The 121,896-nt window shown below is 35.0% G+C and overlaps 2 protein-coding genes and 2 long non-coding RNA genes across 10 annotated transcripts in view; 1 reads left to right on the top strand and 3 right to left on the bottom strand.

Moving 5' to 3' along the window:
* Positions 1 to 1,854: 1,854 nt before the first annotated feature.
* Positions 1,855 to 83,456, top strand: LOC147839662 (uncharacterized). Its single transcript, XR_015514797.1, has 2 exons — positions 1,855 to 1,978; positions 79,677 to 83,456. It is a non-coding gene; the product is annotated as an uncharacterized LOC147839662 (long non-coding RNA).
* On the bottom strand, positions 11,896 to 40,098 carry LOC147832761 (uncharacterized). 3 transcript variants are annotated; one of them, XR_015514760.1, is made up of 4 exons: positions 39,970 to 40,098; positions 38,327 to 38,432; positions 35,508 to 35,673; positions 11,896 to 11,977 (listed from the first exon to the last, which is right to left on the bottom strand). It is a non-coding gene; the product is annotated as an uncharacterized LOC147832761 (long non-coding RNA). The 3 variants fall into 3 exon arrangements; XR_015514759.1 differs by lacking the exon at positions 11,896 to 11,977 and adding an exon at positions 19,598 to 21,281; XR_015514758.1 differs by lacking the exons at positions 11,896 to 11,977; positions 35,508 to 35,673 and adding an exon at positions 36,973 to 37,248.
* Positions 43,028 to 52,109, bottom strand: LOC147839663 (uncharacterized). Of its 3 annotated transcripts, XM_087293021.1 has the most exons (9): positions 52,006 to 52,109; positions 50,117 to 50,269; positions 47,609 to 47,672; positions 46,545 to 47,531; positions 46,276 to 46,434; positions 46,073 to 46,168; positions 44,750 to 45,042; positions 44,551 to 44,633; positions 43,028 to 43,526 (listed from the first exon to the last, which is right to left on the bottom strand). In XM_087293021.1, exons 3-8 carry the CDS (start codon positions 47,621 to 47,623, stop codon positions 44,630 to 44,632), a joined length of 1,554 nt encoding a protein of 517 aa, XP_087149147.1. In that variant the 5' UTR covers positions 47,624 to 47,672; positions 50,117 to 50,269; positions 52,006 to 52,109; the 3' UTR covers positions 43,028 to 43,526; positions 44,551 to 44,629. The 3 variants fall into 3 exon arrangements, with proteins under 3 accessions (XP_087149147.1, XP_087149146.1, XP_087149145.1); XM_087293020.1 differs by lacking the exons at positions 43,028 to 43,526; positions 52,006 to 52,109 and having other exon boundaries at positions 44,611 to 45,042; positions 50,117 to 50,255; XM_087293019.1 differs by lacking the exons at positions 43,028 to 43,526; positions 50,117 to 50,269; positions 52,006 to 52,109 and having other exon boundaries at positions 44,611 to 45,042; positions 47,609 to 48,666.
* A 23,226-nt stretch (positions 83,457 to 106,682) lies between the features above and the next one.
* Positions 106,683 to 121,896, bottom strand: part of tmtc2b (transmembrane O-mannosyltransferase targeting cadherins 2b) — a 204,194-nt gene continuing 188,980 nt past the window's right edge. For all 3 annotated transcript variants that reach the window (XR_015514756.1, XM_087293007.1, XM_087293008.1), the window contains exons 11-12: positions 117,240 to 117,303; positions 106,683 to 108,453 (exon numbers count right to left, since the gene is read on the bottom strand). Coding sequence is in view for 2 of the 3 variants with exons in the window: in XM_087293007.1 (XP_087149133.1) it covers positions 108,274 to 108,453; positions 117,240 to 117,303 (244 nt within the window). In the remaining variant the exon portion in view is untranslated. The remainder of the gene's footprint in view (positions 108,454 to 117,239; positions 117,304 to 121,896) is intronic.

Here is a 121,896-nt window from a genome sequence, read left to right as displayed (position 1 = left end):
GGGAGTGACACTAACAACAGAGGTTTTGGATCCAAATGCAGGTTTAATCAGTAATCAGGCAAGCAATGGTCAGTACAGGTGCAAACAGGTATATGGAAACAGTCCAGAATCGTAGTCGAATAACAGGCAAGAGGTCAGAAGGCAGGCAGCAGACTAAGACAAAAGGTAAATAAGGCTGTGTTCAAAACAGGGAGAAACAAGACAAGGGAAACGCGCTGTAGTGTTACTATACAGTTAACAAGACTCAGCCATAAGGGTTTCACATTGAGCTGTATATATGTGTGTGTAATCAGTACATGAGCAGCATCAGCTGTGTGTATGCAATCAGTTAAGATCTGGAAGCGGTTGTGCGTGTGGAGCATGACTGGTTATGTAGTCCATTTATAAGCAGGTTTGTAGTTCATGTGGATGTGAGTGCTTTCCAGCGACATCTGGTGGTTAGATCTCGCTGGTGATCATGACAAGCGGCCTCTGGTGAATTCGCAAACAAAAACTGCAAAAAGTGTACATCCTGGGACGTATTTGGTGCTCATCAGAAATGTATATAGTGATGTATTTTTAGAATGAGCCTGGGTTGCCTAAAATTATCAAGTTGACCCATTGTTACTAGAAACTGTTAAGTTAATTGTTCTAATAATATTTACAGTTAATTTACACCAATGGGTTTATTAACTTTTTGAAGTCAGCTAATGGCTTTTTACAGTGTACCCACCAAATAAATTAATTATGTTTGTACATTAAAATGTTGATTTACTGTATATTAGCCATTAAATATTGATATTTAATATCACAGTTAAAGTAAAAGAGGACTTAAAGTATTATCATGGATTTGGCATGAAGGTATGCATTTTGCGTGAAATGTGGTTTTGTGTTTATTTTACAAACCTCTCATAATGTGTCTTCGAAATTTCAAAATAAGAACATTGTGATTCAGAAAATTTGTTTGACAATAGGTCAATGATAAATATTTCAGCCCTTAAATACTGAACAAAAATTAACTGAGGCTACAGTTTGTGCAAGCAAAAGTCTTGATATCTGCTGCTTGATTTGATTAGCATATGTTCTGACTGTAACTGAATCTATTCATTCAATTTCCTTCAGCTTAGTCCCTTATTTATCAGAGGTCACCTCAGCGGAATGAACCACCAACTATTCCGGCATATTATTTACGCAGCAAATGCCATTTCAGCCGCAACCCAGTACTGGGAAACACCCATACACACTCATTCACACACTCTCACACACACACACACACACACACACACACACACACGTACATTATGGACAATTTAATTTATTTAATTCACCTAAAGCGCATGTCTTTGGATTGTTGGGGAAACTGGAGCACCCAGAGGAAACCCACGCCAACACAGGGAGAACGTACAAACTCCACATAGAAATGCCAACTGGCCCAGCAGGGACTTAAACTAGCGACCTTCTCGCTGTGAGGTGACAGTGCTAACCACTAAGCCACTGTGCCGACCCCTTACTAAATCCAGTATCCAGTAAAATCTTTTTAATTTGCTGTGAAATCCATGTTCACTAAACTGCTACAGCATTCTAACAATATTCTATATCAGACAATTGCACGTATTGCTCTTTGTAATAACAAACAGCACACATAACACCAAGTCCACTGGAGAAATAAAAACTGTTTATACCACTCAAGATGAAGGGACTGACTCACTTTCTCATTTACTCTGTGTCTGCTTGTGGTTCAGTCAACATGTCAGTAACGTCCAGGTTTACTGGCTGATGTAAGTCAGAGTGTGGACTGACCCTGCTGACTCAGAACGACAAAAGAGAAATAAATCATTAAAGCCACATCTTAACACTGCTGCCCACCCAGGGTTCAGAATAACGAAACAAAAATCTACAGACACACACACACATGCACACACTGCCACAGCACTCATATCCCTTGAGTCTCAATGCGTTGGGCTGGGCAAAACCAATGTTTGGAATGAAAAATTGGTCGGTGAGTCAAATACCTTTCCCTTGGTTTGGATAGGGTTGAACTCTTTCTGTTTTTATTATATTCAGAAATGTTGTAAAGTGGAAGAAATGTTTATGTTTTACATGCGGTTTGTTTTCCAATGCCACACAGAAAATATGAAAAATGGGAAAACTGTTTATTTAAAATAGTCCAGTCAGGCAGTCATCAATATTTCAAAATACTGTACATCCCAAAAAGAGGATTATTTGATGAACATGACCCGCCGTTTTTTAAATACTGTAGCTTGCATAAATAAATGCTGAATAAAGGTTACATATTTATCAGAGTTATATGCTTAACTATGGTCTTCGGTCACCGGATATTTATTTACTGTCTGTTCCTAAAATGCGGACTGAGATGGGAAAAAAAGCTTTTCAGTGCGCAGCACCTTTTGCTTGGAATAATCTGCAAACACAGTTGCAGTTCAAAGAATTGATTTCACTACATGCTTTTAAAAAGACTATAAAAGATTTAGAAGTTGAAACACAGGATTGTAGATGTTTTGAATAGTTTGTCATTGTGATTCATGTAACCTGTAAATAGTTTTTTTGTTTGTTGTCTGTTGGGCTTCATGTGACTTGTGTACTGCCTAATCTTGGCCTGGACGCTCTTGTAAAAGAGATTTTTAATCTCAATGTGTCTTTCCTGGTAAAATAATAATATTAATTATTAATAAATGTGCAGAATTATTGTATGCATTTCAAAGATTAGACATCCCATTTTGATGTCTGCATTAAACTAAATTCACAAAATCAATTTAATACAAATAGAAAACATATTAAACGTTAAGTACATAATCTACCGGTCAAAGGTTTGGGGTCAGTTTTGAAAAAAAAAATTCTGTTCATTAAGGCGACATTTATTAAATGTAAAAAATGTTTAATTGTTCAATATTTATACATAAAAATAATAACTGCTTTCCTATTGTATGTAGTTTCAAAAGAAATTTTTGCTCCAGTCATTATTGCATTTATTACTATTATCATTAATAATAATAATATTATTCTGAATATTCTGATTTCTGAAGGATCAGGTGACTGTACCGCTGGAGTAATGAAGCTGAAAATTCATCATTAAAATCACTGGAATAAATTAATTTTAACCAACATTTGGTTGATAATAATGCAGAAATAATTCAGTTTATTCAATTTTTTTTTGTACAAATTTAAACATAATTATTCTGAGCTAATCAGAATATTATAATCAAGATTATATATGATCATTCAGAATTGTATTATAATTGATATGATTAAAAACATGGTTGAATATTGTTGTTTGAAGGATAATGGAAAACAGTATGAAGATAAAAATCATTTTCTGGGGCCAGACACAGTATGATAATAATTAAAATTATAAATTCATTCATTCATTCATTCATTCATTCATTCATTCATTCATTCATTCATTCATGCATTCATTCGTTCGTTCATTCATTCTCTTTTCTTTAAATCATATAGGGAAAAACGTATGAAGTAGTATTTTTTGCTGCTGTGTAGAAAAAGTCTCATTGTAAATGTTCAAAAACATTAAAGCATATTAAACTTTAAAGTTGGAGAAATAAAAAGTTTTATTTAGACCCATTTATATCTGTTGCCTTTTTATTTTTGTAATCAACTTTTTGGCCTTTTTCTGTAACCACTTTTACTTCATTTAATCAACAGAAGTTTTTTTACCCATCTGTTGTTGCAGTTCAGCTGGTTGAGCTCACTGTCATTAAACCGGACAGAAAGTCTCTCATTGCACATAATGTTTTTTCAAACTTTGTTTCTTCCCTCTACAACTATTTTATTTGGTAACATTGATTCATACGTTCAAAGGAAACTTTCCGAAACTCCAAATGAGGAGTGTATTATTACTAAAACAAATATGGAAATGTTTATTAATAATCAAAGTCTATCTATCCATCAGAGTTTTGCACTGTATGTTCTAGTTGTGACACATCTGAGACTGAGATCAGATGAAATGTAACAGAACTATTATAGACTCCGCTTTATTAAACTCAGACCGTACCCAAGCTTTATGAGGCTGACATCAAAATTTACACATTCGCAAACCTGACAAAGACTTTTCCATTGTCAGCACAGATCAGTGGTGTCTGGAGTTGATATAACGGGATGACATAATGGAAGCCTTCCATGAAGGGCGAAAAGATCGCTGAAAGCCTCTGGTTCTGCATATAGATGTGGTGTGACAAGGGTTTTAAAAGAAATAAACGCCCATGAACATAAGTTTATGAAAGGCTGGATTCTTTCGCTTTTTAATAAAACATCTGAGAGAGAACAGCTCCTCCAGATGCACGATGTTATACTGAGCTCTCAGGCCTAAAAAAGTACATAAACCATTAGAATTACTCTGCAATTTAAAGGAAATGATCGTGCTTAACAACACTTCATAAGAGAAACTAGCTGAAATGTTCGCAGTTACCCTGAGAAAGACCATTCGTGTCCTGGATGAACTGGCAAATGCTAACAAGATTTCCCTCAATTTGGAGAAAATAACTCTTAAGTGCTTTTTGAAAGCTCTTCAAAGGTCCGCTTTAGTTAGGCGATGTAAATAATGGATCCCAATTCTGAATTCTTTTTGGGCTTCTTTGAAGGAAATCATAAAGGTTGAAATGGCCAAGTTCTTGAGGGACTGAAGTTTGTTATTCTTTCTTAGCTCAAATAAACGGAGGCTGTATTAATCACTTTATCCCTGCATTGGTTTTCATCTTTAAAACATGCTCTAAATACGTTTGAATTAAACACACTAAGTTAAAATTAAACACACGAGCATCAGGCATCGATTGGTATGCATGAAACAAAGAGCTCCTGTTTAACGTATGCAAGATTAGCTCCTAAAAATGAAGCTTATAAAAGAGTTTTCACAAGAATCAGTATTGTTTAGGCATGCTTGGCATTTCTTATTGTGGAAGACACTGCAAAAAAGTAATGACAAAAAGTCCAGACAACAAAGATTTTTTATGTTGCTTCAAGTGAAGTTTTTTTATAAACTAATTTCAAGAGGATCACATGCTTATGATTGCTTGTAGTCAGCCCCGCATTATTCAATTTATGATTCAACAATCGATTTCTAAGCCACTATAAATATCCTAAGTTCCATATATCAGCCATCTTCGTTTTAAAGAATCCCCCCTTCCATCCCTACTCCTCCTCCTTTCCTAGATGGGTGGCACGGTGGCCCAGTGGTTAGCACTGTTGACTCACAGCAATAACGTCCCTGGTTCTAGTCCTTACCAAGCCAGCTAACGTTTCTGTGCGGAGTTCCCTGGTTTCCTCCCCATACAAAAAACATGCAACTAAAGTTAATTGACTGATCCAAATCGGCACCATCGACTTGCTCCTAGTAAGTAGTTATCTCTCAAGAGCAATCACTATCTGTTCATTAGCTACTACAGCAGGGGAGTTCTCAAGTTCTACCTGAGCTCAAACTCCCCTCTCGCCTTCAAACTCCCCTCTCAGCAATACTTTTTGCAAGCCATGCTCATTATGGATACATCCCCAGGTCTACATTTCTGAACACATGAGTGAAATATATATCCTGAGCTATGTCTGCTTGCAGTTTTTGTTTTTGCAAATTCACCAGAGACCGCTGTGTGAACTTTTGATGAGCTCAAATTACTATAAATTTTCCTGACGTTTGTGTGTCCTCTTCTCGTGTAAATCTACCAAAGGCCACAATATGCATTTCAGCTGATCAGCTTGCTGTCGACTATCCGACTGACCCACCCGCCCCTTCCCTAAACCCAATCAATTTTCAAAAGCAATCCAGAAAAGAAAAACTGTCAGGGCCACATAATTTTACCACGTTTTCGGATAAATGCCCATAGCATTGGTTTTTTAGATAAAATGCAGCCAGACGAACCTCTGGGTTCATATTTTGTGATCTCCAGAAATGTAGACCTGGGTACGTATCCACAATGAGCCTGTATTGCATTTTTTTTTTTTTACAATTTATTGGGTAGTTTGTTTTCACTGTAGTTCATAAAATTACCACAACATTCATTCATTCATTCTCTTTTCGGCTTAGCCCCTTTATAAAATCTGGAGTCGCCACAGCGGAATGAACCACAAACTAATCCAGCATATGTTTTACGCAACAGATGCCCTTCCAGCCACAACCTATCACTGGGAAACACACACTCATACACTACGGTCAATTTTAGCATTCTAAATTCACCTGTACCACATCTTGGACTTGTGGGGGAAACCAGGGCACCTGGAGGAAAACCATACCAACACGGGGAGAACACGCAAACTCCACACAGAAATGCCAACTGACACAGCCAAGGCACGAACCAGCGACCTTCTTGCTGTAAGGCGAATGTGCTATCCACTGCGTCACCGCGTCGCCCCTACCACACCATGTTAGATGAAATACTTAAGTATTGTTTAAAAATGATCTACTACAAAGGGTGGACAAAAAAGTCTAGAAACAGCACTTGGCAACAATGCCATACAAGATCCATATTTGGTTCCCCCTAAAAAATTTCAATCAACAGTTCTTAAAATAATTGTTTACAGATTATTTGTAATGTTATATATTGATTTTTTTTGAACCTTTTCATAATCTAATGCACTGTAAAAGTTAACACAACTTAAAATTGTAGGGCAGTTTTCTCTAGAGTTGTTTAGTTAACTTAAATCGAGTCAAAAGCTGAAAGTTGAATCAATAATAATAAAAAAACTGTTCAGCAGGTTGCCTTACAATATTAAGTTAAGTCAATTTTTATAACAGTGTGGGAATGCTAGCAAAATGTTCTTACAACATACTGTATTTGCTATTTGCTAAAGAAACATGTTTTGTTGCCTAAAGCAATTCCACATGTCTGATAACACCGAAAACATTTTCTCTTCTAAACAAAGTCATATTAAGATTTGCGCAACAGAGAAATGGTTCAAATCTTTCTTGACATCTCTGGCAATCAAGTGATTCAGAAAATGCTGCAGTTGTGCTCCACAGAATGGTGGGATTATTAGTGATCCCTCTATTTTTAACTTAATTATCCCGAGCTTTCATCCACTATAGTAGCATCTTCCATTTTACACTCATCATTGGCACAGCGAGAGTATCTATTTCCAGCAAATTAGACATACATCAAGACAAACTTTAAGCGAGATCCATCTTGATTTGATATTTACAGCAGGACGCCAATCTAAATCCAATTAGCATCATATGAAAGCAGCTGGTGAAACATGAGTAAAGTGAAAGCTTTCTTTTCCTCCACACTTGACTGCATTTCTCGTATCCTGGGGTTGAACTCGTACACCTCTGTCCCACCAGCCTGCTTACACTCCCCAGACTCAGCAGGCTCCTGATAGCAGAACATTCATCTTCATTAAACAAAACTATTCCACTCTGCAACACAGATCGGTACCCTTTAGGACCATCGGATGGCCCATTCAGAACTAAACAGAGAAGAGGAAATCTTCTTCTACTCATTTTAAGAATGAATAGCAATTGGAGGACATCTTTTCTTGCCAATCAATACAAATAATGTATTTTATTTTACACTGTATATAATTCTGTATAGGTCTGATACAATTTATTATTCATTAATTATTCATTTAACTTCAACTTATTCTGTTTATTCATTAGGGGTCGTTCATTAGCCTATTTGTTACACAGCGGATGCCCTTCCAGCTGTAATCCTGTACTTGTAAACACCCTTATATTCTTACATTCAAACACAAACACTACGGTTTATTTGATGCACCTATAGCACGTCTTTGGACTGTGGGGGAAACCGGAGCACCCAGAGGAAACCTACATGAACATGGGGAGAACAAGCAAACTCCACACAGAAATGCCAACTGACCTAGCTGGGACCTGTGACCTTCTTGCTGTGAGGCGATGGTGCTAACCACTGATCTCCCAGGCCACCCTATTTCTTATCTTCAGAAATTATAAAGTTATTTTTATCAATAAGTCAAATTTGCCTTTATGTGAAGTTGTGTTATCCTTTTCAATATCATTTTAAAATGGTAGGTTTAATATCAAAGTAGTAAATAATTTATTTTGTCTTTCTTTTGTCCATGTTGACAGTACATACATTTTTTTTATAAGTGTTCTGCAAGATACTATTCAGTTTAAAGTGCAAATCATTGGACGGCAGTTTTTGTTGTGTGGCCAATGAAAAAAATACCCTTAGGTATTATAATAATAAAAGTAAAAACTGCTTTTATTAAAGCCAAACTAAAATAAAAAAACATCTCCAGAAGAAACAAAAATATTACAGAAAAATCCTAAATTTACTCCCAATTAGCTTAAAGGGGGCTAATAATTTTGATTGTAAAATGTTTGTTAAAAAATTTAAAACTTCTTTTATTCTAGCCGAAATAAAACAAATAAGACTTTCTCCAGAAGAATCATACTGTGAATCAAAAAGGGGTGAATAATTATGACTTCAACTGTATATGAAAAATATCTGACAATATTTTTATATATTTTTTAATACAAATAAAAATGTGTAATGCAAAAAATAATTATTAACTTAATATTTATGCAAAATGTCAATAAGTTGCAACCGCAATTTACATTTAGGTATCACTTTATCTTGATGGTCACTTTAATGCATTTTATTGAATTTAAGTTACATTACATCTACATGCAGGGTTAGGGTTAGTGTAAGTTGACGTACTTGCAAAGTTTCAACAGATATTAGGCAGACAGTCTACTAATACTCAAATGAGAACTAATTGGAATGTAGTTGCAATGAGGGCTGGGCGATATCGGCAAAAAAACATATCTATGTATTTTTAGGAGGAATGACGGTACACGATATATATCCAGTATTTTCCAATAAATGGTTTCTTGAGAGTCAAAGCCTTTATTAAAATTTTATTAAACAATTTTTGAACAAAATATAATTCAAACACAGGGGTTTACCTCCCTGTTATCATCATCATTATAAATATCATTCTTATATTTATTTGTTAAAATAGCAGCTAACAGCGAGATATTAAAATAGAAAAAAATGTTTGGTAGACAAATGCATGTTTTTTATTCTACTTTTTAAAAAGTTTTAATAACCGTTTAAACCACCAACCGATTGTACACTAGGCACACACACAAATCAAATCACGTCCTCCAGTTAAGGGGCTAAAATAAATAAATCAAATAAACAGTATAAATAAGTAAATACAATGATTAGAATATAATCGGAATTGAAGTCAATGTGCAATAACAGACCAGAATGCAGAGATAAATGTGTTATAACCTAAATGTGAAGAAGAAATGTCTTGTAATAAATACTGAACTTAATCAGTGAATATGTGGTGGTTTCACTTTTGATATGCGGTATAAATTCATCCCATTTTGGTGTTTTTAATTATTTTGAACACATTCATGTGCTGCTTGTCAATTTGCAGAGGCTTCTATGTTCATTCTGATAGTTCGATTTATCCAGGGAGTCAGATTTCGATACAAAACCAGCACTGCATGTTCCTCCATGTTGTGTGTAGTGATCGGTTGTTCTTGAACGATTCGTAATTTTTTCCTTGACTCAGGGAGTGAATTATTCATTTGCGTATGCGCTTATTTGTGCAGGAGGAGCTCGCGTGCTACCTTAGAGTGGTCTGTTTTGTGCAGAATGAGCATGTGTGGCCTCAAACCATATCGATATGAAAGATATTGGGTAATCCTGCATCGCGTTGGGGAATTATATCAAAATATATCCCCAGAACTCCATATATCGCCCAGCCCTAGTTGCAATGCAACTTTAAGTTAACAAAATGGGCAATAGGGACCATCAAAATAAAGTGTTAGGCTAACCTACATTTCTTGCGAGTGCCAAAAAAGGTCCCAGGAGGTAGGTTTTTTGGAGTTTTTGTTTTTACGAATCCACCAGAAGGAGCTGTGTATGCTTTTTCAGATCTCAAATTTCTCTCACGAATGACTTTTGCCCCTACTGTTCACATGTAAATCCACCAGAGACCACTGTCTGACCGATTGACTGACCCACCCTCCTCCTTCCCCAAACCAAACGAATAGTTTTTTTAAAATCATTGATTGACCCGACCACCCACTTTCCTAAACCCAACGACAGTGTTTTGAAAAGCAATCCAGTTAAAGAAAAGCCCTTGCCTGATTTTTACTACAGTACATTTTCAGATTTTACCACATACTCTCTCTGTTATTTACTTGTTTATTTTATGGCTTCTGTTTTTTTTCTCTTACTCTATTTATGAAACCATTCTTCACCGGACTCAAACACCGTCGTTGTGGTCCACTCCTCTATGCGTCTCAAGTTTGCTGACATACATAGCGAGCTAACAGGACAAACTGGTAACAGCGGGAAAGCTGTCCATACTGAGGTAAACGGTCAGCTGGTAAGCGCTAAAATCAACAGCGTCATACCACCCCATGGCATTCATTTTAAAGATGAAATGCAGCCTTACGTACATCTGGCTATAATTTGCGATCTCCAGAAATGTATATAGGGGTACGTTTTCAGAATGAGCCCATGTTCACAAAAATGAAGTTACAGCATTGTTAACTTAACATTGCAACCTATTTAACTAAAATGCAGCCAAACAAACAACTAAAACTGTAAATAAACTAGCTACATTTCCACACTGGTAAATTAACTAACAACAATAGATACACAATAGTGTTTCTTTTTCTCCCAGAACTTTCAAATATTCTCAAAAATGTGCTTGAAAATCAAAGTAGATGATTCATAGCACCATCACAGACATCAGACGATCAACCAGATGCAATATTTTGACTTGATAATTATATCATAATTAGATACGTTATATCTCAGTGCTGAATGTCAGAAATGAAGCTAAATATACTAGCTGTAAAGTTAAACTGCTTTTTTTCTACATTTTATTTGCGCCATAATTCTGTGCAACACATATGTCACCTCCTCACACATTCTCACACATTATGCACACATTCCCGTGACTTAGTGAGACTTACGGCTACTCTGTATTTCAGAACCCGGGAAGACGTCTATTTTCAGCTGGAAGACTACAGCGGAGATGGTTTCTGGTTTATGTTGAACACTTGTTAAAGTTGCTCATATTCGGATTTTCCCCAGACCTTTTCAGGAGGTGTTTGATTACAGTGTCACCGCGCAGGACAGTTTGATTTCATACGAGCAAACAGAGCTCATCTCAGTGGAATGTATCACCTCGTGTGTTTTATTGAGTGTGATGAATCTGACCTGTTCGTTCCCACAGAAGAAAATCTGTAGAAAGAGCACAGCTTCAAGCTAGGGATCCAGGTGAATCTGGTTTTACTCATCGACTCGCCATGAAAAAAGTGGGAAGGGTTGCCAGATATGACAGTTAATTACCTTTTAATTCAAATACAGAAAAACAACTCTTAAAACACTTTAGTTTAACTACAAATTCCCATTATTAACTACTGGGTTATTACCTGCCTATTAGTAAGCTATTGGCTGTTTATTAGTACTAATTAAATATTAGCTCATTTTACATACATAATAATACCAAACTATTACATCACTAACTCCTAATAAGAAGCCAATTAGCAGATCTATATTGAATACACTGGTCAAGCTGCACCTGCATTTACCTTGATTTGACAGTGACAGCATGCACATAAAAAAATCTAATTAATTTACATTTAGTTGCAATATTTCATTCATCAACTTTTTTGTAGTTCAACAAACAAAAGGATACGTTAAATTAGAATTGACATCTTTGTTTAATGCCAAATCTAATACAGGTTCATTATGAATACGTAGCTCTGAATATGTTTCTGGAGAGAGCGAATTATGTAGCCAGAGGAATGTCTGACTGCATTTTGTCTTTAAAATGAATGCTATGGGGCAGTATGATGTTGCAGACGGCTTTTTTTTTTTATTCGCTACCAGCTGACTGCTTACCTCCATGTGGACGCCGTTTCTTTTTTTTTTTTTTGCTGTTACCAGTTTACCCAGTGGCTCACTGCATACATCGGAGGATTTGAAATGCAGTGCGAAGTCGACGGAAACAACACGGTAGGTTCCTGAAAGCAAGTAAAACAAATACAAAGGCAAAAAATGAACTAAACAAGCAAATAACGGGGCTGCACGATGACGCAGTGAGTAGCACAGTCGTCTCACAGCAAGAAGGTCACTGGTTCTAGCCTCTGCTGGGTCAGTTGGAGTTTCTGTCCCTTTATTAATCTGGGGTTGCCGCAGCGGAATCAACTGCCAACTTATCCAGCATTTGTTTTATGCAGCGGATGCCCTTCCAGCTGCAACCCATCACTGGAAAACACTCATACACACTCACTCACACACATACACTACAGACAATTTAGCTTCCCTAATTCACCTATACCATATTTTTGGACTGTGGGGGAAACCAGAACACCAGGAGGAAACCCATGTGAACAAGGGGAGAACATCTTCACCTCACTTCTTGCTATGAGGCAATTGTGGTACCCACTGCGCCACTGTGCTGCCTGTATTAATTTAATAAAATTAATTTGATTTTTAAAAAACACCAATTGACCCCCATTGTCCAGCAATCCCTACATTAGGAACCACTGGATTAAGTTGAATTTGACTTTAACCTTTTTAAAATGTATCATACCAGTCACTACTTTTGTACCTTTATTTCTGAGTCATTGTGATTTTTGAAGTGTTTTTGGACCCTGGGTGGATTTAAACCAATCTCTAACATTAAATTATGAAACTTATAAAATGAATAATTGGGGCACTTTAAGCAACATTTATCTAGTATATCACTGATGGAAAATTGACGTTGGAACAAGTAAAAATGTAGTTTTTTTCATGTGAAAGCTAGCCCAGCTGGCATAAAATTTAAAGTGAGCATGGAGTTATTAAGCTAACGCTTCCCACATTTTGTCTTTTGCATGTTTCACGTTACATCTAGCTAATATGCTGCCTAAATTGTAGATTTACAGTCTATATATATGCTGTGCCAAGACCCAGCATGTATTTTCCCTCTTAAAATTCCCCAACCTTTTTGTTTTCAGAGTGTTTATGAGGTATGGAAAAGCGTATACAGCAGTGGGGGACAAACATCTGTTGCTGCTGAACATCCCACTGGAGACATTTCATTTTGCCATGAATGGAGGTGGTTGGCAGAAAATTATAGCTTCTTATAGGGACATGAACAAAATACCAATTGCCAATTTCCATCCAAGCCACAGGTTGACAAGAAAAATACAGTAAACTCCGTGAATTTATAACTTTTAATGAGAGAGTTGCAGATGGGTACACAGATATAGAATGGGCTTAATGAAAGCATTAGTATTGGCTTTGAGTTACACATTGTCCATTTATCATACCGGGTCAATGGGGTTTGCATATCGACGCTCATCATATGCGTGAAACATTGCCCTGTCTGTTCCTTGCTCTTTCATTCTCTACACATCCAGCACAGCAGCTGTTTGTTCTGTGATGCCATCTGGACTTTGTCAAGGTGGAACGATAGAGAAACAAATATAAAGACAACGGCCAGAAGCCCAGGGAGCCAAACTACTATATCAAACTGTGCATGCCTTTATATTTATAGTAAACAGAGTGTTCAGAAGGATTAATGATCTGTGATGTAAGATTGGGTCCATATTCTCACAATGCATTCTTTAGAAAAGAAGGTTAGTATTGTTCTACCTACTATACTGAAAAAAGCACAATGGCAGCAGATATTAAAGTCGTCCTTATTAATTTAATTTATTACTGTTATCATTTTGTTTGACTCATTAAACACTGTAGTTATGACGGAGAGTCACAGGTCACTCACTCCACAAACGCAAAGATCGCAGGAGTTATCAAAAAACATGTCTTTATTTACAATATTAACACTCATGACAGGAACTTGAACAGAAACCATCAAATGCTGGACAGGGAGTGTGGCAAAACAATACAGGACCTAGACTGATCAGAATATTGGGGTATAAATACACAGGACATAATTAAACTGAAAACAAACAGGGACACAGGTGGAAATGCTAAACACTAACACATGGCGTAAAAATAGAACAAAGGAGTCACATGACGCAAACATACATAAGCACATGGAACAAACACATGAGATGACAAAACACAACACAGAAAGCTGTTAATGTTGAATTTGTAACAAATTTAATTGAATTAACAAATCATTAAATATGACTTTTAGCTCAACAAACTCCCATTTTGCTGCTTATTAATAGTAAATAAGATAGTAGTCGGTGTTTAGGATAAAGGGTGTGGAAGAGGGCTATTCAATTGGCGGCCCAAATGCCGAATCCGGCCACAAGGCAATTTGTTCCGGCCCTCCAAATAGTGTGACCAAAATATTAAAAATAAATTTGGTTCAGTCGAAGAACAGTAGCTCTAGTTATGAAGTGACGTGCGTCTGTTTAATACAGCACGAGCTGCAGCTGATGGCTGCGCAGAGAGTCAGTCAAGTGACATTAAGCGAGCAGCTGAAAACATTTGAATACATTTGTAGAAAAGGCCTTTTGTACAATGCACTGATATCATTAATAGGGATGCAATGATTAGCTGATTTCACTATTATGCTGCGGTCACACTAGAGTGCATGTGAATTTGAAATTCTGTTGTGTAGCGCTGCAAAAAGGGGCGAGATTAAACAAGATTATTAGACATTAAAAAAGTAAGCCATTGCTCCATGTTTTAAATTTCTGTCCAGAGAGGTCATGTTTTGATCCTCGATTGGTCTCGCACAGTGAAGTGATACGATTTCGCAGGTCAGAGTTCACAAAGCTTGAACTTGCACTATAGCGACCTGCGAAACTTGATGCATGACCTTGCGTTTCAGGTCTGACGCATTCATATGCGTATGAATGGAAGTCTATGGGGAGAAAAGTCCAGTGTGACCACAGCTTAAACTGCGCTTAAATTTATTACGGCTAATTAATCGTAAAGGCTTCTCAATGCTGCATTTATGTTGCACGGAACAAAACTGCTGCAGCTAAACAAGGTTATGCCAACTGTGTGCTAGTTTAGAGTTCCAAGCCTATATCGAGGCTAGTACCTCGGCTCGTTCCTGCTCACCCAATCACCGCTCTCCCTCATAAAACACCTCCATCCAATCCCACGAACCATCATAGGCCTTCTAATCACCTGCACCCCATCATCAAGGACACCATAAAAGCTCACCCCATCCTCTCATTCCCCAGCCGGAATTAAAGTTGGATGGTTGTCTTCACCTTCGCTTTTTCATCTTCTTCTATGGATGTTCCTTATGTGCCTTATGTGATTACTCTCATATGTGGTTTACCAGAAGATCTGCCATTTACTTGATGAACTATGTGTCTGTATACTCACCTGCTGATGTTTCTAAAAACGAACTAAATATGAGGTTGCTAATATCAGATGTTTACATTACAAGCTGTTGAAGAAGATCGCTAACAGCTCTGACACTACTCTTCCACTTCCTTACTTTGATTAAGTGACTTGTTTTGAATAAAACTGATAAAAGATAACCATCCTTGCCTTGTCTACAAGCGTGACAAATACACATGCACATTAGATTAACTATAGAAGCAGGCCATTCACATATTGCATTTTTTCCTTATGCAAGTTCATTATTTCCAATAGAGATGTGCGCGTATTGGGAGCGGTGCGCACGGCTTGCAAGCAGACCAACGCACCGAGCCCTCCAGGAGAACACCGTAGAAAGGATCTGACGCTGTAGCAGTGAGAGTTGTGCGTGGCTTTCAATGCAATGTAAACAAAAGATACGTTAGACAAATTATTACAAATTATTAAAATGATTATGTTTGTATGAATGCAGATAATAACAACAGTTCATTTAACATTTTAATGTAGAAAAAGCCAATGACTTCAAGAGCAAAAATACAACATATGGGCTCTTATATTGCTGTTGTTTCATGACTTATATTGCAAGTCAAATCTCTCAGGCCTCTCATTTGGGATGCTTTTCATGAACTGGCCCCGTGACAAACTAATTAAATAGCCCTGGTGTAAAATAAAATGATGCAGAATATGTAGTTTATAAGTACTTATAAACAGCCAATATCTCAATAATAGGGAGGTCATACGCACTTAATTTATGATGAGAATTGGTCCCCTCCTAAAGAGTGCCAACCAGAGTTTATTGTTTATATATATATATATATATATATATATATACATATATATATATATATATATATATATATATATATATATATATATATATATATATATATATATATATATATAAAATATTATTATTATTATTATTATTAACCATTATAATAACATATTAGTGGCAGTTTAAGCAACATGGACTCATTTTGAAAATGTAGCCCTATATACATTTCTAGAGATCGCAAATTATGTGACCTGATATACTTATGGTTGCATTTTGTCTTTAAACCGAGTGCTATGGGGCGGTATGGCACCACTTCTTTTTGCACCAGATGACCACTTACCTCAATATGGACTGCTCCTACCAGTTTTTCCAGTGGCTTGCAGCTATGTCGGAGAACTTGTGACGTGGAGCATAGTTGACCACTACAACGGTGTTCGAGTCTGGCGAAGAATGGTTACAGAAAGCGGGTAAGACAAAAACAGAAGTCAAATATAAAAATATACAAGTAAATAAAAGGTTGAGAACTAGGTAAAATTTGAAAACATGGTAAAATCAGGCAGCTGCAAGGACTTTTCTTTTTCTAGATCGCTTTTTGAAAACACTATTAGTTAAGCCTGATTTATACTTCTGCGTCAAGTGACCGGCGTAACCCACGGCGCATGCAACGCGCGTGGCTGTGCATTTATACTTCTGCGCGCTGTCTCTGTTGGTCTGCATTAACACTTCCGAAATGCTAGTGGGCAGTGAGGTGTAAATGTTCCTCTGTGTCGAGTTTCTTCACTTTTGTTTTGCTTTTCCTGAACACTTCCTGGTTGTACAAGTGACTCAAACTCGCTCATTTTGAGGCAGGAACCGGCGGACGTGCAACAACTTTAACTATGAGGTAAACACAACCAAAACTTTCCATCCGGAGCTCCTTCACGGGACTCCACACTTGTAAACAATCGCTCCATTGGGCTCGCGTCCAGCTCGCGCGGCTCTCGGTCCCGCCCAGACTCGTCAGCGCTACCAAGCCGACCAATTACAGAGCTTGCGCTACGCGTCGTTGTGACGTGTAGTTACAATTTTTGAGAGGTGCACGTCAGCCACGCCAAGGGCCACGGCGAAGGGCTATGTGTCAGCGCCGTAGCATACGCCGGCGTTTGACACAGAAGTATAAATCAGCCTTTAGGTTTAAGGAAGGAGGAAGGGGATCGGTTAGTCAGTCAGTCTACAGCACCCTCTGGTGGATTTATGCAAGAAGAGCACGTGCAAATGGCACTCGTGAGAGAAATTTGCAATCCCAAAAAACATACACATCGGCCTCCAGTGGACCTGTGGAGAAAAAAAAAAAAAACTCTAAAAAACTTAGCTCCTGGGATGCATTTGGCACTCTCCAGAAATGTATATAGGGGTACATACTGGGTTGCATTTAGTTGAGCAAACGTCTTTTTTTTCTCAAAAATGTGCTAAAAGCCTTCTGGTGGAAGAGATCATTTCATTTTCTTACCTTAAAACACTTCTAAAAAGCAAACAAAAACCATCACAGAAGTCTTTTTGTTGTTTGTTTACATTGCAAACTAATTGATTTAAGAAGTAAGGAGGTCAACATAGCAACAACAATATAATAAAAAGCATTAATGCATAATTTGTCCAAATTCTATTCAAATTTTTGTTTAAAACATTTACTGTAAATACCAAACACATTAGTACCATATTGTGATTTCGAAATGTGCAAATGCTCTGAGCTCTTAGTGGAAAGCAGTTTTATTTTACTACACGCTGTTTTATGTGGAAGATTATACCAGCAGGGTGGTTGACATTTCAAGATTGCACAGCCACAAGGCTTTACAAATGTTTTAGACAAAGGCCTTTTTTTCTTCTCGCTGTCGAAAACCTCCACCATTGGAGATGGCGACAACTGTAATTACAGTCACATTATGTAATGCTCTGTTCCATGTTATTAACTGCATGAAATTGAACTATATTCCATTTCCAGCCTCCCTGACAGCACCCTGTCACACGTTCAGCATGACAGGAAAATATACATTTAGGAACATCATGTGAAATCCAAATCATGATAAAATAATTGCACAGTCTTCCTGCTTTATTGATTTTATGCCTTAAAAATGTGCTTTTTGCATGCTCCAATGGCATCAGAAGTTCATGAAAGCATGGAGCATTTAAAAATCGCTTATACAATGCAATGCTGGCTTCCCATCTGTAATAGCTCTCTGTTTTATCTCATTAAACAGTAACACAAAGGTCAAACTAATAAATTTAACGACAAAACAAAAACAGATTAAAAGCAGACAGAGAGCTGCCAACGAAACATGAAATCATTTCATAAAATCTGATTGGATATCTTAAGAAACAGTGAGCACAACTCAGCGGTGCATCTCAGCGAGAGTCTGCTGGCTGGCATGTTATAAATATAATAAATTATGGATCAGAGAGCTTTTGCTTCAGTCTGGAATACTGAATTTAGAAAGAGAAGGATGGAGCGGCAACCTGGAGTGAATTATTATTTGGGCCACCCAACTAATAAAACACAATTATATTTACATAATGGGATTAAACCGTTGATATGTCAATAGAGTGCTTAAACATGTCTCAATTTTTCAAGCAGCACTACATTTGCATATGTTCCCGTTAGTTTTTTTTTATAAAAAGGGAATTTTGAAAGTAACTTCATTAAAGTGTTATAAGCCATGAGCCAAACCAACCAGCTATGAGGAGAATTAAACTTTCAAACATTGATTTTAAGAAGTAAAACTAAGACTAGGGTACAAGACAAAACAGATGCTTAATGGCTTTAGAAGGGAAAGTTCACTAAAAAATGAATATTTACTCACTCTCAAGTGGTTCTAAACCTTTATGAGATTCTTGAGCTCAGTTTTATTGGTGGAATTGTTTATACAGCATTATGGGTGATGTACTCTTTCAGTATGAACTTCACATTTAAACATGGTTTTGAATTATTGATCAAGAGTTAAATTGATGAGTTCACCAAAAGCATATAGAATCGATTGACAACCTCAGTCTTCAAAGAAAGTGGTTTATCAGTTTTTGCTAAATATCAATTTCTCTGTGAAGAATCTGAACCCAGCTGTTAAGTTCTACACAACCCAGGCTCATTCTGATTACATACCCCTATATACATTTCTGGAGCTCCTAGGAGCAACATTTTTTTGCAGTTTTTGCGAATCCACCAGAGAGTGCTGTGTACGCCTTTTGAGACCTTAAATTTCTCTCGCGAGTGCCATTCGCCCTGCTGTTCTCACGTAAATCCACCAGAGGTCGCTGTCGACTGACTGACTTACCCTTCTCCTTCCCTAAACTCAACCAATAGTGTTTTCAAAAGCACCAATTGATTTTTGATTCTTGATTTTTGAATTTGATTGTATACACGGATAGAAAGTCCGTAAAGTAGAGAAAAAAATGAAGCAAAATCCTTTTGAAGTGGCACTACACCCTTTGAAAAATAAATAAACATTATGCACTCAATGGAGCTAGTGACATCACTGTGAGGGGTAGGGTTAGGTGAGCTCAAATAAAAGCATTGAATACAGTTAAGATTGCAACTGCACCAGGTCTGCATCCAGAAAACTCTCAAACCAGCGCACACACAGACTGATTTTGGGAGACAAGCTTTTAATGGATATCTGTATTTGCATTTATTTAAACTGCAAAAATGAAACCTTAAAACTAGTAGTGGGCCATTATCTGCGTTAATGTGCTGCGTTAACGCAAGACTCTTATCGCGCGATAAAAATAAATAAATAAATATCGCCATTAATCTATTCTCAAAGTTGGGTTGGGAGCTGGGCCTATTCTACGCAAGCTGTAATGACTTTCACCTTGATATTTTAGCGTGGATGGATACCTGACCTGTAAGCTGTCTAACACAAAAGTCCCCTTCTGAATCAAATCAGCAGGATATATCTGACTTTAACTGCAGTTCGGAAGTTTCACTTTAACTCCTACACATTTCATTCATGCCCCCATGACAAACTGGGGTATTAGACGCAAATAAGGAGTAAGGACTGTTGAGAGTGTTATGGAATTTATGGAAAGAAAAAAAAACTTCTGCATTTTGTGATGTGTGTGTGTGCAGTCCTTTACTGACAGCTGTGTGTGTGGATCTTGTCGGAAAATATGGCGAAAAGTCCTACATGATGGTAATAGTTTGATTGCAGTGTTTACTTGAGTAATGTCACTAGTATATGCATACTCTACATGTCTTAATTCCATTTCTGTTTAGTTCAGTTATGCCTTAAATCGAATTATGGTAATCAAAAATCGCTGTTTCGAGCTTATGTAGACCTACAGTTCAAAATTCATGTTTAACTGAATAAACAGTTAGTAAACACAAGTACATCTTATTAAACATCATTTATTTTCATCACCAATTATCATAGAGCAGTTTCTCAAGCAGTTTGTGATGCATTTTGGAAATCGGAGATGAGCCCCTGGTCTAATGCACCACCTGGCTTGAGAAACCCGTTCTCAAAGACTATTATTTGGGTAGCACCCATATTCTGAATGCCTTTGGCAGATTTCAAATGAGCCATTTTATTCTAGATTAATCTAGATTAATTCAGAGATTAAAAGATCATTTTAATTATCATTTAATCTAATTATCTTTTAATCATAGATAAAATTATCTATGCCCACCTATGCTTAAAACACATTAAAAAGTGTCTTTATGTAAAGTAAATAGTTGTACATGGTTGCCAGGTTTTCACAACAAAAGTAGCCCAACAGCCAATTAAACTACCCAACAAACAAGCCCAATTCATAAACTCAAAATACGCCATTTAAATAAATATTTATATACTGTTTGAAATACTATATAGCACAAATCACAGAGTCTGAGTGTCCTGCAAACTGAAGTGCACACAAACTCAGTCGATCATCTTTTTACAGTTCTGCTTTTACTTACAGTAGAATACCGCAAATTCCCAATATACAGTAAGTTACTTTAAAAGCAGTAAAAATACGCAGTGCACAGTACAGTAGTGCACTGTACAAAATAAAGACATATTTTTCTGGCCGTTTTTGCAGAAAGTTACTGTAAAATTGTAGCAAAGCCTAACATTCGTAATCTAATTTAATTCTTACCTTCATTCATTCATTTATTTATTCACTCGCTCATACTCACTCATACATGCACGTGTCTTTGGACTGTGGGGGAAACCGGAACACTCGCAGGCAACCCATTCGAACACGGTGAGAACATGCAAACTCCACACATAAACGCCAACTGCAAACTGTGGATATAGTTAATGCAACATGAGTTAACATGAACTAATAATGAACAACTTCATTTCCATTATCTAATATTAATGGACATGATCAAATACTGTTATAAATATATTGTGCAATGCTTGTTCATGTTAGTACCTGAACAAGCACCTTTTTGTAAAGGGTTCCCATGTTTCATTTGGTTCACACGTGAAGCTGACTTGACTAGCTAATGAACAAATGACTTATAGTCATGGAATTTCCAATGTCGTGTGCCAGATTAACATATGAAAATGTTAATGCTTGAAAATAAATCGCCTATTAAGTCTTCAGTTATTTGGTGCTATGATTAACAACCACTTAAAATACAACAAACTGAATATTCCTTAAATACACTTTAATACAAATAAAAATAGTTATTTCTTAAGTATTTTGAAGTGCTCACAAAATCAATATTGTGCTTGTTCATTATGACACTACATTGAATATCATGTGACTTTATCCATGTCCACCTCACATCTGTCAACAATTGAGAACTGCTGAGGTAAAATCCACTCTACTTTCAATAAACTACTGTCTCACCATGTGAACTATCCAGACCGAATGAAACACAGGCCGCCTACCCCAACCGCTGAGCATTTGCGAAAAGGGCAAGGCCAAAGGACACACACTATAGTCTCCTAGAATTAACTATATTTATATCCTCCTTCAGGGTAACATTCCCATTTCCCATTACTTTTCCACCACACTGAGTAGAAACATGTTGGAGGAATTTTCCACATTCTTGTTAGCATCCCAGTTTCTTTGGTCAAAACCCGCAAATATTCTCATTTCGCCAGAAGGTTGTCTAGTCCCTGTTTGAGCTTCATCCATATTTCTTTTTTGTTCGCTCTTAAATTAAATGACTGTGCGCTTAAAGGGACTGCGGTTGGAGGCTATGTTTTCGTCACGTTTGGTTTCCCAAATTAAATCCTTTGTGATGTTGTGTATATTAAGATGACACTACAGTGATTTATTGAGAAGAAGCGTCATGTAGTCGGCGGGAAAAGTAAGCCAAATGAAGGCGACTATGCTTGGGTGGGTTCCATAATTGAAAACAGGCATCTCAGTGGCATGCCGGAGACTTAAAATGGCCCTTTTTCAACAATTTGCTCTCTAGTCTTTTGTTCTGACACTTTGGATTGGGTTTTCATGCAAGATTTACGGTAGCATTCAGCACTGCATTTCTGAAAACCTCAATCAGAAAAACCCTTTACCCATTTAAATTCAAGGGGGGAAAAATCTAAAATAATACAAAAACTATTAAATAAAATAATATGAATAAATAATTTATTAAATAAAATAATACATAAAATATTAATTAAAATAATATAAATTAATAAATAATACAATTATAAAAATTATAAATTCTTAATTTAAACAATTATAAAAATTATTATAAAAATCAATTAAATAATACAAACTATTAAATAAAATCACAAGAATAAATAATTTAAGAAAATAATGCATAAATTATTAAATAAAATTATACAAATAAATAATTAAATAATTTAATAAAATAATACATAAATGATTAAATAAAATGAAATAAATAAATCATTTAATAATTTAAAAAATAATACAAACTAATAAATAAAAGTATTATTTTAAAGTTATTTATTATTATTAATATTATCAAATATTACTGTTTTGATGTTTATTATTCAAAACAACAATAAATATCATGAGGCTGCAAACATTTTCATTTTTAATTTAAATAAATACAGCCCGTTTTTTGTCTTTACTGTAACAGTTTAAAATCATCCATAAAATCTGAATCTGACATCAAATAATTAATAAAATCATAATAAGATATTGATGCTACAAACCCCCTTCACCCCTCACTCAATATGTATCCAAATTGTAGCATATTTGAAAATGTGAAAAGTCCCTGCGTAATAATATTAATTATAATTATTATTATAACAACAACAACAACAATTGACCCTGATTTTGTTTTAGATATAAATAAAAAAAAATAGTTTTAAATAAACAAACAACAACAACAACAACAACAATAATAATAGATCTTGGTATAAATCTGAAATAATAATAACAATTGTTATTGATAATAATTTTAAATAATCAAAAAATAAAAATACTAATGCTAATAATAAAAGATCCTGATTTTGTTATTGATATAAATTTTAAATAATAATATTAAACAATTTATCTTGATTTTGATATACATTTTAAATAATAATAATAATAATAATAATAATAATAATAACAACAATAATAATAATAATAATTGATCTTGATTTTGTTTTTGATATAAATTTAAAATAATAATAGTTCTAATAGTAGTAATAAAAATAATTATATTTATTATTATAATAAATTATTATTAATAATAATAATAATTATTATTGTTTATATTTACATTTACATCAAAAACTAAAATCAAGATTATATCAATAAAGCAAAAATGTTCTGAAATATTAAAAAATAAAATATATTTAAATATACTCAAAACTAAAACAAATATTCTAAATATTAAATTGTTTCTTATTTTTTGTATTAAGCTAGTGTTTTTACTTTTTATCTATTTTAAAAGCTCTTATCACTCAAGCCTGGTTGGTTCTTGATTCACTTGGAGGATGAAATTGTATTTACATGAAAACCTACTCAAGAACCAGGCCCAGGTGTTAGGAGTTAACTTCTAGAACTTATATCACAAGCACATTTGGTTCTATAGCTAGACTGCCCGCGGTGAAATGCTCCTCTGCCAGGATAGATACATCTGGCAGCAAAAAACTGCGCTGGATTAAAAGTTCAAAAGACTTACTGGCCTTATCCAGCTGCCTTTGCAGCTTTGTACAGAGAGTCAGCTCAGTCAAAACACATTGTTTCCATGATAAGGTAACTGACAGCAAGGTCAGAGCATGATATATCTTGGCTGAGAAAACCTGGCGTAAACCTTTTGACTTGGCCTACTGTGTTGCCCTATCAGCTTCACGGTATCTGCTTCTCATGTGGTGCAGTCACAGCTCAAAAACACATGACATTGAACCAAGTTGAACAAGAGTTGAGCGATTAAATACATGAAATTATGTTCATGCTATACTGAATGAAAACGTTCTTTTCAGAGAGGGTTGTTTTTCACAAAACTGATGAGACCATTATTATTATCATTATTATTATTAACAACAACTATTATTGATATTATTATTATTATTATTATCATTATTTAATTGAACAAAAATATCATTAATTAAAAATTTAGGTATCCTGAATTTCTGTGGATCCCTTTATAAAGTGTTTAAATGTAATAAATATGCAAAGACTTTTACGTAAACCACACTGGAATAATAAACTGGTCGATAAACAACTGTTATCACTGAGCAAAGCCTCAAATCATTGAACAGAACCAAACAGGAAATTTTATAGGACTTTTATAGGACTGTAAACAGTTTTACTTGGGAGTTTAAAATATGCTTTGCAATGTGAAATCCCTCTAGATTACACAATTATGTAACAAAATGTGTTTGCATTCTGCGGTAACCAAGAAACTTGCATCATAAATGTCATTTAATTGCAGAGTAAGCATTTTTCTTAGGGATTTGATATAATTTAGGAGTCAGGTTCTTTCCAGAAAGATGTGTATAAAAAGTCAATTTACACTAAGCTTATAAAAAAAAGAAAATAACCAAAACCAAAGCAACACAAGCAAGCCTGTCAAATATAACGAAGGAAACAAACACAGCAAAATGTAGGAGGGTGAAATAAAATGTAAGACCCATCCTCACCAGTGTGCACCTATTAAGGGCTCCTGGGGTCTAAGTGAGGGCCCTGCACAAGCATTTTTGCTAGTAAGTTTAAAACTGTAGAAGAGTCTCTGAACACACAGCATGTCGAACCTTGAAGAAGATGAACTTCAACAGCAGTAGGCCCCATCAATGAAAAATTATGCTACGATTTACACACACACTTGTAGAACAGGATTTTGGCACAGTCCCCACTACAATAAATTATCCGCTCCAAAAATTACTTTAGAATCAAAAATCCCATTTTAAGGCATTAAAATGATGATGGTCCAGAATCAACATTAGTGAATTTACACTGTATTTCAATGATGATGATGATGGTCCAGGATCAACATTAGTGAATTTACACTTTAAATGATGATGATGATGGTCCAGGATCAACATTAGTGAATTTACACTGCATTTAAATGATGATGATGTTCCAGGATCAACTTTAGTGGATTTATATTTTAAATAATGATGATGGTCCAGGGTCTACATTAGTGATTTTATATTTTTAAATGATGATGATGATGTTCCACGATCATTCATTTTCTTGTCGGCTTAATCCCTTTATTAATCCGGGGTCGCCACAGCGGAATGAACCGCCAACTTATCCAGCAAGTTTTTACACAGTGGATGCCCTTCCAGCCGCAACCCATCTCTGGGAAACATCCACACACAGTCATTCACAAACACACTACGGACAATTTAGCCTACCCAATTCACCTGTACCGCATGTCTTTGGACTATGGGGAAAACCGGAGCACCCGGAGGAAACCCACGCGAACGCAGGGGGAACATGCAAACTCCACACAGGAAAGCCAAATGAGTGTGTGTGAATGTATGTGTGGATGTTTCCCAGAGATGGGTTGCGGCTGAAAGGGCATCCGCTGCATAACAACTTGCTGAATAACTTGGCAGTTCATTCCGCTGTGGCGACCCCGGATTAATAAAGGGACTAAGCCGACAAGAAAATGAATGAATGAATAAATGAATGAATGATGATGATGGTCAAGGAACAACATCAGTGAATTTACACTTTAAACGATGATGATGATGGTCCAGGATCAACACTAGTTTTTACACAGTTTTTAAATGATGATGGTCCAGGATCAACATTAGTGAATTTATATTAAGTGATAATGGCAGTCCAGGATCAACATTAGTGAATTTACACTTTAAATGATGATGATGATGATGATGGTGGTCCAGGATCAACATTAGTGAATTTACACTGTATTTAAATGATGATGGTCCAGGATCAACATTAGTGAATTTACACTTTACAAGATGATGATGGTCTAGGATTAACGCTAGTGTATTTACACTTTACAAGATGATGATGGTCCAGGATCAACGCTAATGAATTTACACTTTACAAGATGATGATGGTCCAGGATCAACGCTAGTGAATTTACACTTTACAAGGTGATGATTGTCCAGGATCAACGCTAGTGAATTTACACTTTACAAGGTGATGATGGTCCAGAATCAACATTAGTGAATTTACACTTTACAAGGTGATGATGGTCCAGGATCAACATTAGTGAATTTACACTTTACAAGATGATGATGGTCCAGGATCAACGCTAGTGAATTTACACTCTACAAGATGATGATGGTCCAGGATCAACGCTAGTGAATTCACACTTTACAAGATGATGATGGTCCAGGATCAACGCTAGTGAATTTACACTTTACAAGATGATGATGGTCCAGGATCAACGCTAGTGAATTTACACTTTACAAGATGATGATTGTCCAGGATCAACGCTAGTGAATTTACACTTTACAAGATGATGATGGTCCAGGATCAACGCAAGTGAATTTACACTTTACAAGGTGATGATGGTCCAGGATCAACGCTAGTGAATTTACACTTTACAAGGTGATGATGGTCCAGGATCAACGCTAGTGAATTTACACTTTACAAGGTGATGATGGTCCAGGATCAACATTAGTGAATTTACACTTTACAAGATGATGATGGTCCAGGATCAACGCTAGTGAATTTACACTTTACAAGATGATGATGGTCTAGGATCAACGCTAGTGAATTTACACTTTACAAGGTGATGATGGTCCAGGATCAACATTAGTGAATTTACACTTTACAAGATGATGATGGTCCAAGATCAACGCTAGTGAATTTACACTTTACAAGATGATGATGGTCCAGGATCAACGCTAGTGAATTTACACTTTACAAGATGATGATGGTCCAGGATCAACATTAGTGAATTTACACTTTACAAGATGATGATGGTCCAGGATCAACGCTAGTGAATTTACACTATACAAGATGATGATGGTCCAGGATCAACGCTAGTGAATTTACACTGTACAAGATGATGATGGTCCAGGATCAACGCTAGTGAATTTACACTTTACAAGATGATGATTGTCCAGGATCAACGCTAGTGAATTTACACTGTACAAGATGATGATGGTCCAGGATCAACGCTAGTGAATTTACACTTTACAAGGTGATGATGGTCCAGGATCAACATTAGTGAATTTACACTTTACAAGATGATGATTGTCCAGGATCAACGCTAGTGAATTTACACTATACAAGATGATGATGGTCCAGGATCAACGCTAGTGAATTTACACTTTACAAGATGATGATTGTCCAGGATCAACGCTAGTAAATTTACACTTTACAAGATGATGATGGTCCAGGATCAACGCTAGTGAATTTACACTTTACAAGGTGATGATGGTCTAGGATCAACGCTAGTGAATTTACACTTTACAAGGTGATGATGGTCCAGGATCAACATTAGTGAATTTACACTTTAAATGATGATGATGATGATGATGGTCCAGGATCAACAATAATGAATATACACTTTAAACGATGATGATGGTCCAGGTCAATAATAGTGAATTTACACTGTATTTAAATGATGATGATGATGGTCCAAGACCAACAATAATGAATTTACACTTTAAATAAAGATAACGATGGTCCAGAATCTACATTAGAGAATTTACACAGTATTACATTGTACAGTAGTGTCTTTAACTTAACCCCGTTAAATCCTGTTCATCTCAAAAGTATCTGGATGCAGACTTGGATTGCCCAGCTGAGACTGCCAATCGCAGATATACCCAGTATTCAGTTTGAGTTGGAAATACATCATTATATTGAAATAAAAGTCTACAACAAATCCTGACATAGAATTATACATTTCATTGTACAAAAGTAGAAACCAGTGAAAATATGATGCATTTTCAAACATACAGTATCTATTAGTGTATATTAGTGCTGTAGCCGCTAATAAACGTTGTGGACACGTTTAGTCAGTAGCTGTGGTCACAGCTGGATAATAAAGGACAGACCTAACATAGAGAACAGCCAGGGTCAATCAGTGTGCTTTTTGTGCTGGTTATTTGGTCATGCAGGACAACTTTCGTGTCTTTTCACATCTAAAGATAACCATGCAACCTTTAACAGGGATGGAAAAATTGAACCAGAGAGATCGTGGCCAAAAGGATAGGAAGTCTTATCGGAGCTGAGCTTGAAGTGATGAGCTGCCATCTAAATGTCAGAGCATCCCTGATCTTAAAGGTTGAGAAAGTTGAAGGAAAGATAAGTTTCGAAAAACAAGCAAGCATTTTTACATACAAACCAGGAGAGAGGCTTTCTATAGCATATGGATCGAGTGTAACTCCAGTCATTATTCACCTCACTGGTATGGCCACAGTACAGGGTTTTCTTTGCGTTCAATGTTGTGTGTGCAATGTCAGAATTAAATGAATGGGACTTGATTGCGTCTGGTACATCCATAGGCTTTATGGTCACGGTGGCCATATGAGATCAAAGGTGTAACTAGCATGTTATGGGTTTGAGGTGGACCATAAATGTGGCTGAAGCTTCCTCTTTCCCTGTTTCTTCCTTAATTGAGTCAGCTGGATTATATTATGCTTTTGAGAAGCAGGACTTTCTCAGGCTGGGATTTTGATTGTAGCCTTACCACATAAAGTACAGCACACAACTTACTGTAAAAGGGCTAACAGGTATGGTAAAAACTCTTGTTTGCTTTGCATTGTTTGATCTATGTGGTTCAAAATACACTATAATGGCCATTAACGCTTGGGCTTCTTTCCTAAGGTAATATGGCCATTAAAGTGAAATGTACAGTGAATGAAAAAAAGTGTTGAATTTTTCCCGAGAACATACAAGTGTGAGTTAATGTGCATCATTTAAAGAGCCCCTATTATGGGTTTTTGAGAATGACCTCCCATGTACTGTGTAGTACAGCTCTAAGTGAAGTGAAATATCCAGGCTTAAATCTGAAGGTGGACAATGTTTAAAACTATTTATTCATTTATAAAAGAGTCAACTCCTAGTATTTTAAATGAATCATTTTGAAAACGAGTCTTTAGCCGTTTCGGCGTGATGTTGATACGAAACTTTGTTGTTGCGCACACAAACCCGAAGATTTGAAACCTGTGGTCCCGCCTACTAACACAGAAATAAAGGCTAGGCACACACTGTAGCAGATGCCGGTTGAATCACTGTGCTCAGCTGGATATTATTGAAAGACTTTACCCAAAGATGAAACTGTGAAGAGTCGGTGTGTGACTTCCATACCTGTTGGGTTTCATGCCAGCAATCTGATTTGCTCTGTAACAGTGGTTCTCAAACTGTGGTACACAGGCTTCTTTCTAGTGGTATGCGGAGGAATTGATGAATTACTAAAGTAAAAAAAAATACACTTTTAACCTTTTGACGCATACGATAACACTGATGTGATCAGTAAATTGATTTTAATAGGCTAAACCTTTTGTTTTATTTTCGATTTTCTAATGTTTGTGATGTGTTCTATCATTTGAAGCTGATCTCCGATCCACATTTGTAGCGGTTGTTGGGGGCAAATCCTGTATTTTTATACCCCAATTTTATGGTTTAATGATTTGCTTTTCTGACACACAAAGCCTACTCTAATGCGCAGTAAGCAGATCTAAATTCTAATTTAAATATTTAAAATCAAATCATATATTTAAAATAAAATTGAATGTTTAGATTTCAAAGAATTACAAATAAGTCATATATACATGTAATAGGGCTGCTTGATTTTGGGAAAAATCATAATCACAATTATTTTGGTCTTAATTGTAATCACGGTTATTTAAAACGATTATCAGTTGAAGTCAAAATTATTAGCGCTCCTCAGAATTTATTTATTTATTTTTTATAAATTTTTCCCAAATCATGTTTAACAGGGCAAGAAATTTTAACAGTATTTCCTGTACTAATTTTCTTTCTTCTGGAGAAAGGTTTATTTGTTTTTTTTTATTTCAACTAGAATAAATTCAGTTTTAAATATTTTGAAGCCCATTTTAAGCTCAATATTATTAGCCCCCTTAAGCTATAAATATTGTTTGATTGCCTGCAGAAGAATCTACTGTTATACAATGACTTGCCTAATTACCCTAATTAAGTCTTTGAATCGCACTTTGAATCTGAATGCTTGTATTTTAAAAATAGTCTAATATTATGTGCTGTCATCATAGCAAAGATAAAAGAAATCAGTTATTAGAAATGAGTTATTACAACTATTTTGTTCAGAAATAAGTTGAAAAAATCTTCTTTCCATGAAACAGAAATTGGGGAGGAAAAGGGTTGCTAATATTCAGGAGGGCTAATAATTCTGATTTTAACTGTGAAAGAAAAACAAAAACAATAGAATAAAAATATGAAACAAACTGTGCTTTAAGCATCTTCACTGTAAGAAAAACACTTTAGCTACAAAAATCCTTCAGTCAAAAGCACTGAGGGATTTTCTTGTTTTGTTGTTTGATTAATGATCAAAACAGGCTGCAGCAGGAACATCGCGCGCTTTCACTTTAATGGTTTTTCTTTCACATGTCTTTTGATTTTCAACTCGTTTGTTTATTACACAAATGAGGATTAATATAAATAATCACTAAACTCCTCGTTTTGACACCTATTTGACCAATAAAGCGTTCATGTTAAGATGACTTTAGATGTGTGCGCTGACTGCGCTCTGCTCGTCTCAGTGTTCGAATGAGACCGAATGCTGACCGCATGCTTGTATGTGTGTGTGTGTGCGCACACCACACACACACACACACATAAGTATGCGTTCTTTCGCGCTATGTTAATAATCGTTTATCTAGATTAATGGTTTTTCATTATCGTTAGAAGCTAAAATCGAAATCGTATTATCGATTAATTGCACAGCCCTAACATGTCCCTGCTGAAAAATCCAGCTTAAACCAGCCTAGGTTGGTTGGCTGGTTTTAGCCTGTTGACCAGCCTGGTTTTAGAGGGGTTTTGGCCATTTCCAGGCTGGTTTCCAGCCTTGTCTTAGCTGGTCAGGCTGGAAAATGACCAGCTAAATCCAGCTAAAACCAGCTTGACCAGCTAAAACCAGCCAATGCTGGTTTAAGCTGTTTTTTTCAGTAGGGGTAACATCTATTTAAAAATTTTATCAAAAAGATTTTTTTGTGTGTGAATATGATGAAATATAGCCTATACTTATGAGGTCCAGGGAACATTTCCAGGTTTTGATGAGTAGGCTATATGATAATGCTTTACATTTAAGTACGGCAGTTTTCTTTTTACTTTAAGAACTTTAAGAAGCACATTTAAATAAAATATATATTTTTTTATTGTAAGCACAGTGCAGTCTTATGTTTAAACTGTTTATAATGTTTAAAGTGGCTGACAATAATAAATGATCTTAATAATTATCTGCCTAGTTTTGAACTGTGCATAGCTGTAGTTGCCTAATTAAGCCTGTTACGCTACTCTACTTTAATACTGGTCATTATGGTGGCACTTGGAGAGACAAGTTTTTTTCTGAGGTGGTACTTGGTGAAAAAAGTTTGAGAACCACTGCTCTATAAAGTAGTGAAGTGTTGCGAGTGTGCGTGTGTGAACTGAAGAGCCGCTGAGCTAACAGCTGACAGGTCGGGAACACACACACAGTTTCTGATGGCAGACACGTGAACTAGGAGAATGCTTCTCTCTTGCGCTTGAACCACATCTGACAGATTATGACGGCTTTAACACACCTATCAAAGTTGTGGTCACAAAAACACTCCATAATCCACTAAAAACACTACTGAAACCCATTTTCGGAGCGCAAATTACCAGTTGTAATTGCTGTAAACGGAAGTACTACCGGAAGACGCTGGTCGCTATGGTGCCCTCCAAGCAGCAGCCAAGAAAAAGGTCTATAGCAAGTGCTTTTCTCATTATGCTTGCATTGTTTGTGGTTGTTTGCTAAGTTATCAATACTACAGTCAAAGACTCTAGAGCACACAAGACATGACACTTGTATAGTTTTGAATGGGGAAGAGTTTAACGGTCAATATTGCGAATGAAGCCCCGCCAACTAGTATAGGAGCCAATCATTATAGACTAAAGTGGTTTGCATTATAAGTGGAATGATGAGCGGTTGAGCAAATTTATCATTTGAAAAGGCCATTTTTTACCATTTAAAAACAGTTTTATTTTAATTATAATCTGCCTCATGAACATAATTTTCATTAATGAAAGTTTTAACACTTCTTTGAATTTTTTGAATGGGAATGGAATATCACAGCTGTTTGTCTTACAATGACACAGATGTATGCTAATGCACATAGTAAGACGTCCTATTATTGCATTTGAACTGACAACTTTATTGTCTTTACGGATCATGAATAAGCTGTGATCTGTTACACACCCATCTTTTAAAGTTTGCATAAAAGCTGAATTTAAAATGAAGATATTTTAAAAGGCAGGACTTAAATAATCTTAGCAAAGCTCTGTTTCCAGTCTGCAGCATGTCAGGGAGCACTTGACAAATGGCCCCATTTCATTAATTATCCTTTCATAATCCTCGAGTTTCCCTATAATCTTCTCCTGTACTCGTCCCAAAAAGGCCCAGCTTTCTTTTTAGTTGGCATGGTGGGCGCACAGCTGCTCCAGAGTGGAATGGCCACCAAAGAGCAATTATCATGATAAAAAAAAAGCTCAAACCCCCTTTCCCATCAGTGCGTGTTGCTCAAACATCAAACAGTGCCATTAAAGTTTCTTGTGAAAGTGAAGATTCATGTGGTGTTTAAAACCTGGTGAGTAATAAGTCTGCCATTTCTTTGTGTGAAAAGTTTGTTCTGCCCCTAAGGGGTCCTCAGACAGGATATCCTGGGAGCTAGGCTCCAGAAATAGCTCATGGTTTTCCTCTCTGAAAATGCGTGGTTTTAACATCAGAAGTCATTAGGATGAATAATGAGGCAAATATGACAGCTCTGGTAGTTCGCCCCACCTATACTTATTTGCCCATGGGCTCTCGCTGTGCATTTCCACTGCACCTCTGTGAACTATTTAAAGCAGTACGAATGTTCTGTTGTCGAAAACATTAGGGTCAGTTTAAGTTATAATTCTTTTGTAACAAGTTTCTCACCATGGCCTTATTTGTTTTGTACATGAATTAATTTAAAATATAGATCTCTTTCTGCCATCACTTTAGTTTTTATGTCACATGATCTGTCAGACATCATTCTAATATGCGTCTTTGACAAAATTATCATCAATGTTACAAAAATGTTAGTGCCAAATATATCACATTTCTGTTCAAACTTCTGCCCACCAAAGTTGCATTTATTTGATAAAAATACAATAAAAACACTCACAATCCAGCGGCTTATTCTCTTCTTTGATCAGGGGTTGCCACAGCGAAATGATCCATCAATTAATCTGGCACATGTTTTACCAGTGAATGTAATTCCAGGCACAACCCAGCCCTGTGAATGCACTGATGAACCCCCAGTGCTGGGAAACACCAATAAACACTTTTACAGTCTGTGTTTTCTATGGGAATAAATAAATAGGAAAGTATTTAATTTGCAAAAATAGATTTTATTTTATTTTTTTCCGGAAAACATTTTTACATATTTTTTAAATTGAACAATACTCAATAAACACAGTATTTAGTAGTTTATGGTCAGTGTTGAGAAAAAAAAAACTTTTGAAATGCATTATAATATTATTGAGTTACTCTCCAAAAAAGTCAATAATATCTGGATGCAGCCTTTGTGATGCAAGCTGAAAATGCATCACTCAGCAATGCAATGTCATACACAATGCACTCAATGGAATGAGTGACGTCATTGTGAAGGGTAGGGTTAGGGGAGGGGTTAGGTGAGCACACTGAAAAGCATTGGATGTAGCTCCGATTGCACTGCACTGAGTCTGCAGCCAGACCCCTCTCGAAAAAGTTGCGTTACTTAGTTACATTTTATGATAAGTAAGGTGTTACCTTACTTTTGCGTTACTTTAATTACCTGGCTTAGGCTTAATCTTTTTCAGAACTTGTTTTTTTTTCATTTATTTTTTAAATAAAGGAGTTTTGCAATTAGGGCGACATCATGGCGCAGTAGGTAGCGATGTCGCCTCACAGCAAGAAGGTCGCTGGTTCGAGCCTCGGTGGGTCAGTTGGCATTTTTATGTGGAGTTTGCATGTTCTCCCCATGTTCCATTGGGTTTCCTCCGGGTGCTCCGGTTTCCTCCACAAGTCTAAAGACGTGGTACAGGTGAATTGGGTAAGCAAAAAATTGGCCGTAGTATATGTGTGTAAATGAGAATGTATGGGTATTTCCCAGTGAAGGGTTGCAGCTGGAAGAGCATCATTTTGCTGTGGGGACCCCTGATTAATAAAGGGACTAAGTCTAAAAAATTAATTAATGAGTTCTGTAATTAACAACACACTGTATAACTTACAGCTACATTTGCCTTTAAAAAAACACATAAAAAACAATATTTTAGGATAATGTTACCTGAGAACTTCCTGTCCCAGAGCTCTACATGCCGTATTTACAGATTATTGAAAGTTTAAAACAATGAGGTTGCTACTTTTGTACTCATTTTAATCCAGTAATTTATTTTTAAAAGCTGATTAATTAAATTAAAAAGTAACATGTGTTACATTTTTTAAAAAGTAACTTAAATATTTTTACTTAATTTTTATTTGCGTTACTTTACTCGTTACTTAGAAAAGTAATATTATTACATAACTCATGTTACTTGTAATGCGGTACCCCGACACTGTTTATGGTAATAATTTCCAAAAATTATGCTTTTTGCAATTACTCTGTAATGCACAAAACAAAAACATGTTTTTTTTATTTAAAATATTATTTTTATTATCTAAAACTTTATATATGAAAATTTAAAGAATTGAGTTCTCTGTTTTTGCAAATAAGATGTACGTTAAGATGCACTCTGATTCAAAGCTGAATTTCCATCATCATTACACTAGACTTTAGTGTCTCACAATCCTTAAAAAATTATTCTAACATACTAATGCTGCTATAATGATATAAATAAAAGCAGCGAGGTTCTACTTAACACGTATTTAATCAAACATTTAGATAAAATAGGGCTTTTATTACATTATTTCCCATTGCCAAACTTAATGGAGCAGCACAACTCAATCTAACCTCATTCCCACAAGTCTTTCCAGCTCTGGCCATGCCGTTCTTCCATACCATACATGCAAAAGTGCATTTCCTTTAGACTATTGCCACAGCTGCTACCGATTTCCTCCCTCTGGGTTCTGCCAGCACAATATCAGTCCCTCTGCCTGGCACGTTTGGAGCCGACTGCCTAGAAAGGTAATATAGTGGAGAAAGCAACAGATTAGCCAATTCAAACACCTTGTGAGGTCACAGAAAAACTGATTTTTTCAAGAACCACACACTAAAGGGCTAGCGGTGAAAGAGAGCATGCAGTGAATGCATTCAGGACAAATTTGCAGTCTTTTAAACATGTGCACACAGCTAGGGGTGAATATTAAAGTACTCCAGCAAAACAGCCCAATGCAATCCTGCTGCTTTATTTGACCATATTGTTTCACCAACTCTTTGAAAGAGCTGTATACCAATTCCATACACAACCTCAGGGTTTGCAAGTCCTGTATAGCTCATTAATCATGTAGATGAATCTATTATACCCATTCTGATAGCACATGCTGGGTAGATGTCTGTAAACTGACGGAGATTTGGCAGAAAATTCAGTTTGAGGTCTCAGGGCTGCACTGTGAGGTTTGTGGCTGGATTTAACCCTCACACTGGTTCTTTGATTGGTGGCGTTGTTGCGATCGTGTCATTGCAGGCCCGCTGTGCCCTGTATGAAACAGATGGCACTAATGCGGTTAACATCTGTGTATGCCCGGTCCTGCTGTTGATCAGAGGATTTTGAGAGACGCCGTTTGTCCACAGCAGGTTTTCATTGCTCTGCTTCAATGTCTGTGAAGGCCATCAAGACTTACTGTGGTATTAGGATGATTTTAATTACATAGAAAAGTGGGTGGGCTGACTTTCAAGATGGGACATAATGTACATGGGGTTTCTACAACAGGTTCTGGGATTGTATAGTCAAGCAATGACAGAGAATGGAACATGATGAAACCAAGTGAACTGAAATTAGGCTCCAAAAAATACCATTTCTATATATTTTTGCAAATGGTATTTTTTGGAGCCTTGTTCACAATTGCAGTTCACTTGGTTTCATCATGTTCCATTCATTTTGTGGTATCGTAAAAATAAAACATGCAATATGGCCTAACGTTTTATAGTTGTACTTGGGATCCGCAAAAAGCCCTATTTACTACAAAGAGAGATGTGCTGTTACATTTCTAAGCAGTCAGACCTTTTTTAATCAGATAAAAAAAATAAAAATTACATGGAAAAAAGCATAAAACTATCATCATAACTAAGAGACTGAGGCTGCGTTCGAAACTGCTTACTACTTAGTAGATACTGCATTTGAATTTTAATGTACTACTCGGTTGTAAGAAAGCACGTTCTTTACAGTATGAATGTGACCAGTATGGATAGCGTAGCCTGCATCAGATACACACTTCAGAATCTTGCCGGAAATTGTAGGTCATCCGGATACTTCTCGCATACTGTTTTTCGAATTCTATGAATTCGAACATACTGCTCGGCTGACAAACTGATTTCAACTAAATACTAAATAGTATGGAAGTTTGTGATTTCAGATGCAGCTCGAGTCTTTAAGGCTGTTTTTCAATTCCAAGATCACAGAGAACGTACTTGTGTTCTTGTGAAGACTGTTCTTGCCAGCCTACCTTGGAATAATAACCTCGGGAGATCGTGAGAACACAGAACGCATTCTCTGAGAAATGAGATGCTACGTTCTTCCTGATGGTCACATGACCTGCACACATTTTAACAGAGTTATTTAAATTACAGCAACAGGCTCATTCTGATAACATAGCCCTATATATGTTTCTGGAGATTGTGAATTATGTATGACTGCATTTTATTTTTAACACATGGGGCGTTATTAGAGCTGTGAACCTACACTAGTCTCACGGTTCGGTTCGGTTACGATTATCATGCTATCGATTCGGTTCAATTCGATATTTCGGTGCATCACGGTGCATTGACGATGCTTTCCATACACAGTTTTATATTTTCTTCACAGCAGCAGTTCTTGTATTAAAATGTATGAATATATTTATATTTATATATTATTTGTAATACAAGTTTGTTGTTTAATACAAACAGTCAGATATATAAACTGTAACTTTAAACAAAACAAGCATTAAGCAAATAATATAAACAAATATAAATATCTAGCTCAATTTCTGATCCTTGTCTAGTTCTCTTACACCTCTTTGATTGGTCACACCCTCAACAAAAACGGTTGCGATTGGCTCTTGAGCGCTGCGCTCTTCAGATAAGTGACTCTCGCGCTCGTTTCTGTATCCAAACGTAATGATGTAAAACAGCCAAGAGGAGAAGAAAAGCCACCCCAGCAGGTCAAATGGGCCACTGCGTGTGTGTGTGTGTGTGTGTGTGTGTGTGTGTGTGTGTGTGTGTGTGAGAAAGAGAGAGACAGAGCGAAAGCAAGAGCGATAGAGAGAGAGAAAGAGAGAAATGGAGTAGGCTACTTTCATTCTCTCGATCTCAGTGAAATAGGGGCTATTGTTGTATATGTCAGTGAAAGACTGATCCAGCAAACACACACAGTGAAATTGTGCACAGTTTATGAGTTTTAAGTAGTTAAAGCGTTGTAAATACTCGCGATCGCCTCCCTCGCGACAGAGCGCATATGAGGTAAATGGCGTCAGTAATAACCGGTTATGATTATTACTGAACCGATACCGAATTGTCTGCGTCTGCATCGCGATGCACCAAAGAAACGATTAATTTTGACACCCCTAGGCGTTATGACACCGTTTCTTTTCGCACTTACCAGCTGACTGCCTACATCCGTATGGACAGCTTACCAATGTTACCAGTTTGTTCTGTTAGCTCGCGATGTACGTCGGCGGACTTGAGAGGCAGAGAGGAGTTGACCAGGACGACGGGGTTCGAGTGCGGTGAAGAACGGTTCTAAAAAGTAGGTAAGACAAAAACAGAAGCCAAAAAATAAAATAAAGTAGTAAATAACAGGGTGAGAATGTGGTAAAATTTAAAACATGGTAAAAATCAGGCGAGGGCTTTTCTTTTTTGGATTGCTTTTGAAAATTGTTGGTTGGGTTTAGGGAAGTGGCTGGGCGGGTCAATCAATACAATTGGTTAGGTTTTAGGGAAGGAGGAGGGTGGGTCAGTCGATCGATCGGTCAGTTAGTCAACAACTGCCTCTGGTGGATTTAAACGATAAAAGCAGGTGCATATGGCATTCGCCAGATCCGGTACTGGCATACAGCATGTGGGCCAAATTTGGCCTTGGTTTGGCAGAGGTGGCACCGTCTTAAGGGCGGCACACTATACTTGGGCCAGATGTAAAATGTAGTACTTGGGCCAGATGTTGGCACGCCTAAAGCGCAATGCTTCAAGTTTTATCAATTTCATTGCAGTTGTGATATATCTGACCTAGTTCAGGTTCAATTATTGGTTAATAACTTGGCTGAGACTGTGCCCAGATATGGTACATGTTTAACCCTTGTCTCGAAGTCAGACATGGTCCAGTCATGTACCGTAATTTACTGCCAATATTTTGCTCTGTGGGAGGTTGTCTATTTTGTCAATTGCAACTTGGAGTAAAGTAAAAAACTGGCCAATTATATTTATCCTCTAATTTACTTTTGTTTTAAGTAACTTTTTTCTTAGAGCTGTAAAACAAGACTTTTTAAATGAGCAGATGAAATGAGAATATGTATCCGAAGTTGTTTTATAACCTCACTGTTGTTTTTTGCACAGTATTATATATTCTGCTCAGACTTTTGGTCTTTCTCCTACAATGATTTCATAAAGTCTTCCATGTATCCTTAAAACCACTTGGCTGTGTTTGTTACCTCAGATATTTTAAGTTTCCATATAGGACTGAATTGATCCCTCTTTGTCTGGTTTCACTAGATTGCTATTTTTTTTGTTAAATGAAAAGACGACTGACAGCCCTGTCTTCACAAGTAGCTGAAAGAAACCAACTTTTAGAGATCTAAAAACAACAGCCCACCAGTGGCTGAACGTAGTCCAATCTAAAAACCAATGGAGACTATTGGAAAACAACTTCAATGCTTTGAATGAAGCTTTAAACACATTGCCTTCTCATCACAATAGCTGGGGAAAAGAACAGACCTGTTAACTAATGTTCCAACTGTCAGTCACTGGTGACCTATGCACGCTTGATGTCAGCTTCATTCTAAATTATATTTTCTGCACAATCATGTACCCTTTGCATAAAGCTTACAGTATAAGTTATTCTCAAACCATCATGCAACTCAGTGTTCCAGTCTTTTTGATTGAATGCACTGCCCAATTTGCCATTACACCAGCATAGGCTCATTCTGAAAACGTAGCCCTATATCCATTTCTGGAAATTGCAAATTATGTAGCCAGAAGTACATATAGCTGCATTTCGTTTTTAAAATTAACACTACGGTGAGGTATGCTGCTGTTCCCTTTCGTGCTAGCAGCTGACACTTACCTTCATATGGATGGCTTTCCGGCTGTTTGTTCAGTTGCTTGCAGAGTATGTCGGTGGACTTGAGACACAGAGAGGAGTTAACTGTGACGATAGGAATCGAGTCCAGCGATGAATGGTTCCAGAAAGCTGGTAAAACAGAAACAAAAGCCAAAAAAATAAATAAGTAAATAACAGGGTGAGAATGTGGTAAAATCTCTTTTTCTGGATTGCTTTTTAAAACACTATCGGTTGGATTTAGGGAAGGGGTGGATGCTGGTCAATCAGTGCTTTTTAAAACACTATTGGCTGGGTTTGGGGAAGAAGGTGGGTGGAGGGATCAGGTAGTTGGTTAGTCAGTCAGTCAACATTGGCCTCTGGTGGATTTCTATGAGGAGAGCAAGTGCACTCGCGAAAGAAATTAGAGATCTCAAAAAGTGTACACAGCAGGCTCTGGTGGATTAGCAAAAACAAAAACTGCAAAAAAAACGGGACGTATTGGGACGTATTGAGCGCTTCCAGAAATGCATATAGGGCTACGTTTTCAGAATCAATTCAATCTTTCTAAAATTTTATTTGGCCTCAAAAAATTTAATTACAAAACCAATATTGTGTTTAAAACACAAGCTGCTCTATATTAACCAGCAAACTGAAAAAATTCAAGACTGCACCAAGTGAATTTTGTCAAATTTTATTGACGTTTAAAATCACCAAAACGAACAACTTAACATAACCCCACCCCCTATTAATATAGCCACTATTCCCATACTCCCCATACAGTTTGATATGGTGCTTGGACCTGGAAGCTGCTTCACGTGACGTCACTTTACAAGCGCATTAATACCAAATTGACCCCAAAATATAATATTTACTTTTTAATTTTATTTATAATATTTCTTTATAATTATTACCACATTATTATCTCTCCAATCGCAACACTAGTGAATGTAGTTAACAATGACATTTCAATTCAATATTTGCTAATTAATGGAGAAGACTCATACAGTATGTAACCCTGTTATTAATCCTCATTTGCTGTAAAAAATTTTTATCATTTGTATTATGTCTATGCTATGTCTAAACACAAATGTTCAGTTCATTTATATTCCTTCGGCTTAATTCCTTATTTATCATGGGTCACCACAGCGAAATGAACCACCAACTATTCCGGCATATGTTTTATGCAGCGGATGCACTTCCACCCGCAACCCAGTACTGAGAAACACCCATACACTCTCGCATTCACACATCATGCATTCTTGAATTATCCAATTTTCCTATACCACATGTTTTTGGAGTGTGGGGTAAACCAGAGTACCTGGAGGAAACCCACGCAAAAACTGGGAGAACAAGCAAAACTCCACACAGAAATGCCAACTGGCCACACCAGCGACCTACCTGCTGTGAGGAAACTGAGCCACCATGCCATCTCTATGTTTATTTCAGTTCAGTTAACAAAAAGCAGATTTGATGACGTGGATGTGCCATTGCAACACTGAAAGCTGGCTTGCTTGATAAGCAACCTCTAACAATTCTGATTGGTCAGTTTAGCAATGATCTTTTGTAACATTCATTTACTGATGCCTCATGCCACAGCGGAATAACCCACCAATATTCCAGCATACGTTTTACACAGTGTAATGTGTAATATTTATGTGATTTATATATATATATATATATATATATATATATATATATATATATATATATATATATATATATATATATATATATATATATATATATAAAGTAAAAATAAAATAAAAATAACATTCCAAATACTCCAAGCTGTTCTAATGCATCCCAATAACTTTGATACATTGGGAAACAGATGCTCTCAGTTGTTGGTTTGTGGACAGTCAGAGCTACGTTAAAGAACATACACACAGTGCCAATAGAAATGTTATTCATAGATATGCCATTGGTATAATGAAAATTAGCAACAGAACAGCAGTATGGCACAGCATTCAATTTTGAACTCTCCAATGAAATGAAATCAGTAGCAGTGAAAGGAAAGGTTATCTCTGTCTGGCTAGCTAATACTGAAATTCATTTAAGCCATGCACTGAAAAAAAAAAACCTCAAGCTTCAAAGGAACTTTTTACTCCATAAACGAGCTGATGCACTGAACCTGAAAGGCTTTTTACAACTCAACATTATTTTGCCTTCAAGTTTGGATGAGCAAAAAAAAAAAAAAGTGCATTTGCATGCTATAAACCAAGACCGTTTAATAAGGCACCAAGTTGTTTATTGCTGTAAGAAAGACCCCAAACTTAAATAAGTAATAAAAAAGGCAAAGTAGTGTAATATCTTGCAAATACTGTAACATTAATTACACTGTATACAAACCTTCTGAGTCATTCAGACATTTTTCCTATCATCATTCTAGTCACAGTCAATACCAAATTTAATGGTGCAAAACTCCCGGCGTTCCTTTTAAATACGGCACAGAAATCATTTAGCTGAGTTATTCATGACCCTTGACCTGTCCGGTGAGAGGAGATGCAACTGAGGCGTGCTAAAACAGGATGCGAGCATGAAGGAAATGAGCTGTGCTAGTTGGTCAAAAGCTTCTGGATTTAATGGATTTACAGGATGTGATATTCCTTTGGTCAAGTGTTTGAACATCATGAAGCTCTAGAGTGACCCTTCAGTCAAAACACAACAAATACAGCTTCTTGTGATGAGAAAAAAAGTGTGTAGCAGCAAATAATTCTTTTTTCTTTGCCTATTTCAGTTTACTACACTGTAAAAAAAAAAATGTTGAGCAAACATAAAAAAATAAGGCAACTTGATGCAGTAAGAACTTTGAGTTGTCTCAACAACTGTTTTTTAGTTCTTCTCAGTAACAATATTTAGTTGAGCTAACATAATTTTCTTTGTTCATGCAATATTGATTATAGTATTATACTAATAAAGATATTCTTGTCACATCAACTAAAGCAACAGTTACTGCTATTGAGTCAATTAATTTTTTTCTGTTTAGTGGATGTTTATTTTCAAATTTGCAAAATACGTAATTAGTACTAGTTAGCATATCATTTTGTTTTAATCATTCTACTTACAAATGACAAACACAAACTTACTACTTCTTCAATTTATTTCCACTGAAAGCAACAGATAACACGCTTTACAATAGGAAATAGCACAAACATTTGTAAATATTTTAAGATGAAAAGTGCTTCAAATTACAAACTTTGCAGTATACAAACTTTTCTGCTAATTTGCAGGCACATATGCTAGCTTTAACATTTTAGCTGCAATAACAGCACAGAAATTAACAATTTAAACATTGCATTTGACACAAACTAAATTTGCTTTGAATGCTTTTATGCACAAATTATAAACAAAAGGGTTGATTTGGACACCAGTTTCCATAAACATTTAAACCAAAACAAAAGTTAAGTGCTTGGGTGTCTTGACAAAATGTAAACCTTTTAATTTTAAAACCTTTAACGGTAACTCTTCATAATAACTACACAAAACGAATCATTAGCAAAGCATTAACAAATAGTTAATTAATTATCTGTTAAGCATTAACTCTACATTATAAGACGTTAGTAAGCACTTTATAAATACAGCTACAAATGCTGTTATAAGCTCAAAATGTGCTTAATGATTGTATTTCATACTTTGCTTTTTATTAATTGTTCCTTACTGAATTCAGTATTGCATTATTTACAAACCATTTGTATTTAAGTGTAGCTGGTGGTTTTTAAGATCATTCAGCATGAGGTAGTAAATTATTAATGGAACTATTCAAATTAACAATTATATATCTTATTATTCAGGCATATAGTAATGGTTACTATGTATGTTAATAAATGCTTTTTTTAACTCAACTTCATCCATTTTTGTGACCTAATCTAAAGTGAGACTATTTTTGCTTTATAAATCTCTTATAAATGACAATTAAAAGCTGAGTATCAAATGAACAATAAATGTTTGCAATCTAATCTAAAAAAATAAAATTACTGTAAACTTTAAACATCGCCGAATAACAGAAATGTCAAAATACAATTAGCAATAATTACAATTGAATAAAATTGGATAAAACAATATATTATGGTATAACATTTCAGTGTTATTTAGTAAAGTTTAAACTGTACAGTAACTTCATTTTAGATAAAGTTGCAAAGATTTTTTTTTTCATTTGATAGTTTCATTTGTGTATCTTTAAATAAATAGAAATGAATTAAATAGTTCATGCTCTTTTTCCCTGTTCGGAATATAACTGAGCATTTAATTGTCATTTATAAGGGATTTATAAAGCATAAATAGTCCTCACTTTAGGTCACAAAACTGGATGAAGTCGAGTTAATAAAGCATTTATTAATATATAAATAAACTAATAGTATATGCCTGAATAATAAGATATATGAACGTTATTTGAATAGTTTATTAATAATGTACTTTTACATTCTGAATGATCTGGAAAAAACCACCACCTATTCTTAAATAACTGATTTGTAAATAATGCAATACTTATGTAATAAAAAAAAGAATCATTAACAAAGTATGAAAACGCAATTAATTACAATTTAAGAATATAGCATTTGTGGCTATATTTATAAAGTGCTTATTAATGCCTATTAGAGTTAATACTTAACAAATAATGAACTAACTATTTGCTAATGCTTAACAAATGATTCATAGTGTGTAGTTATTATGAAGTGTTACCCATTTAACTGAACACAGTGCCTAAACAGTGGCTCTCATGAAACAGATTTAGTACTCAAATTGTACATTAGGTCTTTGTAACATCAGACCATTGACACAACACTGTTTACAGTATTAGTTTAACATCTTGTTTTTAAGAGAAAGCACACGTTGCGTACATCCAGTCCCAAGCTCCATGAAAACATTCTGAATTGTGTCAAAAGTGTACCGGAGTTCTTTGGGATAGGAAAAGTTGAGTGCATAAAGAAGGCCAAAGAGGTATGCTACAGCACTTGAGGTATCTGGAATGTCTTCCAAAACAACAACCTCTTCCAGTACAACAGCAATGTTCTGGATCACTGGAGATGCTGCCCGGGAGTCCTCTTCCGTAACATAAAGAATGCCAACTGATACGCCCTTTGTTCCATCTTCAGTTTCCTGTGAAAACACAATAAGAATATTTGAGCATAGAAAGTCATTATAGTACTTTATCTACAAACAAGCAAGATGTTATATTGCAAATATAGCTGTCATGCTTATGAAATTTAGGTGACGATTAATTGTCAAATAAAATATTCCAATTAATGGTGATTATAGAGATTTAAAAAATTTTGCAAGTACTTGTTTATTATAGGGCTATAACAACACACACATTTAAATAATTGTAACAAAGTTATTTATTCAGTTAAAAATATATACCATTATCTTTCAGAAATATGAACATTCTGTAAAAATAACAAACCAGCATAATACAATGACTATGCAAACTTAATTGCAGTTAAGCAAAATGACCAGTTACATCAAATAGTTATGATCATAAAACTGCTATGTAATGTGTAGTTTGTCTGTAGGAAGACATAGTGTTATAATTCAAATCATTAAGCAAAAGCGAATGTAACAATTAAACAGACAACATGTAAATAACAAGGATTCATCAGTATTCATATGCAACATTAATGCAGTAATTGGACTTTAAATATTTTAAGTGATTTATTTTAAAATACTGTCATAAATGAATAAATACATAAATGCTGATTTGTTGTACTCTGAATAAAACAGCTGCCATTTTGGTTGACAAGAATAACGTCTCAGACTCTCGGCACAACTCTAATTTTATGTAATAACAGACAAGGCAACAGTTTCTCTTGCATCTCTTTTACATGTTCTTTCCCTTAACTACCTGCATAAATCAGTGAGCAGGTCTAAACTGGTACTAATATAGAACCTGATATCAATCTTTTAAAAATAACAAGATACTTGTGAATCATGAAATTTACTTCTTATACCTTAAGATCAGAAGATTTGTAATTTCTGTTAATGATACCTAAATTAAACATTTTAACTCAGCTAATCAAAAGTTTTCATGAAAGCTCCAAATAGATTGGCACTCAACTTTTCAAGACACCAGCAATACAGAAGCAAGTTTGGACACTCATGCTTTAAACCATTTAAAGTGTTTGATACCTACTTTACATTTCTTGAAAAGGTTAGTGTGTTTCTCTCGAAGAAACAAAGGCAGGCCCTCCAAAGCAGCAGTCCTTCTGTGATTAACAATTTCTGTTGTCTGCAAAAACATAAAAAAGATACAACCAAAAAGTCACAGAATAACAACTGAAATATCATCAACTACATAGATCAAAAACATGTAAATAATGAAAATTATTAACTTACCCTTTCATCAAGTCTTTCCAGGAGCTCTTCCATTTCATGTCCAAACGCTCCTTTTCTGGCTCTGTATAATTTCAGAAGCTTTGGTGTGTACTTGTCAGTGGCTGCCATGAAGACTCCTAGTAGGTCTTTGTTGGTGATGCGGAAAAATTCCTCACAGATCTATTTAAAACAAACCAACCAGATTTACAGCAATCAATTTTTTCTGTAAACAGAGCATCTTGCATTCTGTAAACTTAAAGCCTAATAAGTAAGAAAAAAATTATCTTTACCTGTTCTTGAAAAAAGAGTGCAGGCCACCTCTCCTGAACCTCTACAATCATTGGCTGCTCTTGGACCATTTCTTTTCTTCTAAGGGAAAATGTTAGTTCCATTTTTTCACTTATGGCTGCCATGTCTCTTCTTGCCTTTTTGGTTTCCTCTACCAAAAAAACTCTTTGCTCTTCAAGTGAAGTGTCAGTGTGGTTGCATGGATGTTCCGGTACATGATTGACTTCTCCACGCTTTGCCTTTTTCAGAGTGAAACTCCTCCGACCACTGGCATCATCGTTTCGCTTTCTGTTAACAATTACTTCATTGCAACCTGCCTCTCGCAACTTTGCCCTATAATTGTTTAGCTTGTTTTTGATGCTGATCAACCATCCCTCAAAACCCTTTCCTTTGCCAGGCTCCTTAAGGCAAGGATATTTTAAAACCAAAGCAGATGCAATGGATTCAATTTCCTGATTGTCAGGGTATGCCTTTATGTCAAAAACTGTCTGCACTATTTTGTCAAGAATCTCTATTTTCATGTCTCTAGTCACATCAATGCCTATTTTTGTTTTTTCAAATGCCTCGTTTCCTCGTCTTAGTTTTAGCTCCACATCAAATGACAGCGCTGGTATGGGGAATGGCGAGGGCCATTCTGAGGCAGTACGTAAATAGTTTTGCACAGAGCCTGAAGTGCTTGGCAAGGATTCTTCAGAGTCGAGACTAGCAGTATCAAGTGATGAAACTGATGGAAGGCTACTGCTTTCATAAGCTGATGACTTGCACCACTGAATATGCAAGACTGCTTTTCCACTGGGCAATTCTGAGATGTCAGACAGGTTGCAAAGTGCATTGCCAAAATCAGCATCCTCAAACTTAAGAGAAAACTGTCCTTGTAATTGCAGCTTCTCTTGAAGAATAGTGATGAGAGATTCCACTGATTCAGGCACTTCAGGAAGCTGGACTCGCCGGGCTTCAGTGGAGGAAATGATGACTCGTAGTAGCAAAGGCTGTAAATAAACAAGAAGCCAATTTTAATTACTAAATTTAAGCAATTAATAAATTAATTAGTTAATGTGGTACATACCATTGTAAAGGACATTTAATGCTGCAAATAGGTCCTCAGGGTCACGAACACTTTTGATCCCACACTGTATGGAATTAATGGGTGATAGCCATTTAGGTCACCAGAGTCAAAGATAACCATGTCAGTATAGTGGCTTTCAACAAGTTCATAAGATCTCAAATGTTCTAAATACCAGGCAGAAACCCTTTTTGTTATAAAGAACACTTTGGCAGAATGGATCAACATGCTTTCTATTCTGAAGAACTCAGGCTGTCCATTGCAGTGTCCTGCCGATATGATCATGTTCTTGGCATATCTAGTTCCATGAAGACAAACGTCTCTGGACAGTGACACAGTGTGCAACTGTGGGAACTTTGTTTGTACAGCATGCCTCAGGGTTGCATCCAACAATGATATGCTAACCACATCCAACTTTTCAACATGCAAGTCTGACTTTAAAAGGCTTTGTGCATCCAAATGGTATGCAATCATCTGTTGATGTTTCATGGAAAGAGTGAGAAGTACATTTTTCATGTTGTGGGCATCACGTGCAACCTTCTTGAAGAAAGAGTGCTTAGACTCAAAGCGCATGGTCCACAAAGTCACTAAAGGTCCAAAACATTTAGTTAGTTCTGGGTAGTGTTCGATAAAGTGATGCTTAGGCTTTAATGCATAGTCCGGAAAAGTGGAAGTAAGAAGCAAGCGGTGGTCAGAAAATTTAAATGACAAGTAACACAGAGTTTCATCAGAGAGACTGTTTGACAAAACAATCTCAACTATTTCTTTTAGGTCCATTAATATGTCCCATGATGGCTCATGCTCTGGGATACGATCCCCAATCATCAGAGGAAGTAAGCGCAATAACGTCCAATTTTCGTGTCCATTTCCTCCGATTGATCCTTTAGCAAGACTTGTTTTTAGAATTGTCTTTGGTTTGTTGACCCTGTCAGAGTACTTGTAAGGAAATGTTCTAATGGAGTGATTTACTCCTTCAAGAGTAATGAAACCTTTGGAAATTAAGTCTCTGAGGCACAAAGATAACTCCACAGGGATGACCCCTTCAAAGAAATCATGTAAAATGTCCGGGGGAAATCCAGTTACAGGATGAAAGTATCTTAAGTGTTTGCTCAATGCACACTCACTCTTTATACCATTAACACTCTGAACAGCACTCTGCTTAAGCTGTTCTACAAATAAATCATGTTGATCCACAGTTCTCAAAGGAAAGTCACATGGTTTTACAGTTGAAATCTGATCACGACTAATCAAACAGAATCGACAGAATTTTTCTACATTAAAATTTTCCTGAAAACCAGCAAGACCATGTGCTCCAAGATTATCGGCACACACACAGAATACAGTTGGTTTTATATAATGTCCTAAAGCTTCCACAAACAAACCTTCATGCTCCAGAGATTTTAACTCTTTTATCAAAGGTTCAAGAAATTTGTCAAATCCAAATTTTTTAACATCAATACTTTTTCCTAAAACAGCTAACTGGATTGATGATAAAGTAGATCTTAAATTTGCAGGTAAATTTAAGACCACCCAGTACACAGCAGTGATTTTATGGATTTTTCGAGATGTTCCAAGAGGGTTGCAAATTTCAAACTCATCCACATAAAAGGCTAAACTTAGTTTAACATCATCTTCTGTAACAAATCCACTTTCCCTGTAGTACTTTCCATCTTTAAATGAGCTGTATTGTCCAGGGAGATGTTTATGTGTAAATTCAATGTTATTTAAAAAGCTGTCTTGATTTAACAAGGTTTCAAGCAACCGAATGACTGGAACATGAACAAACACTTCTTTATGAGAATGCTCATAAAGATATTCAGTAGGTTCGATTACAAAAAAGTTCCTTTTGAAATATTGATTTCGTTTATAGTCAGTAGACAAAGTGCCCTTTTCAGAAATTGATGCAAAAAGTGGATTTGTTAGACAAACAGAATCTGCAATTTCCTTGATTACAACACTTTCAATGTTAATATTGTGCTTTGTTACAATTGTTTCTATTGTATGAAGAGCATGAGATTTTGAGAACAAAAAAAATACTTTTAAGTTCCTCAAAAATTGTCTGAGTAGCACTTTTTGAGACATGCAAAACAGTTTGCATACACAATAAAAGTGAGGCGATCTTGCGTTCAAGTGTATGAACATTTACATCTTCAACAGACTCTATTATATCCTCTTCATCAAATTCACCTATATTCTGTGTTGTACAAAGAACTTCTGAGACTCCGAGACTATCTGAAACTATCTGAGACTGTCTGTCACTTAAGGTTTGATTTCTATGATTTCTGCTTCTATGCGAGCTAAAGGTTGGGCGGTTGTTTGTTTTAAATCCACATCCTTTAAAGGGACACTGAATTGTTTCTTTACGTTTCAGATGATTTTGTAGGTGAAGAAAAAATCTTTTTTCAGTACAAATCTCATGAAATTCACATAGTCCACAATTAAAAGTTGAAAGATCTCGACTGACTCTATCAGTGTTGTGGTGTGATTTAGATAAGTGGGATCGTAAAGCACCTGCAGTTTTAAAAGCACAAACACACTCCGTGTAAAGACAGGGCCAGTTGGAAATTCTATGATGATGTAGCTGATAGTGCTTCAGAAGGACATCTTCACTTGAAGTGCTGAATTTGCAGTTTTTACACTGCATGAAGTCTTGAGGAGATCATCCTGAAAACAGAAATAATCAGTTATAACCTTGTATTGTTAAATCACAACTTTAAATAAAATATAATTCTTACAAAAAATATATTTGAAAAAGCTTCACATTTAAAATTTTTTAAACATTTTTCAAGTTTATGCCCCCATATTTTAACATGAAACATGTTTGGGAGCAGACAATGATATCAATATCAATATATGATATTGATGTATACAGAGGAGTCCACAAATAATGTAATATAGTTAGTAATAATATATGCTTTGAAATTAAGACTATTTTAAACCTAATAGGAACTATTTATATTAATTTGACAGGATTAAATAACGTTTTCGGCAATATTTTATAAATAAAAAATATAAACTACATTTACATATTACTTTATCTAATATAATCTGAATATCTGTGCTTTATATATGTTTCACAAATTTATAAGTACAACTTACGGTCTCTCACTCGCTCTTAGTGATGGGAAGTTCGGATCATATTACTGATTTGGACCTTTGAGTCTCATTCGTTGAGATGAACAAATCTTTTTTTCAAGTCATTTCCATCAATTTGCCAAAATATTATTAAAATGATACAGGTTATTCCAAACGCATCTACAACTAGCCCAGACGTTGATCACACTACAAACAAGTCATAACTTGAATGCTATAAGAAAAAGAAAATAATCGTTTGTTTACCTAGTCTTTTGTCTATGATAATGTGAGTTCAGCTATTCTGACAGGTCTTCAAATTTGAGGGGTTCGTCTACGTCACACAGACAGACCCATATAAGCTTAACCAAAGCACAGTCTGAACCGAAAGGAGCCATTAGTTCACCTTTCGAGTCATCTGGTTTTTGACTCGTTCGTTCATCACGTGACAGCATGTAAAGAGAGATGACTTAACGCCGAGGACTCGAAAGAAGATTTAAAAAAATTTCCGGCTCTGATTGCATTTCATTGCCTTATGTCTTTAACGTGATGAACGAATGACTTAAACCAGATAGAGGACTCGATAAATGAACTAATCTTTTCCTCCACCTGCACAAATGTGCGCATGCGCGAGTGGACAAATCACTCCTAGAGAGGACTCGTCGTTATCGAGTCATACAAAAGATTCGTTCAAAATGAACGAATCGTTCAAGAACGACCCATCACTAGGCGGCACACACGGAGAAGCACGTAAAATGAGAAAAATGTGAAAACTCGCCAGAGAAATGAAAACGTTTCACCTAAAAACAAACAAAACCTCTGAATTCCCTAACGTAAATGTTAATACTATGGTCCCATATTAGCCATCTTTTATCAGTGATTAACAGTTAAGCATAATGATGTAATTTTAGTGTTAACATGAAACATTTTAAACTTAAACGGCACAGAAAAGCAGTTTCCGTTTTTTTCCAAGTAATGTCTTAAGGAGCGGCACAAGCTTAACTGGCGTTAGGCAAACGACGACCGTGCCGAACTCACGGTCCTCCGCCCTCTCGAAGGTGCGGGCGTGGGCGGGAAGGATGTCGCGCGGGGTCTCCATGCCTCCCTGAGCGATTGACTCTGCCTAAATCCGCCACTTATGTCATGAATACACGGAAACATTTATGAGTTTGTACTTAGCTGAAACTATAGGCCACATTAATTACCCACTGCATTTGAAACTTCAGCATATGCAATAATTCTCGTCGCTAAAAACAAACCGTCAGGTTGTGAATATAGTAAAATTCATTGCATGCATAGAATTAGTGTTAATAAGTGTTGTTACTCACCTACAGGAACAAGTTAATGTTTAGTTCCTCGAAGAGTCGAAAATATGCGTGAAGTCCGATATGGCACCAAGACAAAATGGAGATGAGGAGCGAAACGAATGGTCAATATGGGGGAGGGTTGGCGCCGTTTTCAAACGTTGCGTCACGCATGCGCAATTTATTTAAATATCAACATACCTGTTCAACACAAAAATGTATGTCCAGAAAACTCTGGTAAACATGTAGACATAACATTTTAGCGAATATTATTGACATAACATATATTTTTATGTAGATCAGTAGTTATTCACAATTCTTAGTATATATGACAGAAAAAGTACAGTGTGCTGAACAAATTGAAATTTTATTTTTTACAGTGTAGGACTTTTAGGGCCCTATCATACACCTGGCACAATGCGGCACAACGCAATTGTTGTTTGCTAGTTTCAGCTTGGCGCAATAGTCATTTTGACGTTTTGCACCGCGCTGTTTACATAGCAAATGCATTTGCGTTCATGTGCGCCCATAGGCGTTATGGTCTAAAAAGGGAGGAGTTTTCAGATGCATTGCTGGCGCATTGCTATTTTGAGAAACTACAAAAGAATTTTCAATAGACCAGAACAAAACCGGTCTACAGTCCAGTGCAGAACGCGTTAGTTGTGCGCCACGCTTAAACATTGCTTAATACACACAGGATGTACAGCAATCTTTACAAATGAAAAAGAATTAAAGGATCAAAATATTACAAAAAATATTATTTTCAAGCCTAAATAAATATAAAAACCATACTTTCTCGCCGGGCCTTTTCAGTTTTTTAATAAAAGCTTTTGTATGATGTTATTATTATTAGCAGTATTATATATTATATGCATTTTTTAATTTGCTTTATTAAAAACAAGCTTGGATTTGTTCACCTGGTTTTAGACCATATCGGGCATGGCATGTGTATTTGGATATAACTCATTTTTTTTTACAACACTTCATAATTATTGTTCATTCATTCGTTTGCTGGAAATCTAAATTTTTGAATTGAATTTAGAAATAGTTTTGAAACAAATCTTTGCCCTTAACAAGCAAAATTAATTATTTATAGGCTATTGGATGTCTGTGCGTACAACAAGTTTCCTTATCCACGAGAGTGAAAGGTGAAAGTAAAGAATGAGGAGGCTCATCTCTCATTCTCGCACTGTAGATGCTCTGTTTAACTGTTTCCTCTCTAGTGAAGCATTTAGTTTTTCCACTTACAAAGTCCACCATGTAATCTCTGAATGGTTTATTCTCAAAACACAAATATAACTCATTAAGAGAATAAGCTCAACCCTGTTAGACCATGCGCTGCGGCGAAAAGTGGATTTTTCTGTCCTAAAAATAGCAAAAGTGGATTCTGACACGCCCTTCATGCGTTTGCATACGTTTATTATAAATTAATAAATAAAGAAATAAATGCAAAGCTTTGAATAAATGTATAGTTTGTGACCGCTTATATTTTTTCAAACATCAGACTTCAAACTCGATAAATATATTTATATCTAGTATTTATTCATTTAAAAAAAAGTGTGTTACAAGAAAAGAAAAAACGTTTTTGTCAACCACTCATACACACATTAGACATCAAAAGGGATAACAGAATAATTAAAGAACTTGATTTTGTTTTTTAGAATTAATGAGATCTTCATAATTCAAAATTAGGAATTAGAATTTAAACTATTCTTGTTGGACAATCTATCTACTTAAATACTTAAAAAAATCAAAGTAAAGAACATAAAAAACTGGGATCTCTTAGTTTTATTTGTGTACAGATGAAGCCCAACATTTTACAAAGCCTTCAGAGTTTAGAATCATAATTTTTTTCGAGCCAGAAAGAGGCCATTTGCGTGCTGTACATGTTTCCTCATCAGTCTCTGTCATTCTTTTCATTTTCTCCCAAAGCTCAGACTCTGTGACCTTAGAGACTCGCAGGACGCCGATAAACACAGATGTGCGTGAAAGGACTCTGAGTCTCTTTTTGTTTTATTGGTCAAATAAGCATCCCATCTTTCAGACTGAACTCAACTATGCCAAAAAAAGACCAAGATAACAGATGTTTTCATATTTCTTTCAGATAGAAAAAAAAACATACACAGACATCAATTGTGTGCCTCCAAAAATGAATCCATCTGAATTGTTAAATGAGCTAAATGTAATATTTTTAATCCATTAGTAATCAGTATTGGGTGCAATTAGTTACATAGGAGCTACTAGTAACTGTAATTAAATTATTTTTTTGGTGATGAAGTGAAGGGATTACTTTTCATTTTTTAGTTTAATTACACTTACTTATACTTGCCTTAAATACTTACATAAATTCAACAACTATATATCAATTCATACAAGTAGAGCAATATATTTTTTGCAGAATATTTTTTTCAACTAAAGAACATATGTATTGATTGATTGATTGACTGCACAATTATTTTAAAAGTTTATTTGTGTAACAATTGCAGGTTAAGAAAACAATGAACTGTTTTAAAAATGTTTTAAAAGTGCAGTGAACTGGTGACCTTCACGGCCAATCACAGTCATTTCTGTTGAGCTCCGGGGAACACTACGGCAAATCAGTGGTGTTGCGTTCAACAGCGCTTAAATGTTAGCAGGAAATTGTTCTTTTTTTATTTCAGTACCCAAATTTTTATTTTGACAAGTCTAATATAGTGTAAGAATTGGTTTATTAACTTGAGTTTGATAAATGGCATCTAAAACGTGTGTTTGAGAATCATAACGTTAGCCAACTTTTGCCATTTCCCTTAACTTAGCTAAAAATGAGGTCTGATATCCATTTTTATTTTCACTTTTCTTATTATCGCCGTTTATTTATAGCACCGTTATTCCCATCACTGGAAATAAATGATACAAGATAAAATAAATATATAAGATAAATATACAAGAATTAGTTTTACAATCTTAAACCAATAGCTATTACATGAAATAAACAGGTTGGTTATTCATTCATTCATTTTCTTGTCGACTTAGTCCCTTTATTAATTTGGGGTCGCCACAGTGGAATGAACAGCCAACTTATCCAGCACATTTTTACACAGCGGATTCCCTTCCAGCCGCAACCCATCTCTGGGAAACATCCACACAAACATTCACTCACTCATACTCTATGGACAGTTTAGATTACCCAATTCACCTGTACCTCATGTCTTTGGACTGTGGGGGAAATCGGAGCACCCGTAGGAAACCCACACAAACACGTTAGTAAGTTATTCCTTAATCTTCATACATTAAAATGTGTTTTAAATGCAAAACACTTGGATTGGTGGAGCTCATTGTTATTCAACAATCGCAGCGCCAAGTTCATATGTTCAGGGTTATGGTAGGATAAGACCAATGTGTGGTCAGACAGATAAGACACACCTGAAGCTCTGGCAAAGTCTCAAAAACATATTCCAAAAAATGTGGGCATTTCAACATCCCCAGGTGTGCAAACACCCTTACAGAACAGACACGCAAACGCACACTCACACACACACGCACACACACACACACACACACACACACACTTTGAGCTGCCATCTGAGGCCAGTGGAACAGAAATAACATTCTTCAGCTATGGGAATACTAGGAATATTTAAAAACAGGTGCGGAAACCCTTTTGACTCACGAAAACCTCACGTAATTACAGACCTTCATGTACTTTAATTAATCCTCGGATCCCAAAAGCACAATTTCATTAAAATGCTAATTTGTGCAAACAAATTAAAGGCTGAATAAAATGTTAGATGCACTGGCAAAACAGGCAAGTCTCATACCCACTTTTCACTGTATGCTACTTTCATAGTTTGCAGTAAAAACAATACAGACTTAATGCAATACAGATGTAAAGCACATGGGAAAGGGTATAGAGTCAAGCAATAAAGTAGCTTTAGGAGACAAAAAAAAAAAAGTTGGAACCGTCAGTGCAAACACTTACTCATCAATTAAAATGATGAATGTCGAATGGGCTGAAAATGACCACATAAAATTTGCTGTCTGAATTATATCAACACCAACAATCCCATAAAAAAACAAACTAACAAACCTAGAAGGTGTTCATAAGACAAACCTTTATAATCATAACACAAGTCATGGCATGAAAATGAAGTAGATTTTACACATTTATGACAACTGCCATTAAGAGTCTGTAATTAATTAGCTCAGTTATGCCAATTTTGTACCCTTTCCCCTTGGCCCTTGAAACAGAGTGTGAAGCAGAAGGGCTTCAAAATTTACCCCTAACGCCAGATTCACAGGAGGCTTCAGCATCAACGCTTGACAAAGGCCGTGTCTGAAGTTGGTGCTGACACGATCGTCATAACAGCGTCAGCCAATGAAATTAGTCAGCCATCGGCTACAGTCTGAGCTGGGGTATTTGCATATAATGATCTGATTGGCTGATGCTTCTGTTAGCACATTGAAGCGGCTCCGACGAATCCACAATGCAGTTCGGCAATGGCTAACGTCACCAATTCAAAGTGAAGCGCTGACACTGACTCCCTGTGTGAATGGGGCGTAAGAAATGGGACACCACTACAACACCTGCACAAGTCATCATATGTCATCATGAGCTCTTACATCATATGAGATCAGACAATTGCGACTGCTATTCCAGTTGTGTTATTTTTAGGTATTTATCCACAGGAAATCACTGAAGGCAACGATATCCATGTTATCATAATGCTATAATGAGGCAATGAGATTGTACTGCGCATTTACACCGTGGCCCAATTCATCTCTGCAAACACACAAAACAACATTAACATTATAGCAAATACTGTAAAAAGGCATTCCCAGCCACTAGACTTCTCTGACAGGGTATTCCAGTGTCATCTAGTGACAGAATATTGTGGGACTACTATACAGGAGTTATTATTAGGGACTATAGATAGTAAAGTTTAGCGGTTTTTATTTTAGCCTTTTTTTTTAAAGCATGCCAATAAAACGTGAATGCCGTTATAAATATATTATTACATATGTTTGTTTGTTGTAAAAATTCATAATAATGACAAAAAAAAAACACTACTTTGTGCATCTCCTAACTTCCAAGAGCAGGCCGCTGTGGCTAGTGTATTCTAGGAAATCTTCTTAGCCCTTGGTTTCGAGTGTGGTCCTGAAAAATCTTACTTTGAAGGGGTATATAGCTTTTCTCTTAGCACTACGCCTTCAAGCTAAAGAGAATTGGGACACCCCTACCCCTTTACTTGGATATGCAAAAGGGGAAATGGGGCTAAGGGGTAGAATTGGGATTGGGCCTAAATGTGAAGGTTGACATTGTTTGAGATGTACTTGTTATGACAACTTGACAAAGAAATACATCATAAACGGCCTTTGTTACACCAACTTGACCATATAACTTGTCATAAATCTGTCATAAACATGATTGTCATAAGGCCATTTGAATTGTGTCAATGATATTTGTTTGTATATTTCTCAGTAAATGTGTCAATCGAGGGGAATAACAATTGTTTACCTTTAAAAAATTGATTACTGTAGTAAAAAAACATTTCTAGATTCAAGTACATTTCCTATTTCCATGTATTAAATAAATAAAAAACTTTTTAAAGTAAATGGCATAAATATATTTATTTTGTCTCCGTCAGTGACTCTGTTAAAATGAGTACATTGACTAATAGGTTCTGTCACTGTGTTTAATCCTTTCTGTGCATGACTGGTATAGTTAATGCCCTATACTGTAATGTGGTTTATATTGGTAGTTCATTTGGAAATAAAAATAGTGAAATGTTATGTGCTACATTTTTGCTGGAGGAAAAAGCTGTGATGATGAATTGAACGCGGAGTAAACTTGATTGCTCCTCCATGACATTGGGGTACAAGTAATACAAGTGTATCTAAAGCAAAGAACTGCAAACAAGCAGATATTATAAGTTTATCAACACACACACACACACACACATATATTGTTCTCTCGCTCTGCACAGCTGTGGTTTGCTGATCAAAGGAAAAACAAAAGAGTTAATCGCACAAGTTTTAGGGTGGCTGATTAGAATATAGGGGGCTATAACGTACACTATAAAATGCAGGGTTCCACACAATTCATTTATGTTATCCCAACATAAATTGTTTAGGTTAACTTAACACTTAAATTTATGTAGATTGAACATAAAAAAATAAAGTTGTCCCAATGAAATCGGTGTTGTTTCAGCTCATTTCAAATAAGTAGGTTGAACGAGCAAAAAAAATTTTTTTGAGTGTCATTTTATAACTGCGTTATTAATATTTAATGACATTTATTGACAAATTCATTTTGTACCACTGTATTAAAGGCCAAAACTTATAAATGATACTGTTATAATATTCATAACACAATTGTAATAGCCTTATGACAATCATGTTTATGACAGATTTATGACAAGTTATCTTGCCTTGGTAAGAAAGTTGTCATGACAAGTTATGATGTATTTGTGTGTCAACTTGTCATAACAAAGACATGTCAAACAATGTCACCCTTAAAATTACAAAACTGAGCTCATGACACTTAATGATAGTTGTCAAGCATGCATAAAATCTCTTTTATTTTCAAGACATGTCACATCATGACTATAAAGGTGTCATGACAGTCCTATGAACACCTCCTTCAAGTAAATTGTAATCTCTTTATCAGTAAAAAAAACAAAAAAACACTGCAAACACTTCATTATTAGTCTGAACGTCCAGACTTGGCATAATGAGTTAGTCTTTAAGAAATGTCTTTTACAGGGTGAAACAGCATGTTGCGATTGGCATTTGACATGCTGTGCTAATGCATTTCGTTGAGGGGCAAAATCAGGAAACACAAGCGCTGTGCAGAATTAAATGGAAACTATCTGCTGTCGAAGAGAGTGGCCGACGACGGAGCCAATGAAAACATGTATCTCTATCTCAGCTTGACTGAGAGACCACTGCTGTGGAAACCCGAGGAAACACAATAGCACTCTAAAATTCATTAAACGGTGATCTGTCACCATGGAATGGTGTGAAGTGCTCTGTGTTAGAAAGGGACGTCAGTCAAACACTTATAGCAATTGTTTTTACTTTTACTTTTTTTGAGAATTACGTTTTTACCTGAAGAGATAGCTCAGCCCAAAACAGACAATTTTTTCATTCACCCTTGTGATCTTACAAATCTACGACTGTCTTTGTTTCTGTTTTTAGTCATGCTGTTTAGTAGAAGTCAATAGGGTCCAAAACAAAACTGCATTCATCTGACTTCCAAACTCTATTCTGTTAGGACAAAATAAGCTATAAAGATTTTACTGTTTACGTCCCACAAAAAGATTTTTTATTAAATCATGAATAAAGACCGGAGTATAGTGAAGAACAGGGTTTCAGAATCTATTTTCACTCTAAAATTGTTAGTATATTTTAATGCTATAAGTTTTAAATTGTTCTTTTTATTAATAAATATTTTTGTTTATTTTCACTTAAATGTAATTTCTGTACAAATGTGTAAGGTTTGCTTGTGATTTGTGGTTTTTAATGTCTATACTGTTTAATAAAGTAAAAATTTTTAGTTTCCTTGCTTAACTTGCTATATATTGATATTTTTACAACAGTTCTGTCTGGTTCTTGAATATTATTGGTTGATAGCCATGCAAAATTCTGTCAGTAACGACTCTCGTTTGACAAATATTGCTGCTGTTGGAAAACACAATGAACTTTTGAGGCTTTTTTAATCGAGAATGTATTTGTTTAGATTGCAATTATACATTTTTTTATATTGATAGTGCCTATATTAAATTTTCTGAGACACCCATTAGCCTATCATGAGCAGACCAAAGTCGTCATCCATTCATAAGATGGCAACAGAGACTGCATAATAAGCCTTTAGAAGCTAAAACGGCATAATTTCTAACTACAGCTGATCATATCATTATTAAACTGGTGATTTTCTAAGTCCATCTCTCTCTTTTATATGTTGTAGTGCTGTATTTATACCATATAATTGTACTGTATTGCATGTGAGGTGAGACTTGCATATCAGGAATGTGTGCTGTGTTGGCAGATGTGTTCAGCATTTTTCTTCATCGCAAACACAACAGCAATCTGGTAGTGATTGCACTGCTTATTATGTGTCCTACCCCACCCTTAAACCTAAACCCAGCCTTCACAGGATGTCAAAAGACCCCATTAAGTATGATTTCTAAGCATTTTGAATGGCCAGGACATAAGGAATGATATAAGGACATGATGAATCCTCATAAAATACTTTGGTGTTGTAATACCTAGGTCATACCCATGCCATTATACAAATTTCTGTTTTTGTACACAAATACACATAGACAGAATTTCTTGAACATATACATGACAATTATTTTCAGTGTACTACACAATTCATTATGATTTATGATTTCATTATGACACAAACTACAGTATGCTGAGATTGTCGTTACTTTGTAAATAACATCAATGGAAATCTATATAGAGCAAGTCAACTGGAATTAAAGTGAAGCAAATCTAAATTTAAACTTGCTCAATGCAAAAAGGGATGTTGTCACTTCTGGTTCCCATCATATCTCATTCATTTTTATGCTCATTAAATGCATTCTCCCAGGCAAGCATGCATTTCAGCGTGCCTTCAGCTCAAGTGGAGGTAGCAGTGGCAGTGTTCCTCGGGATGCTCGCGACTTGGAAAAAACACACTGCTGTAGGATTGCATTTGCATAACTGGGTCATTAACTGTCAGCTGTTGTTCCGTCTCTGGGGGAAAACTGTCAGGAGGCGGACAAGCTTTCCTTTTGCTGCCTTGCAAAAGAGTGCAGGAGAGATAACTTCATTCTCAGTGAGGAAATAAAGGCTTTTTTGCTATTTCTGTTGTGACTGATAATGCACTAAGGGAAACCGGGGCTCGTTTTGTTACATAGAGAAGTTGTCACAGTAAATAGGTATAAACTTCTCAGCAACTAGAATGTTAAAGGAGAGTGTTAAAGGAATAGTGCACCATATACTTTTACAGGGCCCCTGAAGTGCTTTGAATAACACACAGTAATTCAATGTGTTTATTTAAATGGATGGTTCACCCCAAAAACAAAAATCTTTACCATTTACTATTAATTGTTTACTATTATAATGTCCATACTGTGATTAAAAAAAATAGTATGGAAGTCAATGACTGATTTTTTTCACCCAACATTCTTCAGAAAATGTTTTTTTTGTGTTCCACAGAAGAAAGAAACTCAAACAGTTTTAGAACAAGTGTACTGTGAGTAAATTCTAAGATTTTTTTTCTGAGTTGTTACAAACCCGATGTTAGTCTAGGGGATGGTGGGGTTTGACATTTATTTAATTAAAATATATTTATACAAACAGTGAATGAGTGCAAAAGAAAAACAAAGTAATTCCAAAAAAATGTGCTTTTATTTATAATTTCCAAAAGTGAACAAAAACAATGAATCATTTAAAAATAAAGAAAAAGTAAGTAGGCAAAAATATAGTATTTACAATATATACAACACGTAAAAAGATATTTGCAATAGTATCTGAATGCAGCCCTGATAATGCAAGCAGAGACCGCATATTTCAGAGATGCAATGATAGAAACTGTGAGGGGTAGGATTAGGGGTGGGGTTAGGTGAGCGCATTAAAAAGCATTAGATGCTGTTCAGATTGCACTGCACCAGGTCTGCATCCAGACCCCTCTCGTTATTTGTGTAAAAATTGAATGAATAAAAGAAAAGGTTGATCAGAAAATAAATAGTAAAAAAAAACTGATACTAGAAAAATCTACTTTTATAAAAAGACTAAATATTGTTTTATTTTATTTTCACGAAATATTCAATTTACTTAAAATGGAATGTATTAAATGTTTTATTATATGACAATATAATATAGTAGCAACATAATGGGAGAGAAAAATGCACTACTAAACTTTTGGACATCCTTGTTTACTTACATATTTGATACTGTACAGACTGATTGACAAAAATGATTTATATTCATTCAGTATATATACACACAGAAAAATCACATGGGAGAGAGTGATTGAGGAAACTGCATTTGTCATTGTCTCTATGTCAGTCAGTACTATACTGACACATTTCCAAACAGAGACAATGATGTGAAGTTATTCAAGTGCTTAGTAAGGAAGGTTTGGCTAATGTCAGTCTGTACATGCTGTTAAACAGCAGTAAAATGTCAGAGCTTGTCTGTTAAACACGTCGTCCAAAACAAGTAAAACTAAGACCTTTAAGTGTGTTTATTTTCATATGGATGAGTCCAATAATTCCAACTGCACATGTTTGGCATTAAAGGGATAGTTCACATAAAAATTAAAATTTAATTTTAATTTACTCATTCCCAGGCAAAAAAATTTAGGTCACTTTAATTGTTTTTTTTTTTTACTTTAGCAACTTTCATTGACATTTTTCTTCATAAAAGAAGATTTTTAGCTGAAACCGTGGTGCATTGAGTGTCAGGAAAACAAATACAGGGAAAATAAAATTAACATCAATGGCTTCCAATGATATATCAAGATCTTAAGAAACCAAATGTTCAGTCTGTGCTACAAATTAAACATTATTGACCCACCTTATTGCTTTCCACAGCCTCTGCAAGTCCCACATAGAAATATATACAGTTGAAGTCAGAATTATTACCCCACTTTGATTCTTTTTCTTTTTTTAAATATTTCCCAAATTATGTTTTACAGAGCAAGAAAATTTTCAGATTATGTCTGATAATATTTTTTCTTCTGGAGAAATTCTTATTGGTTTTATTTCGGCTAGAGTAAATGCAGCTTTTAATTTTTAAATGACCATTTTAAGGTCAAAATTATTAGCCCCTTTAAATATATATTTTTCGATAGTCTACAGAAGAGCTGTATAGAAGTGTCTTGAAAAATATCTAGAAAAATATTATTTACTGTCATCATGGCAAAGATAAAATAAATCAGTTATTAGAAATGAGTTATTAAAACTATTATGATTAGAAATTTGATGAAAAAAAAATCTCTCTGCTAAACAGAAATTGGAGAAAAAATTAACAGAGGGCTAATAATTCAGGGGGGCTAATAATTCTGACTTCAACTGAATATGGAAATACATGCAAATTACATATATGACATACAATATACATATCTCACATATATAAAAAAAACATATATTTCGAAATATTGCAAAAGAGCCTCTTTCATATATTTATTTTTTAACTATTGAGATACGAAATATATTAAGCTGTACATTTATTAGCTTTATTTTTAAATTTGTGTTGATTTATGATCATATAATATATATAACAATATATTTAAACTTATGTACATTTATGTAAGGCCAATTGTGGGAAAAAAATATGTAAGTGGATGCCCTTCCAGCTGCAACCCAGTACTGGAAAACATTCATACACACTCATTTACACACATACACTACGGACAATTTAGTTTATTCAATTCACCTATATGGCATGTCTTTGGACTTTGGGGAAAACCGGAACACCCAAAGGAAACCCATGTGAACACGGGGAGAACATGCAAACTCCACATTGAAATCCCAACTGACCCCGCCGGGTCGGGACTCAAACCAGCGACCTTCAGGTGACAGTGCTAACCACTGAGCCACTGTGTTTCCCTATTTTATATATGTAAAATTCAAATATAAATTTGAAATATATGAAATCAGCACATATTTCCATGTACTATACTGTAGTTCTATATTGGGTGCATCTATTGAACTGTTCAAATGATTAGTAACAGAAAACCACACCTGGCCTGGATGACATCTTTTGCATAACAAATATGTGCCAAATAAATGAAATGGGCATCATTCCTATCGCATGTTTCCAGATGTGATGGAGCAACATACAGTATACATTTCATCTCCATCCATCTTCAAAGGTCTGTGATCCTTTCTAAAATTAAGGAAACTGTTGCACAAATTGATGTTAATGGGATGATTCTGAAAAATCTTGATAGCGAGACTTGACAGTTTTCCAGTTCGCCATCAGCTTTGACAACAAAATCACTCTGATTTATTACAGCGTGTCAATGTTTAGCGGAACCGATTTTGCTGGAATGAAAAGCATCAGAAGGCAAGCAAACCACCGTGGGATTTCAGGTCAAAGACTACGGTATCAAAGCTTTTCGGTTCAGTGCAATTAAGTTAGTTAACTTTAGAAAAATTTGCAACCTGCTTATGAGTGTTCACAGGAAATCTTACGAATTCCCGGAATCCAAATTGGACCATATGTTTAGTCTGTAGTCATTATATAATAAAAAAAATATGATTGTTATTTAAACACAGGCACAACCATACACACATTTTACCCAAGTACACGCATTGCTATTTGGTAAGTTATTACAAATTCATATTAAATATTCATATTCTCTTTGTCTGTCTTTTTTATTATAATTGATGTGTCCAGTGTTATTTTAGACTTTTTTAGACCTCCCCTATAATTTTTGGGACAAGCTATTGTCCACAATAGCTTATTTTATGAGAATATCAGTAATACAGTTTTGAATAATACTGTGATGAGAAAGGAATTTTTAAGTTTAGAACAATTCTATAAATTTATTTTTATTTCAGTTTAATTTCAATATAACTAAAACAGTTTTTTTTAATTATCTTGTTGCGTTTTTATCAATTTTGTTTTCATATTGTCACGATCAGGGGGTGGGAAAAGAAGCGAGGACTCAAAAGCAGACAAAAAAATGGGCTTATTAATTATAAAATAAAAAAAAAAGTAACAAAAACTACCCCGAGGGGGAAAACATAACTAAGACACAAATAAACTGCACTGGGCAGGGCTGACACACTAAAGCATACAATGTAAACATCAAGCCACATGCTTTAAACAACACTAGCAGCGATACGATAAATGAAAAAACTACCGTGCACTCACACGTAGACATGGGACGATAACCGTTTTCAAGGTATACCGCAGTTTGAAAAAGTTTTTAAAACCGCCAAAATTTTCTGTAATAGCGTTCCTAAGGTATGTGTAACCTTAGTTTTTTTTTTTTTCGGACAATAGTATCTCTTGTATGTCACGATCACCAACGATCTAAAACACAGATCGCTGGAAAACACTCACAAGTGCTAATGTACTACAGATTTGCCATTTCATGAACTACAACTCCATACATGCACTCCGCTCACGCACACGTGTTCCTGATCCTAAATAATTGCACATAGACCACCGGAGGATTGTCAAGGACTGATAACAAACACGATTTAAGCTGCATGCACAGACACCTCGGGACTTAGCCTTGCTATATTGTAACGTTTTCATGTCTGAGTATTTTCCTGTCTAGTCTTTCAAGTTCTCGCCTTTGTTCTTCCGTGTATTGATCCTTAGCCACATACCTGACCTGCCATATGCTCGAATGGCTGGCACAAATTGAGCGTTTTGTGCGTTTGACACGCGTTTTGCGCGAATTGCTTGAGTTCGAAAGTCTGAACTTCAGCCGACATTCGCGCCGCGTTAACCAATCAGGAGCTTGCTCTTGTGGGGGCGTGATTGTGACGTACACATGTTGTTGGGAGTCCCGGGAGAAATCCTCCAGCCGACACCGACAAAAAGTTCAACAAACTGGGCTGGGCTTAGTCAGAAGCACCGCTGAAAGCCTCCATCATCCAGGTTAAGTTTCTGGAGGAGTTGATGAACTCACAGAGCTGGATGCACCTCTGAAATGATCTAGTGGACTGAGACACGGCCCTAAATGTATCGACGCTCTTTTTCAGCCTTCATAAAGCACATAAACAGTTATTTTCTCAATAAAATCCATGTTAGTCATTTAGCTATGAGGCTAGAGTCACCAGGCAGACAGAAGCCCTGCCCATCATGCGAATCCGCATCTGTTCTAAAGTGAATTTGACGCACGAATGAAGCGGATTTGACGGGCGAGTGAACTCAAATGTTCACGCGGATATTTATGCACAAATAGCAAGATTTATCCGTGCGCTCCGTGTCTGGTGTGAACGCAGCATAATCCTTCATTCAATCATCACTATGCTGTCAGCCGTGCAAGCGACAGCTATATGTAATATTTAACACAGCTCATAAAAATACCGTTATTGCTATCAAGATGATTTGCAAATAATGTTATCAATATAAATGTGGGGCAGGGCAATGGATCGCGATGCCGGCTCAGCATCGTGAAGTTTGTTGGCCATTGATGTTGATGGCATCATCTATTTGTACAACCCAATTAATTAAATTTTTTTAAACCAGCTATTTTAATGAAACCAGCAAATAAAAAAGGCACCAAAGCAGATACCTTAAACCAATTCCTCCTTTTTACTCTTCAGTTTAACACCATGTAAACGGAAAATAGAGAATTAACTGTAGAACACATTAACAAAACATACAATTATGTCAAATAAAATAGAGCAAAATTCACATGTGCACCTAAAAGGATTAATTCTCACCTCCAAAAAAATAAAAAAATAGAAATTGTCATGCAACTCCCTGCTCAAAGCGCTTTTCAAAACAAATGTCAGCCTTTCCTCTGGAAATAATGACTCATTTAATTCTAGCTGTGAGCTGGTTTTTATATTCTTTTACTCAACTCCCGTATTTTAATCAGTTATTCTTGCACACCGCGCACCTCTCAGCATTCTCCACCTTCAGGCTGTATATTCATATAAATGACTCTGCAAACTGAATAGCAATTACCTTAATATGAAATAAATAATTTAACAAACCTCTACTCACTGAAAGCAGAGACAAGTATGTTGAATATTAAGGAGCTTTTAGTTCCAGTAGTAGTGTGTTTCAAGAGCACTCAAGGCATTTATATCCTGACACATACAACAACAAATCATCATAAAGTCTGCTGCTTCACTTAGGAGTAGGAAATTGATGCTATATACTGGCACAACAAAAAAATTGGTAACACTACAATAAGGTTGTATTAGTTAATGTTAGTTAATGCATAAACTAACATGAACACACAATGAACAATGCATTTGTTACAGTATTTCTTCATGCTAGTTAACATTAGATAATGGAAATAATGTTGTTCATTGTTAGTTCATGTTAACTCACGATGCATTAACTATTGTTAACAAGCACGAATTTGGATGTTAATACTGCATTACTAAATGCTGAACTATGATTATTAAATGATGTACAAGTATTGTTCATAATTAGTTAATGTAAGTAAATACATTAACTAATGTATCCTTATTGTAAAGTGTCACAAATAAATTATTATAATAAAGCTTAAAAATGAATATATGCTTTGTTAATTTTCCCATGAAGTTATGAATGTTCTAGGAAGGTTTAAAAACAGCCATTGTATGAGGGAACATTTTGTAACTCATAGTTGCTTTTGAATATAGATCAAAGGGCTTATTTTTAAACTGTCAAATAGGTGTAAAAATGTTAAATAAGTTTAAAAAGCCCCTATTATGTATTATAAAATGTCATATTTTGGTTTTGGGGTCTAAAACAACAGGCTGATTTGCATGCAATGTATAAACATAATGTGTCTTATAATATGCAATTATTTTAACAAATTATCCCAATGACTCCCATATGATTTGTTTAATGATTATTTTTTCCAAACCCCTCCTTTGCATTTGAAGGAAAAGCAGGTTCAAGTTTTTCTGGGTCAGGCGCCTCTCACGGGCAATGTTTTGTATCGATATCAAAATAAAATGGTTAATGATTTGAAACCAAGATGTATATGGTTGACAATGAGTCAACTTTTTTGAGATGAAATAGCTTTAAACATAGGCAGCACAGTGGCTCGGTGGTATAGGCACACAGCAAGTGTCTGCTGGTTCGAGTTCTGGCTGGGCCAGTTAGCATTTCTGTGAGGAGTTTGCATTTTCTCCCCTTGTTAGTGTGGGTTTCCTCCGCGTGCTCCTGATTCCCCCACAGTCCAAAGACATGAATGGGCTAAATGCACAGCTAGTGTTTTTCAGCCAATGGTGAACTTCCGTTGAAAGCTTTATGTGACTATGTTCAATTTCATAAGGTTTCTTTTACAGCATCGATGTTGTTAAGTAATTCAAATTTAATCATATAAATAGACTTAACCATCCATTTGGTTGTTAAAGCATAAAAAAAAAACAAAAAAAAACGAAAGACGAGTTAAACACATGAGCTGTTATTAGCGGCAGGCTAGAGCAGAAATTCCATTGAAAATACTGGGATAAAATTAATTTCCATATTTTAAAGACATGGGCAGAAGAATATAATTTAAAGCAGTGCTTCTTGTTTGGTCTCATACCCACTTTATATCTTATCTCACCCAGACAGTGAAGATCACCGTTTTTTTTTTTTAAAGAAATCAGATCTTAAACGCAGCGATTTTGTATGGGATGACAAATCAGTGTTGCCAGATTTTCCTGCCCAATTGGACAGTTTTGAATTTGATTGTGTGGGTAAATAATGCCATTAAGAAAGGTTGACAAAAATTGTGCAGTTTTAAAAGTAAATTTTTAATGCAACTTATCAACAAAACATAACTGTTTTCTCCTACTCCTTTCAGTTAGTAGTGCATCACGCAGTGCCTGCAGTAAAACTCACAACAGTTTATCAGGACACTTTTATCAGTGCCTCTTACACAGACTTTACTTGGGCGGGCCACTCAGGTATATTAACGGCTGCCCAAGTATATTTAGTGTTTTTTGTTTACTATTATTATCATCCTTTTACACTTTTTTGTATCCGCCCAATATAATCCCAATATGATCATATTTTTATGATCTCAAAGCATTTTTTATGAGCAAAGAGCTTTTTATTTTTTTAAATAAACAGAGTATACAATATAAGCCTATATATACAACATATACAACAACATATGTGCAATATATACAACAACAAATAGCCAAAATAACTATCTTTAACACTGAAGACCATTACAACTAAAAAGAAAAGAAACACAGTGGTATAAAAAACTTAGTGAAAAGGCAAAAATTAATTATTTAACTGGAAAAAAGAGCTGCAGACAAAGTTTTTTAGAGCTTTTTTTGTTATGAGACAATTGGATCAATGACGGGTATTGTTTAAATTCGTTCATAAAAAAACTTTTTTGGAGTTTGAAAATTTCACTATTTCAGAGCTGAATATGAGTCCTGTTCTCTTGATAACTTTAGCTGCTCATCAGGTCCCTATGAATGACCTAAAGTGGGCATACATGCAAATGCAATAAAATGCAATTTGTTTTGTTTGGTTTTCTGATTGGCCCATTGTGGAACTTACATGAAAACGAGGAAATAGTTGTCTGAGGCCCTGTTTACACTAGTGCGTTTTAGTTTTAAAACGGTGTTTAGAATGAAAATGATCCGTGTCCACACTAGCAATTCACCCAGCGTTTCTGAACAACTCTCCGTCTACACCAAAACACTGAAAACGCACATCACGTGACCACACACACACTCTCTGGCATGCACTGCAGCCTATCTTCCCAGATGAGAGCTGTGCTCGTCGGACTGTGAAGTTCCTTCATGTTTTTACTATATTGTTAAGAAAATTAAAAACAACGTAGCCAGGATGATGTGAATAAGGTTATAAAGTACACTGTTCCCTTTGAAGATTTACCTGACATGTCTTCGGGAGTCTGTTTTCCATATTAAACTTGCGAAGTCTGAACTTACAAGGAGTGGATGCAGGACTGAACTGTGTGTAGGCTACTTAATATTGAGGAAAAGCCCCAATCAGAGAGGCTAATGCCAGCAGCTCCGCCTCCATTTTCAGATGTTTCCGTTTTCCCCCATCCACCCTGAGTCAGTGCAGCAGCGTTTAAGGATGAAAATGACCTCTTCAGCGTTTCCAAAATGCTCAGTTTTCGGCGCTTAAAAACTTCGGCGTAGTGTGGAAGGATGGCGTAACCGTAGCAAAACATATGCGTTTTCAAACCAAAACACATAAGTGCAAAAGAGGCCTGAGGCTCAAAGTTGGCCCATTTCCATATACTGATATTTTATTATTCTACTATGCCTTGGTATATCTAAATTTTCATATAGGGCACCTTCAGGTTATCAATATGAATCCTTATGTACAAATCTGTACCTTTTGAAAAGGTTCTGCCCCAGTGACAGCATGTGTACATTTGTTTCTGATAGTAAGGGTTAATAATAACAGATATTGAACAGTTGAATTATAATGTGACCACTACAAGCTGCAGAGTAGTTGTTTGTTCTTAACTTTATAAAAGAACATCCGCCATAGTTCTGAAAGCAATCTTTTTAAACTGGGATGAAATAATTAGACTTAGTACATGTTAGCAGATTTTCTTCAGATGTTATGCTCTGTCATCCTCTCCAAATAAAACATCCAGAGATTGTAAGTAAATATTTACTGACAGCTCAGCAGCAAATGAGATTCAGTGCATTCAGGATATTTTCAATCTCCAAAAACATTCAAATAAACTTTAAAGCCATGCTGTATCTGTTTAAGAGGCTCTTGATATTTATCAAAGTTTGCCAAAAAATGCAAGCTATGCAAATACATGAGGAATGAGTAAAACTGTGGGCTGTTGCGTTTAGCAAGTGGCGTCCACATGTTTCAGCCGTTGTCAATAGTGATCTGCTAATGTGCCCTGCATGTGTGAAACTCAAGTATTTGGCCTAATGGGGAGGTCTTGGGTGTTAAGCTACACAGATGTATGTTCAGAGGGTCATTTAGTGGATGTAGTATTAGCTGAAGTGATTTAAGTGACTGGCATTCCTGCCATTTACAATTTTGCGACTTCTAAGAAACAAGGACTGTGTATAATTAAAAGGGAAACTTTAGTTCAAGTTGTAAACACATGTGCATGGACTAGTTATGGGAACTTGAGAAGACAGAGCTTTATAATAATAACAAAAAGAAAAAACATAAATAATGAAATGTTTATGAAATACTGAAAAGCTTTTGAATACAAGCTTTACCAAACAAGGAGATCCTTATTGTTTGTCAGGATCTACATTAATATATATAAATACAGTGCAATATATTACATTTACTTAATGAATTAATTATTCATCAGAGGTGGCCACAGCGGAATAAACCACCAACTTACCATCATATATTTTGTGCAGCGGATGCCCTTCCATGCTGCAACCTAGTCCTGGAAAACATCCATACACACTCATTCATTCACACACACACACACACACACACACACACACACACACACACACACACACACACACACACACACACACAACGGAAAAATTAGTTTAATTAATTCACCTATACCATCTTTGTACTGTGGGGGAAACCGGTGCACCCGTAGGAAACCCACGCAAACATGGGGAGAACATGCAAACTCCACACAAAAAATGGCAACTGATCCAGCCAGGGCTCGAACCAACGAACTTCTTGCTGTGAGGCGGTCGAGCTACCCACTGTGCCACCATGTCACCCTTTAAATTAACTTAATTATGGAAAATAAAATATATTATTAGTTTTACATCTTTTTAATTTCTATTTTTATAATAAGATTTATATGACATTATATTATAATATTTAAAATGTAAAATATTTTATGACAGTACACAAAATAATACAAATGTTATTTCTTTAAAAATAAATCTATAAAGCAATGTTCTTTTTTTATATATTTAATTTGGGTTATAGGGCTTTTCATAACAAGTGGTTTCATGCTAGTCCAAGGAAAACAACCAATACATACTTAAAAAAAAAAAATTTTCATCATCCGCTCACATTTTATTTTTTACCACGTTATTATTATTATTATTTTTAGTTCATTCATTCATTCATTTTCTTTTCTACATAGTCCCTTCATTAATCAGGAGTTGCCACAGCAGAATTAATTTAGGTTGTTCTGTATGTAATTATAATATGTTTGTTTTCTGAACCCTTTTTAATATCTACTGTTAAAATGTATGTAAATGCAGTAGGTGATTGTCTTTAGAAACATTTTTTGTTGTGCTGGTTGAAAGTCTCTTCACATTCTCATAGTAATAATTAAAGTAAATGATCTAGATGTATTTATATGTATTTTTAAATTTTAGGTTTGGCATTAGGCTAAATAATGTTTGTCCAATTAAAGTTTGTCAGGCAAATAATTCCTATAATTCTAATAAGTAGCTCAAACTGTCTGTCAACAAATGTAGATTTGTACATATGCGCACCCGTTCACGCAGATCCGCAGAGAGAGTGACAGCAGTAAAAACAAACGCTGAATCAATACTTTTTAAAATCCTGAAAGAATATCGGAGATACTTTTGCATGCTGGGGAAAGGATGACACCATAGCTGAAGTATTTCTTTTAGACAGGTTTTAAAACTATTTTAGTCACTCAAAGCTTATGTGGATTGTGTTGTGTTACAAATAGGTTATATGCACAGAAGTGTTGTTTAGCCACTAACATCTTCCGGCGATAGATTGATGTGACTATTTTCAATTTCATAAGAGACCTGTTACAGCATCGATAATGTAGATTTTTATTTGGTTTAACAACAAAACATAAGTAAACATCACTATTCTGCCTAGCCTGCTTTACTGAGGTGAAGTTGGTTTAATGTTCACATCACATTGGTTCATTTTAGAACAATGACAAACTGTGTTGCGCTCCTTATATTGTTTGCCATATTATTGTGTGCTTGTTTGTCTGAATATTCGGTCTAAAAGCATGTCAGTATGGCTTAATAATAAGTGTAATTCCTGCACGCCGCCGGCCAACCACTAAGCATACAGTAGTTGCTTTAGGACAAAGTGCACGAGAGAGTGAGACCAGTGATCCTTGCATACATGAAATATTGCACATTATGACAACTGAAAACATGCTAGATATCAATACAGTGTGTGTTCGTGATTTCAGGAGGCGTAGCTTTGGATGATAGGGGAGGGACTGTTTTCAAAGCTATTATGCTAATAGATAGCATTTTGGCAGATAACATACTCTACCGTTAATAATACATTGCCGGATTTGAATTAAAACATTAACATTAATGTAATTTTTTATTTTATTTTTTTTGCTAAAATATCGTCATTATCAATGAGAGAGAGGGAGAGTTTTACCTGGTTAGTGTGCAGTCTTTGTACCCTGCATTCTTGCCGAGTTCACAGAAGGAAGCAGAACGACTTTGATGTAGATCAAACCAATCTGTATGATTTTATGTGCTTCTTTCAGGTGTCAGATCCGTTTCTCGACAATCACATTTCAACTAAACGATTAGCCTACAAACACAAACATCAAGGCTAATAAAGCAGAGCAGTTATTATTAGCATGAAACCCCATTACAGGTCACACAAGCCTTTTGAAGACTGCCCCATGAGCCATTTAAATAAAAACACTTCATTTAAACATCCCAAAATTAGAGTATCCCATCAAAATCACCTCATAGAGTAGCAATAGCACATACACACATCTCAAATATGTAATGCATGCTTCAGACTGTTGACAGGAACTTTGAAGAAGCCGTCACAAAGGATATACTACCTTTATTAAAACACGCCTGAGTGCTTCTGATGTTCAGCCATCACAGAAGGCTGGGAAAAAAAGATTCCTGCTGTGCAAGCAAAACACGAGTTACGTTTATACCTTCGAAACCTGTGCAGAATTTATACACGCTGTAATTCAATTGTGCACATAATACATAAAGCATGTTTTCGCAGATCTCATACTTCAGATGTTTTGTCTGTTATGAATTGAGCTACAGCTGCGTAAAAGTGGAATAGTTCAGAATATATAATTCAGAATGCATGAGAACTTATTTTTCAAGAAAAAGCTGGTAAACAGATGACACAAGTGCAGGTTTGACTTGATATATTGATATACACTGTCAAAAAATATCCATAGATTAACAGTTTTTTGTCTTTTGTGATGCATGTTTTTATTTCCCCCACATATTTATGTTCTAAAATGCATTATGAGTCCTTTGAACCTTGAGAAGTTAAAAAAATGACTTTTATGAATGTTTTTAATTAAGATATATATATCATAGAGAGATATATTGTCTGGATTGGTGTTGTATATTACACTACAAAAACACTGTAATAAACTGCCAGTACATTTTCTGTTATTTTACAGACTATACATTATTTCCTTTACATTATATTCCTTTAATAAAATAGTTGGATTTTTTAAATCAAAAAGTCAACAGAACACAGATCAATATCCTATTATGCAATTCACAACCGTAAAAAAACATAAAACATTAAATATAGAAATTGTTATTTTATTTAACATTTACATGATAATAAATACTAAAACCAGAACATTTTTTGCTTTTTGTTTCACATTCTGACAACAAATGATTCCACAAAAACAACCAAAAACAAATATGAACGCAATGGACAGTATTAGTGGCAATATATTTCAAGAGAGAACATTTAATAAGAATTTGCATTTTTAGTCAGTATTGTGCTTTTGTAGTCTAGAGACAACAACAGAAACACATTTTTTTTTTTAAATGGGGTTTCAGAACCTCAAAAATGACACTAATCTGTAAAACTAATGGTCAAACTGTATAAAACGTATTCTGTTTTCTGTGCCCTAAATTCTGAGAAATCAATACCAGATCCTTTTCTTCTACTAAAAAAAACACAATATTGTGTGCTTGTAGTCTAGAGACAACAATTGAATTGTTTTCAGAAACCCATTTTTTTAAATAAAATTGTTAGACCCCCCATAAATGGCACTAGAATGTAAAACTAATAGCCAAAAATATATATTTTTACCTGAAACACGTGTTGTGTAAATCCTGAGAAATCAATACCCTTAAGATCCTTAATACCCTTTAGATCAATAAGATCCTTTTTTTTTCTTTTTTTTTTTTTTTTGATGTTTAAACAACGTGCTTTTGTAGTCTAGAGATAACAACTGTAATGTTTTCAGAAACCCATTTGTTTTAAGATTTTAGACCAACAAAAAGGCCGCTGGCATGTAGAACTAATGGCCAAACTGAATAAAGGTTTTCTGTTTTTAACTGATATCTGTGTTGTGTAAATGTGCCCTAAATTATAAGAAATCAATACCATTGAAGTAGTCCATGACCAAGAGTTAACATTTAATATGCATCTGCACAAGATCCTTTTTTTTAAACAATATTATGCTTTTGTTGTCTAGAGACAACAACTGTTGTGTTTTCAGAAACCCAGTTTATAAAAAAAGGAGATTTCAGGCCTTCAAAAATGGCACTGCAAAACTAATAGCCCAACTACAAAAAAGCGTTCTGTTTTCAGCTGAAATCTGTGTGGTGTAAACGTGCTCTAAATTCCGAGAAATCAATACCACTGAAATAGGCCATGACATTGTATTAAAAATACATTTTTAAAAGCCAGAGGTAGAAATTATCACTGCATTTCGTCGTAAATTAATGAGTGTAAATGTTTAGAGTTTCACTGAATTCTATTAATCAAACAGACCTGAAATTAAAATACACAATATATCATGTTGTTACATCGCTGTTGGGTTGTGAAATATAAATTTGGGATAACTTCTGTAGATTTTTGGCTCCGTTTCGATATGGAGAAACAAACCATGAAGAGTGCGGCTTGAACAAGTCAGAATTTTGACAACTGCTATTAGTGGTCGGTCGTATTTTATTGCACTGAGGGGAATGTGTGACTGTTTTTGGAAATAAGCCCTAAAGTGCAGCCTGTTTATATATGTATTTAAAAGATATTTTATTAAAAAAAGGTCACTTTTAATGAGAAGGAAGCAACAATTGCTCCTTTATAGCTTATTCAGAATGGCAAGTCACTTTGTATCACAAGTTGTTTGTTTTTTTAAGGTAAAAGTTTGTTTTAATAAAAATAAAGTACCTAATAAAATTGGTCCTAGTTTGCTATGTGCTCTAATTATCATTTCTAAATTGTGCAAAAAGACAAGTTCGCTTGACAGAAAGACAGAAAGTTTATTTAATTGATCATACACAGAAATATTTGGCAGAATTGAAGCAGGAAGAATTGTTGGTGGGCCTGTTTAAGCATACTGCCAATATGTGTACTGTATCAAACATTGATGGATTTGCATGAAATTAGGAACTTTATGTTCTGCCTGAGGTCAGTACTTGATCTCTAGGTTGTAGTTCAGGAAGTATAAAGTTGTTTTGCCTATCTGCTAATGGTTTTGGATCGTATTGTCATCAGTTATGAGTCAAATAATAGCTCTAGATAAAATTATAATGAAGGTATGTGGTCTGTTGGTCTCCGAGAGAACTTCACGTTCGGTTTGTATGATTCATATTAAATAGGCTCCTAATAGCCAACAGAATTTCTCAACCAAATAAAAATAAATGGCTGGTTTACACTGACAACTTAATGGTTACCCATGGAGAAGGACACTAAATTTAAACTATTTACAGTTTAATAGGAAAAAGAGACTCAAAATTTGTGTTTGAAAGTGCAGTGTTACCGGAGATTGGTTTTATTTCATTCTGTAAAGGGTAAAAATAAAAATTATCTAATATTAACATTCTTTTGCCTATTTTATACAGTGCATCCGGAAGGCATTCATAGCGCTTCACTTTTTCCACTTTTTTATTCCTACAGCCTTATTCCAAAATGGATTAAATTAATTTATTTCTTCAAAATTCTATAATACCCCATAATGACAATGTAAAAAAAAAGATTTTTTTTGACATTTTTGCAAATTTCTTAAAAATAAAAAACCTGAAAAATCACATGTACATGAGTATTAACAGCCTTTGCCTTGAAGCCCTAAATTGAGCTCAGGTACATTCTGTTTCCACTGATCCCTCTTGAGATGTTTCAGCAGCTTAATTGGAGTTCACCTGTGGTAAATTCAGTTGATTGGACATGATTTGAAAAGGCATACACCTGTCTATATAAGGTCTCAGGGTTGACAGTGCATGTCAAAGCACAAACCAAGCATGAAGACAAAGAAATTGTCTGTAGACCTCCGAGACAGGATTGTCTCAAGGTACAAGGCTGGGGAAAGGGTACAGAAAACGTTCTGCTGCTCTGAAAGTTCCAATGAGCACAGTGGCCTTAATCATCTGTAAGTGGAAGATGTTTGAAACCACCAGGACTCTTCCTAGAGCTGGCCAGCCATCTAAGCTGAGTGATCGGGGGAGAAGGGACTTAGGGCCTACTCACACTATGCCATCCGTACCGGCCCAGGCCCGTTTCCCGGATTGATTGAGAAATGTGAGTGCGCCGAATCGGACTCAAGCATGGTTCACTTGGCCGGCCCTGGCCCGGTTGGAAGAGGTGTGCCTGAGCCCGGTTCACTTGGGCTTTTTTTTTTTTTTTGGCGTGGTATGCTTGTGTGTGAGTGCAAAACGTGCCAAAGCCCGAAACTGAAAGCGAGACGTGACTTTTAAGGTACTGTTTCATATGGATTTATTAATAATTCTTACTGTTCAGTGAACGCAAACTGCCGTAGTTTATTAAAGACGCAAACCCCTCACTGCACGACAGCTGCGCGCCTTCAGCAGACCTCCTCATTCCTGCAGCAGGAGAGCTTTATGATTGTTTATGAGCGCCACAAGTGGCGGATCTGTTCGGCGAAATATCTGACTGCGTGCCACCGCATCCCTAAGGACTGTTTGGCAAAATATTTGACGGCATATCAAACAACTGAAACGATATAACTAGTGAAATCTCCACTGTGCTGCTGAGTGAGAGAGTGCTTCTCACTGAACAGCGCAGTAGCGATGACGTAAGCGTGCCGAAGCCCGTTTGTGGTGTGAGCGCGGGCCGTTGGGGGAGACGGGAGGGGGGACAAGCGTGCTTTGGCCCGGTTCGAGGCAACTGTACCTAGTGTGAGTACGGCCTTAGTCAGGGAGGTGATCAATAATGCGATTGTCACTCTGAGCTCCAGCTTTCTTCTGTGGAGAGAGGAGAACCTTACAGAAGGACAACCATCTGCGCAGCAATCCACCAATCAGGCCTGTATGGTGGAGCAGCCAGACAGAAGCCACTCCCTGCCTTATATTTACAAAAGGCATCTGAAGGACTCTCAGACCATAAGAAGCAAAATTCTCTGGTCTGATGAGACTAAAAATGAACCCTTTGAAGTGAATGCCAGGCGTTACATTTGGAGAAAAGCAGGCAGCGCTCATCGCCAGGCTAATACCATACCTACAGTAAAGCATGGTGGTGGCAGCATCATGCTGTGGGGATGTTTTTCAGAAGCTGTAACTGGAAGACAGTTAGTCAGGATAGAGCAGCAATGTACAGAGACACCCTGAATGAAAACCTGCTTTAGAGGACTCTTGACCTCAGACTGGGGCAACGGTTCATCTTCCAGCAGGACAATGACCCAAAGCACACCCCCAAAATATCAACGGAGTGGTTTCACAACAACTCTGTGAATGTCCTTAAGTGGCCCAGCCAGAGCCCAGACCTAAATCCTATTGAACATCTCTGGAGAGATCTGAAAATGGTTGTACACCGTCCCTTCCCATCCCATCCAACCTCATAGAGCTTGAGTGGTACTGCAAAAAGGAATGGTCAAAAATTCCCAAAGACACATATGCCAAGCTTGTGGCATCTTATTCAAAAAGACTTGAGGCTGTAATTGCTGTCAAAGGTGCATCAACAAAGCCTTGAGCAAAGCCTGTGAACACTTATGTACATGTGACTTTTCAGGTTTTTTTTAAATTTGAATAAATTTGCAACAATTTCAAAACATCTGTTTTTAACGTTGTCATTATGGGGTATTGTGTGTAGAATTTTGAGAAAATAAATTAATTTAATCCATTTAGCAATAAGACTGTAACATAAAAAAATTAGAAAAAGTGAAGCGCTATGAATACTTTCCAGATTCCCTATATAGCTTTATACATTTATATAAAGATTATTTAGTTTTTTTAACAGACAGACAGACAGACAGATGGATCTTTTTTTTAGCACTTCACATTTTTTAGGACAACGTTTAGTTAATGCCTCAGGTTTCACCAGCACAATCCTAGTGTTTTGTATGGCTAATATACAACTTTTTCTGATAAATGATGTTTGAAACAGTGATAATATACAGGTCTCAATAAATATACACTGCACTTTGTGTAACTTTAAATCATTGTTTAAATGTTCATCCAAAAGGATGTCACATCAGTGTTGAACACCAACTGTTGCTCCACATCTGAAGAAGTTCTGCACTTCTTCACTGCTGGTCATGTTTAAAGAGCAAAACACTTGGCACATTACTCAAATGCTAACAGAAATGAAAGCCTATTGTGTTCGAGACAAATTGCAAAATAGCTTGTAGGTGAAAGCTTACTCAAGTTTATGTCCAAACAATACATTTAAGAATCCAAATGAGGAAAAAAGGCCCAAATAAAGCAGACCTGCTTTGCAATTTGAAGACACTTCAGCAGGGTTAGAGATGTCAACAAGTAAGGTAAGGGTTTGTTTCCATTGCAATTTTTGCAATACATCCAAATCTCTTGGAAAGTATTCACTTTCACATTGGTCAGAAGTGACCCTCAACCGCTAACATTCTTGGTAGTTTTCCAAAGCGCAAGTCTGAGCACCTTCCATTGGGATTTCTATCATAACTGTCAAAAACTTTAGCAGCCCCTTACTCTCAAAAATCCATTTGAAATAGGGTCCCGATCCCAAGCAGGGTATTGAATTACCGGAGCAAGGCTGCCAGGATGGGAAGTACACAGGTCAGCTACTGCAGAGGACCTATGTGTGCTGAGCAAAGCCAACGGTGTCAAAACAACGTAAGACAAACCTCTCCAAGAGGTTGTGTCGCGTTTGTACACCCACCCAATGGTGTCCCATTTCCAACATTTGAATTTTGTCCCTTATGAGCGTCCAAACCTATTAGCAACATTTTGCTTTCCCTTTTGTCACTGCAGATTCTGAGGGACCTGCCGAAAGTTGTGCACAGACTGCCAGTGCTCCAGTTTTGCATGATGGATGAATCCGGTGGCTGGTTGGGACAGATCGTCCACTGTAATGGCTCCCTGAGGACTCCAATCAGCAATGACTGGAGCTCAGTGGATAAATAATGAGCTGCAGGGCCCCGCTAGACCCACTCTGGGGGTCCGACAAGGTACTGGCAGCACCTTGTGGTACAGAGTCAGCAAGATGATATTCATAGCATTAAGGGAGGGAAAGTCAGTTATATATACACCAAACACATGCTCCGTTCTGGAAATAGAGGCCTACCTGTCATGCCGTACACACTCAGCAGGTAGCAAAATTCATGCTGAAGGGTAGAGTAAGGTGTGCTGGCTTGACTTCAAACATCGCATTGAAATTCTGACGGTACGTGTGGCTCCAGAAGCCTCTGCAGAGACATTTTTATAAGGTAGGAAAACAGTTCTGTGCATGAGGCTGTGAGTGCTACACTGGCATTTTCCTTCGGTTTAGAAAAACAGGTGTTGGAAGGTAAAACCTGCTGGAAAATACTGCTTAAAGTTGGCATGAAACAAAAATTCAAACTTTGTTACATAAAGGCTCTGATTTACCTTGGGCAAAATCAAAGACTGAATTGGTGTGACGTAATTTAGACAGAAATCAGGCGCAAAATCAAATTTTTTTCAAAAGTCTCCAGTAAGGTTTGAACTACAGCTCCATCTAACTACATTCTCCATCATGAGTATGTCAGAAATGCATCTAATGCTATTTTAAACGATTCATTAATGCATGTTTCTGCCATTAACCATCCATCTTCCATGCATTGGGAATTAAATATACGCTAAATTATAATTATACCATCAAAAGAGACAGACAGAGATGTATTTAAAATAGTATTTTCTGTATATGAAAACACAGGCAGCAATTTACATCAACCACTGAATAAACAGATGAGCTTTATAAAGTTATTGGCATATTATGATAAGTGATATGCAATCTGGATGAATTAAACACTTACAGGCTACCCAGCAGTTTACATGTGCGTGTTACTTCATTACAAACATACAATATTTCACAATATACACGTTAAACTATTAAAAGATACATTTAAACAGACCTTATGCGTCTTCAGGGTGATGCTGAATAAATTTTTAATCTGTATATCCAGCTTTTTGCATTTTAACGAGCTGTCAACTAATAAGAGTCCTACATACGTAGTATGTTTTATACAGGATTGTTTTTAGAACTTAAATACAAAGGGGAAAAATTATAACTGTTGAAATCTCACTAGAAAACTCATGGACACCAATAATCCGATTTTAATATGATTAAAATAATCCGCTGATTAAGAGTCTACCAAACAGCGATTTTTGATTAATTTAATCAGATTAAGGTCATAATCGAACTAAACAGAAATCGGATTAAGACATGTGAAGCATGCCAATTTTAGTCGCATTATTGAAGTGCAGTACACAAGTAAACACCGCAATTAAACTATTACCATCATGCATGACTTTTCCCCGCGTTTTGAGACAGGATATTTCATACACACACGGTTCTCTGTACCTATCGAGTCAGTATTCCATTAAAACAACACTCTTCCACCAGTCCTTAATTCATACTTACATCCAATACCTCAATTTATCACAGGGGGCATACATAAATTGTTCCTGAATGAAAGTGAAAGAGCTGAATTGCAATTAAAGTCGAAAAATAAAAAAATGAAACACCTGAATTTACATGAAATTCCAGAGAAAACGTGGATACTGCAGTGACACAATGACCTTAATCAACATATGTCCTATATCATGTAAAACAGGAACATGAAAGCAACATTCAAAAAGCAACTCATATAAACACCTTATTCATAATATTGTCTTAATCAAGGCAAATGATTTGATTACTGATGTCCATGTCAAAGTAGTCATTGTGGCCAATAAAATGCAATCTTTGTGTGCATATTAATAATACATCTTTTTTTACTTGCTAATTGGTTAATTGACAAGGGTAAGCTGGTTTGGTTTTTGGTGTCTGCTTTTTTTTTTACTCACTGCTACTCCCAAATAGTCCAAAATCAGCAACCACTTCAAGCTGAATTTTCTCTGGAAGGAAAAGGAAGCAAATTTCAAAATGACTGAATGTGGCAAAAGGATGAATTTCACATTTACATTTGCTGTTAGCAGATTTCTTGTGGTCATTCAGGAAGGGAGCCCAATTCCTGTACTGTACATCTTGGCATAAGATTCAATTGTTACACTTAACAGATGGTTTGAAGTGAAAGGAACCGACCAAAGCGGGTGATGATGCCAGCATCCACATGCCAGTATTCCTCTGAGCATCGTTCCTGAAATGAAGCATGAAAATCAACAATATTTACAAGGGGGAAAAGCACCGCTAACCATATTCAGTTGGTGACACACAAAATGGAGCTAAATGCTAAGTGTTGACATGCTAACACTCTTATGTCATTAACAATAGCTGTTACAGGAGAGAGAGTTGCTTTGCTTAACAAGACTGTACATAAATCCATCCTTTCTTAAGGGCTGCTAATAGCGTTACTGTCTTGGAATTCATTTGAGGCGCTAAACATTGCAGCACAAGAAAAATGACTCTTCCTACTATTTTACATCTTACCATATGAAGTGTATTTTATATTCACCATTTATCATTTGCTAAATGAACTCAATTTTAGGCTCTATAAAGAATGTTTTGTTTCCTAACAAGCGTAGCACCCAGAGCTGAAGTCTTTCAGCTGCTGCACATGCAGAAAACGGCTAATAGTTCTTTACGGTGTGATCATATAAACAGTGATTACTCTTTGCTGAAGCTTTCCCTAGAAAAAAAACAAAACAAGAAACCTATTCGCTTGCATGTCAAGTCGGAGGATAAATAATGCTTTACTGCCCGGTATTATAGCTCAAAGAGTGGGTGTACATTTAGAGTCGGAACATTATGTAGAATTATGTGCTGAGAAAAGTCCTTTCTTGTCAAAAGTGGAACAGTTAAAGGTCAGGAGAATCATGATAGAAATGAGCAGCCTTATTACAACGTGCTTGGGATTCATTATACCTTCCTGACACCTATATTTTTCATATTTTATAGTATCGTATAAGAAATAATGTTTAGCTCTTCTAAGAGATATGAGTATGTTTTCTGTGTTAAGCACTCCAATCTTTTGCAATAATTAATTTATCTTCTATTCACATTGTACTAAAATTCCAACCTCCTCAGATAAACATACATACAAAAACATTTTATTTCTTAAAATAAATCATTTGAGATTCATAATCATTAGTTAAAGGAGGAAGGCTGCACTTCTCTCTTCGTGTCGTGTCCTTTGGAAGCCCAAAAACAGAAAGAGAAGAAGCTCTGTGGAAATAGCAGCGTTTGGACACATTTTAGTTTTCTCTGCTATAACATTACAATGTCTCTGGCCACGCCTCTTCACTGCACAGGGTGTGTGCATATTGGTTAGGACGATAACCGTAACCCCTTGTGATCTCACAAGTCCGTTTTTTTTCTTGTCCCCAAACTTCATTAGCTGTAGGCTTTGCTAAGCTAACTCTGTAAAAGCCAATGTCTTCCTTTGCATTGAACTTTAACCATCTTACATTCAGAGATGTTGTTTATGTTCACACATCTATATTACACATTAACTAAAGTTTAAAATATCATATCATAGTGGACCACCCCTTTAAAGAAGAGAAGATCACAGATGCTGTTGTATTTACACCGGGGAACAAAACAAACCAAAAAAAAACAACAAAAAAAACATATTAGTGCACTTTTAGTACACTTAAATGCATAAATGTTAGGTGAACCATAATTGCATAATTACCTAGACAGGTCTTTAACACAGATAAATCACAGATTAAACACGAAGTAAAACTCACTTGATATTTTAAAGTAGTTATTAAATGTAAAAAATAAAGCTTTTTTTCAAGCTAGAAATACTCAGAACTCAAACTATTTTGTAATTTTACTAAACAAAAATGTTGGATAAAATATAAAGACATTTAGGAAAATCTGTGTTATTTTACATGGGTTTTATTTTAATAAAGTTACTAAATTACAAGATTTAAAAATAGTCACAAGGGTGACACGGTGGCTGTGGTTAGCACTGCCGCCTCACAACAAGAAGGTGGTTCGTTCATGTCCCAGCTGGGTCAGTTGGCAGTTCTGTGTGCAGTTTGCATGTTCTCCACGTGTTGGAGTGGGTTTCCTCCGGGTGCCCCGGTTTCCCCCACAGTCCAAAGACATGCACTATAGGTGCATTGAATAAACTAAATTAGCTGTTGAGTTTGTGTGAGAATGAAGGTGTATGGATGTTTCCCAGTACTGGGTTGCAGCTGGAAGGGCATCCACTGTGTAAAACATATGCTGTACAAGTTGGCGGTTCATTCCACTGTGGCGACCCATGATGAATAAAGGAACTAAGCTGAAGGAAAATTAATGAATTAAAAAACGGTCACAACGACTGCCTTGGTAGTTCTGCTAATAGTCTTATGTAGTGTTAATTACCTTTTGGAACTTGGAAAAGCTTGATGTAACTAGATGATTTTTCCTGATGTCACACTGTACAATAACCTCTGGTGTTTATAGTATTAAAAGGATGGTTGGCCAAAAAATAAATTGTTATCATTTACTCACACTCTTGTCTTTTATGACACAATCTGTGTTAATCAGGGTTATATTGAATATCTCATCAGAACACAAAAGCAGAAAATGTGAAGGGTGCTTATTACAGGAACTCTCTGACTTCCATCATATTGACAAAAATGATGCTTGTTCGAAAAATTAGTAAGTGATGACCATTTCAAATTTTTGGGTGAACTGTAGCTACATTTAAGTGGTGGGATACTGCATTTACTTGACATATTTTATACATTTTTGACATATTTTAACTATAATATCATGAAAGTCAGGACAAGGTAAATATTTGGAAAGCTGAAAGTTCATGCAATTAACTTTTAGCTGCAATCCACATGTAAAATTAATGATTATAGAAACATAATTAATTTATTTCCTTAAACTGAAACTTACATTATGCTTGCATTTAACCTTTCAAACTTTTTCCTTTGCAGCAGCAATCTGACAAGACGCTTTGTAAAAACGGGAACAAGATTAGTTAGATCTCTTCACCAAAGCATTGGTCAGTTTAAGACTGACACATCTTTTTCATTTCTGTCCAAAAAGTGTGAGTAACAGTTAAGGGGTTAAAGGGGGTTATTCATTTTGATTTTCAAACCTAACACAATCATGAGATACAGTGTGTTATGATGGCCATGCAGGACATGAGTAAGTTGTACCACACAGGTGACTAAGAGAGATACTGCCACCTCAGCTGTCTGTAAGTCTTGTCTTGCACCCTATTAAGGTAACAAACTGAACATGTCAAGGGTAGAATGGCTATATATCCAATCTTAATGCCCCATACTGGCAGTGGGCCTGAATGGTGTTGGAGAGTGTAATTATAGAGGGTGTGAAATGAGGAGTGAGAGATAAAACCCAGACCACTGACATCCCATAATGTCCATCTAAATTACAGAGAACAACCAACCTGCCAGAACTGCAGTGTCTTCTTTTTTTCTTCTTTTTTTGGGCCTATCGATGACAAAAGTGCTGCTTTCTTTACTGTAGGGGAACATTTTTTTAAGAAAAAGTAAATGATACAGAAAATATATGGTTTTGTAAATGTATAATCAGTAGTTTTGTCATTTCAACATACCATCTATTCATGTATACACTACCCGACAAAAGTCTTGTTGCCTATTCAAGTTTTAGGAACAACAAATAATAACTTGACTTCTATTTAATAACTTTCTATCAGAAGTGTCTACTATGAAAGCAAGAGCCTCTAGATTACACTTATTTTAACAAAAAAAAAAAAAAAAAAAAAAAAAATATATATATATATATATATATATATATATATATATGATTTTAAATTATTTAAAAACAGGACAGGAAGGTCTGACTTTGCTTAGACAAAAGTCTTGTCACTTAACAGAAATAATGTACAGTATAGAATATAAAGTCATGATGCAGTGGAAAAAGAGTTAATATTGTGTATGACTTCCCTAAGTTGGAAAACTTCGTCCATACATCTCTGCAATGCCTCAAATCACTTATTAATAAAGTCATCTGGAATGGCAAAGAAAGCGTTCTTGCAGGACTCTCAGAGTTCAACAAGATTCTTTGGATTCATCTTTAATGCCTCCTCCATCATCTTTCCCTACATGCTCAATGATGTTTAAGTCTGGTGACTGGGCTGGCCAATTCTGGAACAACTTGACTTTCTTTGCTTGCAAGAACTTTGATGTGGAGGCTGAAGTATGAGAAGGATCTTGCTATCCTGCAGAAGAAGTTGCCCTCGTCTGTGGTTTGTAATGTAATGGGCAGCACAAATGTCTTGATACTTCAGGCTGTTGATGTTGCATCTTGGGTCTATTTGGGTTCCAATAGGTCTTCTGCAGTAGTTGTGATGATTTTTGATACAGTTCAACAGATGATTCATCTGAAAAGTTATGCCACTTTTCCAAATGATAACTACAAGTCAAGTAATTATTTGTTGCTCTTACAACTGGGATCGATGACAAGACTTTTGTTAGGTAGTTTATAAATATACACAACCATCTTTATATGCAGTTGAAGACAGAATTATTAGCCCCCCATATATATATTTTTTCTTTTTTAAATATTTCCCAAATGATGTTTAACAGAGCAAGACTTTTTTCACAGTATGTCTGATTATATTTTTTCTTCTGAAGAAAGTCTTATTTGTTTTATTTCAGCGAGAATTAAAAGCAGTTTTTTATGAACCGTTTTAAGGTCAAAATTATTTGGCCCTAAGCTAATTTTTTTGACTGTCTACAGAACAAACCACCATTATACAATTACTTGCCTAATTACCCTAACCTGCCTAGGTAAACCAATTAACCTTGTGAAGACTTTAAATGTCACTTTAAGCTGTATAGAAGTGTCTTGAAAAATATCTAGTCAAATATTATTTACTGTAATCATGGCAAAGATCAAATAAATCAGTTATTAGAAATAAGTTATTAAAACTATTATGTTTAGAAATGTGTTGAAGAAATCTTCTCCCCGTTAAACAGAAATTGGGGGAAAAAAACAGGGGGCTAATAATTCTGACTCACAGCACATAATATTTTATTAGCTTTTATTCCAGGCAAATTAAATATTAAGGCTTTCTACAAAAAATATATAATTGAATATACAGTAAAAAAAAAAAAAAAGTTTATGCTCACTTAAAAAAATTTGAAAAATTAATATTACCAAATATTTTTACATTTAACTGTATGTGCAGCTTTTTAAAATAAATATTTCATTAGTAAAAGTGCAGCTGTATAATATTTAATGCTGTGTAAACTTACAAAAAAAATCTAAAAGATATAGAAACTATACGGTTTTATTGTAATCCTTCAAAGTAGTCACGGTGACGCAGTGGGTAGCACGATCGCCTCACAGCAAGAAGGTCACTGGTTCGAGCCCTGGCTGGGTGTGTTGGCATTTCTGTGTGGAGTTTGCATGTTCTCTCTGTGTTCGTGTGGGTTTTCTCCAGGTGCTTCGGTTTCCCCCACAGTACAAAGACAGGAATAGATGAATTCAATAAGCTAAATTGGCCGTAGTGTATGTGTGTGAATGAGTGTGTATGGATGTTTCCCAGAGATGGGTTGCAGCTGGAAGGGCATCCGCTGCGTAAAAGATATGCTGGATAAGTTGGCGATACATTCCACTGTGGCTACCCCTGATTAATAAAGGGACTAAGTCGAAAACAAAATAAATGAATGAACGAAAGCCTTCATTTCAGTAAACTATCCCATACTGTCCATCTACATTATTTATTCCTGTACAGAATTTTTGGATTGATTATTGATGACAAAACTGCTGCTTTATGTATTGTAAGGGAAACATTTTATACAAAATGTAAATGATTCAGAAATGCAATGCTTTTTTAAGCCATCTTTTCATTTCAGCATCCAATAATGTTCATGTAGATTCCAGAGAATCGCCATGTTGTTAAAACTGCAATGTCTTTATTTAAATGTCATAATCAGCGACATTGTAAACAAGAATATAAAAAAAAAGAAAAGCCAATGACAACCCCGTCAAATTAAATCCCTGTTTGTAGACTCATACTGTTTGTGTGTCATGTAGTCTCACAGCTGGGCTGCTCTGCATCTGTTCAGCTCAGTATTTGTGCTGGCAGGTGGTTTTACATCGTCAAGTATTCAGGTTTAATTAGTTACAGGCCCACGAACGGATGCAGATATCTCAACAAGACAGGTGGAGATCAATTGAAAGAAAGATTGGATGCAGTCCAGAGACACTGTGCGAGATGGATTTGTCCCTGGACACACAATGCTTATTAACCTTTCAATCCAAACCCAGTGCTCAAAATAATGAGGTTTTCAGCAAATATTGACAGTAAATGGGATAAAAATGAAGTAGAGACGCTGTACCGCCTGCACCTTTCTTCAAGGTTAGACGTGTCACTACTTTTAGAAATGTAGAAATGCGAACAACAAATAGAACAAATGGATCTTTCACACAAATTTTATGATAATTTTGTATGTTAGTACCTTTGTTTCAAGTTAAACTATAGCATTAATAATGTGTAGTATTTATGCATTTATTTACAAGATTATTAGGTAATGTGTCCACATTTAATTATGTTTTCATAGACACTGAAATGTACTCATGTATTACCTACAAATAGATTCAATTTAAAACCACAAAGTGAATAACACTGTCATCTAGCTAGCAACATTCTAGAATCATAGCATTGTATTAGCTATGTGCCATAACATTTAAAAGTAGGCTACTAATACGTTAGCAAAATAAAGATGAATAAATGCAAATTCATGCTAGCTACATGCCAACAATGAGTTAAACATGCTGTGTCCTTGGTTAAAGTTACTAAATTAGCATTGAAAATGTATTATGTATTTATTTACAAAATAAAAGTCTCATATACTTTACATTTACTTACATTTATTCTTACTTTGAGTAATACACTTTGTTCTGTTATAAATATATAAATATGTTAAAAATAATTTAAAGCCATAAAAAGCGAGCAATACTTTTTAGCATTTCTTATGTAGTCTAATGATTTAGCTAGCAACATGCTAGAATCGTAGTATATTAATTCATGATAGCATACTAGAAACATGCTATCAAAACTTGAAATTTGATTAGCTATGTGCCAAAACATGCTAGCATAATATGTATAAATAAAACAGGCTAAAAATAAGTTAGCAAAATAAAAAAAAATCATGCAATTTCATGCTAGCAAAACACTACACATGGCAAAAACATGCTGTCAATATGCTAATTGTGCTATTAACATCAGCAACTAACACATGCTAGAAAGTTATATAGATATTTTAAAAAGAAAGAGCACAAATGGATATCTTTTACACATTTATGGTGATATTTTATGCTAGTGCCCTTGTTTTAAGTTGCTAAATTAGAATTGATAATGTATTTACCAGGATACCAGTTTAAACCCGTAAAGTTAATAACATTTCTGTAATAAGCATTTGCTATGTAGTCTAATAATCATGTTTTTATGTTTTTGTTTTTTTTTCATTCGTGATTTCCCAGAAGAAAAGTCAGGCATTTATAGGAGTTCCACAGCAGTGCTTATACAGAGAATAACTCCCACTGGGGTGACTGTGCTTTGTAAATTTGCATCTTGTTCCTGCCCAAAGAGCAGATTTGTGCACTAAAAGAAACTTAGTAAGTTTCAGACCAATTTTTGTTTATTGATCAATTTGGTTTCATTTGCAGAAAGGTACAGTATTGAGTTCCTGTCTGCAGTTTTAGTGGTTAAAGAGAATGCATGAAGTTGTATTTGAGTGAGTTTGCTAAAGATCCGATTGTCATAAGCATATTAGCAAATGTCATCTATGGCTAAAACAACTGTTGCGTTCTAATTATAATCTACAGAGAAATTTGATCTACATTGAACTTTAAGATAATTTTTTTTACTAATAAGCAGTTATATGTAGATGGAGATTAACACTTTTACTGGTTAATGGCCACATAAATGCACTTTTATTTTAATCAGCAAGTTGAAGTTATATGCTGTGATCCGCTGCCTGCTTTACCTGGGAGAATCATCTCAGGAGCTCATTGAAGACTACCAGGTACATTAAAAATGTCTAAAATAGTTTTTACTTTGGATATGTAAGGTTCTTTAAGTGTTAAATACATTTTAGTATTCCGCAAAATTGTAAGTTTTGGCAAACTTTTAAAAACTTGAATCACTTTATGGAACAAAGCACAGATCTAAACTTCAGTACAGTCTATTATGGCATATGCAAGAGATAACACTGATAACATTGCAACTAACTGTACTGTATTTGCATCAGTTTGCACTTATTTGTGTATCTGACAGGATGTCGAGAGACTTGCTCAAAGACTGCTTCACCAATGGTTGTATAGATCATTATACTAGAAGAGGAAGATGCCAACATAGACCCCATCATTCTGTCTGAAAGGACTTTTTAAATTTGTTTATTGAGAAGTTTAATTCAAATTAAAGTCCTATATTTCCTATATAAAATCCTATAAAGACCATATTTTGAAGTAAAGTTTATTCAGGATAACTAAAAAAGAAAACTAGGAATATTGGATAAAAGTAATATATTTAAATATACAACTTAAATAAATTTTACTGACAAAAAGTCAATAAAAACTTACTTAGAATTCCCCAAGTAAACTTAACATTTCTAATTAAATGTTCTAATAATTTTGGTTAATCTTTTACTTGGTAAAGCTTTGAAGATTTCGTAGCCTTTTCTGAGAGAAAGAAATGTCCAAGTTTTTTTCAAGTAAACCCTACTCCTCATTTTTTTACAGTGTAGAATCAAATCATCACCAATCTTAAAAAAACAATATTTCAACACCTGAGTCAATATTCGATTGGCCACTAAACTGGGCTCTAATTGCCAGATTGTGTTCAATGTAAGAAGATTAGCTTTTATTCTTACGAAATACATGTGTGGATCAGGTTTATGATTAATACTGGTGAGCAGAAGAAAACCAAGTGTATTATCATACAGCCGAATCAGATTAGCATTATTGTGCTTGCTCAAATGTTGCATCATACATTCAGTTAGGGAGAAAAATTACTTGTGCATCAAGATGTCAACTTGATGAATAGTAGGCCGCTGGAGCTGCTTATGTGTCGTCCATGTAAAACACTAGGCCACTAGACAGAAAGCCATCTTAATGCAACTGACCTGCAAAAATAAATTAAAAACCGAGTGAGAATTTAATAGAAAACTAATACATGCAGCATTTGCTATGCATAGCCTCAGTTTTAGATGTGTCTGGATGACAGGCTTCCCTGGAGCTAAATTAAACCACTATCTTCCTAATTGTGATTAATTACTCCGACAAAATGTGCATTCTTTTTCATTAAGATTTTACACACATTATTTATTTATTTAATGCTGTAAAGGTTTATTGGATGATTTTTGCTTGTCAAAAATGCTGCAATATTCAGTGTAGAGGAAATGTGTTTTTAAAGAAAATTTAAATGATACAGAAAGATTGATTAATAATTTTTTTTAAAGATGATTTGCTTTTTGTGAAAATCAAACAGTTATATAATAATAAAAATATTTGTATACATATAATGATAATAATAATTTTTATTATAATTAGACAGTTTTGTCAACATGATTATGATTATCAATGTCAACACAATTATATAATAATAATAATATTTTATATACATATAATTATAACAAAAATAATAATATTATCACAATTACACAAATAATTTTGTCAGCGTGATTATATAAGACTTTTATTACTACTACTAATAAAAATTGTATTATTACAATTACACAGATTGTTTTGTCAACATGATTATGTTTATCAACATGTCAAAATGATTAAATAATAATAATAATTTATGTGCATATAATAATAATAATAATTTTTATTATTACAGTTACACAAATAGTTGTCAACATGATTACGATTATCAACATGTCACCATGATTATCTTATAATAATAATGTTAATAATAATAATAGTGATAATAATTTTTATTATTACAATTACACAGATAGTTTTGTCAACACGATTGCATATATCAATGTCAAAATGATTATATAATAATTATAATAATAGAAATTTTAATAATAATAATAATATTTGCAATAATAATAATAATAATAATAATAATTATTATTATTATTATTACACAAAGAATTTTGCCAAGATCACACAATTATTTTAAAAAAAATAAATAAATTATGAATGAATGAACGAACGAACGAACGAACAAACACTGCAAAAATGCAGGGTTCCAAACAATTTTTTTACGTTCTCTCTAAAAATTGGTTAAGTTAACGTAACAAATTTAAGTAGAGTGAATATAAAACAATTAAGTTGCCTTCAATAAAGAATCTCAAGAATTGTGGTGTTTCCACTCATTTTACTTAAGTAGTTTAAACAAGCAGCAAAAATTGTTTAGTTTTTTGGAGCGAAAGTTCTATTTACAAGCTAAACTAACTAATTTTACTGAATAATGTATCATTATTGTTAATTACAAGTAATATATGGTGTAAGATTTAACTCATTACGCATAAAGAATTAAAACATCCAATGTCAAGCAAATTAGCAAGTTCATAAAAACAAATACTAAGCCTTAAAAGTAAGCATCATGCTTGCTTCAGATGTTTAACTCTGTTATTTATGTATGGAACCAGGATGCAATCTAATGCACAGTGAATAACTTTCCTATTTTCTTGTATTATGAGACAGTGTGTCTACTATCAGTCACACCTTGACTTTTCCAATATACTGCTCCGCTACTACATACCTGTCATCCCCAGCAGAAAGTGAAGAAAAATCTCATTTCCTCCACGCTTCAGCGAACTCTATGAAAAGCCCAAAAGAGCTGATAGCACATTGTTGAGTTTAGCATTTTGTGCACAATCCTTTTCCTAATGCCCCATCTGTCATGCAATAACATCAGCTTTGGGTCCAGAGGCGAAGACTTCCATGCGTCACGCACAGCATTGCCCTCAAAGATACCATTTCTCTGCCCGAGGCCAGGCAGATCAAAGGCCCAATACGTTGTCTGCACATTCCTAACAATATTTGCTTGATAACAGCTGGCAGATCTTCTATATAACAGCATAATCAAAAAAAGATGCTCATAAGGAAACGGTAAGCTCCTCTCCTTCACTAGAGAGTTCGCTTTATGCAAAAGGCAATATTGTAATGATGAAGTAGGTCATGAAAACAAGAGACAGATGTTTTGATTTCCTACATCGCTGGACATGCTGGATCTGAGACTTAATACCTAATCAAAAAGATCAAAATGCGCACTTATTGATAAAGAGGCAGGAAATCATATCGCGTGTGATGGATGGATACCTGCGTTGTATGAGATTTTCTGTGAGATTTATCACTATATTAAGATCCTTGAACTTTAGGTCAAGGCTACGAGCCAGTTGAACTGTATGAGCAGGAAAATGCTCGCAGTTGTACTTTCATAGGTGTTGATTTGGGAAAATCAAGCATCTCTTTTATCTAAATAGGTGTTGAAAGGAACCTATTATGAGCTGAGTGGTGAAGTTACAGGACACCTAGTACAGGCACCCCATAAAATAACTGCTCAAAGTGTTGTTCAAACTTAATGAAATAAAACCTTACAGTGGTTTTACCCATTTGAGTAGAACTTAAGCATAAGTAGTTTATAAAATGCATCACACTGGCTAGCACGAGCATAGAACAAGCTAGCAATAGGGTAAAACATGCTAACAGCATGAAAATCAGACTGGAAACACATCAATGTGTTGAAAACGTTTTAAAAGATTAGTTACATGCTAATTCATTCTAACTAAATAGCTAAAAACGTTAGCAAAGTGCTCAAAACATTGCATCAAATTCCTATATAGCATGAATTTAAAATTCTGACAGCATGCTAATTCATCAACATCTTACGTACACCTGTTAGCTATGTGCTAAAACATGCAAACAAATGTTAGCAACACAACAATTAATGTTGTATGCATGCTAGCAAGATGCTAAGCAGGCTAGAATCATGTTAGCAGGATTATAGCATGCTAATTAATTAATCATAGCATACAGTGCTAGAAACTATCAACATTTTAAATTATATTAGCCATGTGCTAAAACATGTTACGAACAAATGTTAGCAACATGACAATTTATGCTTTATGCTTGCAAGCAAGATGCTAAAAAGGCTAGAATCATGTTAGCAGAATTATAGCATGTAAACTAATCTACAATAGTAATGTGCTATCAACATTTTTAATCACATTCGCCATGTGTCCAAAACTCCTAGCATAAAATGTTAACCAAGCAAAAAATGTGTTAGCAAAATAAAGAAAAACAATGCAAACTCATGCTAGCAACATGCTACACATGGTAAAAACATACCGGCAATGAATTAAACATGTTATACTGTCAAAAACATGCTAGTATATGCAAGCAACAAGTAAAATTGTTTCTGCAAGCAACAATCCTACAGTTCATTAAAAAGAAGAAATAATTTCATGCCTAATAACAGCACAAACTTTTGAGGGCACATGGAGGCTTGTTTTGGCTGAGAGTAAAGGCATTAATATTAATTAGTGTCATGAATATCACACAGACTTTTCTCTAATGAACCATATTAGTACATTAATTGCTGCTGTATCACGGCTAATTATTACAGTGATTAGTTGAGTTGGCACAGATGCAACACAACAAGGGGTGGAGGAATTCTGAAAATGCTAAATCCACGAACCTTTTTTTGAAAGTTGCTACCATCATATTACAACAGGGTATATGCACACAGACTTTTAATTTCAGCCGGCCAGCCTAAGTGCTTCCAGTAAACTCTTTCCATTATAAAATTGCCATTTTTACAACCCAAGCTCATTCTGGAAACGTAGCCCCGTGGACGTTTCTGGAGACCGCGATTTACGTGGCCGGAGGTACGTAAAGGCCGCGTTTGGTTTTTTTCAGGCGAACGCTGCGGAGCGGTGTGGCGACGCTCCGCCCCTCCTCTTCGCGCTCGCCGGCCGACGGCTCGCCTCCGAGTGGAGGGCTTTCCCGACGCAACCAGTTTGTTCGCCTAGCTCACAGCGTTGCGTTGGCGGAGCGGAGGCCCCGAAGGAGGAGGAGGACGAGCCGGAGCCGGCCGCGGTGGACGACGACCGAGATCGAGTCCGGGGAACGGCGGGTTCTGGAAATCAGGTAAGACGAAAAACGGTATCCGGAATATAAGGGCGAGAACGCGGCGGGATCCGAAAACGCGGTCGAAATCGAAGACAAGGGCTTTTGCTTTTTTTTTTTTTTTTTTTAAGATCCGGCGGCTATTTGCGCGAGAACTGCGCGGGCGCGGGCGCGAATCCGTGAAAACAAAAAAATGCTCGAATACATACCTCCCGGGATGTAAATCGCGGTCCGCAGAAACGTCTGCGGGGCTACGTTTCCACAATGAGCCCGGGTTGCATTTTTAAGGCCTGATTTTTTTTAAAAACTCTCTTTAATGCCTGATGGATATACGATATAAAGTGGGTCTCAGAATGAAAAAGAAGCCCTGCATTAAATTCCATTAACCCCCACCAAAATAAGACATAAGTTTATTTTACCCCAGTATTTTCAATGGAGTTTCTGTGCTCACCTATTGATCCTGACGGCGCTAGCGTTTACACGTTCTTTCATCTCATTTAACAACTAAATAAATGCTCAAGTCTATTAAACTGAATGTATCGTAATTACATTACAACATCAATACTGTAAAATGAACCTTATGACATTAAAAATACTCACACTAAGCATTGACTAGAAGTTTAGCATTGGCTGAAAAACACTAGCTGCATACAGTAAACCCCATTGTACACATACTGTCCTACTGTACACTCAAAAAATGACATTTGCTTTTTTGTTCAAACTACTTATTTAGATTGATCTGAAATGACACAATTCTTGAGTTTTTTGGGGGGACAATATATTTGGTTTATGTAATCTAATCCAATTAAATTTGTAAAAACTAATAAGCTAACTTAATTCCATCATGTTGTCCCAACACAAATCGCTTGTGTGGAATCTAGCATTTACAGTGTGCTTCATTTGGATGTATACTTGCTGTATTTGGAAGAATGTGCATATAATAAAGCACAATACACTAGCTGCGTCCCAAATCGCATACTTATCCACTATTCTATGCTATTTTGTATTATAAATAGTGTAAGTAGTGTGCTCACACTGAAAACTGTGTGAAAAAAAGTGTGTAATGATGGAAACTTTACGCACTCAACGATCGCAGATTTGCTCATGTAGTGCATGGGGCGGAGCTATCAGGCGCACATGTTGGATAGCTTTATTTATTTTGGATGGTGAAAGCGAAATTCTCCGATAAGAGTGATTATAGTACCTCCTGATAGTAATTGGGGTTATACTCATAGCAGGTATTATTTGCTAGTACGGTCATTTATTTCACAGATTTGGGAACCGTCAAACGTCATCTGGGAATCGGCTTGAATTTCCGCTTAGGAAAAAAAAACATTAGTGCTCCATTTGGGACGACACTACATACATATACTATCCTGTTGATTGTGTAAGTACATAAGTACTTAGTGCATGAGTGCATAGTGTGCCTTTTGAGACACAGCCTCTGACTTCACTCGGTCGCCATTTTAAAAGCAAAATCAAGACTGCGGTGGGAAGAGACCCGTAAGTATTGTATAAAGTCAAACAGGAACGTTGGTTACCTGGCTGTTTATCTTATCAGCGATGAGAAAGTGACACACATTTATAATTTAACAGCTTTGAGTGACCCAAAGGTCCATTCTTGATGGATAATGAAAAAAAATGGCATATCAGACCTCATTTTCAGCCAAGTTAAGGGAAATGGCACTATTTAGCTAACGTTTTCTTTCCCAAACAACACGTTTTAGATGCCATTTATCGGTCCCACTTTATATTAAGTGGCCTTAAGTAATATGTACTTACACAAGAAATAATTTGTCTGTTACAATATACTTATTGTGTAAATACATGTATTTACTGTGTACTTATGCTTGATTAAATACATGTATGTAATTACATCTGTAATTAACTTTTGTAATTTCATTTGTTTACATTCGTACATTGTAAATACACTGTTGACCATCCCTTACACCTTAACCCACCCTTAAACCTACCCATGCCATCAAACCTGTCCATAACCCAACCTCTATCCCAACTCAAAAGCACCACAAGTGTTCTCAAATACATTATAAACACAGTAAGTACATTGTATTTTTTTATGTATGTACATAGTAGTTAAGGACACAATATAAAGTGGGACCCATTTATCAAACTCAAATTAATGAACTGATTCTTTTACTATATTAGACTTGCAACTATACTGAATATCTCCACCAATTGGTTCTGAAATAAAAACAACAAAAACGACCATTTCCCGCAAACATTTAAGCGTTGTTTAGTATGTTCTTAAACACAGCTGATTTGCCATTGTACTCTCCAGTGCTCAACAGAAATGACTGTGATTGGCCGTGAAGGTCATCAGTTCAGCCTTTGAGAGAATTATCCATAATGACCCAAAGAACACTGCCAAAATATCAATGGAGTGGCTTCACAACAACTCAGTAAATGTCCTTGAGTGACCCCACCAGAGCCCAGACCTAAATCCTATTGAACATCTCTGGAGAGATCTGAACATGGCTGTACACCTTAGCTTCCCATCCAACCTGATAGAGCTTGAGAAGTACTGCAAAGAGGAATGGGCAAAAATTCCCAAAGACAGGTGTGGCAAGCTTGTTGCATCAGATTCAAAAAGACTTGAATTGAATAGAATAAGGATGCAACATGAAAAAATGTGAAAAAAGTGAAGTGCTATGAACACTTTCCAGATGCACTGTATATGCTAACTTGAAAAAAAAAAAAAAACACTCAAAATTTCTTATATATTTATGAACTTTTACAGACTAATAATAGCCCAAAACACATTTTACAAAGTATTATATTACATTGCTGTCACATAACCAGAACAATTTGTTAGAAAAAAGTGGTATTTTGTATTTGCAATCCAAGCTTGTAAAAAAATGTGCAAAGTTTCCAATAAAACAGAGTTGAAAATTGCAGCTGGGATTAATTTAGCTTTATTAGTCACACTCGATCTGAAAGGTCAAGTTAAGTGAATTGTGCAAAAAAGTATTCCACATATAACATACTGTACACACGATTATAATGCTGAAACATATCATGATAGTTTATTAGATTTACAGCACACAACAGTTTATATTATGAGCGGCAAGGTGGCTCAGTGGTTAGCACTGTCAGCTTACAGCAAGAAGGTCGCTGGTTCGAGTCTCGGCTGAATCAGTCGGCATTTCTATGTGCAATTTGCATGTTTTCCCCGTGTTCGCGTGGGTTTCCTGCGGGTGGTTCCGGTTTCCCCCACAGTCCAAAGACATGCACTATAGGTGAACTGAATAAACTAAATTGTCTGCAGTGTATGTGTGTGAATGTGAGAGTGTATAAGTGTTTCCAAGTACTGGGTTGCAGCTGGAAGGGTATCTGCTCTGTAAAACATATGCTGAATAAGTTGGCAGTTCATTCCGCTGTGGTGACTCCTGATGAATAAAGGGACTAAACTGAAGAAAACTTAATTGATGAATTAACATTTTATATTTAAAATGCCTGAATGAGCCTAAACTGAGTAATCTATATCCTAAAAAAGTAGTTCAAAATATATAATTTGCTTTCTGGAAAAATCTTCTAATCCTGTATGGAAAGAAAAGCAATGCGTAAGAAACCCCAGTCGTGCGGTTCAAAGCATATCCTGTTTGAGCTGAAGCTTTTATTTTCACACCAGTCTTTAGTCTGACTGTCACGAGCGGAGATACGAGACACCTGTGTTGTGTAAAGGAGAGCAGAAACATGTATCAGACATGCACACAAACGCCTCACACGTTTTAAATCAACAAGGCCCCATAGTGTGATCAGACGTGAGAAAGAGCCACGCAGAAGAAAACATGAGAGATTTAACACATGGCTCCGTCTGTACTTTTTTTTTTTTTTAGAGCGAACGGCTTCTGCCTGTCAACAGGACACTGTGTGTGTGTGTTTGTGTGTGTGTGTGGAGCAGAAGGGGCCGAAACACATGTCCCATATGAGAGTGTGAAGATATATATTAGAGAATAATGCAGCAAGACCAAAACAGCAGATATGAATGACGCTTCAATCATTTTCAGGTTAAAAGTTCTAACTGGGTCTCCACATTTTCAGAAGCAAATCTAAATATAGCTGCAAGCAGCAATTAAGGGACCAAGCACTTCAACGCCAGAATGAGCAAAGCAGTCCAGAGGCAGAATGAGCAGAGCAGTCCAGAGGCAGAATGAGCAGAGCAGTCCAGAGGCAGAATGAGCAAAGCAATCCAGAGGCAGAATGAGCAGAGCAGTCCAGAGGCAGAATGAGCAGAGCAGTCCAGAGGCAGAATGAGCAAAGCAATCCAGAGGCAGAATGAGCAAAGCAGTCCAGAGGCAGAATGAGCAGAGCAGTCCAGAGCTAGAATGAGCAGTTACAAATTTGATATGTTTTCATCAGTGTTAGGTGAAAATGAAAAACCTAAAGTTGGGTGTCAGTATATTTAAACACTGCAGAGAGACAGCCACAGATGCAGTTTGGCATTATACCAACACATTTGTTGGTGCTGTAAAAAAAAAAAAAAAAAAAAAAAAAAAAAAAAAAAAAAAAACGGTTTGCCTATTGACATGGATTTCACAACACTTGATCATCATGGTCTGACGATGATCAGTTGAATTTGATTATATTTTGGTATGCGATCTAGTAGGAGTTTGCAAAACATTTCATTTTTTTTTAACAAAATCAATGTTCTCGGCATGACCCAAGTAATAAGTTGACATCAACTTTTGTCACAATAAACATATGCAGTCTAAAGTTATTATTAAGTTTATGAATCATCATTGATGGTCAGTAAACAGTTTATAACTCATGACCACTAGGTGGAGCTGTGCCAAATTTATGTGTTGGGGTCATTGTGAGTTGCCAATGACAGACCTAAAGATCAGTGTCAATATGTTTAAGTATTGCAGAGTCGCAGCCTCAGATGCACATTGACATCATGCCAACACATTTGTCGATGCCATAAACAACAACAATTTCACTAATCAATATGATTTCCAAAACTTTTGGTCAGCATGGTTTGAAGATGATCAGACTCAAATTTGGTGACAATTGAATCAACGGTCAAGGAGTTCACAATAGAATATTCTTGAACAAATTCAATATGGCGGGCAGGAAGTTTACCCAAATATGGCATGTTTGGTATCAATGATATCAATCAGCCTTTTTTTTATAACAGCCTCAGACGATAGTTGTGTTGCTTCTCGATTCTATGATCAAATTTACATGAATATAGGGTTATCTTTATTGTCGAACCTTGCTTTTAAGAAAACAACATCTTAAAAATTATTTTCAGCCAGCCAAAGTGGCTGGTGGGAGGGTCTGTCTCACCTGCCACAGCTTAAATATACCCGAATTTGGCGAGTGTTAATGTCAAGCCCTGTTTATAACATTCTCTCCCCGTCACTCAGAGGACATCTGCATAATGCTATCTGCTGGTCACTCTATGATATATGCTTTTAAAATAATAAAAATGTATTTAAATACATTTTATTTGTAAGTTTAAATACAAATAAATCGGTGGATTTTAAATATATTCAAAAATCTTAAATTATTTCTTATATGCATATTTGATGCTTAAATGATGCACATATTTTTCTTATAAATGTTGCATACTCTAAATGTGTTGGTACTTAAAACTAAATTTAAAAAAATATATTAAAGAAGACCTATAATGCCTTTTTTTACAATGTACAAAATAAGTCTCTGATGTCCCTACATTATGCATATGCATGCATTTTCAGCTCAAAATACCACACAAATAATGTGTTATAACTCTTTGAAAACATCCCTTTTAGGCTTTGAGCCTAATTGTGCCATTTTGGTGATTGTCGCTTTCAACTCTAATGAGATTGTGCCGTTTTTAAAAGAGGGTGGATTTAAATCATTACATCCTATACAAATGAGGGAGAGATCATCACTAATGGGCAGGGCTTTACCACTCTGATGGCACGTACAAAGAGAGAATGTCAATCAACGTTTTTCTGCACTGTTTTTATGATGTGTGATTATATAAAAAATAAATACATTTTTACCATTAAAAGCTGGTTATATTCACAGACTGAGTTTAAATAACCCCTATAAAGGTGATTTTTGCACAATAGGCCCCTTTAAAATGAGAGTATGCAAAAAATATTTGATATAATTCTAATATGCTTATATGCACTAAAGAAACAATGTCTTTTATAAATGGTAAAGACAAATGTTAGTTAACAATACTTAATGCATTGAAGTACCATTAACTAACATTAATAAGTTTTAATGTTATTAAGTTTTTTTAACATTAATTAATGAGTTCATTCATTTAAACAATTCCAGTTGTATACTATGAAGTGAATGCACAGTTTAAATACAAATGAGTTATTTTGAGTACATAATTAATGAATCTAGAATAATATATCACTTAAAGGTTGATGCATGTTGAATGTACCTATTGTATTGTGATGCAAAATTAATTGCCTGTATTAACCACCTAATTAAAGACTAGTTTCCATGGAGCCCATGATGTCTTGGTTGAGTTTTTCAGTTTTAATGTAACCTTTATTATGTAAGCTATGCTATTCTGAACACTATCTGCATCACATTCAACACTACAGCATTCAAATTAATTGACAATAAATGAAAGCAAGATGATTGCAGACCTTTAAAATGTTTATTCCAATGACAGAGTCTCAAGAAGAGAGAAAAACACCTGGAACTTTATTATGGAGAAAAAGGTGACATTGGGAAAAAAAAAGTCTTATCTGGCACATACGTCAGTCTTTATACAAAAAACATAAGAAAGAAAGGCTACAAATCTTGATCATTTATACAAATGCAACACCGTTCCAAAAAAATAAAACTCTTTTTTTTTCTTTAAAGTAAACTCTTTCTCCGCTCTGAGAGCACCAACTTCGATAACACCAGCACTCGAAATCCCTGAGGAAAGACATGAACACACTCACTCGTACGGGTGCAGGAGTCTCGATCAATGTGAAAACTGACACACTGGCTACAGCTAAAAACAGCACAGTTTGATGCAGTCACAACCAGGACCACTAGAAACTACTCAGATATCTTACACTGTGGATGACAGACAAGACAATCACGTTACAACTGAATAAAAGTATGCGTTTTACTATGGTAATGTGCTATGGGGATTTCACAACCTTTGACGACATGATAAGAGGGTTTCCTTTATTTTAATCTACTTTAATAACAATGCAAATATAGTCATATGCATTAAAATGCCCCTATTTTGCTATGACAGATGTATCATTTTGTAAATGCTTTGCTCTGATTTGTCAGATGGCTCTGTCTGTTTTTAATGATTTGCGTCAAGCCCAATACCATATCTAAATTTCAGTTCCGGAGGCTTCCTCTGTACTTTTAAAATAAGTCATATACTGTAAGTAGAGACAACAACATCTGTCTTACTGTATCAATTTAACTGACTTCTGGGAGTGCATGCAAAGTGGATTCGCTAAAACAGAACAGAAACACTGGGTCTCAGTGACAAAACATGCACACAAACTTGAATAAAAACAGTAAAATGGTCTGAGGAGAACTTTTAGTTTTTAGGGACTAGTCTGCTGACTTGGTTCTAATGCTGAGTTCCTATAACTAGTTAATAATGTGAAACTCCTTTAAATCCTAAATGAATAGCCTGGTGGCTAGCTCCTGTAACTAAATTCCTATAGCACAAAAGTCCCTTTAGTTCTCAGAGGACTTGGCCTGGTAGCCAGTTTCTAAAAACAAGTTCCTATAGACACCTTTGTGTGGAAGCACCTGTGGTCCTTGTAGGACTGGCCAGGTGGCTTAATCCTATTACAAAGTTCCTATACTGTAGCTACCCAGTACAAATGCCTCTTTAGTTCTTGGGAGATTAGCCTAATGTCTAGTTCTAAACACATAGTTCCTATAGCTACTGTACCTGCTACAAAACCCCTTTAGCTCTCAAGGGAATTGAACAGTTAGCCCGTTTTATAAAACAAGTTCCTATAGACACCTGGTGCGAAAGCCCCTGTAGCCTTTGGGGGACTGGCCTGGATTATTCCTATAACCAAGTTCCTATAGCTCTCCGTTGTGAAAGCCCCTTTATTTTTGTGTGGACCTGTCTGGCGGTTAGTTCTTATAACTAAGTTCTCATAGCTACCCGCTGTGAAGACCCCTTTAGTTCTGCTTAAACAAGCCTGTTGTTTAGTTCCTATAACCAAGTTTTTAGAGCTATCTGATGTAAAAAGCCCCTTTAGTTCTGGGTGGACCAGTCTGGTGGCTAGTTCTTATAACTAAGTTCCTATAATAACCAGCTGCTAATTAAGTTTCTAGAGCTATCTGTTGTGAAAGTACCTTTAGTTCTGCGTGAACCAGCCTTTTGGTTAGTTTAAGTTCTGCTAGCCAGTTTTGTAACTAAGTTCCTAGAGCTACCCGCTCCAACGAACAAACAAACAAACAAACAAACAAACAAACAAACAAAAACCTTCAAACCAGCCTGATGGCTAGTTCTTATAACTATATGATGCCAAACCACTTTAGGGCATGGGATACCAGTCTGGGGGTTTAGTTCCTATAACCAAAGTAAGTTAAATGTGCATACAAATACAAATAATCTTAAATAGTTAATGAGACCCAGTGTATTCTCAAGTTATCGACAACACAAATCAAACTCTTATAAAATTTCAGCATTTGAGGGCCAAAATTGATGTTTTTCTTGGGCTGATCTTTCATTTAGGAGACAGTAACGCTTCATAATCATGTATTTTTAAACATTTAGCTGTTTTACAATCTATATCACACACTACACAAAGCATAATAGAGGCACTTTAAGGGAATAGTTCACCCAAAAAAACAAAACAATGTTTTTATTCTTTACTCACTCTCATGCTGTCCCAAAACATTTTAAAAAGTATTATTTGCTCTTATGTTGAAGAAAAAAAAAAGTCATACAGCTTTGGAATGAAATGAGGGTGAAAAAATAATAAAAGTGTTTTTACTTTTGGCTGGATTATATAAAAAAATTATTTATTAAACTTCTAATAAAATGTCAACAAAATTATTAAATACAATATCTGATAATGTTATGTATCTGACTATCTTGTATCCTGGAGAAAAAAAAAACTGTGGGGGAAAGAGAAGACAACAGAAATGTGAAGAAACACACCGATCTGAGAAACCGTGAAGACGAATGCATGACAAATTCTGGGTTTATTCCCTTTCAAATGATCCCATTACACACGTCTCAATGAAACAATGGATGAATTAGTTAAGCTTAAAATGTTTTAAAAAAGGGCACCTTAAATCAGAAATATTCAAACACTTTTTTTTTTTTTTTACATATAACAGAGCCAGCTGTTTTCTTTTTCAATCAAGACAACATAAAAGGGAATAAGTTAATACTGACTCAGACCTCCGACATGACATTTGCTAGACTTTTAAAGGGACAGTCCTACCAAAAATAAAAATTCTGTTATTCATTTACTCTCATGTCATTCCTTACTTTAACAATATTATGTTGTTAATGGAGGGGGACTTGCGTATTGCAAAAGCAGCAACATAAAAGTACAGCTTCATAATCGTATAGCTTCAGTAAATGTAAAAAAATAGCACCACTGCAACTGAATGAAAAAGATCCTTCTAAATTTCTTCAACATAAGTAATATGGGTTTTCGGGTGAGAAAACAAATACAGAATTTCATTTTTGGTTCAGAACAATATGAATGAGAAGCCATCATAAAAATCCTTCATAAAAACTGGTGTGATCACCAAATAAGAGCTTTTCAATTATTCTAATTAAATACACACACAAAGCTAGAGCAAAAATGGAACAAAGACAAACATGAGACCAAAAAAAATGCTGACCGAACTAACCAAGTACTTGCCATTTTGTGATTTTCATGTTTAAGTGAAAACATCAAACTGTAAAATACGTCATTTTATATATTAGGTTCCATTTGTATACTTAAACATAGAAGAAAAGAATATTAAACCAACATTACTTATAAACAACCCCTTACAGATCTATGGCTGTGTATTGTTAGGTGAGTGCAACAAGTAAACGGATTTGTATTTGGTTAGGAGTTAACGGTCAAAGCTTTGCCTTTACAGTTTGTTGAACCAGTTCTGTCAAAAAAAGACATTACTATTGGGTTCATGCCTATGTACTTTCAGATATAATAAACACCACCATTCAAATGTTTGGGATATTTGAATGCTTTTGAAAGAAGTCTGTTATACTCACAAAGACATTTCATTGAGTAAAACCAAAGACTCTAGAATACACAAGACATGTCACTCGTATAGTTTTGAATGGGGAAAAGTGTAACGATATGGCGAATGAAGCCCCACCATCTATTGCAGGAGCCAATCAGTGTTTGCTGTAGACTGACGATTCACCAGGGGAAGGGCTCGGACCAGACACGAGTTTCTGCAGATTTTGTGTGATTTAAACGTTTAGAAAAAAACTAAAGAGACAGTTGCTGTAGAATTTTATTGGTGATTCCAAATATGAAATGTATCGTAAGCTTGGCAAGCAATTTTGGAGAATTTGATGTTTCCCCATTCAAACAGAATGCCTGAGAATAATGCCCGTGAGGCATTTCAAAGATGGCAGTTGAGTGAAATGACTTGCCTTAAAGGGACTATGTCAAAACTAGAGTGGGGAAAAAAAAAGAATGAGTAATACTGTTTACCAATTACAATTTATAAGTATTTGATTATATATTAAAATGTAATTTATTCTTGCGATGTCAAACCACTTTACCGATACTTTTTTTTGATCAATTTAATGTGTGTTTGCTAAATAGAAGTATTTAAAGCAGTGATATATATAATGCCGAGCATACACTTAAAAAGTATTTTTACTGCTTGTTCAAACTACTTATTTAAAATGAGCTGAACCATTTTACTTAATTATTTAATGTTCTATCTTACTTTAATCGGTACTAAATTTGTAAAAACCATATAGTTAACTTAATCGATTTGTGTTGGGATAACATGCAGGAACTGTGTGGAGCCAGCATTATTTACATTGTATACGAGTACATCCCTGACAAATATCCCTTTAAATGCTTTAAAATAATGTTTTTGTGTATTTATATCTGATCAGTCAGTACTGTAGCCAAATCTGTAGCTAATCTAACAAAATAACTTAGGACAAAAATTAGTACATCTAAATGTATATGTTAGGGAAAATAATAAATATTACAAAATAATATTTTTTTAAATAATAAAATCAAAAGAAACAAAAATATATAAAACTTTATTATTTTTTTGTAATATTTAGTTTAAATTTAAATGTATTATCTTTCTATTTCTAAGGATGTTAGGTGACCAAACTATTATTTAATGAATATAACTATTTAATAAACCTGTTTTATTAAAATACACCAAAATATTTACTGAAAAATGGATAAACATATTCATTTTCAATGAATATTACTTATTGTACTCCTTCATGATCAGCACTATACAGTTGAAGTCAGAATTATTAGCCCTCCTTTAAATTGTTTTTCTTTTTTAAGTATTTCCTAAATGATGTTTAACAGAGCAAGAAAATTTTCACAGTATGTCTGATAATATTTTTTCATCTAGAGAAAGTCTTATTTGTTTTATTTCAGCAAGAATAAAAGCCGTTTTTAATTTTTTAAAAACCATTTTAAGGTCAAAATAACAATAAACAATAACTTGACTAATTACCCTAACCTGCCTAGTTAACCTCATTAACCCAGTTAAGCCTTTAACTGTCACTTTAACTTGTATAGAAGTGTCTTGAAAAAATCTAGTCAAATATTATTTACTGTCATCATGGCAAAGATAAAATAATTCAGCTATTGGAAATAAATTATTAAAAGTATTACATTTAGAAATAGGTTAAAAAAATCTCTCTGTTAAACAAAAAATAAATACAAAATAAACAGGGGGGCTAATAATTCAGGGGTGCTAATAATTCTGACTTCAACTGTATATATTTTACAAAATACCATTTAACTTACAGGTTTCTCATGAACGTGTCTGTGAAGTTTCATCTAGTGACAACAGATGGAACACCATGCTGTAAGTGTACAGTGTGCCATTATTTGGAATCTGTTTCTTGTATTCACAAGTGTCACTTTAAATGCAAATGAGATGCTGCTCCACACCTACTTTTCAGAAGAGGGTGGAGCTTTTACAGCTAGTGCCTCAGTTACTCTAACAGCAACACACAAAACATCTGCATTGGTTTCAAAGTTCTGTGAGACATGATGTGTGCACAGAAAGGAGGATGTCAGATTGAATGGTACATAATTGTTAAAAAATGTCCAAATATTGTTTGTGTCTCTCAATGTAAACAGTCGGGGGCATATTTGTCAAATATTTTAAACAGCATATCTGATATGTGACAATGTCTTTTGAGTATAGAGACTATGACCCCTTTAAAATAATACTCATCCCAAATCCCAAACTTTTGGATAGTAGTGAAACAGTTTAAAAAAAAACAGTCTGATGAATATCTTAAAATTCTCATCCCCGTTTCAAATTAGTTAAAAAAAAAATGTTTGCAAAGTAAGGCAAAGAGAGCTTGCAAGTTCATTTCACTAAGATGTCCTACAGGCTACATAGCTTACTGAACTTTCCTTTCCTGTCATTTTTGGCATTTATATGGATTCAATCTGTTGATCCCACAAGTTATCGAGTGTTGTGGGCATGGCATGTATGGATTGATGAAATATCGACATACTATAAATGTCCAAACGAAATTCCAGATCACAAAAACCAAACTTCACAAATCATCCGTGCTCATATTTACAGTGTCAATACATTTACAACCTCACAAGTCATTTTGACACGATGGATATATATATAATTATTCTTTTTTCGCAGTGAGAATGATTTCATGAGAACATGTTTGGCCTTTTCTTATTATTTTGTGATATTCAGACTGTACGCTTTTTTTTTAAAGCATCCACATGTTTCCGTCATGATGTGTTCATTAAATATTAATGATTCCAATCATAAGAATGGAGAAATGACATGGAAATGTACTGTACATGCAGAGTATAGCCTCATGGGGGTTGTAGCACTCGTTCCTTCTCAATTTCATTCAGCCTCAGGACAAATATTGCCCTTCAAGACTATTATGAGTCGACTAACTAATTGCCATCTAATTTAGCATGAGACTTCAAGTATGTATCTATGGGCCACTTCAAGTTAAAGACTCCCGGCATGTCTGATGAGTGCCGCAGGTCTAGACTGTTCCAGAATGTTCCGTTTTGCCAGACATTTAAGTGTCACATGAGGTAACCCAGGTTTTGAAGAAGTTCTTTATCAGCCCTAGGATGTCGATTACCTCACTAGTGAGAGCTCAAAGAGAACATCTCAGTTACAACCTCAGCGAAGGTGAAGAAGTAATCAAACGTGTCCAAGTCAAGGTGCCATGGTCCTCAAGCCCTGTTTTTCCATGATGTTCCAAAGCTTCCGCAGGTTGGACTGAGTGATGGTGTCGTCCGGCTTTAGCTGCAGGGCTCGCAGGTAATTGGCTTCTGCTTCCTGAAGTTTGCCGTTGAGATGCAGAATCGCTCCAAGATTCATGAGAGCTGCTGGATACTGTTGATGAAAAACATCACTTTATTGTTACCTTGACATCATTAATAACAAATTGTATTTTTATTTTTTAAATGGAATATTGCATGTGTAATGGTTCACAGAATTCGGTGTTATTTACATTTGTAAACACTAGTTTTTCCTTGCACCATTCACAAGCAAAAACATTTACCACACATAGAAACTGTATTTCTATTACACTGTCTTGACCGCCATATGTTACTTCAGAAATAAATAAATAAATGACTAATTACATCATTAAAGTTGTTTTTAAATTTATTCACTCATTCATTCTCCTTCAGCTTAGTCTCTAATTTATCAGAGGTCATCACAGCGGAATGAACTGCCAACTATTCCAGCATATGTTTTACGCAGCGGATGCCCTTCCAGCAGCAAACCAGTAATGGGGAACACCCATACATACTCTCATTCACATACACTACGTCAAATTTACTTTATTCAATTCACCTATAGCGCATGTCTTTGGACTGTGGGGTAAACCGGAGCACCTGGAGGAAACCTATGCGAACACAGGGAGAACATGCAAACTCAACACAGAAATGCCAACAACCCAGCCACTTTCATCTTGTTTGAAAAGTAACTTATTCAAGAGTAATTTAATTACTTGACTCAATAATAAACATTGACATTAATCTCAATGTAGAGGTCTGCATTATTGGTACATACTGATATAGCCGCAAGACCTGACCAGATTTCTTGCGGAGCGGGAATAGATTTCCGAATAAAATATGGTATCTGTTGGAACCTCAGGTTTAAGGCAGCACTTATGTCTCATCACAAAGGAGCAAATGAAACTGGCATTTAGCCTACGATCCTTGCACAACCTACAGTTATTTCTGTTATCTCTCTCTTTTGGTTGTGCCCATTTAAACGTGAGATTTTGGAAACCAGAACCAGGGAACGGTCGGGTCAGATAGAAAATGGGACGGGTTGGGCAGTGGCTAAACAAAGGCTGAATATAGGGCGGGAGCGGTCAGGCGTGGAATAAAACCTTGTATTCCTGCGTAGACCTCAATGCATGAGCAGTGGAAATTACTCCTAATTATTGTTATTTTTGAGTCAGACAGGACGTTTTATTTTGTTAAATGTAAAAAATATATATATTTAATTAAATTTAAAACAAAATGTGTGTTAAAACTCAAAATGCTTCGAAGGAATGACTAGGCCCACACAGAATCTGCACGTGCAGAAATCCACAGACGTACGCATATTTTTAGGCCATAATTGAGTCTATGTATTTACTTGTTTAAATGTATATGTAAATGTTTATATTTATTCATTTTTAAGCTAATTTCACAAATATTATTGTGATATAATAATAGTAATATAAAAAATTTCATATGATTTATGTACAATACAGTTTGTAAAGTAATATGTTCTGTCTTTTAGCAGAGACATTATATGAGAGACTTGCTTAGTTTACTAAATAAGTGGATTTATTTGGATGTGCATTGTAATCATTAAATCATACATGATTAAATCATAAGTCATGTACTCCTAAAATCATTCCACATAAATCTGCAGGTTTTTTACAAAATTCTCAGCAGAAATAGCAAAAAAATGTCTGCAGATTCTGCCTGGCCCTAGTAATGACACCATGTTGAATACAATACAAGTTTGCAGTATACATTTTCTAAAATGTTTCATTGTTTCTTAAACAAGTAATATTGTCAGAAAAAAACTATCCTTCTCTAGATAAAAATAGAATGATTATTATAAAACATACAATTCATGTGAATCTCTGAATTTATACCACATATTGTCATTAACTAATTGCTCAATATTTTGTTTATTAAGCATATGCAACTGTCTTGATTAATGTACTTGTTCTAATTTGAAAAACAGAATTAATCAGCAAAATATATTTGTAGAACAACAAAAATACAGATACTCTGCTTCTCCGAAATGATTTATACAAAACTGTCCAATTTATGTACATTAAACAAGTACATTATAAGTAACTGTAATTAAATTACCAAAAAATGAAAAGTAATTCCTTTATTTAAGTTATTTAAGTATTTAAAAGTAATTTAAAACACAGTAACTTATTACATTGCAAAAAAAAAAAAAAAAACACACCCAATACTGGTCTTGTTCAGTTTAAATATCTATCTGTTATTTCTCTTGGTTTTTAACTTAAATATTGTAATATTTTGTTTTATGTACAGCACTTTGGTCAGTCTTGTGGCATTTTTTAAATGTGCTCTATAAATAAATGAACTTGAAAAAAAATCTCATCTTTAAATTGCCTCATTGTGCTTATCTTCAAATTCACCATTCAAACTCAGCACAGAAACCAACAAAAAGCTGCTTGGTTTGAAAATTATTTATGTTTAAGATGACTAAATACAACATATTTAACAACTAAAAATGGACCTTGTTTGCATGATTGCATCTCAAGGAAGCAATAATACTGTTTGCATGTGTATCCTCAAGGTTGTAGCAATTCGTTTGCATTTTTGAAATGGTTTTTAGGTCCGCAGGTACATAAATCTCCTCAGAAAGTGTCTGTTATTCAACAGTCTATAACTCTTCAGGACGTGCATCATCTGTTTTACTTATGTCAAGGTTTCATGAGTAATGCTGAATGCATCAGCGTTCAATGGAAACAATATGTTGACTGCACTGATTCTTCTCACATAAAGCGATTTCAATAGACACTTAAATCAAACTGAACCTATAAACAAAACCCAAGAATCCTTACACAGAAATACAAAAACACATTTGCTGTATAAAATACAGGCTTGCAATCACACAAGCAGTTCAATTTTTTCTTTTAAATGCAAGAAGGTGATGTGATTTAATCCAAAAATCATTTGTGAATATGCTTTGCGTTTAGCACGCCACTTCTGAAGCAGAGAGACATATATTATCTAACATTCATGAAAGTAAAAACTTACACTAACTGACATTTAAGGCCGCCTGCCACCGGTTTCCCACATGGAAATGTAGAAAGAGACGATCGTTGTGGAATTATACAACACATAAGTAATATATTAGCGCTGTTTGACTCAACGTGTAGAAGTCAAACCTCAAAATGAGACTGAGGGACAAATGAACTGCAAACTGTGGCATTAACTGCACTCAGGTGACACATATACCTTCCTCTCAAATATATTCACGGGCAAATTCAGCAGCTTTTACGCTTGCTACTAATATCCAAGTAACTGTAGTGGGAAAAATAATATAGGAAAATGGAAAAGTACAGCTTCTGTCAGGTCAAGTTTCGCTAAGTTTACAGACATTTTCTAAAGCTATTTTTTTTTACCAGCAATAAATAAATAAACAATTAAAGACCTGAAAAGTTGACATCACAAATTAAGTTTTTTTTCTTATTATCTTTAAAGTAAGACAGGAAGGTGAATAAGATAAAGGAAGAAAGAAACCCCAAAAGTTACCATACTAGCCCAGATACAATTTTGCATTGCTTTTTATTTATTTATTTTTATATGCAAATTATATATTACTTCATTATTTCAAGTTCAATTTATGGTTTCTGTTTTCTAAAGCCATTTTTAAAGACCTGCAAAGTTCATTCATTTTATTTCAGCTTAGTCCCTTATTCATCAGGGGTTACCAAAGCAGAATGAACCCCCAACTATTTCAGCATACTGCATACTGCGACAGTGCTAACTGCTAAGCCAGTGTGCCACCTGACCTGCAAAGTTTACATCACCAATTGAGTTAAAAAAAAATAAAAAAATCTTTAAAATATTACTGGAAGGTGAATAAGGTTAAAATAGACACCCCTACAGTACATCATCTCAAATTTAAATTTTTTTTAGAACCTTTTAAGACTATTAGGAATTAAATTTTAGACTTATATTTATTGTGGAGACATTTTTTACACAAATAATGACAAAGTTTTATTTGTTGGCTTTTTGTCCAAATTAATTAAGTATAACTTCTTTTCAACCTAATGCCTTTCTGTTATAAAACCTTAATTTTCATGCCATATTTGTAGATATTATGTTTACTCCCCCTTACTTCCATAAATAGTTTTTGTATGAATGATGGATTACGTAAAGAGACATAGTGCTCTGTTATTATCCTGAGGAACTGTGTATTTGCTTTTAGTTTTCTTTCCTGATTTTATTAAGATTGGTTGTTGGCGATTGGGCAAATGTCAGTGATATTGGGTAGCTTTACTTGGACAGAGGAAAATTAAGATCTGTTTAAAATGATTCAAGACACAATGAATTCAATTCTCTTTAAGACCTAAAATTAAAGCTTGTGAAATTTAAGACACTGTAAAAAGTCCCCACAGACACCTTGATCACCATACTTGCCCAGCTAAGGTTTTGGATTGCTTTTTGTTATGTTTAAATATGCAAATAATGCATTATTTCATTAGTATGCCGTCAATTGCATACACTTCTAGCACAAAAATCTGATCTCTGGATGACATCATGTTCAACTTTCTCGTTTAATTTTACTGACATATCTACAGATTTACTTTTTCTCCACAACATAGAAAATACAGCCAGAAAAATAATGTAGCAAAAAATACATATGAACATATACCTCAGTAAAAACCTTCAAAATACAGATATGAATAAAAATATAAGGTTTGATGTGCGAAAGTGCTGCTGAAGTGGAGATTTGTGGCTCGGTACAGGAGGAAACATTATTTTGAGAAAATGGCTTTAAAATATGTTGTGTGAAAGAAATCAGACACAAATAGATAAAGGGTGGCAAAAGAAACACTTACAGCACATGCATTATTCATGTTCTCTTTGCATTAGACTAAAAAAAAACACAATAAGTGCAAAATCTCAAAACAGCACATGAAGGAGTGTTTTTGCTTGCACACTGCAAAACCCAACTTTATCAAATGAAATGAGCATAGTTTAATCAAAATTTGCTAAACGTAAATTCTACGATTTGAAAAGAGTTTTAAACTCAGTGATTGAAGGTAATTAGTTAATTAAATACAAAATTACTTAAACTCAAATGGAGTAAGTTCACAGCACTCATATAGATTCATTTTTTTACTCAAATGGTTTAAAGCAATCGGTCTCCTCAAATGGTTTCAGTTACCTTAACTTATTGAATTTCACAGTGCAGTGTCACATCTAAAAAAAAAAAAATAATAATATTTGTATGTGCATATTTATTTTTGTGCACATTTCAGTGTTTGAAGGCTCCCCAGATGTTTGTAGAGACCTTCTGCAGAGTAGAAAAAACAACTACTTAAAGAAAGTGTTTCTAGATAGAGTCAGGTGAGAGGAAGTGGAGAGGAATCTGTCCTGCTGAGGTCTCCAGAAATTTCCTGACCTCTTCCTTCCTCTTCTGCCTCCACACTTTAACCTCACTGAATCCCACACAACAGCAGACTGGCATGCAGTCACAGCATCAGTCGGACCAGATGTGGAAAGGATCTTGGGACCTTTGTTTCAACAGCTGCTAAGGAGACAAACATCCCTGCAGACTGTTCAACAAAATCCAGACACTGCACAGCACTGGAATAAAGGCGACATTTTCTAAAAATAAAGTAAATAAAAGGAGGGCTTTCCAGCTGGTAGCAGAGAATTTAACAGGTAATGTCGTTTTGTATTTTTTATCAAGGTTTTAATGTAGGGTATTAATAATGATGATAATGATGATAATAATAAAAAAATAATATTTACAAATTTTGTTTTATCTTTAATCATGCTTTTTAATGAAGATCAATAATAATAATAATAATAATAATAATAATAACAATAAATATGTTTATAATAATAATAATAATTATTATTATTATATATAACTGTTATTAGATGAAATTGAAGATAAAATGATATTTGCAATAATAATAATAATAATAATAATAGTAATAATAATAATAATTATTATATATATATATATATATATATATATATATATATATATTACTGTTATTATTATTATTATTATTATTAGATATGAATATTATTAGATGTAATTATTAAAGATAAAATGACATTTGTTATAACAAAATAATAATATTATTAATAAAAATATATATACAATAAAAATAATATTTATATTATTTATATTTGTTATTATTATTATTATTATTATTATTAAATATAACTATTATTACATAAGATTACTAAATATTATAGATAGATATATCTATAGATGTAGATTAATTTTTTTTATTAAACTTACAGAAAAAAGCGTAAATAAAAAAAAAATATTTAAAAATGAAAGAACAAAACCATACATAAGTAATAATATAATAATAAAACATTGCTTAATCAGCTGACACCATCTATCCTCATATTAAGCTTAATCATTCATTTTTTTCTTTTTCGTTTTTTACATTTCCAGCTAGCGCTTCTGTTTGGCAAACAGGGCAACTTCCTCTCAGGCAGCTGCTCATCCAACATCAAACGCTTTACATTTTCCAAAGAAATCAAACAACTGTGTGTTCTGTGAGCCTCACGGTACACTTTCCTGACACACATCCCTTTAAAGTCCCTCCAGAAGACTTCTACAGTTGGTCACCAAATAAACGTGTGAAGCAACTGAGGCACGCCAATGACGATGAAACACTACAGGCAAAAATCACGCTTTGCACATCCACCAGTCAATTTTGACATTTTGTCCTTTTGGGCTTTGCATAATAAGCTTTTTCAGTCTTGTGTTATAGAAGAACATGCAAAATTCACTTTTAAGTGTTTGCATTTGTAGACTTCTATTGCAATACATGCTATTTGTAAATCAGTTTTCTCAAAATGAGTGTCTTCCTCCTGCATAAAGCCATAATTTTACATTTCAGCAGCAACAACATACACAGAACTTGTAAAATAGATGTATAAACATAAATGCTTTAATAACTGATTTCTTTTATCTTTGCCATGATGACTGTACACAATTTTAATAGATTTTCCTCAAGATATTAAAATTCAGCTTAAAGTGCAATTTAAAAGCTTAACTAGGTTAATTAGGTAATAAAAATAATTGTATAACAGTAGTTTGTTCTATTGAAAAAGGGGGCTAATAATATTGACCTTAAATTATTTTAAAACAATTAAAAACTGCTTTTGTTCTAGCTTAAATAAAACAAAAAAGACTTTCTCCAAAAGAAAAAAAATATAGGAAAAAATACCTTGCTCTGTTTTTCATCAGTTGGGAAATATTTGAAAAAGAAAAATGATTCACAGGGAGGGCCAATAATTCTGACTTCAACTGAATACGTGTCTCTATATTGTCAATTTATTTTTTTTTTTTTTACAGAGGAATACGCTTATACATAATTTGGTTGCTTATGTAGCATATTATATAAAGCTTATTTCACTTTTCAGACTGTTCTACAAGTTAAAAAGTGATAAAACATATCCCACAATTTCTACTCTAACCCAAATGTGCTCCCAATTAATATTGAGTTTAATATTGAGTTGAGTTAACATTTATTTGCTGATCATTTTTAAATATAAGTACAGTGTAAAAACATAAATTAGTACATTGATTAGGCCTATTTACATGCAAGTAATAAGACCACTAAACAAAGTATGACCCCGAATGTCAAAATTCGAATTCGAACCTCTTCGAACCACAGAACCTCTTATAATAAATATAAAAACAAGCAGCTGTTGTGTTGAGCAGTCCCTCCAGAATTTAGCAATTCTGTGATCATTGAATTCTGTTAACAAAATTCAGAGGAGGGCGAAGCAGTGGCGCTGTAGGTAGTGCTGTCTCCTCACAGCAAGAAGGTCGCTGGTTTGAGCCTCGGCTCAGTTGACGTTTCTGTGTGGAGTTTGCATGTTCTCCCTGCGTTCGCGTGGGTTTCCTTCTGTTTCTTTCTGTACCATCTGCAATGTATTATACAGTATATATACTGTCTATAAAAACATTGTGTTCGGGTATAGAACGTGCTATAAAGAAACCTTTCCCCTTCAGAAGGGACTGGTTGAGCACGGAGCAGACAAAAAACAGCCACAGACAGACAGTATTTTAACTGGTACTGCCTGGTTATTAGATTGCTTAATACAAGTGAAAAAGAAATAAAACAGGAGTAAAGAGATAACCTAATCATAACAATATGTATTGTTAACAATATGCTTGTATTGTATGTTCCTTTTATATTTTTGACTTATGTTTTTGAATGTGGACATAAGAGTCTGTAATAAAAGTAATAATTATACAAATTGGCAAAACATGTGACACATGAAATAAATGGTATAAGAAAAATAAAACATTTGATCAATTAGAAGTAACATTTTAAACAACAAACAAATATACCTTATATTCCACGACTTAATAAAAATAGAATAAAATACTGAAATTAAATTAAAAATAAATAAATATATTAAACATAAAATTAAATAAAAAAAATTACATAAAACAATGAAATAAAATACCAAAATTAAATTAAAAATGATAAAAATATCAAATTAAATCAAATTTAATAAAAAATAAATATAAAACAATGAAAAATAGAAATAATAATAAAATAAAATAAAACAATTGAAAATGTAATAAAATTTAATAAAAATAAAAATTTGGTCTGGAATAGACCTTTTGAAATTGCATGATAATCCAGAAATTGCATAGCCCATGGGAACTCTAAAACCCTCTCTGTAAAAACATTTGACTGTGTTTTGTCCAAAAACTGACTCCAATATTTAGACTTTTGTGCTAGAAACGTATGAAAAATGACACATATTTAACAAAATAATGCTTCAATTGCATTTTGAACAGCAACGTTACAAAAAAAACATATATTGTTGGTTAAACTGTATTCACTTCATTAAAGCTTTGAGGGAATGGCAAATATCCTGTATGTTTTGGGTACTTACATTGGGTCTCAGGCTGGCAGCTTGTCTGTAGTATTTCTCAGCTGCATCATTGAGACTGGCTTGCCTGAAAAAACAAATAAAACATCATGTGTTACTTCATCCTGTCGCACAAGTTTATCGCTTGCCATTAAACCAGGGACTATTTGACTAACATGAAAAGCCCTGCAGATGCCAAACAGGGTTATAAAACTGCCTGACTTTACTACTTTCAGCAGAAGAAAAAAAGTTTCTTCATTTTTAAGGTTGTGACCTACAACCTACTGGATGCTCTTTGATGTTCTTTAACATCTTCACACAAAAATAAATAAATAAATGATTAAAATAAATAAAAATAAATAATAATAATAATAATAATAATAATATATATATATATATATATATATATATATATATATATATATATATATATATACATAAAAACATAAAAATAATTACATTCCTATTGAATACATAATAAAACAAAATATAACAATTAAAAATAAAAGAAAAATAAAATACAACAAAATAAAATAACAAAAATGATAAAATGTAAAATAATAAAATAAAAATAATAAAATAAAAAACATTTGAATACAAATATTAAATAAAAAATAAAATACAACAAAATAAAATAACAAAACTAATAATTTTAATTAAAATTAAAATAATGAAATAAACTAATTTTAAAATTAAATATGAAAAATAAAATAAATAAAATAAAAATAAAGACAATAAAATTTAAATAAAAAATAATAAAATGAAATAACATTTAAATTTAGAAAATACAACTAAATAAAATAACAAAAAATACAATTTAAATTAAAATAATGAAATAAAATAACATTTAAATAAAAATAAAATACAACAAAGTAAAATAACACAAATAATACAATTTAAATTAAATATAAAATCAAAAATAATATTTAAATAAGATATAAAAAATTAAATTCATAAACTAATAAAATAAATAATAAATAACAAAATAACAAAAATAATCACATTTAAAAATTAAATACAAAATAATAAAATAAAATAATATTTTAAAAGAAAAAAAGAAAACAACATAACATAAAACAATACAATATTAAAAATAATAAAATAATTTAAAAGAAAAGAAAATCCATGTAGAAACACCCATGTTTGTCTGCTCCTGCTAGTACAAGCATGTTCTTTTTGAAGAGAATTCAATATGGAGCCAATGACTGTCAGCCAAGACAAACCAAGTTATGATGAAAGAGAGCCACAGAGTCCCTCTGTTTATGATAGATGACTGCTTTTCTTATACTGGCTAGTTTTATAAATCTTACTTCATGTTCAAAAAAAACTCATTGGTGAAAAGAGCTAAGGTTAAACGCTTCAAGAAATTGCCTTTCATAAAGGAAAATATTATGTACTCGAGCAAAGAGATGAGGGATGAATAGTAGGTGTGGAAAACTTTTCAATATCTTAATCTTGAAATGAGCGAGACAGATGAATGAGGGAGATATTAAATGAAGACATAACGTTGATGTATATTTCTGGAGGAAAATTGTACAAGATGTTATGAGTTAAAAAGAAAAAGAATTAAGTGAAATTCTTGTAAAAATTAATCCAGCTCACATCACTTTTTAATCTCATTCTCAACTCCTATTTTTATAATTTTGTTTCCCAATTCTGTTATAGTTACAACAAAAAAAGGCAATAATAAAAATAAAGTGCCGAGTGGGAAATGTATTTGGTCATTGTGAACTCTGAACAGCTAAATATAGTGTTGTCCTTCCCTCAGTACAATGGAAAATGGCACATTTAGGTCAACTTGTTTAGAGAAATATCAGCTTTTATAAAAGTAGGTAACAATGTTCGACTAGAATATCTATACTATAAAAACAAAACAAAAAATAAACTGAGGTTCTGTAATTAAAATGTAATTTTTCATTTATAAGTCTAGTGTCCAGTGATTCTCAGTCAGCTTCTAGAAGGATAGCAGAAGATTTTAATAGGAGAAAAGTTAACTAACTTGCAAAGCTGCTTTGGAAAATATGTATATATATTTCGATTAGTGTTGTTATGATACTGGATTTTGTAACTTTGATATAATACCAAGAAAAATATTAATATTCAATACCATTTTTGATATGTGAGGAAACCACCAAAACTGATCGCAGAGGTTTAGCACTTAAAAATAATATTTAAAAAGTTACATTCAATTCTATGGGATGTCCAATTCCCAACAGTGGATTTGAGCATTCAACCAGAACCATGTGTTGATGTCCACCTTCCACAATTCTGTTTTGCAATCCTTTCCACCCAAACGACGAGCCTGTGTAGTTTCTCATTCACATACACACAATAAAAACATGGCTTATGATAATGACCACAACTGTCTGGAGGGACAATGGCTTTCCTTGTAATCCGCAGTGGGAAAGTGACCACCCTTAACACAGAGTCCAAAACACAGCGGTGTTGAGCCTGGCTTTGGCTCCATGACCACAAATTCAATATATGGTGTAAATCTAAAACACAGCAACAACTCAACCTCCCTATAGGTCAGAGCGAAACCTCCCAAATACAATAAAAGTAATGTTTAAATTCTTGCAACAAAAACTTTTCCTCCGATCCCAACCGCAAGTCTATTCGTTATGTCATTCTGAAGGGGTCACCAGTCTTCAGGGGATACCCATAAAGTAACGCAGAGCTCGTCACTATAATATAATAAGAACTTTAATAGGGTCTTTCTAAACTTCAGGTAAACAGAATAGGTAATCATAATTTTACCAAGGTGAACAATTAATCCAGTGATAATCAGAATTGATTTTAAAGTGCTTTTACTGGTATACACACAGTAAAGTCCATGAACACTTGGACATCGGCACAATTGTAACATTTTGGACTCTATACGCAAAACCCGATGGATTTGAAATTAAACAAACAATGTGCTTTAACTGAAGACTATCAGTTTTAATTTGAGGGTATTTAGATGTGGGAATTACAACAGTTTGCATATGTGCCTCCCACTTGTTAAGGGACCAAAAGTAATTGAAAAGAACAATATTCATAAATCAAACTTTCACTTTTTAATACTTAGTTTAGGTAGTCTGGAACACATAGACGGCACCAGATGCTGGGTTTCATTCCTAGTGGTGCTCTGCCAGGAGTCATCAGCAACTATCTTCAGTTCTTGCTTGTTCTTGGGGCATTTTTCCTTCTGTTTTGTCTTCAGCAAGTGAAATGCGTGCTCAATCAGATTCAGGTTAGGGAATGGACTTGGCTATTGCATAACATTCCACTTCTTTCCCTTCAAAAACTCTTTGGTTGCTTTGACAGTATGCTTTGGGTCATTCTCCATCTACACTGTAAAGCACTGCCTAAAGTTCTGAAGCATTTGGCTTAATAAGAGCTGATAATAATACCAGAAACTCTTCAGAATTAATCCTGCTGCTTTTCTTAGCAGTCACATCATCAATAAATACAAGAGAGCCAGTTCCATTGACAGCCATACATGCCCATGCCATAACGCTACCACCACCATGCTTCACTGCTTAGCATCATGAGCAGTTCCTTTCCTTCTCCATACTCTTCTCTTTCCATCCCTCTGGTACAAAGTGATCTTGATTTCATCTGTCCATAGGATTTTGTTCCAGCACTGCGAAGGCTTTTTTAGAACTCTAATCAGGCCTTCATGTTTTTGAGGCTTACCAATGGTTTACATCTTGTGGTTAACCCTCTGTATTCACTCTGGTGTAGTCCTCTCTGCATTGTTGATTGTGACACACATACACCTACCTCCTAGATAGTGTTTTTGATCGGTCCAATTGTTGTGAAGGGTTTTTGCTTCACCAGTGAAAGAATTCTTTGGTCATCCACCACATTTGTTTTCGTGGTCTTCCAGCTCTTTTGGTGTTGCTGAGCTCACTGGAGCATCCTTTCTTTTTAAGAATGTTCCCAACAGTTTTTTGGCCGTGCCCAGTATATTTGCTATCTCACTAATGGGTTTGTTTTGTTTTTTTCAGCCTAATGATGACTTGCTTGACTGAGTGACAGCTCTTTGGATTCGATCTTTAGAGTTGACAGAAACCATGTCACAGACAGATTCCATGACAGATTCCAAATGCAAATAGCACACTTGAAATGAACTCTGGACCTTTTATCTGCTAGTTGTAATTGGGATGTTGAGGGAATAACACACACCATGGAACAGCTTAGAAGCTAACCGTCTGACTACTTTTGGTCCCTTAACAAGTGGGAGGCACATTTGCAAACTGTTGTAATTCCTACACCGTTCGCCTGAGTTGAATGTAAATACCCTCAAATTAAAGCTGACAGTCTGCAGTTAAAGCACATCTTGTTTGTTTAATTTCAAATCCATTGTGTTGGTGTATAGAGCCAAAAATGTTAGAATTGTGTCAGTGTCCAAATATTTATAGACCTAACTGTAACTCCCTTCATAATCTAGCCCCAAATTATCTCTGAGAGCTGTTTATTTTTACATTCTCGTAAGATACAATGACTTTCAAATTTAATACTAGTGTCTTGAAAAATATCTAGTAAACCATTATGTACAGTCATCATGTCAAAGATAAAATAAATCAAGATATTATTTATTATAACTATTATATTTTGAAATGTGTCTATAATATTCATTTTGTTACACAGGAATTGAGAGAAAAAATATACATATTATAAAAATATTATACTAATA

This window comes from Danio rerio, chromosome 18 (assembly GCF_052040795.2).
Source record: "Danio rerio strain M-AB ecotype USA chromosome 18, GRCz13ab, whole genome shotgun sequence".
In the NCBI taxonomy this organism is placed as follows: Eukaryota; Metazoa; Chordata; class Actinopteri; order Cypriniformes; family Danionidae; genus Danio; species Danio rerio.
The sequence above is the reverse complement of the archived record's forward strand: the minus strand, read 5'-3'. Positions and strand labels throughout refer to the sequence as shown.

Coding starts and splice junctions, on each gene's coding strand:
- LOC147839663 (XM_087293020.1), bottom strand. Junction 46,435..46,544: donor CACTCTTTTTTCAAGAACAG/GTAAAGATAATT, acceptor TGTTTTAAATAG/ATCTGTGAGGAATTTTTCCG. Junction 45,043..46,072: donor ACCTTTTCAAGAAATGTAAA/GTAGGTATCAAA, acceptor GTGTTTTCACAG/GAAACTGAAGATGGAACAAA.